This window comes from Aptenodytes patagonicus, chromosome 3 (assembly GCF_965638725.1).
Source record: "Aptenodytes patagonicus chromosome 3, bAptPat1.pri.cur, whole genome shotgun sequence".
In the NCBI taxonomy this organism is placed as follows: domain Eukaryota; kingdom Metazoa; phylum Chordata; class Aves; order Sphenisciformes; family Spheniscidae; genus Aptenodytes; species Aptenodytes patagonicus.
Genome location: NC_134951.1, coordinates 11,581,031 through 11,702,082, shown reverse-complemented (window position 1 = coordinate 11,702,082; position 121,052 = coordinate 11,581,031). Strand labels below are relative to the sequence as shown.

General features: G+C 40.2%; 3 protein-coding genes across 10 annotated transcripts; 1 reads left to right on the top strand and 2 right to left on the bottom strand.

Moving 5' to 3' along the window:
• Positions 1–3,606: 3,606 nt before the first annotated feature.
• Positions 3,607–78,862, bottom strand: PUM2 (pumilio RNA binding family member 2). 8 transcript variants are annotated; one of them, XM_076332711.1, is made up of 21 exons: positions 78,839–78,862; positions 51,290–51,358; positions 45,301–45,406; positions 44,802–44,989; positions 43,987–44,159; positions 40,406–40,676; positions 40,028–40,121; positions 37,948–38,073; positions 36,643–36,782; positions 34,725–34,863; positions 27,248–27,391; positions 25,948–26,229; positions 21,271–21,507; positions 14,437–14,704; positions 13,751–13,880; positions 11,655–11,789; positions 11,260–11,397; positions 9,464–9,589; positions 8,386–8,507; positions 7,298–7,490; positions 3,607–6,565 (listed from the first exon to the last, which is right to left on the bottom strand). In XM_076332711.1, exons 2-21 carry the CDS (start codon positions 51,338–51,340, stop codon positions 6,434–6,436), a joined length of 3,195 nt encoding a protein of 1,064 aa, XP_076188826.1. In that variant the 5' UTR covers positions 51,341–51,358; positions 78,839–78,862; the 3' UTR covers positions 3,607–6,433. The 8 variants fall into 8 exon arrangements, with proteins under 8 accessions (XP_076188826.1, XP_076188825.1, XP_076188828.1 ...); XM_076332710.1 differs by lacking the exon at positions 78,839–78,862 and adding an exon at positions 72,904–72,952; XM_076332713.1 differs by lacking the exon at positions 78,839–78,862 and adding an exon at positions 72,904–72,952 and having other exon boundaries at positions 11,661–11,789.
• A 7,501-nt stretch (positions 78,863–86,363) lies between these two features.
• LOC143157750 (b(0,+)-type amino acid transporter 1-like) lies at positions 86,364–98,715 on the top strand. Its single transcript, XM_076332709.1, has 6 exons — positions 86,364–87,135; positions 88,699–88,832; positions 91,554–91,683; positions 93,726–93,850; positions 94,296–94,383; positions 96,250–98,715. Exons 1-6 carry the CDS (start codon positions 86,392–86,394, stop codon positions 96,481–96,483), a joined length of 1,455 nt encoding a protein of 484 aa, XP_076188824.1. The 5' UTR covers positions 86,364–86,391; the 3' UTR covers positions 96,484–98,715.
• Positions 98,716–116,663: 17,948 nt separating this feature from the next.
• Positions 116,664–118,662, bottom strand: LOC143158960 (ras-like GTP-binding protein RHO). Its single transcript, XM_076335426.1, has 2 exons — positions 118,024–118,662; positions 116,664–117,216 (listed from the first exon to the last, which is right to left on the bottom strand). The coding sequence occupies exon 1, from the start codon at positions 118,660–118,662 to the stop codon at positions 118,069–118,071; it is 594 nt and encodes a 197-aa protein (XP_076191541.1). The 3' UTR covers positions 116,664–117,216; positions 118,024–118,068.
• Positions 118,663–121,052: the final 2,390 nt, after the last annotated feature.

Below are 121,052 nucleotides of genomic sequence, written 5' to 3'. Positions count from 1 at the left end.
GGGTTGGAATTGACGCTGTGGCTTGCATTGAGTTTGTCCATCCTCAGCTCTTCAGCCCAGCTTCAGCCCTCTGTAATCCTTGCTTAACGAGCAATTGCTCTGACTGTTCTACCAGCCTCTGCAAGCCAGGTTATATACAAAGGTGCGGAGCAGGGAGCAGCACTGAGGCAGACCCACCAGATCTGAGCCCAAAGGAGAAGCAACTGGGCTGAATCCTTCCCCAAGATCCTAGCTTGTACGAGCAGGTGGCCTCCTGAAACCTCTCCTCCTGGATGGATCACGTCGGGGGCGGGGGGAGAACTGCAAATACTTTCTGATGCTGTGTTTCAGTTCTCTTAGAGAAAGGGACATAAGATTATATAGGGGAGGAAAGAGAGGTCTTCCTTCCCACCAGGGAACCTCTAACTTCTGGTTCTCCTGAGGTAGACAAGGAATAGGGTGCCTATATTTGCACTCATGGGAGAAGAGAATATAGCTGTGAATGTGCTTTCTGTCACCATCTCCCTCGCTGGCCAGGCCAGCCAGTGCTTTCTGCCACCACCTTCCTGTGTGTTGCCCTTGCCGTAACACTCCCTCTTCTTGCAGTTTTCATTGGCCCTCAGTAAGCAGTTGCATATCTTCAGGGATCTTTATTTTAGGACCTACTTTAAATGACACCTGAAACAGCTCTGCTTCCTGTGAAAAGCCCTTTGACAGGAGCAGACTGTGGTCTTGCAGCCTGAGAGGGCACAGCAAACTTCACCTGTAAGGAGAGGGACCTCAGACAGGCTTGGCCAATTCCTCACCAGTGACATTCCCCTGCAGTGGTCGAGTACCACAGCAGCTCCATGCCGCTGTGGATACGATCTGTAGCAACTGATGGGAGCATTTGTGAAACCATAGCGTGTGAACCTGCCTTGTGATCAGCAGCCAAGCAGGCTGCGTTCCCTAAACAGCCTCCACCACCTGAGCACTGTTGTGCCGGGGAAGAGTTGTCTGCCTTCCTGCCCCCCTTAGGCTGGGAAAAGATCCGGCAGCCCGGAAGGGCTGCGGCACTGTGTGGCTGCCAGGAAATCTGAACCCTCCAGGCAGGTCTTAAGCTCAAATGAAGCTCATTAGGGCTGCTCAGCTCAGCTCAGCAAGGGGTTTCTCCCTGTCCTGTGGTCTAGTACATCAGCTGTGTCACCTGCAACGTGCCCCTGACTCGTTTGCAGATCTAGATACTTTAGGGCTGGGTAGGTACTGTGCAAGCAGAGGAGGATGAGGCAGAAGGCCTCTTGTGCCCAGAGCACTAATGCTGGTGAGAGGGTGAACATTTTATTCCTATGTTCGTACTTACTAATGAAACGAAGAGGGCCTTTAGAATAGGTCTTCCTACATTTCAGCTGCTATATAAAAAGTCTCTGGGGTGTTTCCAATTTGTTAATGATGGGGGAATGCTGCTCCCAAGATATATTTTGCATTAAGTTAATCTGGGAGAATCAAGGTGGAGACAAGGATCTGGAGAGCAGAACCTACCCACTCCCACCTGCGTGCTTTAGGAGTCATGCTCCATCTTGTGCTGTTTGTGATGCAACGAATGGTTCAAGCTGTGCTAAAAGCCCAGCCCAAATTCAGGAGCAGAAAGTGAACCCGCCCAGCTCCTTGTGGTTAGGACATACTGCTGTGAAGTGAGGGAGGTGGGTTCGAAACCCCGAGGCTGATAAAGGAAACTAATTCAAGCATCTCATTTGCTGGCCAAGTTCCCTAACCACAGAGCTAGCATGCAAAAGGAGCTCCGTCCAAAGGGCTGATGGAGGAAACACTCCTGCACCACCTCACCAAGGAACACCAGCAGTTCAGTTAAACCCGTAAGCTTGGTCTTCCCTAGTGGCTCTCTGCCCCTGACGCAGGGTGGTAGCTTCCTGATAGCCTCTATGTTCTGAAACTTAACATGTACGTTGGGTTTTGGTTCACTCCCTTGGATAAAGCAGTCGCCTCCTTTCCTTAACATGGGCACTGCACTAGCAGGGAAAAGCCCATGTGCTGTATTGGCTCTGGAGTGCTATCAACACTTGATAAGACATCCTCCCATCCTTCCCGCCTGGGAGGAGGTGACCTATGACTGGTCTTTCCATTATAATCTACATTTGCTAAGTTCTCCCAAACCTCTCTAGCCCAATTCTGCACACTAGCCCTTAAGGAACCAAGCAGAGCCCCAAGAGGGATATGCTATCCCTGACAGGAACCAAGTTTCCCCATCCCCAAGCCAAGAGGTGCTTGAATCGGCAATCTTTGGGCACATCCTGACATCGTTTCCAATCACAGGAAATACTTCAAATTGAAACTCTTCAGGCAGAGTAAAGCGTTGCCTGTAGCACACACTCATCGAAACATGGGTGTTGCCCAGAGACTAATGAGACCTTGGGATCACTTCAAGTGCCACCAGTAGCTTGGCAAGATGTGAACCGTTGTGTTAAACTGAGACGCTCCTACCCTGTTGTGGGCTGGGACAGCTGAGATCAGATAAAGCATGTGGTTTTCCCCTTTCTTTCCTCAAGCAGCACCACAGAACTACGTCATCACTGAACCAAGCTACAAAACGATCTGCCGCTCTCAGGATACACGATGACCAGCCACCACTCTCGGTATAAAATCCAGCATTAGGGCACTGCGGGTGACCTGACTGCAACCACGCAGTAGCAAACTGCTTTTCTGTAGAGTTAGCGTTGAGTATTCTCCCCAGGCACATGACTTGCATGCAATCTGCAATTTTAAGGACCAGTCACTAGATCTTAAAATGCTTTTGCAATTGTTCTCTCAGCTTTACTTCCCTGAATGACATGGTGGGAGTTGTCACCTCACTCTTTACCCATTTTCCTAGTATGTTCAACATCAAACATTCTCATGGAACAAAACTGATTGACAGATCAACCTAATTACCATGCTACTACGCAGCAAGTCACAAGCATCTCTTCAAATGCCTGTTCCTCAGAGCAGAGGGAAGAAGAGTGACTAAATCAGTTCCTGAATCTCCATCAGCACTCTAAAACATCTAGACATTATGCCCCCAGAAACCTCCACCTTCCCCATACTCTGATGAGAAAGTATCAGTGGATCTAGCAGTCAGCAATGGAGATAATAGTATTATGGTTGTTCTGTCCATAAAGGGCCACTTAGGCGAGTTATTTTAACACCGAAAAGGGGACCCACTCCCCTGCAGTTAGACAGACCACTTCGCTCCACACATTTTTAGCTCAAGGCTAAAAATGGTCCTTTGAAACACTCCTGGGCAGTAACGGACGTGAGTGTGGATCCAGTGATGCCACAGACAGCTAACAAATCCAATCCTTCTCAAATGCTCAGGAACTCATCCTGCATCCAGTGGTGTACGAAGAAACTGTCGTCAGGCTGTAGCCCTAACTATACATCAGTGAAGATGTTTTGTAAGACAATATGAAGGTTTAGCTGCTCAGGACTGGCCTCCGGAAACTTAATGATCTAATACGAGGTTCTTCAACAACTGACTGATTTCCACCAGATCACTAGAAATGTTTTTCAAAGCCGAGCTCCACAGACAGCAGACAAGTCATGTAACTGAGAATATAAAGAATGGCTGGTTTCCTACAGGAAAAACACAAGACCAGATGTATTTCACACAGTGTTATTCACACATTTTCATTTTGATTTTTACAGTATATACATGTGAACATTACATTATTCAGTATAAGCCACCTGGAGTCAAACCTAATCAAACTGGTCCATAAACAGTCTGTATCAAAAAGCAGTATTTGAGCAAAAGTCTAGTGGTTCTACCCAAAGCCTAAAATAGTGATTTTCATGTTCCTGGACAGAATTTGTGCAAAATGATTTTAGGAGAGCAAGTGGGAGATGATGTTCGAGATACTGAAAGCACTAAGGATGATAGTTATAGGACTGTTTATATTCAACCATGGCACGAGTGCTACAGGGACAAAATACTGGGACATTATCAGTTTCTGCCTGGACATCCCCGAAAGCCTACCTTACTGTCTTATGTGCTGAAGAGAACGTCGGCTCTGGGGATTGTAACACGCAGCATTTGTACACAGGGTAAAAATAGTCACCGAGGAGAATCAATGCGTCCAAGGAAGTGGCTCAAAGTCATCCTTTGTGTGACTACGGGAAAGCTCTGGCTCCAGTGACAGAGCTTGTACCTCTCGAGAGGAATTTTGTGAACTGCCACGCAAAAACTCCTTGGCAATTAGAATTGTGCTTACTAAAAATAATTAGGCCTACTACATCACGTAATGCAGGCACTAAATGACCGATTCAGAAACTGGAAGTAGGCCAGAACAAACTTTCCCATTTGCCTATTAATGATTTAACACTACCATTAAAAAAAGTAGCGCCTCAGATGTATGCTTTCGTAAGATTTATGTAAACCTGATATAAACTGTAATACGACAGAATTCCTTACACAAGTTTATACCACTACTATTTTCCTTCCTCATGATCAGACCCCTACCATAACAGCCTTTTATTTGATCAATGCTCAAGACGTTGCTTTCAAACTATCCTGTTGATCAAAACTTTAGGTTAAGCCATCCAAAATGAATGTTTTACACAAAATACTTACTTCAACAACATACAAAGCACTTTCTTTATCTTTCAGAAACTGAATATACAAAGTAAGCTTTTTCCAAAATATTTCCATAGGCAAAGGATTAAAAAGGATTTTAATTATACACATATGGTCACAATTCTGCCTTAAAAAGATCGTTGGGAAATGTACATAAGGCCGCTTGTAAATGTACATCATCTTTATGTTACTGTTACAATGTCTATGTCCAGAGAAAAAAATTGACAGTATCATACATATTTGCTTTATGCTGGGAGAAGGCTATTCAAAAATACAGTACTCTTCTGTACAAAAAAATCATGCCACATTTATTAAGATGGAAGAAGCATTGGTTTCTGTGATAACCAAATATTTCAGTCCATTTCTTACTATGCTTACTATCCCGATTTAAAATTTGAACAGATTGATTTCCCAAAGTGTCCATATTAACAGCATCAACAGCTATGTTATAAACAAAACATAATGTTTCTCACAATAGATAAAAAGAAAGCCGGTTCATATTTCTGAAACCATATAAAGATAGAATTTAAAAAAATCACTCTTGATTTGCTGAAATAAATTTACATTATACAACACTATATGCCAGGGGGAGAAAAGGGAACGGGGATATGAATATACACTAAAATGCAAATTTTTGTCCCAAAAAGGGGTAAAACAAATTACATTTACAGCATGAAGGTTTACAAATGTACATCTGTACAACCAAGGTAAGCATCACTACTAAATTAGCAAGGCTTGTAATAAACATCGAAACGAGAGATTTGTTTTCAAACTGTAAACTTACACCTATTAACTACACGTATACAATGCATATATTTATAGGAAGCAAAAAGCATCTGAATATTTAATCAATCATGCTTAAATGTTGAGCTATCAAGTTTACTTTTCAGTGGCCCCCTTTCTCTTCATCAATACCTATTTTTTTGCATCTACAGTGAGAAAGCAAAATAAATGCTCAACACTTTCAAATCCTTACAATTCTATATGCAAAATAAAAAAATACAAATCTCTACTCTTCCTGCGTTGTAAAACTGACTGTAAAGTTAATACAGGGTTCACTCCTTTTCCAACAGTGTACTTTACTGAGTGGAAGTACCACCATCATTTTAATCCCTCTACCTTGTACAACAATTAAATATATAAGTATATACAGCACTTTTATTTTTAGTACATCACTAGAGAAAACCTTCGGGCACCATTTAAAAAAAACCCAAACAATCCAACTGTATCCACAGCAAGTGATGAAAGCTAGTCTTTTAAAGTTTCCATTGTTTTATTATTCCCTACTTTAATTTGCTGTGCCCTGTTTATTATTTGGATAGTATGTTGTGAACCACCAAAATACAACTTAACTTTTCAACATGTTAAATAATGTTTATGCAGCTGATCAATTTTAATCTGGTATAAAAGACTTCACACAAAAGGGAAAAATAAGGATTAATTCTATATACAACTCTATAAACCTGTTGTGCTATGATGATGGGTAGACCTACCAGATTGCAAGCCAGTGTATTAAAAGAATACTGTACTTTTTCCCTTTAAAAACTATTTCAGTGACTTTACAAGGTAAAAATTTACAAAATATGTGACAGCTATTTTGATACAATTACATCATATACAGGCATTCTGTGCTTTGCCAGCCATCCAATCTGATAGGTCTCCGGATCAGGGCTGGAGATATTTTTTCTTTTTTTTTTTATTAATTCACTCCCCAAAAATATACACAAGAATAAAAATTTTACAAATGGATGAACAAAGTCAATAAATAGATTTAAAAAAAATCAGAACATTTATAGTTAAGTTGTATGTTTTGATCATTCACAATTCAATTTTTCTTCCACTTCTTTTTGTCTCTTACAGCATCCCATTTGGTGGTCCACCAATTGGCCCCAGATCAGTACTGTTCTTCAGGTAATACTTTTCCAGCTTGGCCAGAATGTGTTTGCCATAGGTATATTTACGCAGAGTTGTGATGTGGGGTCGAATCTGTAAGAAGAAACCTGTTATTTTTATTCCCCCCCCTAAAAATTGTAAGTAGAGGTTACTACATTTCAAAAATATTATGTAAAAAAGTGTCAGAAGCCTGTATTTCAAAATTTTGGAAGTTTCTGGAAAGATGTAAAGCTGGTGATTTTGACTCACCAAATAACTGATGTGCCTGTCACGGGAAAAGGGAGGCAGCCCTTTTGTGGGAATGCCCTTGTTGGTGACTGGGGGAAGCAGAGCTCCTGCAGGAATATACTGGGCCCTGTGTTAAATAGCCTAGGGCAATTATGGCAATAGCACTTTTGTCCATGTCTGGATATTCTTAAGTAGAAAATGTGCCCGTATGTTAGGAAGCGGGGGAATCTCTTTTGGGGGAACTGCAGAATGGATTTATACCAGCAACCAGCAAATAAAAAGAGAAACCTGTATTTCTTCTGTTATATTAATAAAGATGACAGATACTACAGTTTTGTATTAAAAGTATTTTCACAGAAAAGCTGGCACAAAGAGAGGGTATGAAATCCAACTTTTGAAACTTTTCTGTAGATTTACAATTTTTGCTCAGAGACCTGAATAAATTCTGCTTTATCAAGCTCCACTGAATTTAATGTTTATACATCAAGTTCTAGATTACAAAACTAGTGAGTTTTACATCCAGAGGGAAAGGTAGTCTAGCAGAAAAATTAGTATAGATAATATTTTCTGAACCAATAAAACTATATACAAATATACCTTGTGCATTATTATCTTCCGCTGAGCAGGTTCAGCCATATCAATCATCTTCTGAACAACATAGTTGGCATACTGGTCCTTCATCATGGTGTATAAGGCACTGTGAGGACCATCATTCTGGCAACAGACCTCATCAATAAGTAAAGCTCTTTCAGCACGAGAAGCATGAGTTACACATTTTTCTACCACATTGCTGAAAAATAAGACAAACGCATTCTGTGACTTAAGATGTAACATTCTTTTAGGTAGCAATTTTTAATTTATCTGAACAGTTCAAGTGTCTTAACGCCGCTAAAGAGCGCACTGTAAACGCATCAAGTCCTGATTTCCAAATCTTTAGTCTGTAATGATTGAAGAAGTTAAAGGATTATACACTCCTATTCATGTAAAAAAAAGTAATTTTCTGATACTTATTATCTTGTGGGAGAGATTTTCCACTGGACCTACAGCAGATATACTGGACCTCAGGTTGCAGATGTATTCTAGTACATCTATTTTGGTTGTGGGCCCTTTTAAGACGCAACAGAGAAAGCCAGATACGAGGCTTCCTGCTTTTTGAATAAAGGCGGTTTTCAGGAGCATGCCTAGATCAGAGATACTGTCAAATATTTTTTTTTTGTAGAGGAAGTCTCTGACCTTCCAGATATCTCAGAAGCTGGAAAGGCCATCAATGCTTGTAAGACAGCAAAGTGATTCTGGTCCTAAGTTTGTGCTTTAGAAATTAAGCAAGTCCCAGATTATCTTCATCAGTGTATCAAGCACATTCTAGGATGGCTTTTCACCTGGCTCTGGGGATCTGCACATGGAGACTTGGAACCCATTCCCCGCACTTGTACAAGGTGAACGAAAACCATCCCATAAACCTGTGGAATCTTCTTTGTTTTGCTACAGAACAGCATTTCCCCTTTCCCTTCCCCAAATCTAGTATAAAATACCACTACCGCTCATCTCAAAAATATGAAATTTCAGGAGGCAAGTTACACAACAGGAAAAAACCTATCATATCCTTTTTGTAACACAATAATTAAATCCAATACTACAACTTTAAAAGGTTAGTGAACCTTTAATATATGAAGGCTGTGCAATACCTGGCAAATTTGTGCTGACTCAGAGCTAGAACTTTTCCTCTTATTTCTGAAACTATTTTACTCTTGTCTTCAGGACGACCGTGCTCCAGTACATGTTGAATAACATAATTTCCGTATTGATCCTGAAAATAAGATGACTTCAATTTTCTTTTGTGTTCATACCAAGTAATCCATACAGCTTTTGTATATTTGTATAAACTTACAAATTACTATTTGCACAGACATAAGGAAAAATATAATAATGTCAACACTATACAAAGTGATGCAAGAAATATTGCATCAAGAATTACTTAATGGACCACAAAATTTACATGCAAAATGTAAATAATCTGTAAAAACAGCATTTTGTTAGAGTACCTTTCATCCTCTTAAAGAAAGAGGTCGTCAAAATTAAGATCATCATTCTTTAACAGCCGTAATATCTCCCTGAACTTTGGTTCCCCAAAACAGTGACTTGTATATACAAGAAACCACTGAGAAATAAACTGGACTGTGAATATGTAGCAAAAGGCAATTCTTGCCTTTTTGTGTGTGGAAATTCCTACTGAACACCAAGTCCCTTCCAGTATTTTGAATTGATTCAATTTCAAAGCCATTTGTAGCACTCATTTTGTTCGTCTGAGACCAAGACAGGAAATCATGTTGTATAAGGTCTTTTGCCTTCTTTTAGAAAAGAAGCCCTTTTTGTGTAAGAATATGCAACATGCATATTTTTGGCAATGTATTTGTGTTTAGACATTTTTAGAAGTTATCTGAAGGACACCTGAGTGAATCAAGATAAACTACAAAAAGGCAATCTTTGCAATAAAAAAATATACTAATTCTGTGCATTTACAATCTATATTTGAAGCTACAGTCAAAAGTGTAAGAAAAAGGCTTTTTATATCTTCTTTGCCTCCCAACTTCCAAATTCATTTTCATTAAAACTATGGAAGGAAAGAAGAAAAAAAAAAATCAATGTCTACAAAACTAAAAAGAGGCAAATGCATTTAAACTATTTCTTAAACTAAGAGATAGGAATAAGTTATGAGAACAAAAAAAGCTCTAAAATGCATTAAAAATGAATATACACACTAACCTGCACTAGCTGTTCTGTGTGTTGATGCAGTTCTTCCAAGATTGGCAAAGTCTGCTCAGCAGTACAGTGTTCCAGAATACGCTGAATTACTCTACAACCATATGGATGAGTTGAAAGTACAAATACCTTAAAATAGGATTGCAAACTGAAGTTAAACCAACCGAAGTTTACAGATATAGTAATATTACCATGTTCGAAATGGAATTGAACATGCCAACTACTTCCATAAAAAGAGTTTTGCCTGCCAATATCAGAATTCCATCTCCAGCAGAAGTCAGGAAAAGATGAAAATGCAGTTTTTTCGTGTGTCAAGGTCTCCAGTAATTATACAACTAAGAACCCAAGTTTTCATTACAATGTTTCTAGCCTCTTAGCTGCAAAGGAAAGCCTGGAAGTATGACCCTTAATTAAGCACTGTTCACCTTTCAACCTTTCCTTTTAAATTTGTACTTAATTTTCAGATTTCAAGATTTGGCATTTATAAAAAGGAGTTAATTATTGTGGCTGATTTTCACTAATTTCACATTCCAGCATATACAACAGGCTCCCTGTTACAGATATAAAGTTTGTAAATAAGTATTCAAAAACGTAAGTCAAAATCTTGCTTATTCCTTTTGCTTGCTTCTCCAGAAGCTAGGTTTGTGTTTCGGGGATTAATTCAGAAGATTTAAGAGTCAGTGTTGGTCAGAACTGAACACAGAATCTTGTCTGATTAGACATAGATCCAAACGATACAGGAAGGTGAAAGATATGTATTGTTACATGACATGACTGAAGCGTGGTATTTTTCATTTGCCACTTCAGATTAGCTAATATTTTTTATATATAATTACTTGGAGCTGAGGATGGATGTCCAGCAGATAAACAGAGTCACATTTTAGTCGAGGGGCTCTATTTACAGTTTAGAAACTGCACCTTATCTACCCCATACACACTTTTTGACATAAAAAGACCCGACCCTAGAAACCTTGGTATGCCATTTACTACTATGTACAACAATAATTCAGGTATTGCTGTCGTGTAAAATGTGAGAGAAGGATATTGTAGATTTTGTTAAGAAATACATTTGGCCATCCATTAAAGTAAAATTCAGTAACACAGCCAAGTTAGTAAGATTTTTACAATTCTTTGAGACTATAAAAGTACATGTTTGTCTCAGAGTATTAAAATCTTATTTAGCTGCAGCATATTCTCTAGCCTGCAGCACAATATCAATCTTATATTAATAACTTTTTTGGAAACAAAACAAAACCCCCAACCTTAAATAAACAAATACTGCCCCCCCCTTCACTTAACACTAGCCCATATGTAGGGAACAGATTAGTGTATTTCTTCAAAGTATTTCCTTAATGATAGGCATTAATTGGGAAACGCCGAAAGACAGACTTGCACCATAAGCAACAGAAGAAAACCGAAATTTTAATGAAAAATATATGCTAGAGAGCAGATACTTTATTACTACATCAAAAATGGTAGTGTTAAAAGTTATAAAGGAAATTTGAAATGGCATATCACAACGCTCAAACAGAAAGCCTAGCCTTAAGCCAAATGCCTCTATTGGTATTTATAATACATCCAAACAGGTCTTTCTAGAGCCTCATCTCCCAACAGATTCATCTTTTTACAGCATGTTAACTGTCTCTTCAACAGCTTTCCCATTTTATCATGCCTTTTTTATCCTACTTAAAACAAGCTGACTGCAAAGTGTCAAACACTATCTTGTATATGCAAATGATGGAAAAAGATCTGCAAATCAAAGCAACCCTACAGAAGAGGAAGTGAACTGTTGACACTACCTGTCCTTTGAATGCATCAATGATGAACTGGAGCGACTGGGGTTGAACACACTCAATACATTTTTGTACAACATGGTTTCCATTTTGATCTTTCACACATTTCAGAACATGACCATCCAACTCCTTCACCATTTCATTCTGGAAAAAAAAAGATTATCCTTGTCTTTACAGTGATTTTTTTCCCCCACCCCCTCAACGGAATATTCCATTTCATCCTAACTGTCCAATCTTCATATTCACTGGTGGTTTACTTGTGTACCTCAGCAATTTAATTTAAACAACTATTTTAGTCCCTAGGGCATTTAATAATGGAAGGAACAATCAACAATTTAAGCAAGTAAAAAGATGGATGCAATAAAAAGAAATAAAATAAAAAAAGTATTGCTCTAACTTACAATTACCTGCTGGTCAGGTGAGATTGACTCAAGTGCTTTCTGAATAACACGACAACCATACATCTGCAGGGCTAATGGCAGCACATGACCACGTATGCGTGTTGCTAGGGCTAACTTTTGATCCAGGCTTCCAAACTAAAAGAAAATAAATATGCTGTTAACAACTGAAGACATATTGCAGCATGCTGGAATTTACATGTCAGAGTAAGTAATTTCATGATGTGTTACAGGTTTACTGCGTGCCTTGAATGATTTTTCCCTTTATATTTTTGGTGGGTATATTTACCAGAAGCTTTTATATTCTAAATGCAACATTTTGCAATATTCCACATTCCACTCACATACCTGCTATCAAATACATGACCTTGAAAGACAACAGAAGACATCAAAGTAGTTTATACTTGACTGTCTGTAGGAATATTGAAGTGCAATAACCCACTTATTTAGACAAATTATACCAGGCAAATTAGTTACAGATTACTGTAACGTATTAATTCAAATCAGATTTTCTCCGATATCTCAAATTTGTACAGGTCAGTGTATCTTACATCTTGGAAACAGTAAGCAAGCTGTAACAGGCGGGGGGGAAGATTTCAACCCCTGAAGTAGCTTCTTGGTAACTTCACGTGGCTTGAAGGATCATTCTTACCATGGGCACTTTGGGAAATCTAGAAATGCTTGGGCTTTGCAGAGCAAAATCAAAATGGTTTTGTACACTGGCTGTATTAGAGTATAATTCAACCAACGTTTTTCATCAGTAGCTAATTCCTCCTCATTATTATTCCCTCCATGGTGCTACTACAACCTTTTCTGTGCTGCTCCATGTTGAGCAGAGTGGAAGCCAGTCAGGTTTTGTAATAATACACATAACCCTGTTCCCAGATCCCCATGCAAGCTCCTGAGTTGGCACAGTACAAGAGACCACACAGAAGTCATCACCTGGACAATCAGCTGGGTGGCACCAGCAATATTCATGCAGCACTGCTGAGAACTGTCAAACCCCACACCTGTAGTCACCTAAGGTTCTGAAGAAAGCTCAAACAACTTTGCCTTCCTACTCAAAGAATGAACTAAATCCCTTACTACACCTAAGGCCTAATGCACTGTTTTCTTGAGAACTCTTCCACAGAATTAAAATGAAAACACTCAATTGGCAATGATTATCTATGTATCCATCCAATCTAACATTATGGAAAAGAACAGCAATTGATGACCCTTGAGCAAGTTCAAGATCTTAACATACCATACGTCAGCCACACTTTTCAGAAGATATTTTGATTTGTAAAAAAGAGTATCAAGTAAGGAAAAAAGTGAGCAAATTGTTTAATAGATTACTCATTAAAAACTACATTCCTGTTTACAGCAACCATCTTATTTCCTATTGGACATTGTCCAACTTTACCTTCTATCCACTCAGATACTTTGATATGGTCCTTGATTTAAAGTACACTATGCTAGATACCTTTCCTACATATAACTTTTTCCAGGACACAGGTATTGCTTTTTCTTCTCTCTGTAAGTCAAATCTTGTAACTCTGATAAGGCTTTTTTTTTTTTTTTTTTTTTTTTTTTTTTTTACACCCCATAGCTTTTAACAAAACCCAAAGCTGTTTAAAATACTAGTTTTAGTAACAGATGTATCTTATGACATCCCTTCCTCAAAATTCTTCTGCCTCAATACATTTTATGTGAGTTTCTTCGTATACACTACTGGATGAAGGTCACACAGGTATTTATTTACACTCTTCACCAAGATGCAGTAACCAATAAAAAGTATCCTTCAAATCTTTGTTCCCCATCATCTGCTGAAAGTCTCCATAAATTACGCTAAAAGGCTTGCAAAGCCTGAGTGTGCAGCCTGTACATTCAACAATGTTCACCAACGTATGCACTACTTGTGTAAAAAGAAACTCTGCCTGTTACGAAAAAAAGCAGGGGATACAGAACAGAAAACATGTGTGCGGTGTTATATGCTTGGGTTCTGTGGTAAAAGTCCAGTAGAATTCTACTATGATGTTAAGAAAAACAGTTAAATTTAATCAGATTTTACAGCATTTCATTCGCATTTCTGTTCATACGCTTAGTGTTATGCTTACCTCAAAGAACTTCTGTATTACATAGTTTCCAAAAACATCAGTCATCAATTGATATGCTGCTTGCAGGATCTCATTAAATACCATCTGGCGCTCAGCTGGAGTAGCTCGCTCCAGCTTTTGCTGTATAAATCTAAGTGCAAAAAAAGGTACATTATGTTTTACATAAACAACAGGAAAACCTCTCAAATGCTGTTTCAATGAGACACCTCAAAATTCTAAAGCAAGTATTCAACATTTATAAAACTTATTAAAATGAAAGTACTGCCTTTGCATATAAAAGGATACATTTTAGTAAAATGATACTTAAAAACTTTCATTTGAAAAGGATTAAAGATGAAAAGAGTAACAATAACTAAGTACCTGATGATGTATTGCTGAAAAATGGTTTTACATTCCAGATATTTTGTTTTCTTAATCAACACCTTTTTGATACCTAAATACTAGAGTTTACAAGTCTAGTTATGAGGCTATTTCTACACTGAGAACTTCTACAAGCAGCTAAATTTATACTACTTCTATAATGAAATTTCCTAGAGAAGAAAAAGGTCAGTGTAAGAGCATGTGCTCCAATTAATGGCGTGCTTCATATTAAGATGACTAGCAGCTCATTCAAATGTTTGATGTTAATATAACACTATCAAAGCAGTAAAATATTATTAGGTTATTAACTTTACTATAATAATTACCTAGAACCATGCTGGTCTTGGGAAAATTCAACAATATGTCCAACAAGGTCTCTTAGTTGAAGATTAGGGAAACGATTGTTTCTGAAATCTTCCAGCAACCGACTACGTCCAGAAGGCATAATATCAGACCTACTGTAACGAAGGCGTGAAGGAGGGAAGAGCTGACTGGTGGAGCTAAAAAGACTGGAGGTACTTGCCGCACTGCGATACTTTGCTTCGGCTCCAGGTGCTGCAGAAATATAGCGACCACTACCATTTGTCAGTCCTCCTACAAGGAAGCAGTTCTGTCAGTAAAAGCCATAAGAAAAATAAGCAACAGCAAAACAGTAAGTACACTAGAACTACGGATACACCCTGGAGCCAGAGAAAACAACAGTGTTGTCTTGTTATTTATATTTACCTCATTATGGTTGGAGGAGTTAGATAGCTTTATCTTCCAATAAATAAAACCATTCTCCTCCTCATTTTTATTTTATGTGAAGGGCACCAGGAAAAGAAATGTCATTAGAAGAATATGACGAAGCAAGTAAAGTGAGCACCCACTCAGACTCACAGAAACTTTAGAACTGGGTGGGCCTTAGCTTAGTGGGCAGATTTCCACTTAACAAGTAATGCTGACTTACACCCTTGTTAGTAGTCTCAAAGTGTAGCCAATTGTTTCAAAATAGACCATGAAATCTGAACTACCCTTCAGTCCCTACTGAGGTACCTTTCCAACTTACAGTGTGAAAGGGCATTTTTGGGGAGGCACGCATGGTGCTTCTTGTCATGCTGTACCTGTTCTGGAGGATATTTGATGACTTCAGCATCCCAGGCTTTCAATCTGGTACCTCTTGTAAGCACTAAGTATGTCAAATTTCAAACCAAGTAACTAAGAATGCTCTACTTAATGCTAAAAAACCCAAAGATATATCAAACTGAAGTTCCTTTTAGAAACATGAAGTCCTTTCCTTGCTGCGAAAACATTCACCACTCTCACTACACTTTGTCTTTCCTTATTTTCTAAGTAGTGAATTGCCTTACTATCTTTAGTCCTACTTCTTTTTGCTAGTGACTCCACCTACAGCTATCATCATCTCACAGCCCTGTGAATTTCTCCTCACATATTGCTCTCTAATCAGTTTATGTCACTCTGAACTCCTCCAGTAGGCCTCTCTTCCCTCCACTTTACAACAAGCAGCAATTATCATAATAAGCACACAAACAAAGCATCTTTCCCAACTACAGTATGATTTTAAAAGGGATACTGCTACTATACTACAAGCAGAAATATCCAAAGACAATTCCCACCTAGAAACCTCAACTCTACTACTAAAAAAAAACAACCTAAAATTACTGAGTATTAATTGGAAAAGGAAAGCATTTTCAGTTTCCCTACAAATTATCTAGAAAGTGACATAGTAACTGAAAGCCCTCTCAAAGTCAACAGAATAAATATCCACATTTGAATTTAAACCAAATTGCAGTATGTGCTGTTTGAATGGTGCTCTATTACAAAATTAATTTAAAAAAAAAAAAAAGAAAAGAAATCAGCTGACAGTGCCCCAGCCAAGCCTTCTTTTGGTTCCAAGTATTTGTAAGGCCAGGCAACAACAGTGTTACAGTGGGCTGGTAATGTATTAATGGTGAAGTATCTTTTTCAAAAGGTCAAATTGCAATACTAGAATCTGAGATGTTAGTGCTCTGCCAGACATATCAAGCATCACATTTATTGCACTGTATAGGATTACGCCCTAAAATAGAAATAATTAGTATTTATTTTACAATTAGTTTTCAAAATTCAGTGGTAAGAATCAGTACACAATCAGTAAATACTTTATGCCCCACAATACCTTTTAAAAACCACTAGGTTTTCTTTTAAATTAAAGCCTCTTAATTCTTTACAGCCAGAAAGGTACTTTTTTTTAAACTATCATTTTTAGTTTTCATTGACAATCACTATTTCCAGAAAAAAGCTGACAGCGACATGATACTAACAGACAAAAAGAAAAAAGAAACCCAACATTCTGCACGTGAAGCAGTATGCAGAGTGATGCTCTACAGTCATATCTCTTCTAGGGATGGCCTTCTAAAGAACAAAAAGTCATGCACCTGAAATCATGGTATTTCTCATCTACATTATTTAAGTATATGAATGAAACCCTAGCTTCCCCGTAAATGCTGTGTAGTAACACTATTTAATGCCACGAGAGGGCAGCAAAGCCCGTTTAAAAGGAAGTCTTATAGGCCTCTTTCCTATTGTAACATCTCTACTGCTCCACTGATCACATGCTCAATTCTGTGCCAGAAACTAATAGGGTAGTTTTGATTATATGCTCACAAACTGCATGGCTCTAATTTGCATACACAGTCATGGAATTGCACATGTGAATCAGGAATTGTTTCAGCTTTTCTTTTTTTTAAATGAGCCTTCATATAAGTATAAATTAAATGTGACAGTTTATCCAGCAATTAAAACAGAGATTAAGAAACTTGGTAGCTTTTAACAAATATGCTATATATGTGTAGCACGTATACAATACATTTCACACTCAGGATTATCAAGCCTTTCTTCAGTCTAATTTGGGAACGATCTGTTTTTAAGACTTGTAAGACAACTATGCTGCAACTGTGAGACTCCTGTCTAGCCTGTGAAACTACTTAAGACAATCACATTAAGCAGGTTCATAATACAGGAAGGCTGAAAACATATCCACTGTGCCTAGAAGAACCTGTCATACATCAAAAGCACACAGAAAGCTTAACCTTATAAAACCCCTGGATGCTATTATAATAAAAACCAGTAATTTAATAGGTAATTAGCTTTTCTTCTCATGTAACCTTTTATTACAGCAGCAGTGTTATAGCTCAGTGGCAACTTTGCAGATCTGAAAAATAGTAAAACCCCCAAAATAAAAGCATATTGTCATAAGTACTTATTTTATGCAGATATACTCTTGTATACAATGGACTATTTTCTTAAATATTGTACTCATTACTTTCTCAGTCCAAAACCACCAAAGCATTAGCGCGGACGTTAAGGACACCTGGTCTCCTTCCTGAAAACTTTGAGTGTGAACAGTTTAGAAGTGGAAAACTGAAATCTGAATTCTAGTTACCCAAATCCTCCTGGTTAGCCTACCGCATCCCCATGCTCTTCCAGAACTCGGGACACTTGTTTCACAGAATCTGATTCCAAACTAGAAAGGTAACAGCCTAGGTCTTATAAATTATTTGGGGAACATACCCTACTGAATAAAGCACCTAGTCGAAACATTTCTGCAAACACTGAAATTTTAAGAGACTTATCAGGGATCAGTATAGCAACACAATTACAAACCATTGGGGAATAAAGTGTGCAGTTCATTCTTCAGATAATCACTTAGCTATCACTTCTGATCTCACAAAACAAAGATCTGTGATGCAATGAATAATATTAAGTTGTTTTACAGTTTAATTGGACCTAAATCCCTGTGGCTAGTCCATAGGGAAGAAGAGGCACAGAGGTATAAAGGGGATATACACCACTTAAAACAGAGCCTTACTAAGCTTCAAGGACACAACACGTATTAAATTACTAACTCTTTAACATGGATAGCATATTTAATGTAAAGGAGAACATGAAAAAAATATTAAAAACTAGATCTAGGCACATTTATTTTGATAGCATTAGTCTGTTAGTACTTATTACCAAAGTATTTCTTCAATCGTTTCTAACCAAGACATAAAACGGATTCACTGCACAGTAACTGTTGTTTAAATCAGTCAGCAATATTATTTTCTAGTAAAATACGTACGAATATATAAACACCTTAAACTTGATTTCTACAAAGTATTTGTTCATCTGTAAAAAAGTAGCTTCACCTCATCCTCAGCTAAAAATGTCATCTTCATATGGAAAACAGAATTACACATATATGCATATATATGTATATATATTTTATGAATCAAATAAGCAAGTGCTGATTATGCCTGGTTTACCGAAGCCCTACAGAGTAGGTACACAGCAGAGGCAATGCAAAATTCCCCATACTGTCTTGCCAAGGGGCCTTTACTCTTACCCAGAATGACCACTTCTGAAGATAAAACAACAAACTAAACTACTAACAAGCTTGGCTTGCAATGCACAGAAAGTAATTACCTCCAAAAGCCCACATTTTAAAAATCCTACTCTACACCAAACCCTTAAAATGCTGCAGGGTACCATCAGAGTAAGCACTACCAATCTAAAAGGATTTTTTAATAACATAGGAAAAATAGTTCCTCTTGCAGTTTTTTTTGTCCCTGGGAGTGAAAGGGTAGTTCAAATTCATGACCTTACTGCTCCAACTGATTACAGTAAAGAAGCAGTTACAGACAACTGACAAGTCCCTCCAAATACAGGAAAACTGACACTAGAACGAAGTAATTAGCACATTCCTATTTTAGGATGTTGGATAAGAGTTGGTGAGAAGAGATAAACACAGTAAAGTATCATGAATTTCTTGTAAAAGGGAAACTGGTCTTTTAAGCTACAAATTGCAGCAGTGTCTGACAAAGGGGTTATAAAACCATGCACCCTTTCCCAGTATTGTGCTCTAGTATTTTGGTGGCTGAAGCAGGAGCAACCGAGTTTGATGCCCATTTTAAAACAGGAGTTAAACTTAGCTGAACCTGTTGGTATAAGTAGGCAGGACAACAAGTTTTGAAGGTGGAGGGAGAGCTGCATTTGACAGGCATTATCAGAATACCAATGGAAACTGCATGCAGACATGAACTTAGAATGTTGTTCTACTCTGAAAAGTGACTATGTGATAATCATACCCTTCTTAAAATATATTCCCTGTTTGATTTCAGGTATAACTTCTTATTTGGAGAGAAAGCTTTGCCTTTTTATTTTTTATATGTGAGAACAAAACAAATGCTTCCAAGAGTGGTTGATGAACACACCGGAATAAATTTAACAGGACAGACAATTAACTGCAAAAATAGTCTTTTTTTGCGATGGTGCACCTTGGATGTAACTGTGCAAAGGTATGATACAGGGCAGAGTGCAGGAAATGCTAAAAAAAAAAAACCAAAACCACAACCTGCATTTTTGTGAAAGCAAAAATCCAGAAGACCTCAATTTCCAAATTTCAGATTGATTTGGTAAGGTAGCAAAAAGTTTACCCGTAATCAAGGTCCACTTCATTTGGAAGATGAAAAGGCAGTACACATGGGAGTCAACAAGGTTGTGTCAATTTTCAGAGTACAACTGTACATTCTGGCCTTTACACAGTGATCTAGTACATGATTTTAACAAACTATTATGCTTAGTTCACACTGCCAAACAGTCCAAAATGGATTAAAACCAGTATTTAATGATTTCTGCTGATAGAGGCAATCCTCTATACTAATCGCAGCTTATTTTCTCAGAACTGAAAAAAGTCTTTTAACATTTACCCAATGTGAAACAACATAAAACTTTAAATGTTTTGCATTTTAGATAATGCCTTCCAAAATTTGGTTTAAGTATAGTTTTCAGTAATATGAAAACTATTGTGAGAGTACTTTGAAAAGAAAGAAAGAAAAAGATTTCCATGATAACCCCATTGTCAGATGTTCAGAACTTTCTCAAAAGCCTCCATTTGGGCTGAAACTTTCCATGCTTGGTCTCAGCCCAAAGGTGCACTTTGTAGACCTGAAAAAGGAAAAAAGGTAAGTAAAAAAAATAAAATGTGCTGAAACATCCCCTTGCCCAGTTTTACTTCGGGTATTCAGCACTTAACTGTGAAGGGGATACTGAACTGTAAATGTAATATATTTAAATTACTTTTAACCTTGTTATACAAATCACTCACACATTTCTCACTTAAAGTGTATTTTGGTAGGCACTTTTAATTTTTTCCCCATTTTATTTGCACTAACAGAAATACAGGGGATTAGGTTGCCTATTACATGCACAAAACTGTGCACTGAATAGTTACTGGAGCAACAGGCAACTCAATCTTCAAATTACACCCAGTTTCATGGTATGATTTTAGCGTGCAAATTAAACGATCACAAATATTTGCAGCGAAAAAAGGGCAAGTTTATCAAGTAAGCTCAGGTTAGAGGAATTATCTTCTAAATACACTGTAGGCTGTGGTGGGGTTTCTTTAGATTTTTAAATTTTATTTTAATTTTTTTTAAAAAAGGTTGAGCTACCATGTCATCTAAATAGCTCAAAAATTTTCTAAAAGGTTACTATCATTGTTCCTTAAAAAAATACATCTGGTAACAGAGAGCCACCACTGACAAAGCCTTTGCTACTTCTTTCACAAATGCATTTTCTTTTTTTCCACCAGCCTGGTGATAAACTATTGTCTTCCTGGCAAAGCATCTGGGCCATAAGATAGTAAGCTCACTGATTCAAAAATCACCTTTCAATACATTTTACATTGAGAGCTTTGCTCACTTTTCTACTTTATCATGACAAGGGGCAGTAGTGAAATTCACTTCACTGTTAAACACAATATCATCTTAAAATGTCCTTAAAGTGGTAATACACTGAAGTAGAAACAAAAATAGTGCACCTTTGCTTGTCATACTGTAGAAACATAATACAAAGAGGACAAATAAGTCTTACTGGGCTCTCTCTATTGGGCTTCTGCAAGGGAAGAAAAATCAGTTGTTGGCCCGATACTGCAAAAAGCTGAGTGCCCTCCACTGTCAAATCAATGAGCATTTGAGCGTGCTCTTCACCTTTCAGGAATGGCCCCTCTTCATTACAAAACTGTTTAACAGCAAAGGTAATGTGACATCTCTTATGCAACATATATTTTACACATAGAAATACATACACACATACAAACAAAAAGTGTTTTTTTGGTTTTTTGTTTTTGTTTTTTTTACCTAAATGCAAACTGGATGAGGATCCATGTGATGAAAGTGATGGCGGTGGCGTAAGTGAATGTCCTGGCGTTTGGCTTGGCAGAGGCATGCCTATTGGACTTGGAGAGGAGGAAAATCCCAGACTATTGTAAAATGGCTGCCCTATGGGTGCTAGGCTGCTACTAGATCTTTTGTACAAGTCAGAGCTAGTAGATAGAGAATCTCTCCTTGTGGCACTACTACTTGCAGAACTGCCAACTGAAGAAGAAATAAAAAGACCCTAATTACACAGTGTCAACTGAATAAAACCTATCCCCAACTACAGCTGGGCAATAACAGATGCGATCACAATAATTACAGCAATCGTTACGACAAAGACAATTACTGTGATAACCACACATGCTTTTAAGTAAATCTAAGTGGGTATAAACATACCACTGATAAGTAATTTCAACAATGCCCATGTCTTTCAACATTTCATTCTAGACTTCTCACAGTAATATTGCAGTACTCTGTTTTAACTGCCTGGCTTCAGGCTTTGGGACAAATACGGAATTTATGAGATCAGATTACACTGTCACTTTACAGAATAAATGATTCTAAAAATATTTCCACTAAACTCTGATAAAATTTTTTCCACCATAAATTATTAGTCAGACAGCGATACTTGATTTCAGGAAAAAGGCTAGAGACAATTGGTTGCTGTTGTTTAAGGGTTCAGAAAATAATCTATGTTGCTGTTCAGCTGTTTCTGAACTTCCTCTTGTTTGTGAGCCCCTCACCTGCAGGAAAAAAAATGACTACTTAAAATTCCCTACGAGAATCATGGTTCTCAAAGAAGTGTTTTGAAAAGATATTAGAAAGGAGGAATAGGCTAAGAAGAAGATGAGAAGCAGAGCAGAGATAGGAAAATTAAGATGAGAAACTAAAAATGTAATTTTACTGCTACCAGTATTTGTGAAAGTCAAATTAGACTAGAAGCTTTGGATAACAGTGTATTAGTGAAGGACGGTTATCCTGCACAGCATCATTCAGCAGGGCGATGAACAGTCTAGGATAAATTAGGAGAACAATAAAAAGTTTTTAGAAATGTTAAATTCTAGTATCTGTTGCATACTAGTGAAATATTAAACTAGAGTGCGTATTTTAAACACTGGAACATTATTATACTCATGAACAAAACCATGATTATGGATATTTTAATAACAAAGGTGCTTCTTAAGCTGAATTTGGAAAATTGATTTCTACTTCAACTGAAAAAGGAAAAGGTCAGAATTTATACTTCCATAATCTTTACCCTTGTCAGGTACTTTCCTACTAAAGCTGGCAGCATGGCGCAATATAAAGGTCGCCTGATACTTCCCATTTTAAGACACTAATTTGTTTTCTCCTAACATTAGCAACTTGGCTAATACTTTTCATGGCAGGTACCTGCTCGGACCAAATTTTTCAAAGAAGTTCTGCCCAAACACCACTGCCATTTCAGAAAAACAGGCAAGGAAAGATGCTTTATCCTTAGCAAAATAATCCAGCTACCTATTATTTGAGAAGTTAATGCCTCAGACCAATGTGCTGGCAACAGGAGACCTTTATTTTCATGCTCTCTTTGCTTGAGCTAAAAATCTTAGCAAAATCACAGTTCATACAAGTTCAGCACAGATCTGCTACAGACTCATAGCTGAAAACTTAAACTCCTGTCCATATATGGCACATATGAGATGGCTGATAAAGGTTTTCCCTGCAATTGAACTTCTAGGCTTCTGTGTGCCATGCCAAAGATGGACTCTGAAACTGCTGTCCAAGATTCCACCTTGTGTTCGGAAGGCCCATCAAGCAGCGTGGAAAGGAAGTTTTCTACTTCAGATGCAGAGAAGACAAAAGCCACACACAAGAAGTAGACCAGGGAAAAAGAAAAAAAAAAAAGGAAAAAAAAAGAAACCAGAACCAGGAGGAGAAAAGGTCAGACAAAGGAGCCAACAAGGAGACTGCAAGAAAACTGGAAGCACTTTCAAAACCAGTGGGACTGAGGATGAAAAGAAAGCAGATCTGAAGAAAAGTTAGGCTGTAGAAGGTGTATGTAACTGTGGGGCAAAGAGACTGGAATAGTAAGCTGATGATGGGAACATCACACAGTACAAGCAGAAACAGAAACATATTTGGGAGGGGGAGGCGGGAGATAAATGTTGCTTGGAAACTGGGAAGGAAGACATACTACAGGAGAAGCCAGAAGGAAAAGATACTGGACTAACTAGGCAAGAAAATTGAGAATAAGAAATCAGAAGAGCAAATTAAGGCAACAGTTGAAAGAAGTCTCAAGATTTGAGACTAGCTCTATAGGTTCTGGCTCAGCTGGTGAACCATATGAATGTTAATATAATGCTACGTGATGGATTGTTATTTTTCCAACTATGAAAAAAGCTAAGCAAACTTTAGCTTTCTATCAGGGTTTCTTACTCAGCTAAATTACTGCAGCTTAACAAGTTACCGTGAACCAGCTGAGCTGCGTTTTCACACACACACAAGCAAAGCTCACAAAAACCAGAAGATAATTTGAATTAGCTTACCCCTCTTCACCACTGTCTAGGCTAATGCAATTACTTTACCCTTGTTACAAGCCAGAAGTAGGCATCTGGGAAGCTGCCAGAGTTGATCTAACTCTTAGTTACCTGTTAAGCTGCAGTAACTTACTGTGTACCTAAACCTTTAAAATGGAGCATGAATAACTTTATAATACAAGAGCAGAGACTGTAAAGTACATACAGCCATTTATATGGTATGCTTGCCTCTTCCTGTTTCTTTACTTCATTGTTCAGTCATTCAGCTAGAACATGCTCATCTTTGCATTTTTTGCAGAGCTATTTTTTTCCCCTGCAACAACTGAAAACATAAGGGCAAGATCTGTATTGCCATCTGTCAGTCTTCATGGCTATATTTTAACTGAAATTCAACCTTTACAACACACTGAGGGGAGTTACAAAGAAGCTGAAACTTTGGCAAATAAAAAATTAAACTTGTTTTTAATTTGCCTCAATGTGCATTAAGACCATTTGTGTAAATACTCATCTGTGTAATTCAATTCATATATACATACAGCTCAGGAACTCTTAAAAAAGTGATCAGGAAGCATTTTTTAAGTGGCTGTTATGGCAAGTACAATTTATACTTGGCAGACGGGCACTTTCAATACACTTTTATTCCAATAATACTACTAAAAATATTTCAGGTTTAGACAGCACCTTTCATCAGCACTTCTCAAACTGCAAAACCATAGGCTTCCTGCTTCCCTGTGGAAACTACCATGCTAATTAAATCACCTAGGATACTGCTGCAAAATTTCAGCATAAGCTGTCTATGCTGAAGGCTTTGGACAAAGCTCTGGAACTGACCTTTGCTACAAGAAAAAGGCTTAATCTCCTGTGCCAGAAAACTATGCTGATTCTTCTTAAGTAGATACACAACTAAAATTTGTATTCTGTGGAGGTCCTTGTGATAATGCTGATTAAAGACTTTTATGACTTAAAACTATTCTATCTAGAGACTTAAAATGGGTGCACTGCATTAAATATGCAGATATACTTATGATCACTACCTATCAATGAAATGAAACTGTACCTACAGCGAAACACAGCTGCTAAGAATTCACTGAAATCCTACAAGTAGCTCAGGACAAATTATATTACAAAATACAGCACTTGGATAGCCCAATTACTTTGTAAATAAGATCTACCTGCTGTGGTATTATGGAAAATTAAGAAACTCTACATGACTGAGTAGCCTCTCTCTTTTTTTTTTTTTTTTTTTTTTTTACATTGAAGATGGTATGTTTAGAGTCTCCTACTCCACTTTTTAAAATCAGGCATTAGAGAGGATCAGCGTAAAACTTGATTCTGGATTTCCTAGCATTAGTTTTGTTAAAGTAAATAAATTTTCAGATTATTTTATGAAAACACTGAGAAAAATCTCTGAAAAAAACCTACCTTGCATGTTTAAAAACTGTAATAAGAAATTTGTGCTATAGAGCAGAAACATGATGGCAACATTGTTTGGTTTGTGGTTTTTTTTTTAAACTACAGACAGGTTGATAATATTCAGGAGCATCTGTTGAAATAATTTAAGGCCCCAAACTTGCACAGAACTATTTATGTTTAACTGTATCTAAGATTAAACCTACTGAAGTTAACAAGGGGCTATTCTTGGGTATTAAGTCTTTCTGTTTTATAAATCCTATTAAAAGTGTTATGGAAACAAACACTTCAATATTAGATCAAATTTAGAAAGTCATATGCTATTTTTTAAAAATTAGGAATTTTCCTGACATGAAAATCACAACAAAAGAATTCATATCTCAAAAGTCATCAATTGTTACTTTAAACACAGAGTGAAGACTTCCTTGAAAATAAAAGCAGCTTACTAAAACCAGTAACAAACTTCTGGGGCAGAGTACAGTGCTCAATATGGAAAAGTATTTTGGAGATATCTATGACTACAGGATATTCTTCAAAATTGCATCTTGTATACAGAGCCCAAGTGGATTTGAAAAAACCCTTTTTCCTCCCCTATAATTTGTTTTAAACTTGAATAACCTATTTTTGCATTCTTTTTAGAAATGTATGTGTATATAATATGTCTGGATACAGATACATTTTTTTGCTTAACACAAAAGTCTCACAGAATTTCCTCACTATATTAATAACCTACCTGATGAGCCAAATCCACCAAGTGCAGAGCCGATAGCTGCTCCTAAAGAGCTGCTACTTCCAAAGCCAAGAGATGTGCTTCCTGGTTGGCCAGGACCATGTGAAAAAAGGGAACTGCTCTGGGAGTTATTGGTCAAAGAGTTACTGCCATAAAATGAATTGGATTGTAGGCTACTATTTGTTTGCTGTTGCTGTTGTTGTGGCTGGGCACCAAGGGGCCGAAATAGACCATTCGTGGCTCCCGCGAGATTGTTTGCTGTTCCTCCAGCTGAAGCAGCTGCAGCTGTAAAACACATGTTTTCAATCATAATTACTCTCTCAAACATTTCGGACTGAAAATGGACTATTCAGATCTAAATCGTATTTTCTTGAAGCCCTCTTAAACAAGCAGAAATTCACATATTAAAGGACTAAAAGAGACTTTATAGTATTACACAATCTTAATTACCCGAGGAAAAAAAATGAAGACAGCATATGTTGTAGGCTAATCAAGGCTGTTAGAATTGTTAATGTAATTGAGGGAATTTTCAGTGTAAACATATAAGACATTACTGTTTACTGAACTGTACTTTTATATCCAAAGTCACAATAGCAGAGTTGCAGCTAAGAGTCATTCAAAGACATCTTCAGCTACTAATGTCGAAAGCGAGTTCTGCATAGAGATTAATGTAATTAATCTGGTGTTAGTATTTTGGATTTTAATTTAACAAATGCAATAAATACAACGGTTCAGTAAAGTAGTACCAGACCCTATCACTGATAAAAAAAGAAAACTGGAGACTTTTGATATAACTAATTCTCCTCTTCTGCTGTCCATTCTGTATTTTTTTCCTTGCCACACTTTTCAGGAGAAAATACTTTCAGGAGAAAAGCACAGCAAGGCCCCAGAGCACTCCATCATCTTCTGCCAGGCCGAAGCAATGAAATGATGCTTCCTAGAGGACACCATTTAGGGGATTGATGAGAAGTGCATGTTATATGCATGGGGAGAGGAAAGGGGGAAATGTTCGTATCTGACAAGCAACAACATTTGTAGAAACATGCCTGTATATGTATGGGGAGAGGACTGTAAATTTGAATTTAAAAAAGGAAAACTACATCTCTGAGAAACAGCAGTGTCTCTCAGAGAAAGGGAGGCGACAGAATAAGAAAGAGAGTATGTATGGCATATTCTTCACAACTAGAAAACTTCACAGATGCATACAGAACACATCAACAACATCAAATACTAATCAACCAACATTACTGTTAAGATTCAATACAAAAGTGGAAGAAACCTCCATGCAGGATCAAATACTTACCTGCTTGTGCTGCTGCAGAACTGATTATAACAGGAGTTGAGGCCACCAATCTGACTGGTGCTCCAAGGCCAGTTCTCGCTCCAGGGCCTACTACTAAGGCACCAGTCTGATCGTAATAGGCAGTGGGAGCTAGTACTTGATAGCCTACACAACACAGAATACAAGAATTAGTAGTACAGATAGTCCCATATAGTCAGCATTTCTTCCCTCCTTGAAATATTCTGACAACAAACTACAAGGGGGAAAACAGCATTTCAGCCATATTGCCTTAGAACGTCAACTGGACATCAGAAGAAAAAACAGCGAACATTGTAAAACAGTGTGACAAAATCTTATTTAGGAATGCTCGACATAATTTTTAAAACTAGAGTAACAACTAAATTTAGTAGTCTAAAGTTGAATTTTATTTTCAAGGTTAAACAAAGGAAGTTTGTAACACCATAGTTGAAAAGGTACAGGAACAACACAACTGGCCATATTATCGAATCAACTTTTCAGCAATTTAAAAAATTCATATTTCTCTTGTATTCCTTTTTATATGGAAAAGGTATTGAAATCTGTACAATTAAAGGGCTAAACTAAATGCAAGTTTGGCGATGCCATACATTACCTAGCCACACTTGAAAGTCCATCTACAAAAACACATTAGGAAAGGAATGCCCTATGTGCAGGAATACCTTGAACCAGAACAAAAATTATCCAGTCCCAGTCAGTTTCACAGAAAACAGACTGTAATCCAAGTATAATTTCATTCAGTTGACAGTTAAGAGTTGGAACTGGGGGAGAAAAAGGAGGAGGAACTGAAAAAGGAGAAAAACAAGCAGTAGGAAGGAAAACAGGATACAAGATATGAATGAAAAAACAAAAGAGACAAAAAAGGAGCAAAACAAAACCCCTTTATTTAGGACAAAAACAAGAGAATTAATTTTAAAGCTCTAACACATTATAATGAAGTAGAAGAATTGGAATAAGAATCCCTAAAAAAATGGAAGACGAGCGAAGATAATCTAAGAAAGGGTGCTGACAATGAAAAGATAACACCACCTAATTTTTAGGTTGACTGTTCTTATAAAGCAATAAAACAAAACCCAAGAGAATTTTAATATTCCTCCCATGTTCAAATATATACTAATGCTATTAAGAAAAATGTCAAGATTGCAAAAATCACACCTATTTTTGTACGTCTAAGAACCAAGATTTTGCATACTACTTTAAGTCAGTTTCCATGTATGTTCAGAACTAGGTCCAGCAGAGTTCTCTATGGACCTGAAGACCTGGGCCTCTAATTCCAGGTGAGTACCTCAATCACCAGGCTTTCAAGTCATATTTTCTCCTCCTCAATTTCTAAGACATCTGTATAATCTCTTCTGCCTAGATGCCTTGCTCCAAAAACAGAGCTGAAAACACTATCTGCCTACTGGCCTGGTGGTTATCGTACTCTGCAGGGAAGCTGGAGACGCAGGTCCAAATTCTCTCACACTAAGAAAATCCAAAGATATGAAGGAGACTCAGTAACTGAACAGGAGAGGAGAGATGAAAATCCAGATCTTTAGGTTCAATTCACGGTTCTGGAGATGAATGCACTATACTTGTTATGACAACTTGTCATTACTATCATTCCTAACCTGTTTGTTCTCATTGCTCACTACTTGTTTTGCATTCCAGGTCCATCTACCTTCTCTTTCCCACCAGCAGCACAGGAAGACAGTTGTCCTCCACAGAGTTTGTCTGAAAGTTTGGCTAGTTAAAACCAACCAAAACAGGTTCTTACAATTGAATTGGTTAGGTAATTTTCACTATAGGTGCCACTGCCTCCTCCACCTACAAAATTGTGCTGTGCTGCCCTACCACCTTCACCACTAAGAAAGACTGCTACATTCCCAAGGTAGGGGAAGGTGAGAGTGACTGCTGCCTGTTTTACTGTAGTTCTGTAGAGAACACAGCATAGAATATTAGAAGATTAGTGACACAGTAGGAAAGCTCTTTATAATCATAGAATGGTTTGGGTTGGAAGGGACCTTAAAGACCACCTAGTTCCAACCCCCCTGCCATGGGCAGGGACACCTTCCACTAAGACCAGGTTGTTCAAAGCCCCATCCAACCTGGTCTTGAACACTCCCAGGGATGGGGCAACCTGTTCCAGTGCCTCACCACCCTCATAGTGAAGAATTTCTTCCTTATATCTAATCTAAACCTAGCCCCTTTCAGTTTAAAGCCATTACCTCTAATAATACCACATATGTTCCTGCATACGTTAGCAATGTTTAATTACTAGTACCTACATAATTTCTACTTTTACTCATAGCACATTCAATTGATAGTACGTTGGTCCTGCCATTTGTTACTGCTGTATCAAATAAAACCACTTTTTCAGAACTCAGAACTGGCTAATACTGACCAGTATTTACTCTGTCCACCTACCCCCTTCAAATGTGCAAACCCACAGATAATGCTATAGCTGTATAAAAAAGGACTGATCATATATTTACACTCTTGTGCTCATCTGAAACATGCACAGCATTTTATATTACTTCAGGCCCACAATGCAAACAAGCCTATTTTCCAATGCAAAATACTTGGGGGGGGGGGGGAGAGGGGAACCACAAAAAGATAACATACACAGTATTGCATAAATTAAATTTACTGGGATTAATACTAATGTAGTTTAATACAGTAATTTTAGATTTTGTAAAATAACTGACTAGTATGACTGCTGAATTAAAAAACGGAAGCAACTTGCACATGCTCTTTGCATTACAAAATGCCCAATTTCTCTTGAAACTTCCTTGCCACTATCTTACCTGTGATGCCACCCACAAACAGGTCATTTAAAATTAGTAACAATAAGCTAGGTCATGAGCATCAAGATACTGTCCATCACAGAAGGTTCAGGCTATGCATGAGAACTGATACATGCTTCTATGTTCCTAATCTCTGAAATGAATACATTCTGACCTGGAATAGGAGGCTTCTCAGCTTTCTACTCAAATCTGCTAAAACAAAAGCAATGTAGGACTATTTGTGAAATTGCATCTGCAGCCTCAAAAGTATAAAATTATTTGCTTTGACATGAAAAATACGATTTCAGAGGGACCATCTCAGATCAGATTAAATAATTGAAGAACAGCTCTCATAGCAAAACCTATGTCTTCTGCTTTCCCTTCCTTCACAGTATTCTACAAACTTTGCACCCTACCCCAGAAAGGTGAGCACAAAGAGAAAAACTATTTCCCAGCCTTCTCTCTTATCGAAGATAAGATGGTGACTTGCCAGATCTTCTCTCCAATTCCGTCTCTCCTCCTGTTTCAGTTTTTATTATCTCTCCATCACATCATCATCTCCCTGTCGCTGTGCAATTTCCCCTCCAAATTAACAACTATCAAACCTCATTTCAGTGCCTTCACATTCAAGCTTACTGTGGTCTTCCACTGCAACCAAAAAACTAAAACATACTCTTTGTTTCCTAATCAGTTCCTACTCACACCTTTTATTTTAGAATTCAACTGCTCTATCTACACTTACCGTCTTCATATCAGCAGGGAATATGAAGGTAAACAATCTGGTTTACCAGTACTGTGCTTTGCTGAAATGATTTCTAAATGTCTCCAAAACTACAGACTCCGAAAACTTCCTGGATTCTTTTCACACAAGCCTTAAATGTTCTTAAAGAATGAGAGGAAATCTGTTCTCTTGGCTCATGCAGCCCATTCTTAGTGTTGCTCTTATCCATCCAGTAATTTCTTCAGTGTCTTTCACTGGATACTTCACACACTCTTCTCACATTTTTGTATGTAATACCACAAAGCTCTGCCCAGATCTCCTACTCCCTTCCCTCTATGCAACTTGCCTCGCTGATGACACCCAAACGTATGTCAGAGTTTGTCACTTCTCTCTACTCAGTTTAAGTTAACAGATGTGACACGTCTTACTGCCAACTCAATTATCTGCCCCTTTTAACACTACCATCCTGACACCTCTCTCTCCCCCCCCCCCTCCCCCCCCCACTCAGGAGCATAACCTGCAAGTCATCGTAGAGCCCTTTCTCCCTATGTAGAAAATTTACTGCTTCTCCTTTCTCAACATTCCCAAGATCCAATTATTTTCCTCTGCATACAGATTTGAAAATGTATTCAGCTCTTAATCTTACATCTTTCCTTAAATGCTGCAGTCTTCACTTCAGTCTCCCAAGCTTACTAAAACCTGAGCCACTATAACCTTTCGTTTGTTCTAACGAAGATATGCACAGCCTTATCTCTGCACTTGTCCTCTCACAAATCAAATTCAGAACTTACTATCCTACCAGTAAATGATTTATACTTTCTATAGCCGTCGTAACTTTGCCGATACTGTAAACTCCCTGTATGTCTGCCACAATTAAATCTGACTTCTATTTCATACTACCTGGAGGCACAGAATGCATGACCCACCACAACGTCACACTTCAAATTCCTCTAGGTAATAAAAAATGCAATGCCAGTAGACAGAAATTGTTGATTTTAATGTTTTATACATGTTTTTCAGACAACTCAATTTACACGCCCATCTGCATGCTAGATGCACCATTACAGTCAGTGCTAACAGCTTCACTTGCATGAATTCAGTAAAACTAAGTTGCATTTGATCTAGCCAATGCAGTCAATGAAGCCTCCGGAGGGATTCAGCTGACCCGCTACTAGACATCTATTTTAGGGTAAGCTGAACAGATCTGCAGCCTCTGTACAGCAACTGCACTAGGGAGGATCTCCACTGAGCACAATGGCTCCTTAGACAACCGAGGTCACATGCAGATTCCTGAATTTGGATGACTAAGCTGAGTCCATCCGTTGTCTGTGATGAGGACTGGTTTTATTCGTAGAAAAGAATATATACTGATCATATTATGATGAAATTGGGAGTACCCTCTGACTGTCTTACACATTTATTCAATCAGAAACTGTCTGGTTTTTAAGAATCCTTGTTACCGAAAGACTTCCTAAATTAGGACTGGGATTTAAAATGTAATTGCACAACTCCAATGCAAATGTATTTCACTTTTGATGGTTTTAAAAAAGAACCTGATTTTTTCTGAAAAGAGACTTAACAAAAACATTATGTGAAAAGTAACCTGGATTTCAGACACTTCCTCTTTGCACTCAGGATGAGGTATGTGCCTTAAGTGCTACGTGAATACACCTCTCTAAATAATTAATACAGAAATACTTGAAATACCAAATTTGAAAAATAAAACAATCCCATAGTTGGGATAGCTCATTAATTTCATCCAACATGAAGGTTGTGGCAAGGAGAAAGCAGCTGAAATGATTTAAAGACAGCAGTATGGAGCTGAATAATACACACTCATTTATTAGCTCGTAGTGAAGCCAAACTACAAATACTCTCTGTAAAGAATATTCAAAAGCCTGAAACTCAGTTTGGACCTATGCTTTCTTGTAAAACATCTAAGTCCATCAAAACAAGAATTCCACACATTTTCTGCTTGTTTATTACGTTATATGTGTTGTTCAGTGGTTACTACCTGGGGTTCACTTATTCACATTTTTGTATCTAGATGCAATTTAGTGACTTTGACTCAATTTTATACTAAGTGAATAGAAAAGGCACCTCTGGAGCAAAACCCACTTTATTCTAAATCAGGTAACTAAAATAGAGGCAGATGAATCAAGACTAAAAGTTCCTATTTCTCTTCACTAGCTATAAAAGGAGCCTTAAGTATCTAGCTCAAATAAAGACATCAAACAGTATCGTGATTCCCATCTAAAATGGCTTGTGTTCATTTCATCATCCTATATTCTTCCCCTTCACCTAAAAAGAGGTATCACCAGCGCTCCCTATGACTCACTACAAAACCAGTTTATGATGACTGAGAAAATAAATGTCCTTTTTGTTTGTATTTTGAGCCCTGTTCTCTGTAAGAGTGTGGTCAGTAAGGTTGAAAGCCAGTTGCACACAATTCCTATTATGGAACAGTCTGAAATACATTCACATGAATAAACTTTTTCTCTGGCCATCCAGGCATGCAGCAGATGGGACAAAGAAGCAACCTACAATGGAAACTGAATAAAAAGGTTCCTGCCCTCACAGAAAACCTCTTGGGGCTTGTGGAGGAGGAAAAAAAGTCTCCAAGTCCAATCTTCACAGGACAGGCTCTTGCATTACCGAGTTTACATATTTGACCACTCAGTATTACTTTCAGTCATCCGTTTGGAGAGGGGGCCTTTTTGTGGATTTTAAGAACTACCCTTGAATTATTTAAGACAGATACTTTTCTTTTTGAAAATAATGCTCTTTTTACATCTTCCTATAATGAAGTCACAAATTTGGGCTGGGTCAAGGTCTCAGATGTTGATCTGACTCAAGCTAAATGTCACAAGCTTTTTACAAGGCATGGACCACCCTTCTCCATTACTTCAGTGAGGCACAGAGATACCACTTGACAGGTGCTGTGACAGCACACTTTGCCAATTCCTCATTTTAGGTGAAAGAGAAAGATGCTAAAAGCTGAAGATACTACTGCATGAGAAGAAATAAAAATGGCAGTTATAAAACAAAAGAGACACGAAAAACACCAGAGCCAGTCTGTTCTGCAGCTAGAGGTGTAAAATCTGATCATGTGAGGCAAAGTGCACAATGCAGTCCTGGAGCATCCAGCAACAAACTAACTCTGACTTCTATAGGTTGTGAGGCATTTCAAAGTAGTGCTGACAGGGGAGAGAACCTGTACAAGTCAAATGCATTTGTAGCTACCATCAATGTTATCCGACTTAAGATTTTACATAGTTAACTTTCATACTGAAGAATGGCCAAGTATACTTAAATTGTTCTTGCTCAGGTAATTGTACCAAACACTTAAGTGACCCTGAACTTCAAGCTAACACATTGTGCATTTATGATACATGTACTGAGACTCAGAATAACCATTCCCCGGATAAGTCAGAAGCCATGCACACTAAAAGGATCTGAGGCTCCAAGCTTTGGAGTGCTTCTACTTCAAGCCTGTTGTGATCTTCAGAGATGATTAAGCAGTAATTTTCTTTTAAATTTCCTAATTTTGGATTCTGAATCTTAGATTTTACTATTATTATATGCTGCAAGTAAGAAATTACTTCAGAAAGACAAATTAATACTTCCTGTTGCATCAGAGTAACTATTCAGACAACTCATGACCTTTTAAGACAGCATGTAGTTGCTTCATTATATATTAAAGTATCCTGCAAAAATCTACAATACTCCTTGTGCATAGATTTGTAACAACAAATACAGAGAAAATGCTCCAAATCAAAAATGCTAGCGGAATTTCTTGTGCTTTAAGAATCCTGTGCCAGTATTTTAATCCAACTGAACAACATAAAACTATATAAAACTCAATTCTAAGCAGCTTATCATAAACACAGGAGGACTTTGATAATTAATCTGGTCTCTAGTAACACCAATATTTTAACTTTCAGTGATTCTCTTAATCCACTGATAACATACATACCTGGCATGCCTGTAGCAAGACCCTGACCAAAAGCCAAAGCTGGATTTGCTGCTGCAGCTGCTGCAAGTGACTCTGCCTGCTGCCCTTGCTGACCCTGATTGGGAGTAAGCGGGCGCTGAGTTGCTCCAGCACGCAGAACCTGGAAAAGACCAACACGACACCCTTTCCTTAAAAGGTAAGAAAGCAAGTCCATTATATGCTAAAAAAGGTTTAAAAAAAGATATAGAACAGTTGCTTTGCATATTTGATGCCACTTAGCTCTCAATTTTGTTTTGGGAATATTCCACCTTATTGGTTTCAAGGATATACACATACAAAGAATAAAAGGCATAAACTATTTTGCTGACAAATGTCACAATAAAATATCTGCCCTGCTCTGGACAGCAGAACCCATGTATGTACCATCAATGGTAATAAGTATAAAGTAAGGAAGAAAATCTGTAAGACCGATACATTTATGATCTGCATTATTTATTAACTGAACAACTGTCCTTCCCTGATAAATGCATTTGTTTACATTATTTTCAGGCAATTGAATGATGTAAGTCTGAATGCTTTGGAGCTTGTAGTAACTCGTCTAAATAATTAACACTACACTGCCAACAGTGCTGTAAAAAAATGCACCCACTAAGTTTTAAGAATTCACGTAACACTCCATTACCATGCAACACAGGCTTATTTTATTATGTTCTGACAGCATATCTCTGGGAATCTGATTAAAAAGCAATCTAAATTCTTGCAACTACTCTTTCCTCTTGGTTAAAATAATCTTTTCCAGGTCCAAAATAAGAGGGAAATACAATTTACAATATATCCCCACGAAATATCTTAGATGTGATTTGCATAAATTGGATATTAATTTTATAGAGAAAGCAAAAAAACACTGGAGAGATGATATACATTCAGTTATCAATGCAGTTCATTGATAACAACAATCAGTAGGAGGAAAGATCCACCTGAATATTAAAACAGTGATGAAGCTACTCTGGAACTCTGAGTCATAGTAACTCAAAGTCACTTCTTATTAAATTTATAAGAATGGTATTGAAATGAACAATATTGCTAGTAAAAAAAATAGTTACATTCATTCAAGCATAAGATCATTACAAGATTTGTGTTTTTTCTTTGTAGAAAAAGGCCATTTGTTTATACTGAAAGATCATACAATGGTTTTAAAAATGCATCCAGAATAACAATAGAAAATTAGCTTTTTCTTTTTTAAAGTAACTTTAAGAAATGGAAATTTCAACAAGTTCTTGTAACAATTGCTTACTCTTGATTTATCAAGGCAAAAATAACATATGGCACGTGGTGATGTTGTAATACAATTATTCTGTCACAGAAAAATATGCAGGGCAATCCTTCTTCCCCATGAAGCAACAAAACTACTGATACTTATTTATATAATGTACTAATATTTATTTCCCTACTTTTTAAAGAGACAAAGAAAAATGTGTAACATTCCATTTTCCAGCTAATTAATAAAAATGCAGATCAATTTTTTCCCAGGCTTAAAAGAAAAAATATCCTCCTAAAATTACTAAAACATCTCTTTTCATCCCCTTATGTTAGCTTTCTAGATTAGTTTTAAACTTTACATTAATTTTTGAGTAACTGTACAGGCAGCATTATCTAGACATAAACATAAAAGCACAGTAACCTGGATTAAAGGAACTATTTTTAATGTTTTTTATTTAAAAAATTGGGACTGCAAAGTAAGCAGAATATTTAGTATGCAGTAAATTAATTTTTAAAGAATGATAATCAGTAATGTAAGGAAATTGAGGATTTTTAATATTCATTATTTGATACAACAAATCATCTGAATTATGTAAAATTTTCTAGAATCTGATCCTTATATACTGAAAGTGTTAAGGTAAGGCTTTAAATGCACATCTCCTTTTTATGAAGAACATACCGGTTGCTGTCCCTGTTGTGCCTGTGAAGCCGCTTGCTGATTTGCTGTGGTATTTGCTGCTGCAGCTTGCTGCTGAAATAAATTGGCTGGATACACCCCCCATGGAACACCATAATACTGAGGCGGAACCACAGCAGGACCTAAAAACAGAAAACATGATTATTCCATCTATTGCAGCTAGTTAAAATAGTTGTTTATATTGTTTGTAGCATCCCTCTTTGATCTATCTTCTAAATGTCAAAACATAAATCAGTATTAAAAAGAAATGAATTCCCCTATTAGCCAAAACGATACATGAACACAGATGGGTTAAAGGATTCACATCAAACCATACCTTCTCTATGAAAAAATAAATACCCTCGTGAGACTCAGGTGACAAAAAAAAACTTAAAGCAATCAAAGCTTGTATACCAAAGAACACTCAAAAAATCAGTTTCCATGGTTGGAAGAAAGATCATTTCAAAACATCACAGAATGAACCAAATTCATCCTCCTGACAGTGTTATACTGAGACTTTGATCATCTATTATTCCTCCTTTCTGTATGCTTCCTTTGCTTATAAACACAACTATTGCCTCTGCCTCCCCTGCCTACTACGTCACTGTCTTCAGAGCGGGCACACTTACCTCTACCAGTCTATTGATAAAGAACCCGTAGAAGAATGAGCTCTCTACAACACTGTATTGTACACATAATGCATTATGTATACATGTATTTCTACTGCCTTTCCTGTGAAACCACCAACCGGAGATACAGAGGTTTTTTTCTATGCTCAGGTCCGAGCACTAGCTGGGACTTGAATAGTCAGTGGTGTTGTTTCACAGCGGTATATATTAACTTTAAGAGATTTTCCTGGGCTTGGGGTTTATCTGTTGTCTGGGCCTTTTAGCACACTGAAGACCATCTTTATTCTCATGCCCACTGGGAATGAGAAAACCTGGAATTAGAAAATTAATGCACCGAGTAAAAACCTACAAGGAAAGGCTAGCTGTCTCATCTTTTGAAAATAATACGTACTACTAATGTCAGATGAAACCTTATTAAGGAAAAACATTTTTAGAACAGAAGAAACCTAATTGTTCTATATAAAAGTCCAATGGAAAGAAATACTCAGAACCCATATATAACGGAAACTGAATCCCTTTACATTTTAGTGAAAAATCTTCAAAACTGCAATATTACTTTTCCTACAAGTCCCTCCTTCCCAGAAATATATTTACAGAGAAAAAACAGGATGGATTTAGTCTTTTTTCTAATTTCATTCAGTAAAGTTATCAAGATAGACACTAGAAAGTGTTCAGTTACCTGCTAGGGTAGCTGCTGCAGCTAATCCAGCTGCAGTGTATGGGTCAGTACCTGGAGGAGCAGCACTGATAATGTATGGGTTTGGCACAAAAGCAGCTGGAGCCAAGCCTGCTGAGAATACGCCTGCTACAGTAATAAACAGAGTTTAATTATAGCTAACACACTTAGCAAGCATCATCATATTCAAACCAATCAAATCACAAAGCATATTTGTTAAAATCAGAACTGCTTCTACTTTGGGAGTTTCTAAGAGCAGGTACACCATTACAGAAATCAACACTTCTACCTCTTCTCACCAGTTCTTTCTTACTAACGCCAAGGCCTAACAGCTTTGTTTTGCTGGATCTACAGACTCCACGGAAATTTCTCACATGTATCTACCCACCCTTATATAGAAGGGATTATTCAAAGTGGAATTTACCTTGCCCAACTTTAACTACCTAAAAGTTACACTTGTCTTACAACTAAATCTGTATCAGACAAATCATCTAGTGTTTTAAGTGAATCAGCCAGATAGAATGAATCCCCTGCTAGAGATAATCATCTCTTTTCACTGACAATACAAAAAAAGTCTAACCAGGCAGCTTAAATCAGATATCTGGCTTTTAAACAGCCAGTTATGAGATGCTAATCTTACTTTCAAGAATCTAAATTTGATATAAGGATTTTAATGCAAGGAGACAACTGAAGAAACTCACGAGTCAAACTAGGCATTGCTACCCAGAGTTTGCCCCATCAGTCAGTCAGGTTCATGTACTTTCTCCAGCACTGAGGCAGCAACTAGTCCAGCAAGCATGGCACATCAAACTATGTTTCTCCATCCAAATAGGAGGCTTCTTGCTAAGTTTCTATTAACACGCATATCAGAAGATGCTGCATTTCAAAGGGGCAAGATACAGCTGACTGCTCAGTCAGCACTTCATACAAAGTAGGGGCTTCTCTGCATTTTAGAAGTCAAAGACAGGCAGAAGACATGACTTGTGGACTCACAAACATCTCAATCTGCCATGCTCCCAGCTCTAATACTGTATTAGTCAGCTACATAACACTAAAGAGCTGCCACTTTTAAACCCCAGATATAGGCTGCTGATCCGTGTCTGAAGAGACCTCACAATCCAGCTAAACAAGCCAGTGGGAAAACTTAACTGTCACCATATCGTAGGAGAACACGGACACATCCCTTTGGAGATGCTGGTTCCTATTTTTGCCTGCCCTTCAGAACCTGAGAACTCTTTTTCCTTCGCAGAGGAAGGAGGTAGGTGCACACACCTCAACAGCCTAGTGGTAGAGAGTGGGACAGGCAGGAATCTTTACATCTGCCCTACAGTGTCAGAATTGAAGAGCTCCCTTCCTTAAATAAGGAATTGCTTCCATGTGCGTTCCAACCTCCCTCACCCCAAACACACAGCTTCCCCACAGTAGCAGATAAAACTGTTGTCACTGAAATATAGCCTCCTTGTTGAGTTGCCAGCACACTAAGAACTTTATGCATTTAATTAATTCACTGAATTACTTTAAAGAGACAGAAAAAAATGCTTGCTAAAGAGTAATTCCATCACAAAGAAAGGTACCCGCAAGAATAAAGAGTTATCTGTTTAAAAGGTGCCATTAACAAGGAAGGATGAATTAATCAACACAAAAGTCTGATTTCAAAATCCTACGACACAATGGTTTTAACTGGATTATCAAAAATAGTGAACTGCAAGAGAAGACTAGAATTGCATATTTTTGTTACTTTAGTAAACAAAGCTAGTGTTTCTATCACTACTTATAGCAGAAAAGCTTTTTTACTTTTTCTCCCATCAAAATTCAACTATTGTTCTACACAAACAAAAATAATTTTTATTTCTTTGTATACAACAGTTCAAAGTAGGCAAAAATTTACACAACAGAAGACTTTCTCTAAGGACCGGACAGTCTTACGCAGTCATTCTGAGCAGTTTTCAGGAGAACTGCTAAAATGGGCCAATTGATCAGCATCTATTTGAATGAGAATACTGTGGGTAAAACTGAAAGGATTATACAAAGCAACACAGCCACTTTTGCCAGGGATGCTTGCTGTACTTCATAAAAACCTCACCTATGTGTGGCTGCTGAGCTGCAGCCAGTGCGTATTGCTGCTGCTGGGCTGCTGTTAACTGTTGAACAGTCAGAGCATTAGTCCTCTGGAAAAGCTATTGGAAAAGAAAAAAGATGCATTTCAGTTTTCAAGTCAGGGCTATAATATACTGGATTTACTTACAAAAAAGATTTTAAACCAAGCTTCTATTCTAATAAATTACTAAACTAGAAAATTGTGCACCAATATTCTTCTAGATTAAATATACATTTATTTGCCTTTGACTAAGTCACAGACAAAACAAAATTAAATGCATGATATGCTTAAATGACTGATTATTGAAGAGGATAATGCACAACTTAAAGGACAATTTGGCATGTTTTCAAGTCCAGTACTAACCTGCTGCTGAGAATTGTAGTCAAAAAGTCCTACAGTAGCTCCTGAAGAGTCCATTTGTACCTGATTGCCAGGATAGTCAAACTGTAGAGAATCAAGACCAACTTGTTCCATGGCATCTAGATTCTGATTTTCTGGATTTGAAAATTCTTCTACCAGAGGCTTGTGGGCTGTAGGATTGGGAAGTGGACCTAATCCTTCCGTGGTGCTGGGATTGGGGCCCAAGCGTTCAGCCACTTCTGTTGGGGAGGCTTGTCGACTTCCAGGGGTACGACTGTTTAGAAGAAATTCAAGATAGACTCTTCAGTCTTAAAGCTGTCCATGGACAGACTACAACATTTCTGTTTTAAAAGGATCTCTGAACTCAAGAGACTTTACAAAGGGAAGTGACAGACTGATTTTAACAATTTTAACCAGCATGCATTGATGGCTCAAGATAGAGAACACATTTCATTTCAAAGCATAATTTTATTTATTTTTTTAAACTTTAAGACTATACAGCTCTTCAAATCACTGTGAGAGAAACAAACTAATCTTTGAGGCTGTTTTGAGTGAAATAGAGTGAACTGTGGTCACCTGTAACTTTTGGGATGACTCTATTGCATTTTGCAAGCGACAATTATTGGAAAACGTATTGAAGAGAAATTAAAAAAAAAAAGGAAATGGCTAAGTATCTCACGCCGAAGGAGAGAAAGAGACAATAAAACTTCAACTGGAGAAGACAAACATACAATATAGCAAGTGTCTTTCACATCTCAAAAGCAAACAATACATTTTTCACCTTAAGTAAAATGGACTAATAACTGCCTCATTTAGCATTTGACTAAAACGTTTCATTTCCTACACAACTCATTTAATAGACTACACTACACCAGATGATTGGTCAGGGGAAAAAAAAAAAGCGTTCCTAATATAATCCCATTGATTCCTTCTCAGTTTCCCTAAGAATAAATACAGCCTGTTGTTCCAGAAGAAAATCTTTACAATGGAGCAAAATGTAGGTGTTTGATTTCTGTTGGCAGTAAGACAGAGACACAGAGCTGGAAATTGTTTACTATGCCAAACCCCTGAAAGTTCAATTTCCAAATATGAAGGGCTGGTGGCAATTGAGATGTAGGTGGCTACACTTACACATCTCTAGGTGCACTAGTGTTTAAATTCCCATCAGAGGGGATGAAAATCTAGTCAATACCATTGACAGAGCCTAGACAGCAACTCAACTGACCAGTCACTAGGTGTTTACTTTAGGGTAAAAGCTGAATTGTTCTCTCATCTCCACCAGCTGTATTGACTACATCCCCACTGACTACAGGGGAATCTCTGTGCACCTATAAACACCTACAGGCAAACACCTGAAGTGAGATGTCAACAGATTCACATCCTAAACAGATTCCCAACCCTGTATTTGGTTAGATTTAAGGTACCTTAATTTGGAGTGGTACCCCACCTTCTGAGTCAGGCCACATTGTTTAGACTACCAATTTTTACTGGCAAAAATCTAAGTTAACTACTAGGAAGGAGTTGTGTGAGAGAATCTGTGATCCCTTAACAGCATTATTGTGTTGGCAGAACTCTGTAATAATATATTGTTTCTCAGGAAACATACAACTTCCAGTTAAGTTTGCTTTATTTGTGAAAACTGGGCTCAAATACAAAATGCCGTCTTGCAGGATGAAACTACGTTTCACTGCAAGACCAGTATGGTATACTGCTAATTCTAGGATAGAGAAACAGCCTTAGTACTACCTGTTCTCCTCCCTCTTCAGGGCTCCAAAGTTGAAGTATCTGTTCCTCACTGAAGCACAAGATTAACGCAAAGAAATCTGCTAGTACTTATGCGTTTGCTGATACCAACTCTAAAGACCGTATAGCTAGAAATCAGACTTTTAGTGAGTTTATTCAACGATACTGTATGATCTATTACTTTGGACAAGATACTTTGAAGATAAAGCAGTTACACTAGGGTTTTTTTAATGTAACGACCAACCTCATGATGATTGTCTGTAACATACTGGCTACCATCTAAGTATCCTAGCTAGCAACCATGTCTTGTTCAACATACAAAACTTGAGTTTGAAGCCATTTAATATTCCTTATTCTTTCCAAGTGACATACAGTATCAACAAAGTGAAGAACAAAAGGAAAAAAAGGCAGTTATTTCAGTACATAGTTTAAAAGAGCTGTAAGTACAATAAAAATACAAGGAGGAGGACAGGACAAAGTTTCTTTGTTAATACTTATGTTTACCTAATATAGGTTGCTCCTTATATTGGTGCTGTTCTGTTGCTATAGTTAAAGTTGTGTCAATACTTCAATTATAAACCTCTGTTCGGAGGGCTTTATACCACCATTTTACACAGCCCATTTAAATTAGATGGCCTTTTTTTTTTTGAGAGAGAGAGGTTTACTGGCTTTGGATGCTTTTTTGCACTTGTATAATTTTTAATAATTTCTCTCTTTAAATAATACAAAAGGTAATTTGCAAGCAACAATTTCAAAATTGAAATAGATACCAGTAAAGAAAAGCAGGACAAAATTTATTCTGCATTTTCTACGTACAATATTGAAGGTAACTTTGTTTATCGTGCATATTGCAGCATGCATCCGAAAGGAGCTAATTTGAGCTCTCTAATATGCTTGGTATTATATTCTTTTAAATAGTATGTCTTGGAAAATAGACTTGAAGAATCCCTCCTTAGCCTCAGGTAAATACATTTTTTTAAAGGGTAGGAAATACTTACGTATGGGATTCAAACATGCATTTTAATGTACTTGTTCAATTATGAAACCACAGCTATTCGGTCACATTCATCACATTAATACAAATTTATGAGCAGCACTCTAGTTTTCTGATCTTGTTAATTCTGTATGACAGTTACAAATGCATCACAGTCATTTAAAAACAATGATTATTACTTTAAAAATACCCAATTTAAAATGCAGTTTAGTATTAGGAAAAAAACAGGCTGGCTGTGCTGTCATATAGGAGTTCACAGTTCAAAAGCTCGAGCTTAGTCCAAATTTTTTTCCCTCCTAAGAAAACAACCAAACCACAACACCATTCTATACTGTGAATAGGTGACATTTAGCTATGTGAATAGGGAAATACATTGTTTCTCCTTAGTCAAATAGATGGTTTCTATAAAGACTTTTGTGGGGAAATAATTGTGTTAGGCTGTGGTATCCACTAGCAAAATTAGAAGGAAAATTAAAATTCTGTAGGACTTACTCTCTACAACAACAATCAGATGCAAAAGTTAGAGTATTAAAAAGAAGCAGAGAGAGAAAAGAATTTAATTTCAAATTAAAAGGGTTAAAGTTTTCATCCCTCTTTAATTCACCACATTTTGAAGGTACCCATTTACTTTGAATAATTACTATATTAAGATGAATTTGTCTCATGAGAAGTGACACACACATTAATGACATCCTAAGAAACATGTGGCACAGTGGGAAAGGGAGGACGTGAGGTAGGAAGAATCAGTCTGCAGCTGGGTAATGTTTAAAGCTGACACACAAACCAGAACTGTAATAATGCCCTTAAGAGACATGCTCGTCTTCTTGAGAAACAGTTAAAAGCTTACTTAAAATCTTTGCAATCGGCATCCATTCCATTTGGCAAACCTCTGCCATTTATTTTAGTAACATCCTCATCATCTCCTTGTTTAAGATCTCTGTTTTTGTCCTCCTCAAATGGAGAAGCCTTGCCTTTCTGATCTCCTTTCTCAGGTCCATCTGTTTCAGCATCTCTAGTGCCCTGAGGAAAAAGAATCTGTTTGATTCTGAATATTGAACAGAACACAATAGGAGCACCACAAGGTGACCTAATTCTACACTACAGTGCACGTAAACAATACAAACAGTTTGTTTTCAATGAAATTGCATTTGGTGGGTAACTTGGTCATCAAGTTTCAACCACATGCAATTAATAACTGCCATAATGTGAAAAGGAATGCCAAGATTTATAATGGAAGAGCTAACTCAACCTTAACTATAGCGGTGCTGTTAAAGCAGTAACACTTCAAATTAGATAAAGTTTATTTTATACAGTTAAAACATCTAGTACAAAACAAACCCATATGTAATCACAGAATAGAAGAGCTAGCATAAAGCCCATCACACATTTTAAATTAAGCTATTTGCAATCTTTTTCCTACCTTTATTTAAAGGTGTTAGGAAAGTACGTTTTTTTAAGACAGCTTTTTAGCGAAGATTCCCAAACCACTTCCCTCTTCTGCCCCCTCCAACCAAGGAGGACAGACAGATAGCAACTACACACTTCCTTCTAAAGAGAAGAGTTAAAAAAGGAAAATGGACAAATAGAGTAGAAAATATAGCCATATAAGACAGTAAGACCATAGTAGGTAACTAGGCAAGCTTAACACACTGCATTACTTACAAAAGCTCCTTTCCTAAACCGGGAATCCAATTTATCAGCTGGAGAGGAACTTAATACATATTCTACCATGCTCACTCCAAGGCCACCACTTTCTGATCGTGGAGACAATACAGCATTTACTTCACTGTTTCCATGAAAACCCTGTCCAGGCTTTCTCTGTACCATAATAGGTTGGGACATAGAATGGTCTGTTAAAAACAAACATATAAATAGATAAATAAACCTACTGTATTTTTTTAAATACAACTTGTAATGTTTTTGCATTTCATTACAGAGGCAATATTAAACAAGACCAAAATTAAATTAAATAAAAAATTCCAAATCCCAGTTTCAAAAAGTGTTATTGGCACACAACCACCAGTGCAGTATACATTTTCACAATTAAAATTAAAGAAAAATCAAATTTAATACACAGTAAAAATTTATAATATTAATTTACTTTGAAATAACATTTAGTAACCATGACTGATTTTTCAATCCATATACATCAATCACTTACGAGGAGTTCCCCATGCAGTCTCTCTCCACTCATCACCAAGGAATATCCCTTTTTGTCCATCTTTTGCTGAATCATCAGGTTCCCAAAACTTTTTGGCAGGTAAAAGCTGTTCCAAAAGAGAAAACGGTTTTAATTTAAACTATGCTTATAAATGGGCAAAAAATAGCAATACTATTAAGAGGATATGCAAGTAATTAATTTTAGATACCAAAGTCAGCTTTACATAAGGAAGCATGCATTGCCAAAGAATAATTATAAACACTTTAAAGTTATGTTCTGTTACTGAAGCTGATGTATAAATAAATTGCTCAAATGACCCCAACAAGACTGAGATTCTGAAGTTATGAGGGAGAGATACAGAATATAGAAGCAGCTGTGAAAAAAGCTAATCAAATTAATCCCTGTGTTAAACCAAGTCAATCCTCTCAGAAACTTTAACTAACACTGCCTTCTTTCTATGTTGGCTCAAAAGCTTGGCCTTGAACTAATACTATCATGATAACCAGAAACAGCAGCAGTTCATTGTAAAGTTCTGTTCACTTAGAAATGCATCATGTTCCAAATTTTAGAAAGCGACTAACACACATGGTGGCAAGTGAGCTCCTTTAGACCATAGGGATCTGCTGGTTACAAATCTGTGACATTCAAATTTGTTCAAGTTCCACATGCCAACGATTTCATTTAGCTGTATGATTTTTTTTTTTTCATTACTACTTCTAAAGCAGAAAGTTTCAAGTTAGATCAGTATCACTTCTTGTACTGTCTTCAAGGACAGAAGACTTAGTGTGGCATGACAGAAGCACCGCACAAAAATACCTCAAATGTCAGCATTCTTTTCACTTTTATTTTACTACTTTTACTTTATTCCTGTAACTTTTCCCATCAGTAGCAGTACAACTGCCAAACTCCGCATATCGCGTTTTCTCTTGAATATGTAATTAAAAAACTGTATTCTCAGACAATATATTACGTACTTTATAAGGTCCATCAACTGAAACTACAACGAAGACAACTTGCAAAAAAATAGGGAAGAGCTCTGAAGACAGCATCGTAATCCATCAAATTTTGCAAAATGCAATGTTCAATTTAAAATTTTAAATTTTGTGAATTCAGAAAAAAAAATGTAATCTGATAAAACTTTGTTTGCAATAAACAAATACATTCTGAAGCTTTGATTCTTCTGCTACTTAAGTGACTAGAAAACCCTTCTGAACTTCACAGCTGTTTAGTATGAGCCTTGATGAAACTACTAACAAGAGAATTTTTTTTAGGTATTTCTTAATGTAGCATTGAAAGAGCTTGTGAAAACAGCTTAAAGAAGACATTAAGATTGCCATTAACAGGCCACAATATTAACACTGAAACAGAGGTGACAAGAGCTCCTCTAGAGTACCTTAAGGATTGCCGATCGCTGTTTTTCTGTGCTGCCCAGAGCTCTTGCCAGAAACAAAGTCTTTTGACTAGCTAACCTACTGAAATCCCCGGGTTCCTTACCTAAATGCATTAACACAGAAGGACTCACAGAGTGGAGGATGATAAACAGCTGAAGCTCAACAAAACTACAGGGGAGTATTATGCTTGCAAGAGTGTTATACTGTTATGACCTGCCCTGACAGAGATGCCCACTTTCTCAATGCATGGCAGAATCATCACCAGGTATCAACCAAACATACTTTGGGAGCACCAGGATATTAAGTTTACTCCTAATTTAAGGGATGAAGTTAGCCATCAGGGGACAGAGAAATAGATTAATAGAATTTTACAACTGTGGTTCAACTAAAAGCAAAAGATTATAAATTTCAGATCAGCCTATGCTGATCTACTCGTCCTTTTTAGCTTTATATTGTAACAAGTTTGCAATACTACTTATTTTTCATTTTGTAGGATAGTGGTAGAACAGAAAACAAGCATTTCATGTATCTATGAAACCTTGGCTTTGAGAAAGAGAATCACGCTTTATTTTAAATGCAGTCTAAGACAAGTTCAAATATGTGTCCAGCTGAGATGAGAGCTATGAGAAATACGAAAGTGAAGATGTCAACCTAACACAACCTTATCAGAATAAAACAGATTGAGTAATATCTTGGGTGTCATAAAATGAGCATCACATTAAAGAATGCTTACCCTGAAATTAGTAAATTCCACTATCAGACAGGTGTTCAGAGAACAGAGTGTAAGAACAATATGCAAATTTAGAGCAGAACACACTGCAATAACTGGTTTTGATTTCAAAACTCATTCGCAACTCATTTCCTCATTTCTACCAGAGGAAAAAAAACGCGTCCATTGGTAGAAAGCAGCAATAATTCCTCACTGCAAAAGTACAGGTTGTTTGGGGGGATTTTGTTGTTGTTGTTTAGGGGGTTTTTTTAGGTCTGCTTTGGTTTGATTTTTTTTTTTTGGTGGCTTTTTTAACTACATACTCTGAAATTCCAAACAGATATAAAACTGCTTGTGGTCTTCATGTACTCTGGTGTACACAAACAATATAGAATATCTTTAACACAAAACATAATGCATCATCTATACTTCAAGAGGCTAAATTTAAATTGTATTTTACTGAAGATCAAACAGATTTAGAGAAAAAGTTTTTGTTAAGATTTCTACACAAAGAAGTCCCTCAAATATTTAAATAAATGAGATTTTTAAAAGTTTACAATTTTGCACCTCCCTGAGGGCCACTAATTTAGATTTATTATTTACTTATTTTTGACAGATGATGGATATGACATACACTATGCTTTTTTAAAGGGATGTTTTAGCTATTGGATTGCCATATAAATGAGCAGCCCTAGCAGCTGTCAACTATTTCACTGTGGAACTCAAAAAAAAAGAGTACTTTTCAGAAAAACAAAACAAGTATGTTCCTCTTTAACAGACAAGAAAAAACCCCACTTGATTAGTTCTACTGAAAAAGACTTAATCAAGAAGTCATCACAAATTAATACAAGTAGCTAAAATCATGTTTTACCTTTTGATAACGTGTTTTGCTCAGTATTTCCTGCATTTAATCCAATAAAAAAGAAACTTTACAAAAGATACATCCAATCCTAATTCAAAATAATGGAAAAGATTGCCATATTTCTTACTAAGCTCTTACAACAGTATGCTAAAAAGTGTCTTTTTCAGCATCAGCACTGATCCCCGTTATGTCTCTGCCAGATGAACAAAGCCCTTTTCTACGCACAGATAATAACCAATTATGCTAAAGCTGCCTCTTAACCAGCTCTCTGGTAAGTAACTGCACAGTCTCAATTACCAGCTCTTGAATTAAGGATTTTTTTTTTTTTTTTTTTTAATTTATTTTTAAGATCAGAAGTTATTCCTACAGAGCCTTCTACAATTTCTCTGAATGAAGTTTTGACACCAGAAATGGATACATTATCCCTAACATGAAATATGTCTGTGCTTTGGCCCTGTAAGTTTCTACAAGAACAGACTTTATAAAAAAAAGATTTAGTTTTATAGTCTGTTTGGCAATTAATTTTATGTATGCCTGTATTAGGTCACACTAAAGGTCTTGAAGCCTGCTCTGCTGGCCCTGAAATGGCAAACAACAGATGCCTAGAGAAGAGAAATAGCACCACGTGTCAGTATTTCTTCAGAATATTATCATGACCTTAAGGGTCATGACCTTAAGGGTCATGATAGCTTTTGGGAGCTGGAGCCAGAAGCATCATCTGTGTTCAACCAATCTAAGAGCTAAAATTTTAGAAGACATTTAGAGAAAGACACTTGCAGTACAGCAGATCTCTTGCTAATAAAACTTTAGTCTGTTTCTTTACAGAATAAATTAACAAAGAATTGCAAGACAGAAACAGATCAAGGAAACCGTACATCTGGCTCATGTTATGCTGTCCTATTCCCAATACTGATTGATACCAGGCTCCATCTGAAGGCAGCTCAGATGGATAACTTAACAGAAGGATTTCCAGTACGTATTATTTCCAAAATGTGTTATGGTACAATGAAAACAGATTTCATACTATATTCCTTTACATCAGCACATGGAAGAGATACTTGCTTGAGGATTCACAGACAGTCTTGATTTTAGTAATGATGTGAAAAGTAAGACTTAACAGCCTCCTAACGTCAAGTATTGATTCCCAGTCGGGGGAGGGGGGGGGAACCAAGAAGGAACAGAATTATGAACAAAAAATTAATTTCAGTTCAGAGAAAAATCTATCCAGACAGAGAAAATGAGGGAGAGAACAACTTCCCAATAGCTAGAAGCAGATCACTTAACATGACCTCCCTTTCACACCTTTCAAAGTAGTCAGAGGGCAGCACGTAAGAACATACAACTACCAATTCTAGCTTACAAGGCTATTTATGAGGACATTTCCTTTAATATTTTGGAAGGTTATAATCAAAAGTTAAAACAGCCATGGAATCTGTTCCAGAACTACTTTATTGTTGCGCAATATGTTAAGAAAATTACTGAGTAAGTCAGCCTAGCTATGTGAACCTGTATTACCTCAAGATACTTGGAAGATGCCATTGAAATGAAAGACATAATAACTGCAGGGTCACAATATAGTATCGATTTCTGATGCTATATTACTGTACCAGAACTCTGGCTCTTCATGTACGTGCTTTTTTGTTGTACCTTTTTTTTTTTAAACATCTTCACAGATCCACAGAATACCATGAAAACAAACAAAATCATGCAGAAATATCTCCCCCAATCTGAGATAACCTAAAACAAAGATCGTATAAGCAGTCATATATACCTCAATTTAATTCCCAGGCATTTGTGCCATCCTTCACTTTCACTGCTTTCAATCTTTCAGAGTACTTTGTGGGCAGCAAAAGAACAAACACCAATATGAATTTTACCCATCCACTCTATCACACTGTTGGTACTACCACAGATACCGTACTAACACCTTTATCTTTCAAAAGGAGTTTTAAGAGCTGGGGGGGCAGGGGGAAGCAAGCATATCCAATGTGGCTACTCAGCTTTCTAAAGAACAGGGCTTCATCCGTTACTGCTTTTTCAAATGGGAGAGGGTTCAAGAAAGTCAACATGGAACCCTGGATGAAGCAAAAATTGCTGAAGAGCCAACTGATTGGTTAAATGTTTCATTAAAGTAAAAAAAAAATCAAATAAGAATAGCCATGTGTCAGCCCAGAAATGTTCATGGCATTTGTTTTTCATCAATAAGTTATGATTTCCATAGACATCACAGTCCTACAATCATTTTAAGAAAGTTAAGCTGAAATATTGACACTGGTTCAATATCAACTGAATTAGGTAAATATCCAGCAAGACAAAATGATCAGTATTTGAAATCTTAGTTCAACGTGAATTTATTTCATTACCACGTCCTGTCAGGGCAAGTAACTCTAATGCCTGTTGATTACTTTCTAAGGAGTTCAGGGAACTGCTTTTGAAGGAGCTAAGTCATCCTCCATGATCTTAACACTCCCCCCTCCCCCCCCCAAAGTACACTGACTTAAAAATCCTTCTTCCCTCTAGCTAAATTATACAATAGCACTCTTCAACCTGGTTAAAATCTTCTTTTAAGGAGTAATTACCAGTAAAAAAATAGTAAATTACCCCACAGTTCTGCTAGGGTATGTCAGTTTCACTTTTTCTGGAGCCAAACCTTTTTTAGATCCCAGTCTCCTTGGCTTCTCAGAGGTAGTGAGCAATTGTTTCACTAGCTTAGATACACTGACACTGGAAACATGCCTCATTTCATAGAATTGCCCAAACTTTCAAACAAATTACCCTGTCAGTTCCCTAAGAGTATCAGTCATCTAAGACGACTGACGCATTAACACAGTAGATCCAGTCAAGAACCATCCCAGTGCTCTTGCAAAGTACTTAGTTTATCTTCACCTTAGAACAGAAATCTTCAGTTGCCTGAAAAATTAATTTGGTCTTGAGAAGCTCTTTGCTTCATATCGTATTATTTAAGACTTCTTAGATTGTATCAACATTTCCAAACCACCCACTGGATTTTCAGCCCTCAATAATTACCTCTCCCATTCCCCGAGATTCTAGGGCAAGAGCTTGAAACTCATGATTCATCTCATCCACAGATCGAACCTGTAGGGGAAAAAAACCAAAAAAGCGAATCATTAGTCAAATAGATTTTCAAAAGTTGAGTTTGTAGTACTCCACAAGACTTCTGACAACTGAAAGCACACACAAAATTTGCTACTCAGTCTAGGCTGAACATGAGTTTAGATTTCATGAACAGATAGATTTAGTGACCAATTTAATGAACCATGCTAAATATAAACATGCAAGAAATTCCAAGAGACTTTAAAATTTTAATCTTCATATATCTGGATGGATACCACTCACCAGGGAAACAATGACCAATATTACATTTGCAACAAGTGCAAAAAAAAGTGAAATTTAAGATTTGGACATACAATATCTTTTGGAAAGGAGATGAGCTGTTGCACACAATGTTACTGAGTACGCTTAGCAGCGAACAAAGAAAAGCTCACAAGAGAGGTCACAAAAGCTACTAGCAAAGTGTTGCTTTTAAAATCTAGTAACTGATTGCATTATCACAATTTCTTGTGCTTTCTTCCAAGAAATAGCAGTCTTCCTTCTCTGTGGGTTGTCTTTTTGTTTGTTGTAAATATGAAAGGTATATTACTAAAGCAAGAGTTGCTGCTGCAATAAAGCACCTCCTCTTCCATGGCACGCAGACATAATGCACTGGGTGCATTCTTTCCTGAGAAAATAGTTTCCACAAGGAATTTTCAAAGCCATGACAAGCTTAGAAAAACAAATAAAAAAGGGAAATTCAGAGCTGTTTCTCCCCTTCCTTCTTTCTCAACAGTGAGATGCAGCAGAGTAAAATGGTAAAGTTATTCAAGTTCAAAGTAAAATTAAAGTTTCCTTCCCAATACCAGTCTCTCCTGAAGAGTTAATGTCACCTAGTAAACCCATCTGTTTACATTAACAAATAAAATGAAATTAAGTTACTCCATACAGCTGATAACACATTAAAATCACTTTTCAAAAAATACTCAAATACTAGGCAAAGAAACAATCTTGTGCTTTTAATATTCTGGCGCAAACAACTTTTCCAATTCTTTCTTAGCACTGGAAAAGTGTTAATTACCTGTCAATAGATGCTCTATTCTCAACATTCTACTCTCAAAATATTGTGATTGCCCCATAATCATTATAAGCCATTAACTTCTGAAGTTGAGTGTCTTTGTACTTTTGAGGAAGAAATTTCACAGCTCACAGGAATATTCCCTCAGAAAGAACAATATTTTAGTTAAGATGGATTCTGAAACCAATTCCCAACAATTTCAGTGAGCTACTGAAGAACAAATTTAGTTTCACAGTGAATTATGGCGGGGGCGGGAATCAGCACCTTGACCTTTTTTCCAGTGATGCTGACATTTAAGTCAATTAGGTTAATTTTATTCTTTTAAAAACTGAAAGCAGATTTTCATGTATCCCTATAAAAGCTAAAGACCTTTTTTCAAATGAACTAAAAACCAGATTATTTAAAAAAAGAGCTTCTTTCACATAAATTTTATTAGCTCCGAGGGATAATCAAATCTGTGTGCATGCACATAGAAAAATTAACTGTAGAAGAGGAATTATTTAGAAAGAAAAATCAGAAATTCAAATTTTGAAGACTTCTGAATTTGGATATTACAGTTTCTGAAACCAGAATTTCTTCTATAGATGGTTGAGAGAGTTGATTATCTTACCATAAGCCACTCCCCATGCTGAAGTCACACACTTTGGTTTCAATTACAATCAAATAGTAAATTAGATACTTCTGGTTCGAAAGGTGATTTTGGTCTAACAGTACTTCTTAACAAAATTTGTAGCTAATGCTTGCCAAACTATATTTACCATAAACACTACCCAAATCACTCTTAGATAAAAAACAACCAAGCTTGAAAGATGTTTAAGATTGTTGGTTATAGGGGGTTTTTTTGGTTTTGTTTTTTTGTTTGTTTTAATTTTTGGTGGTGTTAGTTTTGTTTGTTTGTTTGTTTTTTCTGCAAGACCTAATATCAAATGCTTATTTTTCACAATTCAGCAAAGATCAAAAACATGGCCACACACACTTCCAAGCCTTTAAGAAAGAACAATCCAAGACTCAGAGTAATAGCACAGCTAACTCTTTTCCTGAGCAGTTCAGAGTCAACTGTAAGAAACTGAAGTTTTCTGAAACCATAAATAAAATTTAGTACACTGAACACTGATTTTGCTCACTGCCCCCCCTTCTTACACACGTGAAATTTCAGTTAGTGTTACCTATTGCTATCAGCAGCAAGATAAATTATACAGTCCTTTCACTGTAGTGAAGAGGGTCTCCACTTCTGTTTCCATCAAAAAGAGCAGTCCACAAAATCCTGTCCCATATCATCAATACGTGTTTCACGTATCAGTTTAGAGACTGGAGAAAATACAGGCAGTGCTATTATCATCCAAAGACCTGCTTTCTTCAACACTACCCCTATCACTACAAAAACATCCAGAACAAGGGCAACAAAGCTAGATCTACTACACATAAAGACATGCCCTCTCCCTGAAGGAGGAACTTTGGTTAGGATCATCTGTATTACCAGGAAGTTTTATTTTCTCTAATTCAATGCCAACATTCATCTAATTCATATGCTCCAGAAATAAACATTTTCAATATATACTTTTTAACCTCAAATTCAGAACATTCAAAAAAATTTTCTCTATTTTTATTCATCCCCTGTCATCTGGAATAATTCATAAATCAAAGAAGAGGCCTATGAAACATACTGCTCAACATCTACAATTTTTTCCTGGTTTTGGCTGATTACATCTTTTTTCTTGTTTTTTTTTTCTCCCCCACAATCACTCTGAAGACTCCATCTTTCTCCATTTACCACCTACCTGCTTTTGGGATTAGTTGCTAGATCTAATCTTAGTTTTCAGGAGTTGAATGCTAATAAGCCTTTCCAACTAAGAGAAGCTGGCAACCGTTCCACACTTCTGATACACATCAGATCATTCCACAGGGCCCCCGAATTATGCACAAATGGATACTACACACCAAAGAAGTCTTTGGGTAGAACAATTCCTCACACACTGCTGCTAGATAGAATGGTTTAAGTGTATCCATGAACTTTTCCCCTTTGACATACTGATAGAAAATTCTGATCTTTTTCCCCTTCCACAGAAGCTGGATACAACATACCTGCATGTATTAGTCCATTTTTCACCACAGCATTAGGAATGAGATTTTAACAGAGTAAAAATGAAATTACATCTATTTTTAGTAGACTCTCTCTTCCTAAAATTTACACTCTCTCTCTCTCCCCCTGAAATTCACAAAATAAATTATTTTAAATCTAGAGTCCTACGCAAAAACTTTCCTTTACTCTCTCAAAACTCCTAGTAAGATTAGTTATCTCATTTCTCTGTATTTCACTACTACCTCACACTATACCCACAAGACAATCCTCAACACTGAATGCTGCAACGTTCAACCAATAAATTGAATTCATGACAGAGCTGAGCACATCTAGCCAGCTACCGATGAACAGGACAGTCCTTCCATCCTTCCCCCCAACAGCTTTCACCACTCTCCTTGCAATAAACTTGGTAATCATCAAGTAAAAGATTTGATTCAGAAGTTTTTTTTCCCTTCTTTTTCCATGCATGAGAACTTCACCAGATCAGCCAGCTGAACTGGCTAAAACACCACAGCAGCAAGACCACTAGATTTGACACGGGGAAAGCAACAAGGAGAAGCTGATCTGGAGCAAGGTGGAGCAGGAGTACCTGCTTAGTGGCAGCTAGATGATAAACCAGTAACATGAAACCGTGTCCTGACATAACTCAGGACAAAATTCAGGAAGCAGACTGTTGACTGGATAGTCATCTAGGATTACCACAAGAAACACTGCTTAAAATAATATCCATTTCTGGAATCCAGGCACCCAGACCCAGGTCTAGGGACAAGTACTCTCTCCAATAACCTTGAATCCTGCCAGAAATAAGCTTCTAACATTTTCTTGCAGAAGGAAAGATCAGCCCCTTTGTTGAAAAAAGAGTTGGGAGAAAAATAATAACAAAAAATGTAATATAAAAAAGAAAGACATGATGACTTCATTTTATACATCAAAAGTGGTTAAAGCAGCTGACCAGAAAGTAGGAAAAACACTTTTCCTGCATTAAGAAATTCCAAATCTCATCCCTCCCCTCCTAGGTGAATACCCTAACCACCATGAAAAAGAAAAGAAGGACACATTTTGCAGTTGAAGGTGTGGTACTAGGCCAGAAATTCAACACAAGCCACCCGGTAATTACAGTACCGTGATTGGAAAGGAAGGGAAAGCTGTTGTTCACATTGCAAATGCTTAAGCCTTTTTCTTTATTTTGCTGAATTACTTTAATGCAAAATACCTTCCTAGTAGTTTTCTACAGGGAAGTAGAAAACTGTAGTTTTCTACAGTTTTCTTCTGCAGCATTTATCTTATGTATGATATATGCTTATGGCAGAGACTTAGCATTATCAGCAAGTTAAACTAATTTAAGAACACAAAAATGGCTATATTTTAAAACACAATACATAGCAATTCTGCCAGACCTCCATTAAGTTAAACAGTCTTGTAAAGCCATGTCAGACACTTATGACAGACTAGATATTAAAAAGATGTCCAACCAAAAACATTTCACTTATGTCACAAAAACTTATGTCAGACTAGATATTAAAAAAAAACCAACCAAAAACATTTCAGGGGGTAGCCAGCTTGAAACTACTAAATAAAAACTATGTTTTAATACAAATTAAAACATTAGACACAAATCTAGTAGAGATTTATAACAAAGGACAACAAGGGAAAACTATACAACAAGCCTAAACTGCAAATCCCCAAACCTCTATTATGAAATACTACAGTTCAGGGCTGTATATAGAAATTTCTCTTCTAGAATATTTTGCCAAATTACCTAACATTTCCTTATTTTGGTTTAGAAGATAATGCATCCAGATAAAAAAAGCTGCTCAGCAGCTGAACAACTGAACTATGTTTTGTACACTAGTTACAAAATACTAAATATTTTGTGTAACATTTGAAGAAAACATGGCATTTGTTTGATTAAAGCTGCCTTTGGCTAGATGCATCTTCCCATACCTCTTTGAGGCATCAAGGAACCAAAGGCTCGCTTACTACCAAACTGGTTAATAAAAGTTGCTGCTCCTGAGTAATTCAAAGTCTACAGGTATGTTGTGTTTTAAAGAGTTAACATTTTTTGAGCACTGTATGTAACAGTAATGCAACTGCAGACTTAACTAAATACTCCAAAATGGAGCAGTCCAAGCTCCTTAAGCAGTCCGAATAAACAAGATGTTAGGCATTTCTGACAAAACACTTAAGCATGGAAATGTGTGTTAGGACTTAAAATTGGTTGCTTATAACCTCAAAAGCATAACACCTTCCCCCAGTAAGTATTTAACAATTTTCATTGCCTTAAAATATAGTGTTCTAAAACCAACTCAAACTTTTTGCAGGCAAGTGAATAATTCTTCATCCCTATATTTTAGGCTTCTTAACTCATATTCTGAGATTGAGCTATACTTCTGCACTATATTACCCTTAATACATTCAAATGCTCTAACAAAAACAAATTTAGTTTGTCAATTTAGTTGGCCTGGCTCAGCAATCACTCTGGATCTTAATGTTGTTGTGTTTTATTTCCTTGTGAACTTTGTATTGTAAGTTTGAGAAGCAATCCTACCAGTGCTGAGGACACTAGCAATGAAAAAAAAAAATTAAACTAGGAGATTTCTGCAGCATGTAGCAAAGCAAAAAAAACCAACCAAAAACAAAACAAAAAAACCACCCACAAAAAAAAAAAAAAAACAAAACAAAACACTTAGCAAAAGCACTGTCCAGTCTGCTGAAAAAGCTAAGTCACAAAGGGGCAAGGTGATCATAAGAGCTGAGACTTGTATACACAACACTGACCAAATGTTTTGCTTGCTTTCTTTTCAATAGGAATATCGGTTATCTGGAAGCATGCACACAGGAGAAAGGAATTTCCCAGGTTTTTATCAGCAGTACATATATAAAAATATATATAAAATTATGCTGGATAGCATCTCACAAGCCACTGCCAAGTTTGGAAATTACATATCTACTTGCACAGTCCTCTGCCAACAGACCATACGGAGCAAGCATAACAGGACACCACCTCCCATGAAGAAAAGCAGAGGAAAATGAAGCACATCTTGCCACCTGTTTCAGAGCTACGCGATGGTTCATTGGCCTAACAAGACTCAGGAACCTGGGTTCTGTTCCCAACTATGGAATGAAACGTGCTCTAAGAAACAGGTAACTGCACTCATTCCCCCCGAAAATGAACTCTTCCATCACATAAGAAACTTGCCTCTTCCTTGCACAGGCTTTCATGCCTGCCTTCTCACCCAGCAAGTTCAAGCTTTGCTCTAAGAGTGGCAGAACTGTTTAGCACAAGTTTTTCTAAACTACTGTCAGGTGTCCTCAATCTCAGGATTTTAATCCCTACAGTCAAATACTGGTAGAAATACCAGCCTCACACAAATTAATAATAACATGTCTGTACTGAAACCAGATTTTATAACTACTTATAACACTTACACTGTTTGCTCCATTTGAAGAGCTAAAGTGATATATTCCAACATAAGTAGGGCATATAGTTTATACTAAATAACTTAGCAGGTTTCTCAAAGTCTTTTAATCATGCAAGAAATTATCCACTCAGAAGAGTTTCTAAGAAATGTACAGAACAGGAAGTCAGGGTGACAGATGTTGCAGAAGTTTGTAAAATAAAAGTCTAGAGAAGAGACAGTAGGTAAGTTTATATATAATTTTACAAAATTTCATTTTCTTTACTCCTGAATATGGCAGATGCATTTACAATAACATTCATTTTTCAAGCATACAGTTTTCAAGAACACTAGAGGCAAAACATGAAGTTCCGCCAATAATTCTACTGCCCAGAAGTTTCTAGCATCATGACTTCTCCCTCACAGTCCAGTACCCTTTGAACAAGCTCTGTTTGTTTTTTTTTTTTCCTCCTCCAGCAGGCAAGAGGAAACCAGGGAATACCTACACAGTCTGATCTTCTCAAAGTGGGTGCTAAAACCAGAGATGAAGAAATGGAACTACCTAGTCTTTAGGCAATGAATTGAGTCACGGATAGTGTAAAGAAGAAATTCAGAATTTTTAGACTTCTCACTCCACTATGAATACCTAGTTGTTTGAAAGAAAGCTGCTGATAAAGCACACAACTTCTCTATATCACCAGCATAAAATGGCAGTGAAAAACCCCAAAGTTTCAAATATATGCCAGTCTGCTTCAAAATCTACCTTGATTCTTCAAGCCTTTAAACTCTGCATAACCTCAAGGACAGCCAGAGAACACTAGAGCATGTTTCTTTTAACGTATTTTACAAGAATTACTATAGGGAAGCATATGTGTTTTCTACTTATCTGTCTATAGCAGGGGAATGGACACTTAAAGGATCTGCTGTTATCAATTCTTTCAGCTGTTTTCTAAGAATGTTCTCTTTGGACAATATGTGTATTTAAACTAACCAGATTGCCTAAAACCTGAAAAAAACAGCCAACTGTAAAAAACCTTCAAAGAGAGTACTTCTAATTCAATAAGCCTCATTTTTAATTCAGTAAGAGCAGCAGCTTAGCCTTAGACATTAATATCTCATTAAATGTTGGCCAGCATAGTCCTTCAAAGGAAGTAAAAAAAAAGTCTAAAATAACACAGAAGACTTTATACTGATGACAATTAAGCTACTGGAAATAAAGTAGGCTATTTACAATTAAAATTAAAGTAATAGAAGCTTTGTAACAAAAATTAGTTCAAAGACTGGCATTAGTACATCTGTGTTACGATGGATTTAAAGCCAGATTCTTCAACCTTTTCACTTAAGAAGCCAAAAATTTAAGAGCACTTATATGTAAAGGCAGCTATCAGCACATCAACAGCAGAACTTAGGGTAGGCAGAAGCAGTAACTGTGGACACACACACAAGAGAATTTTTTTACTTATCAAACAAAATAAAGGAAGCAATCTTACAAGCAAAACTTCCGATTAGATGTCTAAAGTCCAGGTTATTCATTCTCATCCAAACTAAAATATTCCCTCAAACCATTTACCTGATTACGTGCTGCCCCCCTGCTTCCCTTCACATACTTACCCACCACTTTGCTTTGCTCCCTGTGAATTCCAACCTCCATTGTCTTCACTAAAGAGAAAAAGCTTTCACATAGCTCTTTCTTTACCTTCACAAAGATACCCAAGGGCCCTCATCACCCTGACTTTAATGTAAACTGTAGCAAACCAAGGTAGTTCAGAAAACTAAATGTAGCTCCTCCGTGCAATAAAGCAGCGTCACACATTTTCATAAGCCCCAATTTCAATCACATGAAAAAAAGAAAGAAAACTACATTCTAAACCTGCTGATAAGAACTTAGATTAAGCAAAATAAATAACACTGCCCCAAATTTAAAATATTTTTGTTTACTTGACACCTTGAATAATAGAAGAAAGTGAGTAAGAAAATATGAAGAAACATACTGCAAATGCAAAATGCCTGAATGACTACATGCAGCCTTTTTTTCCTGAGCTTACTGGCTCCCACCACCTTACCCTGGATGTCTACGCAAAACTCTCCTAGAATGCCTAAAACAAGTTTTAGCTTTGGGACAAAACTCCACAACCACATAATAATCATGTTTGGAATGAGGCCTCACTTGTAATCCCACCTAGAACCTGGAGCACACGGGAATAAAATGCAAAGAAACTTCAACTGTCTCCATAAGCAGCCAGCTCTGGTCTCTGGTTCCCCTTATGTCAGGCTCCAAGGTGCACGAATACGCGTTGACTGCTTTCCAGCCCATGTTACCTCCAGAAGCAGTGCTACCATTCAGATTTATGCTACTGTCAATAATTCCTCGCAGACCTGAACTGATTCTGCACAGAGCTATTGCTGTACAAGTACACAGAATAATTTATCTATATGTAAATCAAAGATAACGCACAGTTGACCACATGCTATTTGTTTTGCTGTCTCCCTATGCTAATTACTGAATAAGCACTAAAGTACGAAGGGCTCAGCTTCAAAGAGCTCTCAGTCTAAGCATAAGACAAATTACAAAGATTGATACAATGACAAACTGAATTGGTAAAGAAAGAATAAAGTAGTCATTCACATTAAGACACTCAATAATGCATGAGTGCCAGGTATTTGGAGACATCAAGGCAGGTGAAAAAGTAAAGGCTAAGTCAAGGAGTATGTCAGGGCAAAAATTTAAAGACTAACTCAAGAAGTATGTCAGAAAGCACAAAAAAGCTGAAGAAAGCACAAGCACGCTTGTGAATATACTTAATAAAGATGCAAATACTACCACAATCCACAAAAAGAGGGTAGCAGTTCACAGCTTGGTAACATATGAGACAATATGCAGTGGGTGGGAATTGGTCAAGTATCTCATGAGCTGAAACTATCAGCTGCAGTTTGAAATGTTGCTGAAAAGGTCAGAAACTATGCAGATGCGTCAAAATGGAAATGTGATTGGAAGGGGTGATTGATTAAGGAAGAGAGTCTCTGAAGAACAGAAGTTACATGGAGTAAACTTGTTTGCACAAGTCAGGTGACTGCAATTACTCTCCTTGTCCTGACAGTTAACATTAAGATGTCTATTCCATGCACTACATGCTTGAAAATACTAAAAATACAAATCAGGTATCTGCAAAACTCAACGCTGTAATTTTCTTCTCTCTAGCTAGGGAAGTGATTTAAAGTATATCACAGAAAAGTTCTCAATGCTTTTCTCTCAGTTGAATTACATGAAAACATCTTGCAGTATGTCACAAAATACTCTTTTTTAGCTATTTCAAATCAAAGAGAGGGGAAAGACAGACAAGTTACCTCTTTCCAGCTATGTCTGCTGCCAGAACTGTGAGAGTCACAAGTAGGTAAAAAGGTGATGTCTCAAGTACGCAGGTTGCAAGACATTTAGATTTTTTTTAAACACACAAAAAGCCACAGCCTTAAAATTCACCTGAAAAACTTATGATACTTGCTCCAAATTATACAGCACTAGCATGACGGAAAACTCTCACCAAGAACTTATTAAACAAGGTTGTTTTAACAGCGCATACAATGTTTTCCAAAACAGGAATCGAGTGCCATCCCCCCAGCTCTCCCCTAACCACAATGGAAAATCCTTCTAGTCTAAGATTTCTTTTCCTAGTTTGTGAAGCTTGAAACGTTTTACTAATTTGCAAGTTTGAGAAGCTGCTTAAATCATACATTTGACATTCATAATCTGGGTTTCTAGTTAAGTGGAGCTAAATGCTACTGTAATTAACTGAAGAAAATAGCAAAAGAAAAAAATTAAAACCACTGCAAACTTAACACAGAAAGACAACGCTTATAACAAAGTTGTTATAGAACCTGTTGATTGCAGAAACAGAAATAAATTATCTTCAGAACAGCTTCAGGTGGACATTAACTTTACAGGGAGAGGGAGCCATCAATCAGCTAAGATAAAACTTGAGCTTTTACTATGATAGACTAGCAATTAAAGGAAAGTATTTATGTGCTGCATAGTTGCTTAGCACTTGAAAAAGTCTTAAAGTATCTGTTTATGAAAGTTATTTTGAAAGCACTTTAAAATAGTTACGTTTTACAATTATACTTTATTTTTAAACTTAAGTAAAAGTTGCAAACAAAGTTAGGAAATCAAGAAGTATGGACTGCAAGTTCACTTAGATTTCTAGGGACAGTTTTAAGTAGAATCTATAAAAGGAAGAACTAATGATTCAGGAAACGCGACTCCCACTGTAAGGTCAGGAAACAGATTATGTTGTTCCCAATTTGAATGATGAGATTATGTTCATTGTTCCAAGGGATGGCTACATGACTGTGAGGTCTCATATGGGAAAATTATTTCCCAATTTCCATTGCACAAACATATTAGCATATCTTACTTGATCAACCAAAACAATCTTATTGTTTAAAATCAAGGCAAAATTTTCGCTAGAAATCGTCCAATTTATCCTGGAGGCAATGTTAAACACTTGCACATTTTATTAGTTTAATAACATCCACGCATTTTCTCATGGCTATATTAATTCTAATAGATCCCCATGGAAGTCATGCTGAATACTTGCAAAACCTGATATATAGAGCTTCTCCTCCATACCACAGAAGTGCTAAAAAGCTCTTGAACTCAGTAAGACTCTTTCCTTTGTTCTCTCCATCCCCCCCAAAAAAGATTTTTCTTTGTTTTGGCAGCTATTCACAAAACTTCTCCAGAAGTTTGTAAATTCTAACACAAATGAGTTACAGCAACTGCAGCTCATCTGAACCTTTGTACAAAGACACAATTTATATTCTTTTGTTTATAGCACCACTATCCTTTGGATGCTTTGAAAAGGCTGCTACAATCAGAGCATTTCTCTGGCATTCTTTTGCTTATCAACTCTTCCTTCTTCAGGATCTGACAAAGGCTCTGGTACACCTAGCTGCAGGACTCTAAAGTTTTCACCATCAGTTCCTACCCTTTTCCCTCTACTGAAGGCAGAGAGCAGGAGCAGCAAACATTAAAATTCATGACCCGATGTATTTAGCTTAAACCGCTGAAGTGCTTAAGTACCTTTGCCATGAGGGAGGGAAGGAAATAGGGCAGATAGGGGAAAAGACAGGAAAAATAGCTTGGGCAATATCACACTGCTGTAGCTCTTTGCTTCAGCACGTGGGAAGAACATTTGGAAGTATTCTGACATCCAAGAAAATATATTCTGAGCTTCCTAAAAACCTCATCTCCGCAACTCCAAATATTACGGACTGCCTGCTGATCACTAAGCCTTTGTATCCTAGGCAGTTCTTCATTACAGAAGTGATGTGAATTAAAGACAAACAGATCACTAACCTATCTGCAGCCCCATGAGGATGTTAACAAAAGGATGATGCCAAAGTGGATAGTGGTCTTCCTCAGATGCTGTGCTACCAAAGAGCCTGAAGTGCTTTTTTGGTCTTGAGGGAAAGGAAAAAATACCAAAACCCCAAGTGAGATAGTTTTTATACTTAGTTCATTATCCTTTAAAACTCTTTCCAATATTAAGTATTTTAAACAAAGATGAATGAGACCCAGGGATGGTTATTTCTAGATTAAGAAGTTTATACTTAATCCTGCCAGTCAGTGACTAGATGCTTACTGCTGTTTTAATATGAAGGTGACAATGGAGGTCTCCTGACTCAGATCGCACTTTTGGCTTTGACATCTCGTATTGAAGAACTGCACATGCATTACCTTTCAGCCGAGTGTCCAAAGATTTTTGGTTACCATCTCTCATGCAAACGAGTGCTCCTCTAGCCTCTGCCCTCCCTTATGCTGCCAATTATTCTGTATAGCCTCCCTCTCTGCCAGCAAAGCAGTTCAACTTTCCAAAGTTTTTGCCATATGAGTAACTGCTGTCCATCACTGTAATTTTCTGTTGCTACAGCTGAAGTAACCTTAGAAGAACACAGACAGAATGTGAATGTTAACAATATCACACATTTCTGTGCCTCTTGTTCTGAAATGTTCTATGAGCCAATGATATTAGTTTTGAGTCAGAGTGGCTAGTTAATTTAGGCACCATCATGTCAAGCATACACTCATCAAAAAGATTTTTCCACCTCAACTACGTGTCGAATTCCATTCAACTGTGGTGTGTTTGAACTTCCTGCTCTTCTCTTAAATGTGTGTGGCACCTGAAATTTTTCCATCGCAGTCTTGATAATTTCCAAATCAGCATACATTAAGCCTCAGTTCTACCACAGAACTCCAGGATAACCCACTTGATCTTTCCCTGTGCTATCAATGGCCTCTAATACTACTGTGTATTAACTTAGAATAGAATATTTCAGTTGGAAGGGACCTTCTAGTCCAACTGCCTGACCAATTCAGGACTGACCAAAAGTTAAAGCATGTTATTAACGGCACGAACTGCCTTCCAACTATTGACATGTCACTGATAATTCCCATAGTTCATTTCTCAATAATCCCTTATGAGGGACACTACAAGCAATTCTTCAGTCTTTTAACCAGAGTAAATTAAATATCCTACTAGACAAATAATTATCTTTACTAAAGACGTTGTTTTGCCTTATGCTTAATAAGATGTTCAGTTCTTTTGGAGACATTTCAGATTGCTTTCAGAAGACCAAAATAATGTTTCCCTAGTCCTCCTAGGAATTAGTTTCTTGGAATTAATCACGTAAATTTATTAACTTGTTATTCTGACTTAGAATGGGCTACCCGACTTCTTTAGCACTTCAACCAATTTGAAGATTCTTCAAAATCCACCAGCGATTCCAGCCAAGTTGATCTGTTCCTCTTAAAAACAAATTGCTCACAACAACTCCTCTTTCAACTCACTGCTATGTATCACTCTAAGAGTCAGTCAAAAGTATCAGGCACCTTCTGGTACAGAAGAAAATACATTCTGTATTTACTTGAATCCACCTGTTAAGGCCTCAGGCTTATGCCAGTTTCTTGCCAGAAGACTAGTAGGGTTTCAAAAGATAATTTAAGCTATCCCTATTTTCAGTATATGAAGATTTCTTGCTTTTTATTATATTTTTGCTTGCAAAATCCCTGCTGAATTTACAATCTTCCATTTTTGTATTTCAATTTCTATACATTTTAAGTTCCTACTGAATCAGTGAGGCTAGAGCTCCATTGTCTTCATGAAAAAATGGTTCAGTCTTGCTATATTTATCTAAAATGCTTTTTTATTACTTTGGCATTGTCTTACATTCTTTGACTGCATTATGACATGCTAAAATTTATGTCAAATCCACAATTTTAAGATATGCTTAGTTGAATCAAAGATTTCAGTATCTTCATTTCGACTTCTTACCTATATAATAATCTGGGCAACTGGCTCTAGGTGGTCCTGCTTGAGCAGGGAGGTTGGACCAGATGACCTCCAGAGGACTCTTCCAACCTCAACCATTCTGTGATATTTATCTACTATTTCTATTAATTTTCTTTCCAGTTTTTCTCTAAATGCATCAAAATATTCTATCTTTCATGTATTCATCTACACAGAGATTCTGTCTACTCAATACTCACAGAACACAATTGCAACTAAACTCCTTCCACAGTTTGCATAAATTTAGATTTTAGAAAACCCGTTTCTTCAGTACTTCTAACTCAAGAGTTGTCTCTTCTTCCCCCAAAACACTGGTACACAGAACACTCAAATCAAAGAGCTGAAATGGAGAAGTCACCTGATCTGTTCTTGATTTCTGTTAGTTCATATTGCTAAGGAAGAATGGGAGCAGTGAAAAATGGCAGAACATAAAGGCAGTACTGATTACAGTAAGTTGGAAAACACTGTTTTCACATGGGTAACAATGCACAGCAAAGTAAGAGTAGTTTCCCCTTCACTAAATCTTCATAATGCGTAAAACCAATGAAGCACTTTAAAAAATGAGAGTACTTGCCCTGCATCCCCCATTCAGGTTACAGAAAACACACGAGGTTCACGACACTTACCTGCTGGAGGAATGCAGAAATATTTTGATGGACCTAACTGATTATTCAACAAAGCTGCTGATTAAGACATGGCTCTGATTCCCACTGGGGATGGAAAGCAGGTGGCAGAAGACAGATGCAACTGTTACTCAGCATTTACTTAATTGGTGAATAACGTTATCTGCACAACGTATCAGCCTTGGGAAATGCTAGTGAAAGTCAGCACCGTTGCCTTTATAACAGGCTGAACGCTGGCAAGGAAAAACCCAACATTTACATACTCAGGAAGTGTGTCCAAGTGGACAAGTCGAATATTGCAGAATTTTTTATTTACAGAATTGCTTTACAGTTTCTGTATAATACAGAATGTGATACAGTATGAAGCAGGATGTCAGGGGAAAAGATTTTTTATTTTGCTATATAGATCAGTGTAAGAGGAAGAAAAACAAAGTAAAAGAGTAAAACCAGAAAAAAATGCCAAAAGAAATTAAAGAATGAGAAAAGACAGATGAAGAAAAAAAGACAACAGGTATTCCTGCTTTCAAGGTCAGCAAATTTCATTTATTCACATTTGCTCCTTTATTTACTACATTTTTTGAATACATTCCGTAAGTCCTTGGGCTTGGGAAGGTGCAAAAAAAGTTCCTCACAGACTTAAGTGTGGCACATTTAAAAGAGTCCTGGGGAAAAAAGCCATTCCTATCTGAAATTCAGAATGAAGTGTTTAAAGAAAAATTAGGAAGCTGTATCAATTAAACATTTAGGGGTAAAAGCTTAAAACTGGATTTTTTTTCTTCTAGGTTACTATCCGCAAAAAGAGAAAGTTAAGTTTTGATCTACACTTAATTCTACTACTTCTATATTACCTGAACAATTTTTTTTTTTACCTGCAATTGTAACAAGTAAGATTGTGTGCTAAATCCGTATTACTTCTCATAAAGCCTACCAGAAGCTAGTCCCTTTTCAAACTAAACCAATTGTTTTGCATAAATTCAAACCTAATGATTTGATGGTATTCTAATAAAAAAGGGGTACTCACAGAAATATGAAATGCTTATGTAAGTTAAATGAATGGTTCAAACTGAACATTTCAAAATTATTTTATGTAGTTTTATTTATAACTGCTTTAACAAAATTAACTGGAAATTTTAGAGTTTGGGTTACTACAGGCTTCGAAAAACTAGCTTAACTCACACATAACTTTCTTAAAGATGTGGATTCAACACAAAACACAGGAATTGTTTCAATGAAAAACAAATAAACTACCTTCCGAACGATCTATATGAACGCTATCTCCTGGGGGCCAGCGGTGTTTGCTGGAGTAGCCACTCAGCTGCTCACCAGCCCACCTCTGGAAGAAATACCCAACTGTGGCATCATCCTGAGAACATCCACTGAGGGGTACCTGGACATTGGAAGCACCTGACACTACAGCTGCAGGGATGCTGTGCGGAGTGTTTCCACCTGAATTGAGCCCTGATGTTGCTTCAACTACTGTTCCAGCTGGGACAACCCCTACTCCAACCCCACTGGCTTCCTGACCAATGTTCGCATGCATCATTTCTCTGGTCTCCTGCCAGGCCACTTCATTCATGCCTAGGAGAACACATGGAATGCTCATTCCATGTAGAAACCTAAAGAGAATAAGTCTTGATAACATAAAAGGCTTTCCCACATATCTTTAAATATGCAGTTGTTATAATTAGGATTAAACAAAAAAATCCAAGCTATATAAGAACAATATTCATTGTCAAAATGTTTATTGATTTAAACTTCAAACTTTAAATACCATTACAAAACTAGGCCTCTAAGATAAACAAATAAAGTACCACAGTTTTTACAAGACAATATATTAATATGGTAGAGTTCCACATATTATAAATGCTTGCCCACATATTTCCCTCCTAAAACCAATCAAAATACGATTTTTCAATCATAATGGCAGCAGTTTCTTTTACATTATTACTCAGCACTGATGTGTAAAACCACTAATTCTGTCATACTGCTATGTCTGATTTTATAAATTTGTAGACTATGTCATGAAGTAGCACAGAAAACTAACTTCTTGATCTGAACTATATCTCATTCTTACACACCAGCCTCAGTTTTTCTTTCAAATTTGTTAAGCTATGTAAGGCTCTAACACAGTAATTGACATTAAACATCTCTAACCCACATTATAGTACATTTTGGGGTTTTCACAAAATGAAGATTTCAGGCTCAGACTAAAATGAAGTTTGCCAACTCATTTTTGAAGCATTTAAGTCTTGGCTTGAAACAAGTATAAATGACAACAGCAAAAATCTCTCTCTGATACTGACAAAATCCTCTTCAGGAAAAAATACCTGCCCCTGAACACATACACTTAATGATCTCCACACATATTCTTAATCTACCATAACTGAAGTATTATCAATCTTTTAGTATGTAAATGGACTTTTTAAGGCAAGAGGACTTATATGTATATAAAACCCCAAATATCTCCTACAATCTTAACTAAGTACTTTTTTTGGGGGGGTGAGGTGGGGATTTAGTTTTCGAGTCCAAATGTCTCACTTTTCATGCTAAACAAGTGTTAAGTCCAAACAATAAAACCTGACATATATGGAAAGATATTCAATCAGAATAGAACACTTAGGTCTGAAAATGTAGACAAAAGAAACCACAGTCCTCTAATCCCTCTACACAATCCTACATTTTTAATCTAGCCTTATCAACTACTGAATGTCCAATCTCAGGGAGATATATAATATATAGATATATGGTAGGAGGATTTTTTTTATAATCTTGAACAATCTTGGTTTTGTGAGTAACACATAAGAGCTAAAGCTACTTTGTCTTACTATTACTCTTACAGTAGAAATGTGCTTATTGTCAAAATACCCTAACATCAGTTCTGCAACTTCTTCAGACTACATGACTGACTCATCATTGTAGTATGCCCAGAACTAAAGTTTAAGCAATATATATCGTAATGGAGATAAACAGCCAGGTACTCGAAAAAATATGAGTCAAAACAGACAGACTCGTTATTTTTAGCTCAACTACACAAAGTCATGTCCAGCATGTCTAGCTTTGTATTTAATCAATATGCACATGTAAAGACTTACAGAACTAAACACAACCACCCAGATTTTAAAAATTCACTTCCCCTTTGAAGAGATTTGTGAACAAATTCTACACGAAACTTCAGCCAGCCACACAAAGAAAAAAATGTATACAACTAGTTCAATACATCACTCAAAATTCTTCCTCAAAATAACATGGATGAAATCTAAGCACAAAATTATGAACATAGGTCTGACAAAACCCTTATTTCTATTACGATTTACATGCCAAGAGCTTTATAATGGAAAGAAAGACAACCAGACCTATTACCTATAACTGCAAGTTTTGCCAATTTCTCAACAGCACTGATGAAGCAAGAGGTAACGTATCTTAGAATTGTATGAAAAATTAAAATTGAAAATAATCAAAATTACAAAATGTACACCAGATTACTTAGTCCAATGTACACGAACATATGTTGTAAAAATCTGCCTGTTAGAAAGGCTGCAGATGTGATATTTAGCACAGTCAGTAGAGGACAGGATCATATCACCGCTCTAAAGTTTAGTGGAAATAGATACATATAAAGCTAGTAAAAGTCAAATGTGGATTATTACAGAGATACTTCTGCTACATTTCAGAGTTTTACATTTCTTTCTTTCTCAACTCCTAAGATGGTCGTCATAACCTCTTCAGACATATTTCTTCTACATGTCTACAACTGTTCTTAAATAGCCATGTTTAGAAAAAAAATAAATCTGTTAACCAATAATGAAACATAATCTTTAAAGATATTGCTAGAGATGACATCTGGTCTTTATTTGTAAGCTAAACATTTCACATACCAGCTTGAAAAGCTCTTGCCTACTATTCTAAAAGCCACAGCAGGTATTCTGAGTGGGATTCAAACTAAACCTTGCTATAAAGTTTCAGTATGCAAGCCGTTACTATAAAATAAATTTTATATAACTTGTTTGAAATTACACCCAAGCAGCTAGAACTGAATACGTTTACATGTTCCGATGTCATTTAAAGCTCTCTTCCACTATATGACTTTGAAGTGCCTCCAACTTCATTATTAGAAGCACTACACAACTGGTATTTGTTGCTATAGGAGGAGAAAACGAGCTTTTAAACGAAAGACTTCTTGTCCCATTTCTGAGACAAGAGCCTGGGCACTGGCTTTGCGACAACACTGGAACGGTTGCATTGTGTGGAATAATCAAGACAACAGCTATGTTATGGGTGGGGAAAATTCAACTTAAATGAGGTAAGCATTTTCAACTAAATTTATTGACAAGAATAAGAAGATTGGTAACTCTCTCACATACCTATACATATAATACACACAATGAGAATTATTTATAAAGTATGTCTACTCTACAGTTTTATGTCATTTCCTTTGTAGAGTTTCTATTAGAAACTTTTTAAAAGAAAATACAATGTATTAATGCTTGTTTCACAGGAGATTCCCAACACAGAAAGAATTTAACATTCAAGAGAATTTAGCTTTTTACTGCAATGGACAGTGAATTTTTATATAATTCCACATTCAGAAAGAACCATGAAGACACACAAGCAGGAATTCAAACTGTCTACTGGATTACTTGCCTCTGTGTGTGTAAAAACTTGGTCTAATCATTTTGGGGTTTTAGAAACCACTGTACAAAGAAAAAAAAGATGACGTTATCAAGGAGAATGCTTTCAGCAAATTCTACATATGCTGATTATTCAACGCACACTCACATATCATTAAATCAAGGGGGGAAAAATATCTAAAAGTGAACTAGAAAGTGCTGTTGAAAATCAGATCTAGTTCATAGTATTCAACAAGCTGATATCCTGTTAACGTACTTGCCCCAAACATCTGCAATATCTGGCTCAATGAGAACGCTGCAAAGAAACACTTGAGAGTGCAAATCTTGAGGAAAACATGTACATAAAGCTTTCAACGTGCACCACAATCCTACATGAGATGTAATATATACTGTCACAATAAGAGGTATCTTCTCATCAAGACAGGCAAATCCAACTTTTCCAGCCAACTGCTGCTTGCACTATTAGCTCAATCATGATACCAGATACAATAACTGCCTCAGCACTGTGCCAATATCCCTAACATAGAAGACAAATATTAAGTATTATAGAGTGAGACTATAGAAAAAAGTACCATTCCCTATTAACGCAGAAAAAATACTCTTCAAACAACATGGACTTTCCTACGTGCAATATCCACATAATAAACTGCAGAATCTGCATTATCAAGCAGTTTCTCACATGCATTTGCCTACTAACCATTCTGCTGGGACAAATTCCAAATTTTCAACTCTCTGAACACTTCAGAAAACTGTCAGGTGATTTAGTGTCATTTCTACACATAAAACACAAACTACACCACCACTAAATTATCATCTCCCTTTTTATTCGAGCTTCCTTCTCCCACCTACCTAACATATTTATATTCGCATTGACACAAATTGAGTTGTAGACTAGAGAAAGGTAGACTAATTCTCTCAGCTTCTCAACAAAACTAGGTCTGTTGTTAACATTCGGTTTTAAACCTAGACGTGACTAAATATAACAAAATACTATGTTTTATATGTAAAAATGGTAACATGGGGTAGTAATTATATTTCAGATGCATTCATATCCCACATACCATGACTTGATGGTATAGCTCTTCAGGTAACTAAAAAGGCCTAATTGCTCAGTTGAGACGCAACAAAGACTTCAGTAAAAGAGAAAGTAAAATAAACCTGAAAGTATTTTGTTAACATGTAGCATATAAGTGACAAACAATTAGGCACTATAAGAAGTTTTACCGATTCTCATTTGCAATGACCTATATAGCTCATACACAGCTACATTACTCAGAAAAAAGCATCCCAAAATCAGCTGATATAACCTCTTTATCGCATCACATATAAAACATGCTACATATTTTGGTGTTAAGCCATCTTGCTTCAAACAGTAAGCCAGAAGAATATAAAGCGTCCCGAGTATATCAATTTTCTCTCAAGGAATTAGAGTCTGAGGTTATGAAATACACGAAAGAGAACAATGCCAAAAAAAAAATTCTTTGCACAATGACTGCCAGGGAGATTAAAACCCAAACTGTTAGTTGTAAGCACGATCCACTCAGGGCAGCTGGCATTTTTCTTAACTTTTTGTTATCGTTGTCTGCGCAGACACGTTTGAAGAAAAATTAAAACCTAACACTTCATTGTGTGGTATCAACTACCAAAAGCATTTGGCCTTCTCGCTCCACCCTCAGAAAGCAGTCACTATTCTTAATAGCACTAAAAAAGAATAATACAAGTTTTCACGCTTTCGGTACATTTAAACAAAGCCCATTTTATCCAAATTCCACACGCACGCAAGTGCCCATGGGGTTGCCGAAACGACGCCCCCATCTCCCACGGCTCCCTCAGCGGCTCACAGCACTTCGTACCGAAGGCTATTGTAACACCCGGCGCCGTGTGTCCGCCCCCCCCGGGCCTGCCCCAAACTCCAGTCACCCTCACGCGTGTATGCGCCCCAGTACCTCTCCCCACCTGAACCCCCAACCGCCCCCGAGGGCCCTGCCCCCGGACTTCTCTCAGGCAACAGCTTCGCCCTCCAAACCCCGCTGGGATGGAAACTGCTCCCCAAGTCCCCGTTCCCCTCGGCTCGCCGAGAGCACAATGCCTGCTGCCCCCCCCCCCCCCCCCGCCCCGCATCGCCGCCTCCCGCCCCCCTCACACCGACGGCGCCGCCACCGCCTCCCCTCACGGCGCTCCCTCCCCACCTCGGCGCCGCTCCCCGGCGAGCCGGGAGGACACAAAGGCGGCGAGGCGCGGGCGGCCGCCGAGCAGGCCCCGCGCCGCCCGGTGACCTGCCACAACATGGCCCCCTCCCGCCCTCTTTCTCCCCTCCCTCTCCCCTCCCCTCCCTCGGCGCGCAGCCGAGGCCGGAGACAAAAGGGGGCTGGAGGAAGGGGGGCCCGCCCGCTCCGCCCGCGGCCTACCCAGCGCGTCCCCGGCCCCCGAGGATACTCACGGTCTGGCTGGCGGCGCTGCTCGCTGCGATGGAGCCGGAGCGGGCCCTGGGACACCCCTGCCCGCCCGCCCGCCCGCCGGCCCGCCGCCCCCCTCCTCCTCCTCCTCCTCTCGGCGCCTCTCCTTCCTGCCTCCCCTCCCCCCCTTCGGCCGCGAGGGGCTCACAACAACATGGCGGGAGGGCGAGCCCGGCGCGCACGGAGGGAGAGGGACAGCGAGAGCGCGGCAAACCTCCCCCCGCCGCCACTCGCCCCTACCGCCGCCACAGCGCATGCGCGTCCCAGCCCGGGAGGGAGGCGGCGAAGGAGAGGGAGGCGGCGGCCCCCAGCCCCTTCCGCCGCGCACCGCGCATGCGCTGGGCGGGCACCGAGGGGGAAGGGGCCGCCCCTTCCCTCCCGCCAAACAAACCGGTCAAAACACGGCTTTTGTGGTTTTTTTTCCTCTTTTTCATTTCTCGCTTTCGGGGAAGGGTGGCGGCGGGAGGCGGTGCCCGCCCGAAGGCCTGGGGTTAGGAGACAAAGGGGAAGGCGAGGCCCGTTTCTAGGGGTACCCGGTGGCTCCTGAGGGTCTCGCTCCCAGCACCGCCCGCGGGGGGGGTTACTTTGGTTTTACAATAAGCAGAAAGGCATCGCCGTAGTTACTATTTAACTACTGAGCCGATAGTTGCTGCGTGATGATTTTGGGAAAAGAGTCAATTACTTCCCTTCCTCGAGAGAGTTAAATACGGGATCTCTGATACAGCTGGGTGGTTGCCGTTGGTAAATACGGTACTGGATGCTAGTGAACACTGCTAGTGATGGTTTTTAATAGCCTCACTCAATACGAGCATAACTTCTACTTATTTAGCAGCCCCTGAAAAAGAGAGGGAGCTCTGCCTCTCAGTGATTTTAAAATACGGATTTCACAAGAAAATCCACTATTTTTCTTCTTACCAGTTCTTAAAGGAGTCTGGCTAGAGAGTACTCCATTTCAGGAAACGGCGCACAGATGCCATCCACAGACCGAACCTCCAGATGAAACCCGGTTATCAGTCCTGCGGCGGCCGTTCAAAACACTGCTACCGGCCGTTTTTTCTGTAGGCGGAAAGGAGGCAGGCTCTGCCAGCCCCAGTGACTCCTTCTGGGTACGGCAGGGCGAGAGCAGGTGAGTTAGGGTGCAGGAACACCACGCGTACTGGTGCTAACGCTGGCAGCAGCAGTTGTGGGGATGAGATGTCTGGGACTACCAACTGTGTTCTTAAAAATAGAGATGTCTCGAAGGAAAAAACCCTCACTGTTTTCAGTATTTATAGACACGGTTAAAAACATGAAAGTTTCCAGCTCCTGATAAAGATAGAAAAGTTTTCCCAAGAAATGAAAATTATTTCTTCGGCTTAATACTAGTTAGCTAAGTACCCAGACGCCTGCAGTCTGCTGCCTGTGATCCCCAGCGTCCTGTTCCACTGCCACCTTTGGGCTGTCTCCAGGGAGGCTGCAGGGCTGAAAAGCCAATTCCTTTGCTTACTTGAGGAGAGAAGGCCTCTAAGTCTCAGCCTCCAAGTCAGCCCTTCCCTTCATGCAGACCGGCTGGGACTGAAGAAGACACTGTTACGCTCTTGGCATCCTGAACACTTACAGCAGCTGGTCTACGTTACAGCAGCTCTCCAGCTTAGCCCCTTTTGGGGACCCTATTTGTCCTGGATAATTCTGATCAGTGTTTGTATAAAGCATTAAATGTTCAGGAAGAACTCAACATGCATTTGATAAGCATAAGCTTGAACGACTTCTATGTGGGTCTGCTTCTCAGTACTGAAAAACCTAACCTGATCACGAAACAGAAAAATGTTTAAGTGCAATCAGTTTGGGATTTGATCTGAGAAATACAATTATTTGGTTATTTTCTAAAGTATTTTTCTGAAAAAAGAAAAACAAAAAAAATTCCTCCACCACACACCTCACAATTTAATAATGGCACTAAAGTTTTTGGCTCACGCTAAAATAGTTCAAGAAAAGTCTTTCCCTCTTACCTTTGTTCTGAGTGGAAACTTTAAAAGTACTTAATACTTCAGATAGTTTAAATTGGTATCACTCCATTACAAAACGCTTTTCCTAGCTATTCCTGTTTTTAAGGAGGTGTTAACAGCTGACTGGGCTCTGCTTACACTCCAAATGTTTCAGATAAACTCCATTAACACAGTTATGTTTTGTTTTTTCTGTGAATAAGCATCCTCAATGGAAGATACTAAACAAATATACAGTCTACAGTTTAGAAAAGTAGCCAAGGATATGGAAAGCTGCAGTCCTACCGACCCCCACTCAGCTAGTGTCTAATCCTGAAGATGTCTACATTTTCTAAAGCCACAAACTTTGGGACCTAAAACTGTCTACATGATCAAAATTTGTACTGCTGTGCCATGACATCCACGTCCCCCAGCAGTTTTGACAGACTGTGCTGTTAGATATAGCAGGGTAGCAAATAATTAACCTGTATTAATCAAAACCAAGGTATTCCTCCATGGAAATGAAAAGAAAAAAAAAAAAAAGATGTGGTAGACCTTCTCAAAGCATCTACAGAAAAGACGCAGGTACCTACAAAAGGTTGCACTCTTAAAAAAGTGTGCAACACCCTTTACTCCCAGGACTGGGGAGCACCCAGATCTGATTCATTTGCTCAAAATTCACAGGTCTGACTTCCTTAGTCTCTTGAAAATCCAGAGACTACTTTGGCTGCCCTCTGCTGCAGCTGGGCTGTTCTGCAGGGAAGAATTCAAGATCTTTGTCTCAGATCTACTTAATGGCCTTGCTGGCCTCGGAGTCATAGAATCATAGAATGGTTTGGGTTGGAAGGAACCTTTAATGATCCTCTAGTCCAACTCCCAAGTCTAACCAGCCCCAGTCTAATCCCCCGTCTAACTACCATCTTACTGCTTAAGAGGAGCAGTCATAAATAGGTGAGCCTCACTCAGTTCTCTGAAATAACAGCCGCAGTTGACTACCTACCACCTTCACAAGCACAGCAGTGCAGCTCGAAAGCAATTAGACCTATCTGTCCACGTTCCAGAGAAGGGCCCTGGAATGGTGGTTTATATCCTTAGCCTGTCCCTTGTTACCTACATCTCTGTAAGATATGCTGACCCGGACGTATGTTTCGTGCATTTACAGGAGCGGATCCCGTTCTGAAGTTATTATTTTCCCCACATACTGTGTAGCAAATCTAGGCACCCAATGCACAATTCTGGATTCCACTTTGTCAACAGACATGATTCCACTTTGTCAACAGACATACAATTAATTAATTAAAAAAATCAATGAGTCTGAAATACTACATTCACGAGACTTGCTGTTAAATGCATTGCTGTAGGAATCGGTCTATACTTCATGTTTTAGGCCAGCAGTGACCATAATACATAGGAGGGTTTACTGAGGTAAGAGCTCTGGCCCAGTGGGCCAAGCGTCCCCTTTGGCTAGCCTCTCCCCAGGGCCTCAGAGAAATGTGCTTATAAGCCACAGACTCTTTGTACAGAGTGACTTTCCCATCCACGTATCCTTTTGCCCCACCATTGCTTCACAAACACAGCCTTTCCCTGCCATAACCATTCACCATGCTAACTCAGGGTAGACTGTTCTGTTCTATTGCTTTTGACCATGTAACCTGTTCATTAACTCTGCTCCTGCTACATCTCATTGTACCAATACTGTTGCCTTAATTCCTACAAGCTTCACAGCCTATTCCTGTCTCAACCCTCTCTCTTTCGATACAGAAACATTTGGCCCACTATATGCAACTGCATCCATTGTCCAATTCTAATGTTTAAAACTACACATCTTTAAGCTTTTTTCCCATGTGTGGGAAGCACTCTTCCGAGTTACCTTAGCATCCTTCAAATTTCCCATTTGACACAAAAACTGGTACAAAAAGGCCTTCCTTTAGTATGATTCCTGTAAACCCATTTGACAACAGCCAGGCTCTCAGTGCGCTGAAAAGCCCAGTGCTCTGTTGCTCAAAATTGTGGTAGTATTTCCATTTGTTTCCCCTATCTGACTGTGCAACTGTAAGTTTCTTCAAGGAAGACCATCTATTCTGTTTTGGTTTTGGTTTTTTTTTTTGACTAGCTAGCAACTGGCATAACATACTGAGCTGGTGCAAATGAGAACACTTCAGTTTAGGACCAACAGAAAATTCACAGCTGAATTATAATAAATTTTGTCACTCATCCCATTTTTGTATGGGATACTCATTACTATACTACTGTTCTAAAATGCAGGGATGCTGACCTGCCATTCAGTTACATGGTCATTGCTCCTGTAGATATGATCAGCTTTTCCAAAGAAGCTGTTCTGCAAGAGGTTTAAAGGAAACGCACGAGAGGAGGTGTCAGCGAATGGAGTGCACAGCCCTGCAGTACGTTTCTTCATGAACTTGTCCCAAGAAAGAAGTGTCTCTTGTGGATGTCCTTTGCTAAGTAAGTCTGTGCTAGAATGGCCAGGAAGGTGTCAGCTGAAGTCTCAGTTCACCAGCAAGACGGTTTTTGTCCCTGAGTCATTCACCCCCTCATAATTGGCTGAGGTATAAACAAGCTTCATAAACATACCTCAGAGTCACAACCACCAGAGACAGTCATTGTAACACAACAAGAGTAACTAATAGCATCACTTCATGTATGTGAATGTGAATAGCTTTGGAGTGGCAAAGCCAGAGATAACGCCAGCTGTTTTTTAGATTCACATTCACTTTGCTCACAACAGAGTGGCTATCGGTGCTTACCTTAAGAAAAAAGCCTGCGTGTCTCAATAGAAGTATATTTGTCTTTCCAGTGGTGAATTAAGTTCCAGGAACTCTTGCTGAACGAAGACTGTGGCTCTTAGAACTGAAGATCGCATATTATACTCAGTACAAAGAATGAAACCTCAAAGGTGAGCATCAAATTGATTCTCACTCATTTTATATATTAAGCAGTAATGAGTAAACACTCTAATTTCTAAAAAAGGGAAAAAAGTTCAAAGAAATATCCCAGGCGATGGAAGCAATCACAAGAGCTCTGAATAAGAGGCAGTATTTTTTTTGTGCACTTAGAATAAGATGGTTCAGCCATATCAGAACAAGGAAGAGTAGGAAGAATGCATTTTTTTTTTCTCTCCTAAGGAAAAACATTTTAAGAATCCTAAAAGCATATCCATAAGTTTTAATTTTGTTGTAAAAGTCTCACCCACTTAACTTGCGTGAACTAGAAATTCTCTGTATCTTCAGAAATGAGAAGCCATAGTACAGGGATAAACTAGAAGAAAGATCTGCAACAGTACTTTGGCTTATATAATTTCTCTCGGTTTAGGTTCATCAACACCCTTCTACCTATTGCCGTATCAAATACTGATCCTCCTAACTGCAGTAGCTTCTTCTGACAGGGCTCTGAAGAAGCAGCCGAACACCAAGTGGACTTTGCTTAGGGTAACATTGGACATCTGTGGTCATGTCTGCTCTTGTGGTGTAATTACTAGACTATATATTTTTCTTCTATCTTAACCATACCTGAAGCTCCCCATAATTTCCTGTTCTTACACAGTGTCAAGGGGGCCGACCACAAGCAGCAAAATATGTCTACGTGACTGGACACATCATTTGAATACCAAAATGCAGCACAGCCATATTAGCTCAGAACTAGTTAAGACCCCCATTCTGACTCACCATTATAGCATGAAGACATACCCACTGGCCCCCGTTTCCACGTAGAGAACCCAAACCTTATTCTATGCCAAACATGCCTTCAGAGCAACAGGGCATAGCGCAGTGAATATACAATGCCAGAGATATATTCAGGAAGAGAAATCCTAGCTTGCTTCCTGAGCATAGACAAAATGGTTGAGCACTGTAATACTGAAAAGTAGGTGTCAATGTTATGCATGTATTGCATAAAGTATTACATAAATAGCGACAGTGTATTCATACATATGTGGGCTTACCTTTAATTATATCTGCAGGTTTTACAGACTTCTAAAGTACCTCTTCCATTTCCAATGCATCCCTCTTCCTAGGCAGTTAGTCAAACAGAACAAAACAAAAAATTCATCGAGCTTAAATAATGTATTTTTTAATATTGCAAAATTCAAATTCTGTTTCTGAGTCAGCTCTCCCTCCCTTGCAGTACAGGACCCCTCTCTTCAGCTAATCTCCTATCAGGGCCCAACAGCCGTTCGTGCATCCGCACCCCCCAGTGCTGGGGTGGAGGCACAAGGGTGAGCCTGCCTCTGTAGCAGAAAATAGAAAAGGCAGGGCAAGAAGGAAGAGCAGCACTGTTTTTCTGCAGGAGCTGCTGGGGGAGGAACCCACCACCCACTCAGCTATACCTTTGCCGTTCCTGTAACACAGAGCAAAGAGCTTTGCAAGTGGGAAGCAGAGATTAGCTGTTCAAATGGGAATAATCAATTCTCATTTCCCTGGCACAGGAAAAGTAGGCACCAGACCACACCCCGCAGCCTGCGGCTTGCTTTGCCTACTGGCTTGAGCTGGCTCCAGACGGAAATCCAGTTCAGCTGGAAAACTTCTTCCCTCGTAATACATCCTGTTTAACTGCAAAACAGGAAGTTTATATGTGTAAATATGAGTGCCTTTCCACTCATTTTGGCTAAGGGCTAAAAATTAGAAGACAACATCTGTAGATTCATCCAATTTGCATTCGAGAGAACAATACTACTTCAGAGTATTCTTGGACATCATCATTATGCCATGAATTTATTGGCTGACTGCATCACTGACAAGGGCAATTAGGAAGCCATGATCTGGGACCAGAAAGAGTCCTCCAAGCCTTTAAGCACAGTTCTTTTCTTCATGCAATCTCAAATTAAAATTTACCAAATGGAATTAAAACCTGCTCCCTATCTCCCACACATACTTCCCCCGGAAGGCCAAGAAAAGATGTCTAATCCATTTCATCCTTCCTTTTGTTCATATCTATTTATAACTTTAACCAAAGCATACAGATGGGAGTAATTACTATCTCAACACATCACTATCTTCTCGAGATCATTAGTTTTTCTATTGGCAAGAATGTACAAGATGAAGCATTAGCTGCAAAATACGTTTGTTACAACTTCATAAAGCACCAGCCAGAGATATGAGTGTCATAACCTATGTGACTTTTCCAGGCAAACTTTTTTTTTCCCTTGATATTTGGCAGAGTCAAAGTGAGGTTATAATTAAACAGGGTGTTAAAATTAATCCCTTGTCCTAGCTTTTTGAGAAGCTAGGCAGTAACTGGCACGGAGGCAGGCTGAGGCCCCTTGTCCCTGACCAAGCTTATCCCAGGAGATCAACTCCACAGTGCTCTAAGTATGGCCCAGAGCCCACCATACAGCCTATACCTACTCCGCAAATGAAATGTTTTGGGCACACAGGGGCAAAGCTTGACCTCATGCTGGCCCTGAGTGCATGCTGAAGCGCATCTCACCCCAGCGTGGGGGAAGAGCAGTGGAAGAGTGATCTGCCCCACACATGTTGACAGCAGTCAGTGCGATGCAGGGATAAGCCTACCCAGCCCCACCCTGCACTTCGTACTGTGACTGAGAGAAAGCAAACAGGCAGAGGCAGCCCAGAAAACTTTCAGGAGCTGCTCCAAGCAATGTTACCCTATTTTTCTTCCTGGCTACCATTATCTGAGTGTCTTTCCTAGTCCCCCACGCAGGTGCTCTGCTCTACTACGCTACCAAAGCTGGATGCTCCCTCCCTTTTGCCCCAGCGATTAAGAGGAAGAAAAGAGGCAGGAGGGCAAACAGCCTTCCGGTCGTTTGGGTTCTCGGGAGGAAGATGCTGTTGCAGCAGGAGTGGGGTGGGCTGGGGAAGGGAGCTGCCTTCTGTGGGCCTTAAATGTCACTTCTGGTCCAGGGTTTCATTAAAAAATAGGTATCAGTTTTGGTGAAATCTTTAAGGCACTAAGTTAAGTACCTTCAGTTACTATGTTCCCTTGTCACCTAAGAAAAACTGGAATTATTTGGACCAGTATTATTATGGTGCTTTTGACAAGAATCGTACAGAGGACACTATTTTATTATAGAATGATACCTACACAGTGAATGTAAAGTTACAGGTTAAACTCTAAACATGTGTTGTAAAAGTTTGTTTTACAATTAATAAAACTATTTAGCATTAGTGAAAGTATTATTATATGTCTACTCATAAATGTAGGAATGCATTTCACTGATTAAACAGAATTTCAGAGTTGAAAATATAGCCATGTTTTAATTCTATTTTTCATCTTGCTTGGTAGAAAGTTTTAATGAACATGTTTATTTGTGTTCTGGTATTTAAAATGGCAGCATTCATTTGATAATGATTCTGCAAAACAGACTTCATATAGGATAAGATAATCTAATCTTGAATTAAACCTAATAAATAAATTAAAAATTAATTCCAAAATTTCGAAGGAGTTCTTAGGACTACAGAAAAATGCAAAGAAATTGTTGAGGCTAATTTAAAGCACTGCTAGGAAAAGAAAAAGAAAACAGGACAGGTTTGGAATGCTGTGTATATATACACATTTGTACGCTGTGTATATACATAGCCATAAAATCAGGAAATATGGATGTAAACAGGAATGAAGGAAGAAACTTCTGTAATATTCCCTCAGTGGGTGAAAGAAAATGTAGCAATGGCACTTGATACAGTAACTGCTTGCAGTGCCAAAACGTGGAATCCTGGGGCCAGCATTAGTCTAAGACTGTTGATTTTTTGTAGGCTTGGTTTCTGGTTTTGGTTTTTTTTTAGTGAAGTCACTGCTCCACCAGCCTGGGGAATAAACACTTACACAGATACTCTTCTGTTGCTCTCAATCTTAGGATTGAGATCTTCTTTGCTTAGGATCTTCTCTTGTATTGGTTTCTAATGTTTGCAGTGTCTAGTGGTAAAAATGTAATCCTTATTTGCTTGTTTAGCTTCAAAATGCTATTCTAATCGTATCAGGAGAAGCATTATCTTTTCTAGTTTTATTGTAAACCTTTCTAATAATTATTTTATATTTCTAATAAAAATAAAATGTTTGTAAACTGAACTTTAAGTCACAACTCTTGACCTTTCCAAGCAGCGGTTGGGATCAGTACTCATGAAAGTTGTAATTATTTTATTTTCAGCTGTGGTTCTTACTTTGTGTTATTCCATCACTATTTTCTGTAACAGTTCTTTTATTTAAGAGTACACCCATGCAGCGTATAAGAGTGGGACTGTTATTGCCCTATGCCCAGCTCCGCAGAGCAGCACAGAGAACATACAGTACGACACTAGTAGCTTCCTCCTGAATGCAGTAAGATAAGTAAACAAAATGTTCGGTATCTGATTGGCAACATGTGGGATACCAAATACATTTTCATGCAGAATATCTGTAAAACAAAAGCAAATCTTTCAAAGTTTAATAGTTGCAGAACCAGAATATGCTGAGCCTTTACTGAACGAGAGCAGGGAGCCTCGAGCTCACCTTTCTGCGGCCCCCGCTGCAGGCTGTCTGCAGACCCAGACAGGAAGCACTAACTCAGCTTACGGTAAGTTCTTGGTTTTTAGATTCCCTCTTAATCCCCTGGGCTCAGATCTGCTATTGTGACATGACAGGGAAAGGCAGTTACTGACCAAACTTAAACAATCTGATTATTCTTGTTGTGAAGCCTAGGGCTGTCATGCATCCTAAGAAATGCCTTTTTTTTTTCTTCCCCATCCTGCTCCCAGTAGCTGAAGCTGGGGTTTTTCTTTGCTAGCTGCAGCTCACATTGGCATTTTTATAGTCCCAGCCAGAGCTTCTTTGCTGCAAGGTATGCCAGGGACCCTGGTCCCTTGGCAGCAACCGAGCACTGCTGGCCCCTGGGTGCACAGGGGCTGACAGCACCACAAAAGGATGGGGTGAGTCCAGGTCATCTCCAGCGGGGTGGAGGCCCAAAGCTGCACTGTTTTGGGGGGCTCAGATGTGAGAAAAGCCAGGACGCACTGGGGAGGTAGAGGCTTAGAGTCAAACACTATAGGGCACCCCTTCCCCAGGCAGACACCTCTAAATGAGTCCTCTTTCATTCTCCTGTTTTCACACAGGGCACCTGGGACATGCTTTGTCCTGCCCCATTTTTTCTTCTGGGCTCAAGACCTATTTCAGAGCTCCACTTTCTTAGCCTTTATTTCCTCCCTCTTTTCAAGTAGGCATCTCTACTTACATCACAAGTGCAGGTACAAAGATCTGCCTGCAATTGCAGCTCAAAGCCTGCATTTTGGAGGTGAGGGTATTCAACTTGGAGTTGTGGGTTTCCATGTTCTCAAGTAGAGGCGGCCATTGAACCCACATGTTATGTCCTGGATGAATTCTCTAACCCTTAGTTTACCTCATAACAACTTGGGTTTTGGGTTGGGGTTTTTTTTGTATTTAAAAAAATAAAATCTTGATCCCTGCACAGTTCCGTAAGTATAATATTGGTGTCTATCTCTGAAGAAAGTTACACTCCATCCTCAGATTGTAGGTTATTTTTAATCCCCACTCTGAGATTTGTAACTCTTTCCCAAGCATGGGACAGGGAAGCCAAGCCCATAACTGTGTTCCAAATACCACTCCTGGGACCTGAAATTAAATATTGCAAAATATTTGCCTACATGTTTTGTCTAGTTCTTACCACTGACATTGGCCTTTACCTTAAATTAGCTTTCTCTAGTCCTTGTAGCTATTGCTGGGATAAAAATAGCCCTAAGCACATTAAGGAGAATTTTCATTCACGACTCAATTGTACTCTCTATTTGTGATACCTTAATATTGAAGAACTAATACTTATTGTAGGGTTTCTTTTTAATCAGTAATGCAAAATATCAAAACCAAATGTAGAGTGAGCCATGTTTCACTGGACAAAGTTGCCATATTGTTTTGAGACCAGTAGATGGCAACCACACATTGCAATGTCAGAGGTAAATGAAAAGTGAGGGTTGTTTAGGTAGGGGATTTATTATGTGACAGCTTGAGCAACAAAGTTTTGCTACACCACATAAGAAGAAAGCAGTACTTTATTTTTACTCCTGCTCATACACATCTTTTGAAGGAGAGCAGTGAGATGCCCTTTGACATAGCCAGTTTTGAAAAATGGTAATTGTGACAATCATTTGACTAAAATATCTTACGGCTGCTCCTTACTGATGGTAGCAGTCAAAAAAAAGAACAAGTCAATGGAAAAAAAAATCTAAAGCAATCAGACTGTCTCTGATAGCCTCAAGTTCTTATTGTGATTAATTAGATTCATTATTACTTTAGGTAGAAACAGTTGGAACTGAGTAACAATGTTCCTGGGACTGGAAATAGACCTCCCTTTAGGAACTGACTGAAGATATTGATGAACCAGTTAATTAATCCTTGTTATCTGAGTGGTCTTATAGAAATTTTTTGGCATGATCAAATTTGAGGAAATTCTGATTATTTCTGCAACATTAGATTGCAAGTTCTTAATTTCTAGGAGCAGGAACTGTAAAGGTTTGAAAAGGTCCTCTCAGGCCCTCCAAGAACCTTGCATTTACACTTTAGAAAAGACGCTCCTTCATTAAAACAGAAGAACAGTTTTGGAAATATATCTGTAACCTTACTAGAAAGATACTTAACTACCTGTAGTCATATTAAGTTTTCCTTTAGCATTGATTTAACTGTATTTTGTGAATAAGTTTTCAATTAGGATTGGTATATATAATACATGTATGAATGCACACAGAAGTAGAGAGTCTATAGTGCAGAAAAAACCAGACCTTTAGACCTCTGAAGGATTCCAGCCTCGCCTAACACTGTGGTTAGCAATTTGAAAAAGAATACGCTACAAATAGCTAAACCAGCTAACAAGAAGAGCACTGTCACTTAGTAGAAGTAAAACAAAATACTCTGCATTACTGGGATGCCCCCCTCCAAGTTCTCAAGCACTTTGCAAACCATTAACCTGAAATGCATTAACTTGCATCCTTGCAGTACAAGCTGTGTATGTTTATTCTCAGAACTCACATCTTTGCTAGGAAGAATGAAAATACCTGCTTGATACAGATAAAGTAACTTTTCACTCTTGTTAAAGCTACAGCTTGATCAGCTGTGAATTTTTATAAGTTCATACATACCCCCCCCCCGATGCTAAAATCTGTGCAACTTTATTTGCTTTAGCATGAGAAATTATGTGACTTGTATATGTTGTTTTTCTTACGTCCCCATGAGTTTTGCAAAAAGTCCAAGAGTTATCTTGGGCACTTCTTGCAGAAAACTGCAAAGCTAGCGAGATGATTTTTTTTTAAAAAAAGCAAGCAAAGAGAAATCTAAATGATTTAGGAGAGAAGAAGTTTTTAGACAAACAATAAAAATACTTTTCTGTTTATATTCATGCTTTTTTTAGCTCAAATGGTTGAGGAGGACACATAGTTTTAAAGATTCAAGGTCTGCTGTTTCCATGAAGGGCTGAGGAAGGTCTCAATCCTGTTTTCTGGTACTTATCACAACAGAAGCCTACAAGAGACCACCAAGGACAGTAACTCTCCTTCTTTATAGTTGCAGTCAGTAAAATTTAGTTTAAGTTCAAAGGAATCCATATGGACATTCCCTTCTGCTCAATACTTCGTACATATCACAGATCACAAAATACACCTTCATGCACTGTAACAGTATTCAGATTTATAGCAGAACCCTCCTCAAAGTCTGAAATTTTATGTGTTAGATATCTACGCAGGGGTCAGTGGCATTTCCAACAGCTTGTATCTCTACGTTTCTCTTGGGTGTGCACTGAAATGTGTATATGATAAGCAGTGACAAAGTCCTTTGAAGATCATGGTCTGGTAAGAATGTGCATACCTCATGTACATTGGCTAAAAGGGCCCATAAAAAGGTAATTACAGCCTTTTCACTCTTCTCCTCCTGCACTTTCTAAAATTTGAAAAAAACAGACTTGTCCCCTACTATTGTGCAGAAAAACAGTCTCTGGACTGTTTTTAGCATAACATTTCTGTGTCTTTGATTAAGACACTGGAAATGTTCCTCATTGAGCAAAGCCATAGCATGTTGGGTAGCAGGCTTGTTTGTTTGATCACTTTATAGTGGGGAATGAAAATACAATTGAGCACTAAAGCAGGTGCTTGAGCGTTGACTTTTAATCAAAGAATAAAGTACAGATTTGCATGGAGATTTTGCTTACCTGATCCTTATTTCAGATACCATTTGAAGCATAATTTAAAGGAGAGGTAATCAGGGACACGGTCCAGTAAGGTGCTGAGTGATTCTGAGGTGGTGCTGAATGCTATCCATTACTATTGCTTGCAATGAGATTCAAAGATAATCAATCTTGGCAGGAGCTGAACCGTAATAAATTACCAAGATAAGATGGGTAATGAAAGAATGAAAAACGCGGAAGGTAAGTTTGTATTTCTTGACAGTGTTCAGCGTGACTTTTGTAATTATTAACTTAACCCTAAAAGCCTGAGATAGCCCTTTTTCAAATGCCTCGGTCTTACTCCATATTATCTCCTAACAACAACATCTCCTAACATTTCCACAATGAGGAAAAGGGAGACAACGGATTCACCTCGTTCATCCACAGATCTGAGTGAAGGGAAGGAGAAATTAAGACTGAAGCAAGAGGTAGGCCTGATTAGTGGAGTGTCATTAATTGCAGGCACTATGATAGGCTCGGGGATCTTTATGTCCCCTGAGTGGGTGCTACATCATATGGGGAGCCCTGCCAGCAGCCTGCTTATCTGGGCAGCGTGTGGTCTCCTGGCCATGTTTGGAGCCTTGTCGTACGCTGAGCTTGGAACCATAATTAAAGAGTCTGGAGGAGAATATATTTACATCTTGAGGACTTTTGGTTCTTTTCCCGCTTTCCTTTTCGCCTACACTTCTGTTATCCTGGTGAGACCAGCTGGTTTGGCAGCTGTCTGTCTGAGCTTTGCTGAATACGCCGTTGCGCCGTTCTACCCAGGATGCTCATCTCCACAGGTTGTCGTCAAATGTACAGCTGCTGCCTGCATCCTGCTTTTAACTATCATCAACTGTCTCAACGTGAGGCTGGCGACATCTATTATGAACATTTTTACAGCTGCCAAACTCTTGGCTTTGCTCGTGATCGTGGTGGGTGGATTGGTGCTGTTTGCCAAGGGACAAACTCAGAGTTTTCAAAATGCTTTTCAAAACACAACTGCAGGTATCGGGGCAGTTGGAGTGGCGTTTTACCAGGGACTCTGGTCCTACGATGGGTGGAACAACCTGAACTATGTAACTGAGGAACTGAAGAAGCCTGAGGTGAGTGAGTGAGCTGGGTTTTACCTACTTAATCCTGCTGCTAATGTGTTTGATTCTATCTATGATTGTGTTAAGAGGGGTAATCAAGTGATTAGAGCATCAAGGAAAGACTATTGAGCTTTCCTCCTGGTTTGTTCTGTCTTCTGGGGCAAGACACCTATGGATGTGTCCAGAAAGGATAAAAATGAGTCTCTAAGCAAAATAACAGCCTACATACAAGAAAGCACTCTAAAATACCCCATTGACTGGAAAAAAGCTATTAGGCAGCACTTGCATGCTTTGGGGATGAAATTTCGTCTTAGTGTTTAGAGGATCTCACTGTAGACACCTAGATTTATGCAGAAAAGCAGTCACTGCTATAATTCATAAAGGTTTCTTAACACCACATATTCCCTAAAAGACTTGATCCTTAATATAAAAACCACTTATCTCTCCTCACTGCATGGAGGGGGAGCTTCAGAGCAAGCCAGGCCTCACTGGAGAGGGAATCTAACTCTCTGGATGACCCTTGTCTTTAAATGCCTACTTTTTAGGCATTGTTCTGTTTCTGCTATAGGCACTGAAGTAGCTCACTTGCATCTCACATCAGCCCTCTCTGTGCCATATTACCTCTTTTCACAGATCAGACACTACAGCAGTGAACAACCCTTTTTTAGAAAGAGCTGTGTGAGTACAGAGTGTATAGAGTGTGCTTTCTACCAGTGCAGCACACAAGATTTTACAGATTAAATAAAAATACACTGTTAAACATTAATCTAAATGGCAGCAAAGATCCTAGGGTCATGTGGCACTCTCTCCCACGGGACCGTGAGCACTGATATTCAGACCCTTGCGGGGTGGAGGCAACAACATAAGGAATTGCTGAATCTTGTCCAATGGTGGGAACGGGGAATACAAAAATTGATATTTCAGGTTTTTAGATGTATACAGTTGCTCTATGATCACCCTACTATTTGCTTTTTTTCCAGTCCTTTCAGCTGCATAAGATAGTGTTTGCTGATCTTATTGAGCCTTAAAATCGTCCATGAAGTTCCAAGATAGCATCCTGTCACTAGGAAGGAAAAAATAATTCCTTCCTAGAGCAAATTTCCCTTGTGCTGCCCAGCTTTGATTTAGCCCTTAGAGCAGTTAACTGTGATGCAACACACACTGGTACCTCATCCATGTAAGTGGGATGTTCATGGGAAGATGCAGCGCACCAGGAGACATAACGCACTAGTAACAAATAAATCAATATTAAAGTAATCAAGAAATATGCAACAGACATCTTGGGCAGCTATGAACCAAAGTCTTTTTGAATAAGACTTGGGTTTCATTGGGTTTGTTTTTTTTTTTTAAAGACTAGCTTTTGAAACGTACAACCTTACTGTTTGCCTGACATCTTTGGGAGACTGGTGTAAAAACTGCCATATGAATCTGGATCTAAGTCTTATTCTGTGGAAAAGCTCAGTGAGCGAAGGAGTTTGAATGAGAGACGTGGGTGGTGGCAAAGACAAAACAAACAAAAAAAGCCCAGTGCAGGCATAAATGTGCTGCACCTGACACTTGTCATCCCTTTTCCAGGTGACCCTTCCCAGAGCTGTGATGATTGCCATTCCTTTGGTTACATGCCTGTATTTGCTGGTAAACGTGAGCTACTTAGCAGCCATGACTCCATCTGAAGTGCTGTCTTCAGGAGCTGTGGCTGTCACTTGGGGGTGAGCTCTGCTTGTGGCAACGCAGCCAATGCAGTCCTGTAAAATATGGGTTGTCTCCTGAGTTTCAGGAGGTTTAGGTGCTAGTCCCATGGCCCATGGTCTCCAAGGTGCACCTAGGCTGCCAAGACGGGGTGCTCTGCAGCACACCCCTTACTCCCCATTCCATTCATTCCCACTGGGAACCTGTGGCTCCCCTCCAGCTCGTGTTTTTCCCCATGGAAAGTGCCATAAAGAGGGGATGAAGTGCACACTGGGAGCATCTCCCCACAGACAGTGAGGGTGCAGTGAGGGTGCATATCCAGACCTGGGGACTGGGAGATGCCCCACATTTTAGATATTTCCAGAAAAGTGGAGAGGATAATGTGCTGCTGCACTGATGCAGAGGCAGTGGTTTGGGAGTGAGACAGGAGCCAGCTGGGTGAATCCTGTCCACTCGGCACCTGGAAATTAGACCAGACCAGAGTCTTTTGGTTCAGTTTCTCCATCTGTGGGGAAATGGAAAATGACACTGATGTCTACAATGCCTTTGAGAAGGAGAAGTGTTATATGCAGGTTGGGTAGCCTTTGGCAATTGTATCTTTAAGGTGGCTTGTGCTTTTCCAGTGTTGCACAGAAATTATTTGTACCTTCCATCAACCTGAAGTGTTTGGTGAAATTAAACAGTCTCTCTGCAAGACAAGGATTTTAGGAAGAGAAGGAACGGACCGTCATGAGAAATGTAGGCATCATTGACTTCTAACCAGATGATCTTCCACCAGAACATCCAGCCTTAGTCTAAATATTTCCAAAGACACAGAATCCATGATAGCCCTAAATGAGTTGTCTGGCAGATACGATGACATGGTATATCCAGAGATTATGTTGCTGCTCATCCTCTTCCTAAAAAGTCAGCTGCGGCTTTGCTTCTGCATGCATTTCACAAGGTCTCCAGTTTGAAGATCTGACTGAGCTCTTGCTAGATGTGTTCTCTAATAACCTTTCATGTCATTAGAAGCAGGAGCTTTTAAAGGTCTAGTGCTTTGTTTGAACAGGTTACAAAGCCTCACTAAGCTGCAGTGTCATGAACTTTCTCTGCACTTCCTTTCCCATCATTCCTGATTAACAAGTTAGTTGTTTGTGAGCTTCCACCTTTTTAACACATCTCTTTTTCCTGCCTGATTAACCTTTTCACCCCAAGAGTGCAATTTAGGAAGAAACATTGAACTAGCACCCAGAAAGCTGGGCGCTCAAAACCCTGGAGGATGGGTAGATAGCCACAGGCTGAAGAGGGTGTAATGACTGTGGTTCATGAGCAAGAAAAGCAGCTATTCAGGCCATTAAGGAAGAATGGGGGAGGAGTATAAAGAAGCCAGAGGAGGACACATCACATTTAAATGCATTTATTCCCCATATAAGAAGAAAACCGCTAGGGAGAAACATTGTTCAGTGTTCAGCCGTTGCAGCCACAAAGGAGCTCATGAAACTCTCCCCAGCATTTCTTTGGTGCCAGTGACTTAACAGCAACTGCAGAGCTCAGTTTGCTTGTAAGAAGTTACTCTCAGTAGCTCCTGTAGTTCATTTTCAGGGTCCAAACAGCAAAGCACCAATCTCAGTAATGCAAAATACACACTTGCTAAAGATTTTATTATTAATTTTGTGATATATATTGTTTTCTCTTGAGATCTTGAGGTTATGGAGTCGCATGATCATAGGAAATGCCCAGATTCCATCATTTTTAAAAAGGGAAAAATTTTAGTTCTGGTTATTGCAAGTAGCTTAATAACTTGAAGCCTGAAGGACCATAACCCAGATATTAAGCTTCTAAACTACATTTTTGAAATTACTGTGGTAGATAAGCTCCTGCCATGATTTTGGAAAGCCCAACTCTTGATTTTTGAACGTTTGGGATAGGCGATACTAAAAAAGAGTACATATGGCTTAAAGCCATACAATTCAGATGGAAATATGAAGTGTTCTAAAAACCTTTTGGATTTTGGATTTTTGCCAGTTAGATGAACAGTGTGTTTGTTTGTGTATGTGTGTGTGTACAAGTGTGTAATAATTACCCCAAACACCAGCATTTATTGCTCAATTAATATTCTTCATGCTGCTTCATGCCAGAAGACAAGCTTCACTTTTAGGTGAGAAGATTATCTTCCAAATATTTACCTCAAACTCTATTTGTAACCCTGCTGCTTCTTCTGTTACGGAGAAAGCAAACCATAAATGTCTGAACACGCTGTAGAACCAAACTTCTGAAATTCTGACGATTGCTTTGGCTTAAGCCTGATTCACAGGGTAGCAGAAATATGTGCATATGGGATTAAAGGGTTAAATTCTTATGCATATTGGGGAAGAGGTTATAATGCAGGATATTTCTTCAGGTCTGGTGGGAACAGTTTGTCTGCTATTTCCAAGCTAATATTGTTGGCTATTCGCGCCACAGCATCTGTACACAAAAAAGGGGGTTTTGCCTGTTGTGACAGCTTTGCACACCATTGCAGTGTAAACGGATGTAGATATATATACACCAGGCAGGAAGAAAAGCTGTCTTTTCTAGACAAGACAAGGTTACTAGTGACTAAATATTATCGGAACTGGAAGAAACCTTTAAATCATTAGAAAAGCTTTGGAAAAAATTTCAGTGAGAATAATGGAGGGAAGAAACCTGTCTGTTTCTACGATGAGTATTTGATACATCTATGAGCTGGATGTTATGCTGTGAACTCTTTCCCACCTCAGGGACAAAGTCCTGGGCAGCTGGGCATGGCTCATCTCCCTGTCGGTGGCACTGTCTACGTTTGGTTCATCAAACGGCACGTTCTTTAGCGGAGGCCGCGTGTGCTACATTGCTGCAAGGGAAGGCCATATGGTAAGGACAAAAAAAGGGGGCCTGGCTTGCTTTGATCAACTTTACCTTCTTGTGACACTAAAGCAGAGAGGAAAACACTGTGTATGTTCAGCTGGTAGAGTGATAGCTCTTCAGTGGTTTGTTTCTTGCTCAAAGACTTTCTTCCCCATCTTTTTCAAATGTAATGTATATGTTGTCTCCTGATTTTCTTCTTCAGCCACGTAATTTCAGAAAGATACATAATTACATCCAGCCTGAATTTTAAGAACAGCTTTGAAATGAACAACTGAAATACTGCTGTATTGGAGCACCTGGCACAGGCTCTGGGGTGACCCAGCCAATGTACCTGCCAGGGAGGTGAATCCTGGCCATGCTTGCATGTTGTAAGGCACCTTTGCTCGCACTGGGAAGGTAGCCCAGCACCGGCAAGCTGCCTTTGCAGGCAATACTGACTATTCAAGCTGGTCTCAGGGGTGTTCCAACCTTCCCATGGGGCAGTCCAGTTCAGATACAGCGTAGGATATCTCTGCTCTTCAAGCTTCATAGCAATTACAAGGTGACACCGAGCCTTACAACTACTCTAGCTGGGGTTTTTAATTGGTTTTGTTAGGTGGGGCCAAATCTGGTAGCCCAATGGAGGTCAGACTTCTGCAGCTCCATGCTCCCTGGTCCAACTGTTAAGTTGAGCATGTATTCCCAACAGGCACACACACACAAACACAAGTATACAACATATATACATACGTACGTACATATATGTATATATACATATACAGACAGCAGGCCACACAGATCTACACATACAGACACACTCAGCACTCACACAAACACTAGCACAAACAGCACCAAGGGTCTTATCTTGTTCCCCTCTCTGGCTGATCAGGGGTCTGTTAGTGGGAATTATATATATAAACATATGTACAATGTGGGTCCCTCCAGCAGCTGGGCTCAGACATTCAGTCAGCCCAGTAGCTGCCCCCGGATCCCAGTCTCACCAGATGCTGGTACCTGGGCATACAAGCCCCCGAGGCCGCTGCCCCACTCCAGCTGCCGGTATGGACCCCTCACTCACAGGCACACCCCCCCACACCTACCCACACTTCTTCTCCCTCCCAGTGCTTCAGCTGCGCTGCATTTGTCCTCCTCTGCTTTGAGCAGGCATGTTGTGTTCCTCATGGACCTATATGCTTCTTTGGTCCTTCCTCCCCACACCATCTGGCGTTTCTGCTCTCAGGTGCGAAGGACACCACTCTGCACCAGCTCCACTCCTTGTACACAGGAGGGAATCTTTTATGTAGATTAATGCCCAGGTTGGTGGAGGTGACTGGGTTGGTGGTTACTGGTTTTGGTGGTCACTGGTTCCATGGCTTCTCTTACTGATGACAGTGTCTGCTGTATCCTGGCAAGCTCTGTGCTGAGCAGTTCACAGATGGTCTGAATTTGACCATACCAGACCAAGAGCTGAATGCTTACACCATTTCTCAGACACTCAGCTCTAGCAGAAGTGCTTGCATGCTATTTTGGTTGGAAAGAAAAAAAAAGAAGGCTTTCTCATTAAACTTTCCCAATGAACCAAGCAATAAAGAAGCTAATAATTATCTCCGTGTTCTGGAACAAATCCTGGCTTGCTTTATGGTTGATTGCGTAAATGTTTCAGGAGTAGTCCTTGTCTCATTTTCCAGTCAGCCCAAGAGAAGTCAAGTCCCAGAGAGACGTGACAGAGGGCAGAAGAGTGGGACCATGCACAAGGTCCTGGTGATGACTAGGAAAGCTCTGATTTGACTCAGCCTTAGTCTGTCACACTGGTAGTTTAAAAACCTCATCTTGCCTGCATAAACTGAGCACATATGATATGAAATCAGTGAGACACAATAAAAATATCCTTGAGGGGGGTTTCCATGTTTACATTCCTGGGAGTTAAACTGCTTTTATATTATGATGCCTGCTTGATGATTAAGAGTGGCTCTGGCTGCAGGCAGAGCTCCCACCAGCAGCTGAGGGGGGTGAGTAAGGATCTCTCGAGTACGTGATATGATGGTATATTGTTTTGCTTTGGCTTTCAGCCAGACATTCTGTCTATGGCTCATGTGCGATGCCTCACGCCCTCCCCTGCTCTGCTGTTTACATCTGCTATGTCTTTAATAATGATAATATCAGGAAGCTTCACCAGTATCGTGAACTTTTTCAGGTATGTATGTGTAGTGTTTCTGTTTGCATGCCCTGTGGTCCTGGTTTTTGACATCGTTTTAGAAGTATTTTCTTTTAATATTCTTTTGAGCCTGGGCTATTGCTTTCTAACCAATATTGTGGAGGGGGGGGGGGGGGAGAAAGAAAAGAAAGAGCTTAGGAACCAGCATCTTTGCAATGCACGAATGCTTCTGTCACTATATACTTAACTGCATGTGATTCATCCTCATACTGAAATTAATCTGTAATATTCAGATCATTATAAAGTTCTCATTGTTTGTGCTGGAAAGGAAATGAATGGAAGAACTACTAAATTTATATCAATATTCTCTTTTTTAATTGGAGATACAAACATCTGGGATCTGGAAGACAGGACTGACATTCCTGGATAACCTCACCCCAAAATTCATGCTGTCTTTTTTTTCTTTTTTTTTTTTTTCTTCCAGTTTTATAGCATGGCTTTTCTATGGCATGACTATTTCTGGTCTCCTGTATTTAAAAATCAAGAAACCAGAATTGCCAAGATCTTACAAGGTGAAGTAATAACATAAAACCCTCAAAACCTTTTCCTTCATTGCCTAAATGACTAAAAGAGCATTATGAGAAAACAAAGAGTACTGGGGTTGGTTGCTTACAGATTTAGTGTGGTTCTCCTTCCTTTTTTAAATTCACGTTTTGTCTCAACAAAGTCCACGAGAGGCAAAATAGTGTGAATATACAGGCATAAGTCAAGGTTGAATTCTTTGTGTTGATAAGTTAATAATGCACTGCCCCCTCACTGTGGAAAATATATCTACCATATCCTCTTTTTTTCTTAGAGATTTAAAAGGAAAATGAAGGATTATTCTGATGAACAATGCATGCGCCTGTTCATGCTCTCAGAGCTCAGTCGCACTCCTCAGAGGGTAGTCCCGGTGTAAGAACCTTGCAGAGGACAGAAAACTCAGCCAGAATGCCCCAAGTCCTTTCAGACAGCCAGGGGACATGTTTGTTCCCCACAAAACAGCTAAGTGGAAGGAAATCGGGAGTTACCTGTTCTTCCCCCTGGAGCCATGAGCGAGTTGACCTGCAGTGCTTCCTCAGTGACTGAGGGAAATATTTTTACAGAAAAAAATCCTAGGAACAGGGGTGTCATGAGACCCTGAATGCAGAACAGTGGTTTTTCCCTGAGTCAAGCTGAATGAACATGCTGGTTTTCATGGGGTTCCTCCAGGAGACAGATGACAGGCTGACACTGCCAGGCTGTGCGAAGCAATATCAAGTGTCCTATGGGGCTTAGCGTGAAGGAGAAGAGCAGTGCTCTATTAAGTCTTCCAGTCACTGGCTTCTGTGGCTCTGTCCTGAAATTAGGATGCTGGATGAGGACGTTCACCCAACTTATTGGCTGAATGGGCTTTAAGGAAAAGAATTTCTCTTTCTGCAATAGTGTTTCATACACTGTATAAAACTCCTGCAGTCCTCCAGGTCAGTCCCCTGAGGATGTCAGCCTGCTGCAGCCTTTGGCTTGATGGTCTAACTCTCCTTAACTAGAAGCAGCTCATGTCTGAAGGTTCCAGGTCAACTGACAATGTATGGCTGATGTCCTGCAGAATCTGTATGTGTTGCAGGTTTATATTTAAGGGTAAGATTTCCCTTGGTTTGAAAACAGTCATTTTTATTAGCATTGTGCCAAAAGTGTTAGAACATAGTGTGGAGGGAGCAGAATGGAGCATCCCACTAAGGCAAATGAAACCAACAGCAGGTCTTCTCCATGCTCTCACAGGTAACCATGAACAACATTTCCTTTGGTCTATATCAGTGCCCTTGTGTTGGACCAAAGGCACAAAAGTAAAAATTGGAAAATCCCAGCTAGAACATTCAGTTTTTCACCTTGTTGTGAAATCATTTTGTCTTATGCATTCACTAGCCTTTGAGGGAGGTTGGCTTCAAATTTAAATGCTTTATGACCAGACTTATAGAAATAGCCTCTGAGGTTGCCTGTCCACCTATCTGTCAACACGTGAATAAACCTTTTTGCCCAAGGGTGTTAAGGTTCGCTTATGTGATTTGTGCACGTTGCTGTGTGTTTTGTCTAGAGCTCAGCTTTTGGATGCAAGGTAGTAGGGAGAGCAAGAACAAACCCGGCACTAAAACCAGCAGTTTGCATCTTCAGGTCTAGGAGGGCAGGGAAGACCAGGGGTTAGGGTGTGTGGCAGTGATGTAGCTCTTGGAGGGATGTTTGACCTTGGAGTGGGGGTGGGCTGGGAAACAGTATGTCTGGATTAATTTGGATTTCTGGGTAATACCTCGGGCTGCAGCAGGGTTTAATCTAAAAAGCCTTCTGCACAAATTTCAGGGTTGTCCAGACACACAGTGGCCCAGTATTATGTGAATCTTTACACTGATATTTTGCTTTCGCAGGTCCCAATTATCATTCCTATAATCGTGCTGATGGCGTCTGTGTACCTGGTGTTAGCTCCCATCATTGATCAACCCCAAATTGAGATCTTCTACATTGTCCTGTTCATTTTCAGTGGCATCATTCTTTATTTCCCACTGGTTCGCTTCAAGTGCCACCCTCGCTTTTTACAGAGAGTCACTTTACATCTCCAGTTGTTCCTGGAAGTTGCTCCGACCACCAGGGATGCAAACTGAGATAAAGTCCTCCTGCAGTATGGCTGCCTGCCCCTCATGGTTTATCCCAGCACCTTGGTTTTCAAGGCTTAGAAAATATTTTTCTGTAAGGGAGAATGAGTAGAATGAAAGTGTCACCAAAACGTCTAGCTGAGAGAGACTAGTAGACCCATGACTCCTCACATTTCCTTAAAATTTGGGGGACATGTTTTTCTCATTTTCAGTTCTGCCTTGGCAGATTACATACAGATTCCAAAAGAATATGTGCTTTTGAATTTTCCATCCCAAGAAGAGCTGTTCATTAAAATCTTTGCTCTTATATTTCAAGGCAACAGGCAACAATAGACTGACAGTGAAATATTATTCCTATAGCAGGCTGTGACCCTAAGCCACTCCTGGCAATGCCTTTAATTATTTCCACCTAGTTCTGCCCACAGTGACCTCAGAGCTTCTCAAATACATAAAGCATGGGCACACCATGTTCACAACAAAAAAACCTTTTTCACTCAGGTGTTCGCTCTGGGAGTGTGTTTTTCCCTTGCTCCTTCCAGTCCCAGGTGCACAGTCACAACAGTCCTTTCTCTGTCTCAGTACATGATTCCACCACATTTCAGTACAAATCATCCTACATCTCCCATAGAAAAACCTCTGATGTGAGACGAGAAGTGCTTTAAAGCTCTGTTAGTTTACTCAGTTGAGAACGCACTTGTCATCTGGGATCCATCCGTTCGTGGTGGGGACACAGGCAACATCACTTAAGTACCGACAGTCACCCAATACCCTTCCCGTAATTCCCCCAAAGACAAATAATTTCTCTTGTGACAAAGTGAGCAAAAAAAATCACAGCATATGTGCCAGCAAGATACTTTCATTGTGAATTAAAGAAACCACGTACTGGGCTACATTAGGAGAAGTGTGGCCAGCAGATCAAGGAAATACTCTGTCCCTTTGGACTCAACACTGGTGAGGACACACCTGAAATACTGCATCTGGTATTGAGCCCTGCTGTTCAAGAGGGAGTTGTGAAGACAACAGAGCCAGGCTCTTCTTGGTAGGGGCAACTAGGGGCAACAGCCACAAGTTGTGGCTTGAGATGTTCAGGCTAGACTTCAGGAAAATTTCTTCACCATGAGGGCAGTGCAAGCTTGGAGCAGTGTGCAGGAATGTGGTGAGATCTCAGTTCTCGTACATTTTCCACCACTGCCATTTCCACCAATTTCCATGATTCTAAAGGCACAGCACAAAAAAGTCATGGGCTGGGCTCTCCCCCACACCTAACACACTGCAGTCGCTGTTGTTTCCCATTACCCTGAGGCTCAACCCTTTTTCTCTTGTTCTAGGGGAAAGAGAGATATTATATGCTGTTTTCTTTCCATTTGTCCAGATTGTTCCTGCATGGGACCTGTCCTGTCATAAGCTAAAAAGGTCTAGGTGTTAGTCCCTAAAATGTCTTGTTGTGTCTCAAAGTACCAAATATTACTCAGGTCAGCTTTCTGTCAGCATTTCTTCTGCAGATCTGTACCTAACACTGCGTTCCTCAAACAGGGTCACTTGATCCTCCAGGCCTCTTCCAGCCCGTCTCAGAGCAGTGTACCTGATTACAGTCTCATTCTGCAATGCCACCCCTTCTGTTACTCTGAGTGGTGATACCAGCAGCTACAGAGATGCAATAACAGCCTTTTTTTGCAAGTGTTAGGTATGATAATGGGATCGGCCATTTGCTCTTATCTTCTAAATCCTTAGCTTAAACAGTGTTTAGGAGGATTTCCTTCCGCTGTTTTTTACTGGAGTTGTCAACAAAGGCCAATGAAGGAACAGTTTTCCCTCCTGAATCCTATGACAATGCAAAATTCTTGGGATGCCATGTTGTCTTCCCTCCCTGTATATCCTGATGGAGACTGTGTACTTAAAGGACTGATGAGCTCAGGAGCTCTAGGTTAACTTCCCACCACTGCCCTAGGCTCTTCATCTGATGTCAGGCAAGCTTCTTAAAGGAGCTGCATCTCAGCTACTTATCTAAAAATGAGGATAATATTATTTCTCTGACTATAACTTTTTGGAAACAATCTCTGTTCCCTACACATATTTATGGAGAATGTGCTGGTTTTGGCTGGGATAGAGTTAATTTTCTTCATAGTAGCTAGTATGGGGCTCTGTTTTGGATTTGTGCTGGAAACAGTGTTGATAACACAGGGATGTTTTAGTTACTGCTGAGCAGTGCTTGCACAGAGTCAAGGCCTTTTCTGCTTCTCACACCACCCCACCAGCGAGTAGGCTGGGGGTGCACAAGAAGTTGGGAGGGGACACAGCTGGGACAGCTGACCCCAACTGACCAGGGGGATATTCCATACCATATGACGTCATGCTCAGTATATAAAGCTGGGGGAAGAAGAGGGAAGGGGGGACGTTTGGAGTGATGGCGTTTGTCTTCCCAAGTCACCTTTAGGCGTGATGGAGCCCTGCTTTCCTGGAGATGGCTGAACACCTGCCTGCTGATGGGAAGGAGTGAATGAATTCCTTGTTTTGCTTTGCTTGTGTGCACGGCTTTTGCTTTCCCTGTCAAACTGTCTTTATCTCAACCCACGAGTTTTCTCACTTTTACTCTTCCGATTCTCTCCCCCATCCCACCAGAGGGGAGTGAGCGAGCGGCTGTGTGGGGCTGAGTTGCTGCCTGGGGTTAAACCACGACAGAAGCCTACCACATGGGACTGTGCTCTTTTGAAGATCTACAGTCCATATCCAAAAAGTGGGAATTTAAAGGGTTATTTAAAGGTTAGACATGCACAATATTTGTGGCTTTAGCCACCTACCCTTGCATACCTAAGTACAGTCAGGGTTGGTATTGTCTGCACATAATTCTTGTGGAACAGGAGTTATTGCCACTGCTTGATATTATGGGTATAGTACACTATAGATGATGAGAAGATGAAAGGATTAAGTGGCTTGCTCAAAGTCACACAGGATACGTATGGAAAATGCGACTGTTTCTCCCAAGGTCCAGTCAAGCATCTTATCATGTAATCCATCTTTTCTCTCTGTGCACCTGTGACTTATGAACAATAATAATGAACACAAAAAGACTTAACACTTTGGATAAGTAGCCTTTATATGTTATTGGTTTGTGTACGGATATAGGGGAGCTGAAAATCTGCAAGTATCGTATTTTGCACCAATCTCATTTTCTATAGATATTATTGTAACAAGATGTTCTTTTTATTTATGTTGCCCGGGGTTTGCAAGCACAGGTGTTTATAATGCCAAAACAAGATGCTGAAAGCTCAAGAATGGCAAGATAATTACAATAAAATGGACATTAAAATTGAGATGACTTGGTTGTTTCTGTTTTTCATCCAAGAAAAACAATTCCATAGAAATTTTACTGCATGAACATAAACATTCAGCATCAGGCTCATCTCTCCTTGGATGGAAGGTTTAACTACATGTGTGGGTGCTTATATGTGCGTACACTCATTTTTCAAAATGATTGCTTATCTATTTCAACCCCAGCATATGCAAATCAGAATCTCTCTTCCCTTCGTCAGACATTTGCAATAGAAGTGTCAGGAAGAGGCAGCGTGTCCTTACCATTCATTACTACAGCACAGTAACAAACGTGATGGCGGGCAGAGCTCTATAGCTGCTGTTCTGTGTACAGGTCGTACTGTAGGATCATGTTGGTCCTGTCTGTCTCCAAAGCTCCAGATCCCTGTGACCTGTCTTTAGCCCCTTCCTTCATGGGCTCTGAGGAAAAGTGGACTATCAGCATTGCCCTCAAGGTAATCATAAGATCTATACTTCACCTCAAGACCCTGAGTATAATTGAATCCCATGCTTCAGCTGGCAACCTGCAACCACCAGTTGGGAGTTTCACCTTGGTGCACAAAACTGAATGTATTCTGGGTCTTTTGCTGACTTCCTCAGAAGCATCAGAGATGGGCTACACCTGGGGACAGTCAAGGATGGTGCAGTTTGTGACGGGGTACAGAAAATCCTCCTTTGCTGATTTTCTGATAATCCTTGCCCATATGCCCAAGTTCAAGTGATCATTTGTGGTTGAGGAGAAATTTCCCCTCAGGCGAGACAGAACAGAATCCCGAATGATTTTAATTTTCCTCTGTTACAGAAACACAGTTCACCTGCTTGGATTGGCTGGGTTTATCTTATCAGTTCACTGTCAGTGCAGAGGGCTTGGTGTTCAGTCTCTCCTGCTCTTTCCTAGGACATAGGGAGTAATCAAAGCCTCACTGGAGCCTCTCAGCAGTGCTAACTTGCTCTCCAGGTTATCACGATGAGAGGATTGTAGAGCTTCTGTTTTCAGAGATGAAAACAGCCAACTCTGGGAATCATAGACCATTAAAGCGTGGGTTGGAACTGACCTCTGGAGGTCTCTAGTCCAATTCCCTGCTTGGAGCAGGACTATTCCCCACAGTAGATTAGGTCACCTGTGACTGTCTCACCATGCCTTGGAAAACACCAAGGATGGAGAGCCCACCATCTCTCTGCACTGCCCTCCTGACAAAGAAATTTTCCCAAAGTCCAGTCTGAACCTCTCAAGCAACAGCTTGTGGCTGCTGCCCTTCACTCTATCATCTGCCACTGCCAAAGAGGTTGGCTCCATCATTGTTGTAACTCTCCTTCATGGAGCTGTAGGTTGCTATTAGATTGCCTCTTATCCTTCTTTTTGCCAGACTCAACAAGCCCAAGTCCCTCAGCTTCTTCATGTAGGTGACGTGCTCTAGGCCTCTAACCATCTTGGGAGCTCTCTGCTGGACCCTCCCCGGTTCCTCCGCTTCCCTTTTGAACTTGGGAGGGGTCAGAAAATTGGATGCAACATTCCAAGTGTGCCCTCACATGTGTCGAGTCTACAGGGACACTGATGTCCCTTGATCTGCTGACCATTCTTCTCCTAATGTAGGCCACTGTGTAACCCCAGCTCCTTTCAGCCAGTCAGTTCCCAGCCTGTACTGACATATGGCATTATTCCACCCCAGATGCAGGACTCATGCTTCTCATTGCTGAACGGCAGGATGCATCTGCTGCCCTAATCCTCAAGTTTCTCCAGGTGCCTCTGGATCGAAGCTCCACCGTTTGGCATGTCTGTTTAGTACCTAATTTAGTGCCACCCGCAAATTTGCTGAGAGCACATTTTGTCACATCGTCCAGGTTGCCCATGAAGATACTGAACAACACTGGCCCCAGGTTCAACTCTTGTGGTACTTATTACCAGCTGCTGACCAGATGTCAAGTCACTGATGTAGCCTTAGCTCGCTATGTAAGGTACACACTTCTAAGAGCTTCAGCTGACTCAGTGGAAGGCAAACCCTTATTTTATACAGTTGGTGCTAGAAACTTTGGATAGGCTGTGATAAATCTACCCATCATGATGACTCAGTCTAGCAGTTTAGAGGGATCTATGTCTTGCACCTTATCATTTATTGACTAGTTAGTTGAATATCATCAGGGTCTTTGTGTATGTGACTCATTCCTCATGAAGGGATGATTTTTGCCAAAAAAGGATGCAGATCCAGGATCATACAATAAATAGGTGATCTTAGGTTTGTGAACTAGCAGTGATGCTAACAGGTAGTGAAATAGGCCATCTGTTTTTAGAATCAAGCTACCATGTCAAATTTGTCCTCAGAGGCAGTGAACCCTATGGCTTGAGAGTCTGGCAGATAAATGATCATCTTTTTCTTCTAAAGGTTGGTCATTAATTCTTATTGTTTAATTTCATGGACTATGCCCTAGTTTTCCTACAGTGAGATGGCAGGCAATGGGGGAGCTGAGAAAAGGGAAAATGAGAAGTAAACTAAAAGAGAATTCCTATATGTGCAAGTTTTGGCTTGTATGTCTGAATTACCTATGTAAAATCCAGACATGGACAATACCTAAGCAGCAAAGAAACATGCCAGAAGTTCAGAAATGCCAGAATAAGGCTGTTGGTTCAGCAGTGATTCCTTTCCTTTCTGTTTGTGCGTTCTGAGCCTATCTTTTAGTGCATAATCTATTTTTTCCACAGCACATCTGTGTCATTAATGGACAAAGTAGAGCGACAGTTCAGTATTTTGTGTTTTCCCGTTGCTAAGTGTGTGATTGCCATAATTCATCAACAGGTCATGATTCCTCTGAAGAGATGGCTCCAGAATGAACTCAGATTTTCAGCAGAAAGTATGAGCCCTGGCACAAGGGGCATCACCACAGCCCTATTGCTCCCTGATTTAGGGATTCATACCTGACCCGGGGATCTTTCAGAGTATTGGTCCTGCTGTCCTCCTCCCTTTGCTGTGGCCTTACTCCAGGACTCTGCATGCTCAGCTTTCCACTCGCATCCCACTCTGTTTAAAAGGAGGCTAATGAGACTTAAGCCTTGCTGGGCTGTTGTGAAGCTTAGTTCATTCATGTTTGTAAAGTAAAAGGAAATCATCTTACTGAAGAGGAAGCAGGAGGGTCAAATGATGCCAAGAATGCTTCTTTCTCCCTAGGCCCCTTTTACCTATGCTCCATATTAAGTGTGTAGAGCCTGCAGAAAATACACAGGGTTTCATTCTGGCTGAAGGGCCACTCCTGTAAGTCATATCCAGCTGAGCCACCAATTTAGTGTCCTTGGATGGACACCAGTCCATCAGGGCCATGTGGGCAGCGAAGGCACCTTGCAGGCAGGAACCATGCCTTGTGCACAGCAAGACAGTGCAGAGGAGGTTGGATGTGGAGCATGCATCTGAACCTGCCCAGGTGATGCTGCACAATGTCCCAAGGATCAGGGTCCCTGGGATTCCCTATGCCTGCAGAGAGGCAGAGAGCTGTGCCCCTTGGAGTGAGCTGAAAAGTTTGGACCAGATCCTGCTGGGGGTTCATGTCAGGCTCCCCATGTACTAGGCACAAGCATGACTGTGGGTGAGGAAGCTTATGGTGACTTTTCATCCCCTTGGTGCTGCCTAGACTCCAAGCCACTGTGGGGTTAGAAACAGCCCTTAAAAAATCCCCCGCAGCCTTCACCAACTTCCCAGCGGGTTGTCTCACTCTGTTCTCCCCTAGCACCAAGCATTCCTGCTCCTGCTGCCCTGAGGGCTGTGCTGCCAACCTGCCCAGCAACCCCCTGCCTGTTTTTCCACTCTCATTTAGTTTACTTCGTGCAAAAAATACCATTCCTTAGATTTGCAATGCAAAAGACCACCCCAGGCAACACCAAAACACCTTTCTCAGGAGACCTGAACATGGGCTAAGGGCAGGGGTCCGGTGATTGGGAATACCCACTGTACAGGTGAGGCTGAAAGGGAAGGGAGGTGGGCAGGGTGGGCATTGCACAGCCTTGGGCTGAAACCTCAGCTCAAACCTCGGCTTCATCAGCTCAGACACGTGGGTGTGCACGTCCCCCGTGCTGTTGTCCCCCAAGGCGTGGGTGAGGATCCCACTGCCCACAGGTAGCTGTTGGAGCTGAGGGCGTCAGTCTGGCAGCTCCAGGCTGTGGAGATGATTTTGCAGAGGAAATAGGTGCCGGCAGATGGCGGTGGCAGCCATCTGATGAAGAGCTCGGTAGCATCAGCCTCTCCCCTGCGCCTGCGGCAGACGGCGAAGCAGGACAAACAGCAAAGCTGCACTCGGGTGTGCAGAAGAGGCCGAGGAAGGGATTAGCTCTCATGCCAAGGGAGTTGTTTCATGGTGCAGCCATAGGCAGCCAGCGTGCAGCCCCCTGCTTACCCAGAGCCTGCCATGTGGTACCATGGTACAGTTCGACTCACTGAAATAGCAGAAAAGCTCATTTTGGGTGCAGGTGAATGAGGTCAATCAGCTTAGCTCGTGCTCAGACAAATGCCAGCTCTGGTGCGAGGGACAGGGGGGATCCTGTGGCTGGAAGCGAGATGGGGAGAGGGAACAAGTCCTGCCCTCCTCAGCAGTAGCCTCCTGGTCCCTGCACCCATCTGCCGCCGCAGCAGTACCCCAGGCACCCACGATCGAGCACCCACCAGAGCCGCCCGGTGAACAGCACTGGGGAGACTTCTCTTGGGCTGCAACTATTGCCCTGCAGCAATCTCCCCCTGCGCCAGGACAGGGGATTCTCCTAAGGGCCATTGCTTTTTTGCTTAAAGCAGTAGTGGTTAGAAAGGAAGACAGCTTATCCGGCTTAAATCAGCACAAGTCCTTATGAAGTCAGGCAGATTCATGAAAACTGAATTATTCATGGCTGTATTCAAAACATAACCATTCCCCTGCCATGTTGGAAATCCAGATGAAATGCTTTCACGCTGGAGCTGGATACCCCCAGAGGTACTTTTGTAGTGCATTTTAAAAACCCGTCTCTTTCCCTTGTCTTGAGATCAAAGCTGTTTGGGAAGCAGGAGCCGCCTCCCAGAGCACGCAGGACCCTGCCCAGCCGAGCTCAGGGCTTGCTGGAAACCCACAGGGTAAAACTCAAGACTCAAGTTGTGTAACAGCACAAAGTAAATGTGACTTTTTCATTTCACTGTCCAAGGTGAGTGCAAACAGATAAACACATGGGATAATGGCAAAGGGTCAATTAGATGCAAATTTTCCATAGTTCGGTGCTTTGGTGAAAAAAAGTTAGCATTTATTTATGATGGGTTGGTCCATAACAGAGAAGCTGTAGCTATGAATTAGGACCTGCATTTTGCTAGGTGCTGTACATATGCAGAAGCCCCCTCAAAAATGAAACCTTTTGCCAGAGACCATCTCAGCATAACTGCACCATACAATGCCTGAACTGTGCAGAAGAAACACGCTTGTGTTTTCAGTGGATGCAGTTTACGTCCTAGAGCCCCAATTACTGTGCAATTCAATGCGCTTTGGATCACACCTGCAAAACGTGACCCATGGAAATGCTTTGTGGACAGTGTTTCCTCCAGGAGCGTTTTCTTAGAAGAGGTGGAACTGGCAAACAAACTCAGTTTTCCCTTTCCAGCATTCCCTCAGGTAGGACAGCGGGGGAGCGTGCTCCTCCTGGGGCAGAAGAAAAACAGAGTTATCAGTCCACCTGCTCGGCTTGTCCACAAGGATGTATCTCCCTCCCCTGCCCCTCCTGTAGGGAATACCTGGATCCATGCTCATGACATGTCAGCAGCCACAGAGATGTCTTGTATTGGTACAGCTTCAAGCAGAAATGGAGATATGTAACCCACATCATAAAGCTTGCAAAGCAAAGAATACATGTAAAAACAATATACCTGCTTTCTTTTGTAAGAGGACATAGAAAAGAAAGTGCAGAAAGGGCAAAAACTTTGGCTGTCTGCTCTGAAAATGTCCCAGGCAGATGTGGTGAGCCAGCCATGAAAGGCATTAGCTATAGCTAATTAATTTGCTAAAAGCACTTTGAATATTAGCAGGTTACTTTGACCTGGTAATGACGCTGTTTCTTTGTTACTACTCTGAGCAGTGAATTCTCCAGGGTTACAATGAGTTATCTGGCTTCTCTCAAGCCACTGCCCTGGGACCCATGTTGCCCCCATGACTTTGAGGATCCTTTCCATGGGAGGATCCATGCCGCGCAGGACACTATCCCAGCATTTTGTGTGGGTGGCTTTGGCTTAGACTTGGGTTCTGTCAAATTCCCCCCAAACCACGGGGATTTTGCCTGGCGGTGAATGCATGGCCCAAAGAAACAGTCAGGAGAAGAAGGGAGAAATGAGAACAGAGCAGGGGGGTGAATCTGGATGGCTTTTTGGAGTCACCGGGAGAGACAGACCAGGAGGTGGAAGAGCCAGAAGTTTGTCGAAGCAGGGACAACTCCAGCCTACAATGCCATTGGCTGGGGAGGGCTCAGTTTTGGAGCTCCCAAATAGAAGGAGAAAAAGGATTTGGTGGAAACCAAGGTGAAGGGGTGGAGGAAAGGGCGAAGATTAACTCAGTGTACAAATGAGATGTAGTCTTTTGCATCTTCATATTATGAACCAAAGAAAATAGACATTTTCCCACCCAGCATTGCGGTATTTAATATGATTTCTTATGTGCTTGGCAAGCAGTAGCTAGAGATGGTACTTGAGGCTGGAGCCCCTGTGTGAAGTCAGGCACCGTGATGGGAGTTGTGCCCCAAAGTTCCTGTAGTCCCCAAAGCGATGAGACAGGGAGCAGACTGTCCTGGACCGGCACTGGAGTGATCCGCTGCTTCAGGGGTGGAAATCTCACTTCTTCTCTCCACCATGACACTGAAGAGGTCCCCTGGGGAGGTCCAGGTGGGCCTCCTGGCCCCTCCTCTTCCCCCTCCCCATAGCCCTGTTTGCTATGGGGAGGGGGAGGCCCAGGTGGATGGTGGAGGCTGCCAGGGATGGGTGCTGAGTGTGGGGGTGTGCTTAGGTGACCTGAGCCGTTCTGTCACTTCTCAGTGGGAGGATGTCACTGTCCCTCAAGTGCTCCCTGTGCAGCCACAGAGAGCCCTGCGCTTGGCACTGCAACGGACCCCATGTAGGCTCAGTTCGTACTTCTCCGCTGAGCAGCGGGAACATCGCACGTCCCTTGGTTTCCTGCAGGAGTCTGACCTGAAGGTTTGTGTTGTCCTTTCTGCCACGCAGTCTGGTTCCCCCGGCGCAGCCACGCGCTGCGTTATCCCTGGCTGGGGGGTGTAGGGGAGGAACAGGCACATCCATCAGTAGTGCAAGAAAATCAAACCTGATATAAAACCTGCATAATTCTAATCACAAAGCCTTAAAGCCACCCCTCTGTTGCAGCACTGCCATTTGGGGGGCAGGCATGGCCAAACTGCCCCTCACTTGCTGCTGAGCTTCTCCCGAAGGCCAGCGCAGCTCCCTCTGAGGGACACACGGGTCTCTGAACTTCTTCCCCCAAGTGAGTTTCAGCCCCTGGTCCCAGCCCAGACTTTAGTCTATGAAAATGCAGCCAGATCCAGCTCCCTGTCTCTCACTGGCTGGGTGGGTTGGGGGAGCTTTCGAACAGTCTGATGTATCGCCAGAGACAGCAGAGAGCAAATGGGATCCAGATGTGGAGGCTTTTCTTTCGGAAGGAATTTTCCCAGATCTTTCCCCAGATTTTGCTGTCGGGGTTTCTCTCGTGACGTACGACCACCTGGCTTCCCTCCAGCTCCCGGCCATCAGCATTGGCTTCACAGGGGGAGAAAGTATAGCCAAAATACTGCCTGCTCCCCTCCATTGCCGTAGCCTGCTGCCTGTCTGTCCCCCATGCCCAGGGAGCAGAGGTCTGATCCTCTCAGGCACCCTGAGCTGCCCTGGACCCCCCGCCAGCCCCTCACCCCACTTCAGAAAGCCAACCGTATCCTGGGCTGCTTCAAAAGACGCGTGGCCAGCAGGTCGAGGGAGGTGATTCTGCCCCTCTACTCTGCTCTGCTGAGACCCCACCTGGAGTCCTGCGTCCAGCTCTGGAGCCTTCAGCATAAGAAAGACACGGACCTGTTGGAGCGGGTCCAGAGGAGGGTCACAAAAATGATCAGGGGGATGGAACACCTCTCCTGTGAGGAAAGGCTGGGAGAGTTGGGGTTGTTCAGCCTAGAGAAGAGAAGGCTTCAAGGACACCTTATTGCAGCCTCTCAATACTTAAAGGGGGCTTTTAAGAAAGATGGGGACAAAATTTTCAGCAGGGCCTGTTGCAACAGGACAAGGGGGAATGGCTTTAAACTGAAGTGGGGTAGATTGAGACTAGATATAAGGAAGAAATTTTTTATGCTGAGGGCGGTGAAACACTGGCACAGGTTGCCCAGAGAGGTGGTGGATGCCCCATCCCTGGAAACAGTCCAGGTCAGGTTGGACGGGGCTCTGAGCAACCTGACCTAGTTGAAGATGTCCCTGCCCAAGGCAGGAGGGTTGGACTAGATGACCTTTAGAGGTTCCATCCAACCCAAACTATTCTTTGATTCTGTGATTCTATGATTCTTCCTTGGGAGTCCCCAGCACACAGCCTGCCTGTCGTGAAGACAACAGGGCACTGAAGTCCTGCTGCATTGACCTGAAATGCTGCTTTAAAGCACACAAAGAATGGAGAGTGGAGCCAATAATTGAGCCTGGGCTCCTTACAGCATCCGTACCCTGCGCCAGAAATGATGATGAAACATTTATTGATTGAAATGAAGTATTGCTGCACTGAGAGCACTAAGGCAGGAGTCCACGTGGCTCAGCATTTCAAATCCTTTGCCTCAATATTTTTCCAACTACGAAAATGTATTTTTTTCTCCCAGGCAGACATTTGGCAGCAGAGTTAAAGGAACACTAAGGGCTGTTATAACTTAGACCCATCTTTGGGAGCCCAGTGATGCATGAGAAAGAGCTCATCTTTACAAACTCCTAAAAGCACATATGACTGCATCCTGCTTTTCCATTGAGACTTCCAGACATCTTCCAGCAGGATCACTGGGTGGGTTGCGGGCAACCTAATATCAGCGCTGTGTCATCTTGTCTGTTTATTTGGTAAATTCAGATTTTCATACATTAGTGCAATAGAGGAATTCAGCAGATAATTCACTCGGGGGAAAAAAAATATGCCTGGGACTCTGAGGTTGAGGAATTTAAATCAAACTCTCTTTCAACAAATGCAACCCATTAAGAGCCTCTTGACTGTCTATTTGAATATTTCCATTTAAAATGCTACTTAGAAAGAGTAAATAAAATATTCTTCAGTTCTGCAAATTAAATTTATCCTCAGTTAAAGTCCATTGAGAGATACCCCTAGGGTGAATTTGCCCTACATCTCATTTCTGCCCCGGGGTGTTTTCATAGCAGTCTGAGTCATCCAAAGCTCCCAACCTGAATTAATTTCTGAATCTCATAGCTGATATCCCACAGACAAAGCCATGTCTGTGATTCAGAAAAGTGCTGATTAATACTGAGTGGGAGTAAGCCAGGCACCGCTGTTTGCTCCTGCCCGTTTCCCCCCAGCTCGCTGGAGTCAGCCTGGCTTTCTGCAGGTCCCGCCTGATGCCAGCCGGTGCTGGGGGAAGGCAGAGACCCAGCAGACAGGATGTGGAGGCCACATGCTTTGGTGTGAGGGTCCTTTCCCCATCCCAGCAGCCGGCAGCAGCTGCTCTCGAACACATCTCCAGAGGCAGCAGCCAGAACTTCTGCCGCAGCTATGCCCACTGTAAGCCCGGCCAGTGCTCTTTTGCTCATGCTACAGCGTGTCACCAGTTTCATCCCTCCCTGGGGTTCGGCCCCAGCCTCTCCAGCCCATCCTGGCCCTGCAGGGAAGGTCCTCCTGCAGCTTTTTGCTTTTGTCTGCTGGAGAAGCACTGAGCTCCGTTAGGAGGGAGGAGGCCCTGCCTCACTGGGGACGCCTCATACCAGAGCCTCATATGGCAACAAGCGATGGTCCGTAGCCAGCGAGCTCTGCCATGGGATTTCTCATGGCCGCCACATGCTGGTGAGGTGTTGAGGAGCTGCACGCACCAGCAGCGATGCCTCAGGCAGCTGGATTTTTGCAGCATTTTTGACTCTTCCGCTTTTCCTCTGAGCATTCAGCCGCCTTTTGGGCAGCCACTGTCCCCGTCCATGGAGCAGAAGTCCCAGTGGGGATGTCGCAGAGTCTCTGACGAGCTCTGAACTCACAGTCCCTGATCCTCCTGCAATTTCAGCTGGGCTTGGAAGCATTTCAGCAGCAGTAAGCGGTGCAAGCCCGGCTGTGCCAGAGCTTTGCAGCCACTGAGTGGGTCCCTGTGCAGCTGCCCATGGCAGAGCCCTCTGACGGGTGGTGGGGTCGTTCTCCTGCTGTACTTTGGTACGTAGGCAGATGGTGCCATCAAGATGATTAACAGCACTGAACCCAGTTTGCCAAGAGCCTATTGATTTTCCAGAAGGGTAACAAATTTTCTCCTTATGTACCAGCATCGAGCCTGAAGTAATCTGCTGTATAGCAGGAGGGAAATCAGCTTTCAGCGTGATTTAGGAAGGGCTGTGTTGCATCCAGACACATACCAATATGATCTTTCTTGAGTGCTATTACACACTGCCTTAATAATTAATTAGAGATAAATACCATTTATGTTTAACATTAATTTGTAACTGACTTAGGGCAGCAGACTGAGTGCCAGGATCGGGTCCTGCACTGGGTGGACGGCTTCCCGATGAGTCACAGTGAGTAAGGCTAACCCTGGGCTCTTCCCCTCCCCAGGGGTCTTTCAGTTTGGGTGTATGACCATGTAGAGAAGCAACTGTGGTGCTGGCACTGTATTAACCTCTTTTCTTGACAGATTGAGAATCTGGGAAGATCTCTGGTTAGCAGAGTTTACCAGACATGATGGTTTGCTCTTGCCTTAAAGCATTTGGGTTGTGGCCAGACAGCAGCAAGGGACCTCATGAGACCCTGCCACCACTAGGAGCTCCTGCCTCTCCCCTGGGGTGGTTCAGGCCCTCGTGTTAGGCACTATACAAACACATAACAAAAAGATGATGCTGAGTTTGCAATCTCATTTCTTGATCAATATGGCTATCGTCACGGAATTGTGTCAAAAAAGCCTGATACGTGTTACAAGACTTCTCCGTATCTGTCTAATTATAAAGCCAACTCCGTCTTGTGATGGGAATCCAGCTGTCTGGGTAGCAGCAGAGGAAAATAACAAGTTTGGTTTCGAGATGTTGGATGCTGCTCATTCCCGAGCCCTCAGCTTTCCGCCTGTGGCCCCTGCTCAAGGCTGAAGCATTGGCTCAGCGAAGGGGAGCATGGTGATGCTCTAACAACTGTGGCAGGGGCTGACCGAGTCCTGTGGGCCTTGAGCTCCAGCTGGGGAAGAAGATAGTGTGACCTTTCCAATGAGACTGGGATGAAGAGAAGCAAAAGTCTGAGCTGCCTCCATCGTATTTCAGAGCACTGTTATCTGCTGGCAATTTACTACTTCTGCAGCATATACTATGTTTACAGCAGGTCACTGGAAATGTACCTGGACCCATTCATCATTTTTAATAGCAAAGCGGTGCTTTAGTCCAACATTAATTTAAATTTACCTTCCTGCAGAAAACTGATGGACAGGGAGCCTTCCAAATGATGCATTTTTATTAGCTCTCTCTTCTACATTTGGCTGCTGATAAATATTTATTTAGACTTACCCTGCCAAAGGCCTTAAACACAGCCACATTTCATCTCCTTCCAGGGGTAAGTGGTGACAAACAGCGGTCAACGATGGGCAGAGCCTGCGGGCCAGGCAGCAGCAGGCAAACCCAAAAGTGTCTTCCCATGGTGGCCGGGGAGTGTGACTAAAGCCTCACCCCACAAACACGAAGGAGCACAGAGGCAGGGTGGGGGGAAGAACCCCAATAACGTGGTTGGCAATATAAGCCCCAACGCAGCCCCTCCCAGGACTGTCCCAGGGGAGCTTCAGCCCAGGGTCCAGGGGGACACCCAGCACCCTGAGCTAAGGGGAAAAGCTCTTACAGACCGAGGCGGGTAAGTTACTGCCTCGGGGGTGCGGCACACATTTTGGAGGAGCATCTTGAGATTGCACAGCACTTACTATGGCATGTTTAGAGGGGAACGAAGGGTGGGCAAAGGGAGGGATCTGGGTGGTTTGGGGAGGAACAAGCGTGAGAAAACAGAGTGATAAGGGGATAAAAGGGGCCAGTAGCACGTAAAGAGTTGGCTGGTTGTATGTCTGTCTGGCCATGCCCCGTGCCTGGTCAGCAGGGTCCGTCTTCTCACTGAACTCCATTTCAGATACTTTTCCTGGGTGAGGGACTCTACTCTGCGTGCACGTGTGCGTTTGGGGGTCTGGGTGCCAGCAATTGGGATCAGGCCATATGTCACAGGGGCCATGTGCTGGCAGTGCCAGCAAGTGGGGAGACTGGAGTGCGTGTGTGTTGGTGGGTGCGTGTGTCAGTGCGTGATCACTGGTGAATGTCAAGCCAAACTAGCTGGTGAGTAGGATAAGAGGCTTTGGGATCCAGGTGTCGAAGCAACCATAAGCCTGGGCTGGATGCTGAAGGCACCAGAGGTCTGTGCATTGGCTACTGGAGGGACCAGGAGGTCCTGGCCAGCTACTGGGGAGATCGTGGGATCTGGAAGTCAGCTGAGAGACCTGTTTCTGTGTGTTTGAGCAAAAGCCAACTGGATATGAGAGGATTCAGAGGCCGGCTCCTGTGTAGGCTGAGTGTCTCGGGCCAGTGGCTAGAGGGATCCACGTTGTATATATGTCTGTATAAATATATATATATATTTCACTAATGGGCTTTTATCCTGATCAGCCAGAGAGCAGAACAGGATGAGACCCTTGGTGCTGTTTGTGTTTGTGCGTGTTGAGCATTTCTGTGTTGCTGGCCATGTATATATGTAGATATGTGTTGAATACGTGTGTTTGTGCTCATGTGCCTACTGGGAATACATGCTTAGCCCCACTGCCAGCTGGACCTGGGGGCAGGGAGCTGCGGCAGCCTTGCCTCTACCGGGCCACTGGATTCAGCAGCCTGTGACAATGGCCTGTTCACTTGGGCTAGCAGTTGGGTTTGAGCCAAGGATAGCCTCTGCAAAGACTATCCTACTGCCTGAGCAAAAGGACTGTAAGGGAGAGGATTGCTCTTTTTAATGCCTTCAAGATTGAAAACTCCCTCTCAACCAAAGTTGGATGATGACAGGCAGATAAATCCCTCGCTCCCAGCACCTAGGCACAGCCACCTTGCAACACTGCTTGGTTCAGACACACCTGAGCTGGCAAAGTTGCTCCCAATGGCATCAAACTGCTCAGAAACCAGTCATTGGTGTGATTCATGAATCGGATGTTCCTCTACCAGTCTGTCTCCTCAACAGGCACAGCCCAAGGGATGTGCTGAGAAAAGTCCCCCCCAAAAGCTGTCTCACCCTGACACAGGAGGTAGCTGGCATAAAGCATGTGTTTGGGAACTGAGCAGATTGAAATGTGAACACACCAGCAGTGTGGAGGTAGTTTCAATGATGGACATGCCCACTAGCAGAGATGAACCTGAACAAAGAGGCTTTCAAGGCCTTAAGGACACCTAAAATTTAGTTTTGGCAAATAAAGTTGCAGTCCTTCTGCCTTTTCATATGCTACTCTGAGCTGCTGTGGAGGAATACTGTGACCCAGCCCCTTATTTCCATCAAAACGTAATAACAAATTACAGGCTCTTGTATCAGTTTGTCGTTCTCCGAGTGATTACGGAGATACACTCTAAGCTAATGAATTATTTAAAACAGATGCAGTACATTTCAGAAAATGAATTTGATTAAGTGGTAAGATATTATGAAGAAAACTGAGATAAAAGCCTAGGAGAATCTATTTTCATAAAATATAGCGTGCTTCCTGTCTGATGATAATTTTGAGTAACCAGATGAATTAGTAGGTAGACTGATAGATTGTCCACTAGGGAGACATTTACACAGGAAACTAATACAAAATGGAGAATGGTCTTGCTAAGCAAGATGTGTTACCCTCTCTCCACGCCATCCCCGACACAGGCAATGAAAAGGAAATAATACTTGGGGCTTTTTTTAGTTTCAAACTTCTCTTCTTTCCAAAGCCCTGTACTGTGTGCTGTGCAGGTATGTTTTTGCTAAAGCACTACTGATATGTCACTTCGTAGATGTTACTGAAGCTTACAGGTTCTGCGTAAATCTCTATACAAAACACATTCTAGATTGTCATCGCTTTCATGGCTTATCACAATATGTAGAGCTTTATAGGGAGAAGTCAGGTCCTTTATCAGACGAGATCTGGAGGAGGTGTTTGAAGACATGAGTGTCCAAGAGCTTGTCTGTTTTTTCCCCGACAAAGTCAGCTTGTCTACAAACCTTGTCTTGATGACGTTCTTAGGCAGACAGGCTACTACAACACTACTGCATGAAATACATAAACTATCTTTGCACTGAAAATGGAAAATTGCTCTCACATATTGCTTTATTACTCCTATGTACTGATTTTCTTTCTTTCTTTCTTTCTCTTCCTTTCTTCCTTTCTTCCTTCCTTCCCTTCCTTCCTTCCTTCCTTCCTTCCTTCCTTCCTTCCTTCCTTCCTTCCTTCCTTCCTTCCTTCCTTCCTTCTACTGAAAGACATCAATATCAATTTTTTGCATATTTGCTTCACTGAAATCGCAAAGAAGCTCTTATTTAATTGCAATGCGTATCATCATATTCACCTAATATAGTATAAATTCCCCTGCTGTTTCAGTTGGCCATCTGTCTTAAACTGCTGTGGTGGGGAGTAAACAGGGTATTTCATCTTAGAAATGGCCCTGTTGAATGATACGTGAATGTTCAGTCAATTTCCATGTTCTCTCTCATAGTACTTCTTTCCTTCGCTTTTTACTTTCCTTAATAAAAAGTCATATTTAATATTTAAATTCACAAAAGTAAAAAAAATGGTTAATAAAACAGTTTGTGATTTTCCTTTCCTCTTCTTCTCCCTTTCCCTCTCCCTCTTCCTCTCCCTCTTCCTCTCCTTCTTCCCCCCTCTCCCCTCCAACACTGGAAGAAAGACTTGCATTAGAGGATAGCACTTCTGGCTCAAGTCTAGCCTGGATATTGACTGCTGGCAGTTTGCTTCTATACAGATTCATCACTATTGATTTTTGTTCCAGGTTTAAGATATGGGCATCCCAGCGTCAGTCTCATACAGACTTTCTAGCTCTCCCACGGCTCGTATCCGAGCTCTTCATATGCATGAGTACAACCACCGCCCCAGCAGGCCTGGGGTAGGAAGCCTAACATCAGCTAGAGGGTGTATGTGCGCTGCAGAAGACACAATCTTAAATGGGAAGGATGAACTACCACCTGTCGAGCTCCATACTGCTCTGGGGGGGACTGCTTCCGTCCAGCTACTTTTCAGTGCAGACGTGCACAGCCTCTCCTGTACGGTCGGACAGACCGTAGCTTGCGGTGGAATAGAGAAGCAACCCCAGATACATATGTCTTGGGCTAATATCCTGACTACTGGGCTATGTCCCCTTCTTTCTGAATCACAGGCCAATGTTAAAATACAAAAAAAGGAAACTATCCAGTCTGTGGATTTCTCATGGGAGCCAGATGCCCTAAAATATGGACAACTGTCCAACGGATTTCTTGAACAGCCACATAGTAGCCTGCTCTTGCAAAAGTGCTCTGAGACAGATAAAGAGGAAGAGCATTTGGATTTTTTGACAAAAGTGGCAAAAAGAGAATTTATACAGCTTTAGCAAAAGGATGATGAAGAATCTCCCACGGATTTCTCTTTTCCAGTTGCAGAGGAGTATACAGTGGAAACAGATTGCCAAATTTTATTTCACACAAAAAACAATAAAAAGGTTAATGTTAAGAAATAAAAACTAAGATCAGTGTAACAAAAGTTTAATTCAGAGATACGTAAAGTGAATACTGGGAGTGAAACCAGTTACCCTTATCTTGAACAAAGCACCCTTCTGGAGGAAAATACTTGTTTATTTAGACTGAAAACAGACGCCAATCAATATGCTGACCAGTGTCCTACTGAGCAACGAGCAGTGTAAGCTCAGATTCGCCGATGTGGTCTGAACTTTCCAAGTAGTGGGAGCAGTAAGCGCTTAGCATCTTTGCAGAACTGCCTCTCTCCAATTCAATACCCCACATCAGAGGCACCTGAAACACCTGTGTTCTTTAACTTATCTGCAGTCTAATCCTCCCCACCCACACATACACATATAAAATGGAAATAACAATTTAAACCTATCTACATATATACAGCTCTTTGAAATGCACTAATGTATGTCATTACCTGAATCAAGAGAGCACTTATGCACAGCACACACTCACATCCAAGTTGCATGGAAAGAAGAGTTTTAAAGTTTGGGTACAATATCGCGTTGCATCGAGGGGATTATTATAGACAGAGAGGAGAGGAAATTGAGGTTAAGAATGGTCCAGGAGGGAAAAGGGAAAGGACATGGAAAACAAGTCAAGAAAAAGAAAGCTCCAAGAAGTAGATGGTTCACAGTTACTTTAGGCAGCAGTTTAAGTTTCTCAGTTTTGAAAATAGAAATAACACCTACTTATTACCAAGAGGTGGGTTGGTAATTCATGTTGAAAAGTGCTCAGAGATTCTTGGAAGAAAGGTACTTTTGGAAATGTAAAGCGTCATCCTTGAAGCATTTGTTATTATGACACAGTGTGATTGTGGACTTCAAAACTGCTACTAAAAAGTGATGCAGAAGGAAACCAGCAACTCATCCAATAATAAATGCTTGGCCAACCCCAGTATTTCTGTCCATGGTACCATCAATAGACAAATACCGGTGGGAAGAATGGGTAAGAAAAAATTTTAAGTGTGTATTTACTAGGCTTCTCACCTGGAAAAGCTAGTTTGCTAAGTGTATGGCTCCAGGTGGCATAATCAGTTTAAAAATTTGTGTTTACTCTCATTTTGTTTCCCCCGGGAAACTGTAACCAAGCTGCCAGAGTGATGAAACCACCACCAAGGCAGGCAGCAAAAAAAAGTGATAGACTTCCATGTTCTCCTAGTTCATGACAGTTATGCTCAGTTAGCCCTGTACCTTTACTTCAGGATTAGAAGGGGTTTACCTTAAAATGTTTCTCTGTCCACTTACTGTGTTACGGCACGTGCCTTCAAATCCTGCAGTCACATTATTTGCCTGCTCCCAGACTTGCACCTTTAATGTCAGTCCATAACTCAGTTCCTTGGGCTTCCAGCAATCAGTGCTTCAGAGAAGGGGGGAGTATGGAGATGCACCCCAAGTCTTTCCATTTTGATCCATCTCTGTGCCTCTCTGAGATTTTCTGCTTAGGTTGGCAGCATGTCTCAGTCTCTTTCCAGATTGTTAATGACTCGCAAAGCTGAGAGCATGGTTGTTGGCATTCCCTTTACTTCATGTCTTCTGCCTGCAAGTGTTAAGGAAAGACAGAAAGATTTAAGATACATTCAGACCATGAGGACACAGAGGTTTAGAAACTGAAGTCTGGACTTTTTACTTCTCTCCTTTTAAGGTAGGAATTCTATCAAGAACTGGATTATCCTACTCCGGAGCCAGGCTGTTTTACCCCAGTTTATTTACCTGTGCCTGAAGAAGAGGTGGAGATAGCACTGCCTTCATTGTACCCTATGCTATACATTGCATTCCTGATGCATTTATGGAACCATGCCCAGGCCAGCTCTACAAATGAATCCTAGAGAAAGTCAGACCTGTTCTGCCAGTCAGAAACCCACTGCTATTAGCACAGCAGACTACTAGATACGTGTGCGTGTGTGCGTGTGTGTGGTGACACCCTTCCCCAAGGACATCCTTCAAGGAAGCGTATAGAAGGCAGTGCATACTAGGAAACCTTGTCAGCACAGCTGCTTGCCACCCAGCCTTGCAACCAGGAAGAGGGAATTAAGTTCACTGAACAACATGTTCTTGTGCTTGTCCCAGTAGTTCTGTTTTAGGTTCCTGTCCTAATCTGTGTGTATCTTCCTTGACCAAAAAACCTCTGTGGACCACTGTATGTAGCTTGATCATTTCCATTTCTCAAGACCAGTACTCAACTCGAATCTGGAATAGTGCCTTCAGCCTGTTTTGGAGGTGGAGAAGGAAACCAATCCAACTTTTCAAGTGTGACACTTTGCAAACATAAGGGATTTTTTTCCTCCTATAACATAAAAGCAGCCCTTATAGCACCCACACAACAGCAACAAAGACATCAACTTACCTTTCCACATCATGAAATCCAACAACAAAATAATGTTCATGCCTCTTACAAAATTTGGCAGTGCCTGTAGTGCCTCTTTCTCCTTGTTTTCTCATTTAATGCACATTGACTAATAATGTCCAGGGCTGTATCAACACCTTCTTTTGTCTTGGCAGAACACTCCAGGTAAGCATATGCCCCAATGCTGGCAGCTAAAACTTCTCCTTCTGTAGTGTTAATCAGCTCGTTGCCTGGAGTAGTTAGTTTCTTCTTAATACCTTCATCACCCTTTAGTTCTATCTTGGTAGCCACCAGAATAATAGGTACTGTGGGGCAGAACAGTTTGATTTCTGGAACCCAAAAATCAAGGATGTTTTGCTGTGAGTCGGGCCTGTCCACAGAGAAGCACATTAAAATAACGTCAGTGTCCTTGCAGAACACTGAGCGGAGATTTCGGTAACTGAATTCATTCTTCCCTGCCACATCGAAGAGAATTAGTTTCATCTCCTTCCCATCTATCTCTGTGTCAGTGGTGTAAGTGTCAAACAGAGTTGGCTCGTAGGACTCAGGAAGCTGTTTGTGCTGCAGAGCAAAGAGGAGGCATGTCTTACCACATTGGTCATCTCCGACTACAGTTAGCTTTCTCCTAAGAGCAGCCATCCCTTGAAAACAAAGATGATGTACAAAATGGATTATTCCCATGCTGGGCTTTTTTTTTTTAGCTTTTGTGGAGGGTAGAAGGAGAAGAGGAGAGAAATCCCATTAGTTTGGAATTCTTCCCCTTATCTCTTTTTTTTCTCTCCATACTCCTGTCTTACCTCCATTCCCTATTTTTTTCCCCTTTTAATTTCTCTGGTATCAGAATCTTCTGAAATTGTAAATACCTTGCTCTTGACTATTATTATAGATCAAAAAATGAAGGTATAAACCAAGTCTGGATGTAACCAAGATTCCTGCTGTGCCCTATATTTCTGTTTTATCATCTCAGACATTGTTTATGGTCAGTGTTCAGTCCGTAACAGATTTCATTTTCTAGATTGAATGACTTAATTTTGTGAGTGAGATGGAGTATAAAACACTGTACTGAACAACTATCCAAATTGGTTTTATTGACTACATTTTTCCTGCCATGGTCTGCTAGTAGAATTCTACCAATGGCGATAGCTATCATGTGTAAGTCCCTGCTGCTTTTGCTCATAGATCTGTTGTCATGTGGGAGTTAAGAAAGTGTTCTCAGTCTTCATATATTCATGGTTAATTTATATGAGATAGAAGTTTGTTAGACTTACAGGATAGTAATTTCCAGCATCAACCTCCTTCTCTTTCTTGATGTTCACTATTAGATTGGTTTCTTCTAATACTGTTGCTGCCTCAGCTTCCTTAGGTCACTGGTTCCCCTGCAGAGAGAACTTACCACCACTCTTCAAAGACTATAATGATGACCACAGTATTTAAAGGAATAGTCAATGTTTCTTAATATAGCCAACCAATCTACAAAGAGAACCTGATGACATCATTGTTTTTTAAAGAAACCTACTTTACTGGCAATAAAGTGGAAGTTACACAATTCATTAACTAATCGCAGCATCTTTACTTTAGAAATGTCCTTGTTCCTATTGCAAAAGACTCATCCTGAGTGAGCACTTCAGTACTGAGTGTGCCAAACTACTTTTGGGGGGGGGGCTGACAGTAGTAGACTGTAAAACAGCAGTAGACCTGCCAGACAGACCCTCAAGACACCCCCTTCCAGATCTGCTGAGGCATCGTAGAGAAATGAATTGCAGAATCAAAGAATGGATGAGGTGGGAAGGGATCATCTAGTCCTCCCTGCCCTGCTCAGAGCAGGATCAACTACAGCAGGCTGCTCAGGACTGTGTCCAGTTGGGTTTTGAATGTCTCCAAGGACGGAGACTCCACAGCCTCTCTGGGCAGCCTTTTCCAGTGTTTGATCATCCTCTAAGTGGTGAAATGAAGTCTATCAACTGCAGAGTCTAAAGAGAAAGAACTGTCCAGTGTTAAGGATACTATCTTGAACTCCAGAGATGAAGACTGAATTCCCTGCTATCTTGTTGGCATTGGACAAGTCATTTCTACTCTCTCTGTCTCAGTTCTCCTGGTAGACAAAGACTGCAAGGTGTCTGCAACCACTAAAAACTGAGAACAAAGGGAACCGGAGGTAGATTAATTTGGTCTCTCTGCAGAGAGAACTGTTTCCAGCAGTATTATTGGTGATGCAGATACGTAACTGCTGATAGTTACATGGTCAGCCCATTTATTTCATACAGTTACAGAAGAGTTCTTCAACTGAGATGAGGATTTTTAGGTCTAAAAATTTTAGCCTAAGGATGAGGAACTTGGTTTTGTTTAATTTGAAGTCAGCTGGAGACCTGAGGCCGCTTTAGTTTTCTGTGGTTGTCTAATTTTACCCCGCCAGACCATATTTCCTGAGTCCCATTCAAGTATGAATCTGATAGTCTTGCCATAGGAACTTGACAAAATTAAAGTCATCAGCTTCTGACTTGCCCCACTTATTCCCTAGAAGAGCAATGCCAGTAGGTCCCATACAGCTCTTTAGGATCATGAAGGCATTTCTTGTTTGGGATGATGTGCTTTCATGTGCACTGTACTTAGCCTACACCTCTATATGAAAATACACAGGTCTTTTTCACCTTCTCTTTTTGTGCCTTGGCATTCCAGTTTCTAGGTAGATCAGTCTGGCTTCTCTGCTGAGAGCACTTATCACAAGGGGATCTGAGAGTTAAATTCTGTTTTTCTTCAGGGACACTGGAAAGCAATGGACCTGCTGTGACACGCAACAAGTGGTCTGGTGCCTATATATGCCAGAAACTCTTAGCAGCTTAGAGAGACAGATACTTACCATTTCTGCCTGTCTTCCCACATCTACACGGAGTTTTTTCGCACTAGCCTGTAAACTGCTCATATTTAGCTAGCTCTTGCTTTCCTTGCATCACTGAGAAGCTTTGCCTGCATGAGGACTGCAGGATGCTTGTTGCTAGCGTTACAGTACAAGTCGGTGTGCAGGACTCAGT

Coding starts and splice junctions, on each gene's coding strand:
- PUM2 (XM_076332711.1), bottom strand. CDS start 51,340: ATGAATCATGAGTTTCAAGCTCTTGCCCTAGAATCTCGGGGAATGGGA. Junction 7,491..8,385: donor AGTCAGCACAAATTTGCCAG/GTATTGCACAGC, acceptor CTTATTTTTCAG/CAATGTGGTAGAAAAATGTG. Junction 6,566..7,297: donor GGAAGATAATAATGCACAAG/GTATATTTGTAT, acceptor TTCTTCTTACAG/ATTCGACCCCACATCACAAC.
- LOC143157750 (XM_076332709.1), top strand. CDS start 86,392: ATGAGGAAAAGGGAGACAACGGATTCACCTCGTTCATCCACAGATCTG. Junction 91,684..93,725: donor CTGCAAGGGAAGGCCATATG/GTAAGGACAAAA, acceptor TTTGGCTTTCAG/CCAGACATTCTGTCTATGGC. Junction 94,384..96,249: donor AATTGCCAAGATCTTACAAG/GTGAAGTAATAA, acceptor TTGCTTTCGCAG/GTCCCAATTATCATTCCTAT.
- LOC143158960 (XM_076335426.1), bottom strand. CDS start 118,662: ATGGCTGCTCTTAGGAGAAAGCTAACTGTAGTCGGAGATGACCAATGT.